Source organism: Chelonia mydas, chromosome 1, assembly GCF_015237465.2.
Source record: "Chelonia mydas isolate rCheMyd1 chromosome 1, rCheMyd1.pri.v2, whole genome shotgun sequence".
Taxonomy (NCBI): Eukaryota; Metazoa; Chordata; order Testudines; family Cheloniidae; genus Chelonia; species Chelonia mydas.
Genome location: NC_057849.1, coordinates 286750550 through 286888157, shown reverse-complemented (window position 1 = coordinate 286888157; position 137608 = coordinate 286750550). Strand labels below are relative to the sequence as shown.

The 137608-nt window shown below is 41.7% G+C and overlaps 3 protein-coding genes and 1 non-coding gene across 8 annotated transcripts; 1 reads left to right on the top strand and 3 right to left on the bottom strand.

Annotated features, from left to right (window-relative positions):
• Positions 1-35404: 35404 nt before the first annotated feature.
• KICS2 (KICSTOR subunit 2) lies at positions 35405-51621 on the bottom strand. Its single transcript, XM_037887428.2, has 3 exons — positions 51099-51621; positions 44475-44763; positions 35405-37162 (listed from the first exon to the last, which is right to left on the bottom strand). The coding sequence occupies exons 1-3, from the start codon at positions 51466-51468 to the stop codon at positions 36346-36348; spliced, it is 1476 nt and encodes a 491-aa protein (XP_037743356.2). The 5' UTR covers positions 51469-51621; the 3' UTR covers positions 35405-36345.
• A 12202-nt stretch (positions 51622-63823) lies between these two features.
• RPL18A (ribosomal protein L18a) lies at positions 63824-69679 on the bottom strand. The gene is made up of 5 exons (XM_007065702.4): positions 69465-69679; positions 68514-68693; positions 67353-67482; positions 64683-64792; positions 63824-63967 (listed from the first exon to the last, which is right to left on the bottom strand). Exons 1-5 carry the CDS (start codon positions 69480-69482, stop codon positions 63875-63877), a joined length of 531 nt encoding a protein of 176 aa, XP_007065764.1. The 5' UTR covers positions 69483-69679; the 3' UTR covers positions 63824-63874.
• LOC114020814 lies at positions 65894-66025 on the bottom strand. Its single transcript, XR_003565565.1, has one exon. It is a non-coding gene; the product is annotated as a small nucleolar RNA SNORA68 (small nucleolar RNA).
• A 5900-nt stretch (positions 69680-75579) lies between the features above and the next one.
• XPOT (exportin for tRNA) lies at positions 75580-137364 on the top strand. Of its 5 annotated transcripts, none has more exons than XM_037887394.2 (27): positions 75612-75857; positions 87419-87608; positions 88960-89093; positions 95985-96067; positions 99049-99105; positions 100214-100283; positions 102054-102272; positions 103010-103194; positions 103623-103791; positions 108748-108984; positions 109311-109349; positions 111141-111203; positions 113271-113395; positions 114378-114522; positions 114684-114803; positions 115010-115104; positions 116381-116450; positions 117673-117911; positions 118520-118805; positions 119270-119281; positions 121522-121711; positions 125454-125570; positions 125671-125786; positions 126137-126184; positions 132073-132144; positions 136092-136148; positions 136732-137364. In XM_037887394.2, the coding sequence occupies exons 3-27, from the start codon at positions 89034-89036 to the stop codon at positions 136756-136758; spliced, it is 2901 nt and encodes a 966-aa protein (XP_037743322.1). In that variant the 5' UTR covers positions 75612-75857; positions 87419-87608; positions 88960-89033; the 3' UTR covers positions 136759-137364. The 5 variants fall into 5 exon arrangements, with proteins under 5 accessions (XP_037743331.1, XP_037743322.1, XP_043404416.1 ...); XM_043548481.1 differs by lacking the exon at positions 87419-87608 and adding an exon at positions 76492-76568; XM_037887384.2 differs by lacking the exon at positions 87419-87608.
• Positions 137365-137608: the final 244 nt, after the last annotated feature.

Below are 137608 nucleotides of genomic sequence, written 5' to 3'. Positions count from 1 at the left end.
CCATCTGGGTTAGCCCCGAGCAAGCGCTGTCAGTTGTGCCAACGGCCATACGTTCATTTTGTAATTTGCTTAAGCAGAAACCGCTGAAATATCTCATCTCTTATTTGGAAGCTGTGGTTACACTCAGATTAGTTTACAAGAAACACAGTCAATGTTTTATCCACAAACCACACACAGTTGACTTTAGATTTTTCTGTCAAAGTATCTCTAAAACTCAGAGGGCCCTGAGGGGTGGCCTATTTTTAATCTGGGAGATGTTACCCTGCCACACACCCAAGCTCTTTCTGACGCCCTTTCTGACCTACTTTATCTTCCTAGCTTTTCCAGGGCTTTGTGGAAGCAAGAACACACATCAGAGAACCCAAACCAAAATCCTTCTTAAAAATAAGTCAGCAGCAGTCAAAAGGTCCAGAATTGTCTTTTCCCTGGCTGTAGCACTCAAGAGCTATAATATGGCAGGGGAGAATCACTTAGCAGGCTACAGCAACAGGTAGCACCTTCAGGAGTGCTCATCCAATGTTCAGAGGATGCCATTCAATAGGAATTAAGCATCTTTGGCTGATGCTTTATGCAGTAGTATGCTCACCCATCAGCCCATGTTGCGAGCCTTTGCATGCCATTGTCCAGTATGTACCTTATGTATTTCTACTCGTCCCTTACTACACAAAAGTAAGGATTCAGCCAGGCAGAGCAAAATGTCATACTTTACTCAAAGCCTGTGTACTCCACAGCGAGCATGATCTAAATTCTGTAGCAAAACCCTACGCTGCAGGGACTGGGGATTGTGCAGCAGTTTGATCAATTTTAAGTTGACATTTTTTATTAAAATAAATAATAACTCATGCAATCACTGTAATGGCCCCATATTATTTAACTTCATAACAAATTCAATGTTGTACCCTGCTTTTTTAATTTTCTATATGCTGCAGAATTTCATACTGAAAATGCTTAACTATTGTAGAAGTTGCCAGGGAGCGAGGAAGGGGAAGGCAGGAGAGTTTGACAGGTGAGTAGGGGCCTATTGGAGCTTCTGGCAGTTGGGAAAGTGAGGGGTGCTGTTTGGTTTGCTGGGGTAGACATGTTAGCAGACCAGTAAAATGCTCTGCCACGAACTAGTTGATGTTGACACTGAAAATTACAGCAGTTCACACCACTGAAAACTAGTGTTTCAAGCTGCCTCCCCATTCAAGTGGCCAGTGCTACCTCATTTTCATTCCATGTTTGAAGTGTGAGATGAGGAGGGGAGAGAAGGAGGGGAGTGTTTGGATCCATAAGCATGAGAAACTTATTTAAGTTAAAAGCCTGGATGCTGGAACACAATTCTGCAGCGAAGAACAGATTGCTGCTGCAGAGGAAACCTAGACTCTATAAGGATCTAATTATAGGGCTAGCTCCTGTATGGCCAACAGGCACGTAGGTCAGTGACTGCTCCACTGTCTGAATGCAAAAAGAGAGAAAGTTTATCATAACACAGCAAGTCTGGAGGGGACAGATGGTGGTTTATATGGTGTGAAAGTCTCAAGAAGGGGATTTAAAATGGATTATCTGATTTAACTACCCTAACACCCATAGGAGGTACTGTACCCATTTTACAGTTAAGAGAGCTGAGGTACAGAGTCAGAATCTTTCCTAACATCTAGCAAATCAAAGGCAGTTGGTAAAGGAAACCAAGACTGCACCCTCACAGTTCTCTGTTCTTGCACTCAGATACCTGCAGTTTCCTTCTATAAAGGTTCACACTAAAGAAGTCTACAGCCTGTCCCAGAGATCAGCCTGTCCAGCAGGATTCAAGACTCATTTTATTAAAGCCAGATGCTTTTCAGCAGACAGCACAGGCTGAAGCTGAGCAGGGAGCCAGCAGCTGGGCCAGGCTGCTGGGCAGTGTGTGTCTCTGGGCAGCTGCTTGTGCAGCCTCAGCCCCACTGGCAGCGGTGCAGGGAAGTGGGGGGAAGCAGCGATGTTGGGGGGGGACATCTCCACCCACCCCTGCAAACAACCTAATGTGTCTCCACTCACCTTGCCCCTCTAGTTGGAGCGATGAGGTGTCATGTGCTCACTCCACAACCCAATCAGAGGGCAGTGCTGTCTGAGCCCTAATTCAAATTCTTCTCTGCTTTCCCGGGAGCCGGTTGGGCCATCGGAGTTGTGACTTGTGGGCCCTGGGCCCTACAAGGAAACCCAGCTGACAAGTACCTGATGGGGTCCCGCAGCATCTGCTTGTGCCAGGGCACTGAGCACAGCATGCCCCTCCCCCCAGATCCTCATGCCCTCCCATCCAAGCAGTCCCCAGAGCCCCCACCCTGGCCTCGTGGCCAATCCCCGGAGCCCTCTCCTGCCCTCCCACCCCATCCAGCCTCTTTCCATCTCCACAGTACCACAGAGTGGCCTAGTTTAAAAAGGCATATACACCAAAAGCCAAACCATTGCTCACCTTACTCATGTGCTTAGTCCCATGTGATTCAATAGGGCTATGTGCAGGAGTAAGGCAAGCAGAATTTGGCTGTGGAACAGGAGCGTGAGCTCAGCCAATACTCTGTGATACCCAGGAGAACACTGGGTCCAATACCATGATATCACTGGAGAGTCGGGTTTTCCTCTCATTGTTTCCAGTACATATGTGTGAGAGAAAATGGTTGGCACAAGACATGCATACCTGAGGTTGAAGTAAAGCTAGTTTGTGGCTAACATACTGCTCAATGACAGTCCATCCTTACTAAAAAATTGACTCAGTAACGTTATCAGTCAATCTCAACTTAGGCTAGTTACAATACACAGCTGAGCGTTGTTTATTTTTTAATTAACACTATTGATTTTTCCAAATATTGTTGTAATGGACTAACAATGAGATGTACAAACTGAATCAGAGTCAATGATAAAATATAAAAAAAAGGAAAATTATGCTGGTCTAAGTCAGTCACATGTTTTCAGGGTTGAAATCAGTACTAGATAGTACAGTGGCATAGATAAAATAAAAACAAAAAACAAACACTGTCCATCCTTATTCCATGGAGCATATTGGGTTTTTTTGTTTAATATCTGCTGTGTACATCTTCAGAACTACGCATTAGAATCTATAAGCATTGACCAAACAGAGAAAGGGGATTTCTCATTTATTTGCATGAATTGCTTTCCAGGAGAGCTGAATCACGGAGACCAACATTCCACTCCATAGTGGAACAGAATGGCCATTTTTTTTTAATAGGGCCTTTTTGATCATTAATGAAGTAGCATTAACATGAAGATTGGTTCTGAGGTAACATCGAGATTAAATTTCAAATAGCCTAACAGTGAAGAGCATCTAGCTGTCTTCATAACTGCTGATAATAAATCATGCTGAACAAGGCAATGACTCCCAGATATATTGGCCAGTGTAATATGTAGTCCAAGGTTTTCAAAGGCACCCATTACCATGGTATCCTGGCATGACTTTATACAACAGTAAAAACAGAATCGGTGAATACAAAGGGTATTCCTAATTTTCTGCCTTCTAAACAGAATTTCACTTTGATAGTGTTCTCAGTTCTTTAGTTGCTTTTCCTAAAAAATTGTTTCAAGCGAAGTTTTGTTCCTACAGACAGAATTCCAGCGCTGTAGTCAAGATTTTCTTTTAATTACAAAATGAAGTTTGTTTTGTGGCTGAACTAAAATTATTCTGGGCAAGCTCAGTTTTTCAAAGGTTAGGTCATCCAATCAGAGAATGGAAACGATACCAATTCAGATTTAGGTGACCCATCACACAATGTGAATACAGAATACGAGTAGCAAACAGTTCAAACTATCACAGGCTGTGAATGTGCACAAAACATTCACTCAATCCAGTAAAAGAGCTAAATTTTCTGAATAAAGTGTTTGCTGCAAATTGTTCATGTGGCTCTGGTTAACATACAGTATTTCCTAAAGCGGGAGAGAATGCTCTTCTTCTCCTGGTGATATCCAATACCACTTCTGAAAACCAGGCTGAGGTGATAACCAGGCAGAGGGCCCAATTACTGGGGAGTACAATACACATAGTAAAGAGCCTGAACAAACAGATATCCAAAAGTGAAGCAAGACTCTGGCTCTGATGAAACTCTGCTGGGAATGAATTCCATAACCAAGACCCTCTATTAAGAGCTCATGACCCAGGGATGGCGAGTTGTATGGCCATGCTCCAGGAATATTCAGAGCACGGGGGCCCAACTACACCAATGTTCGGGGCCTGGTCTCTCCCCCAGCCCCACCTGCCACCCCCAGGCGATCTAAAAGAGCCTGGGGGGCCCCACTGCCATCACTGGCAGCACAGCAGGGCTAAAGCGGCTTCCTGCCTGCCCTCGCTCTGCATGGAGCGCCACTCCCAGAAGCGGCCGGCACGTCCCTGCAGCCCCTGGGGGAGGGGGTGTCTCTGCACGCTGCCCCCCCGAGTGCCGACTCTGCCATTGGAACTGCGGCCAATGGGAGCTGCGGGAGCAGTGCCTGTAGGCAGCAGCGTGCGGAGACCCCTGGCCTCCCCACCTAGGAGCCACTGCCAGAGGGGTGTGTGGATCACTTTTGGGAGCTGCCTGAGGTAAGCGCCACACCCATCACTTCCTCCCACACCCAAACTCCCTCCCAGAGCCCAACCCTCACCCCTCCTGCACTCCCTCCCAGTGCTGAACCCCCTCCTACACCCAAACTCCCTCCCAGAGCCTGCACCCCAACCCCCTGCCCCAACCCAGAGCTGCACCCAAACTCCCTACCAGAGTCTTAGACAGGTGGGGGAGGGGCGGGACTTGGAACCATTCTGGGCACCACCAAAAATTATATAAATCTGCCACCCCTGTCACGACCTTCTACAAGTTCTATCCTGGAGAATGTCACCTCCCTATTAAATGCACACACAAAACTCCAGGAGCTTGCAAGTTATCAAAAAGGTTTCCCAGGATTTGCATTCAGGAGCAGATCTGTTCAGAATAGGCTCTGTTTGCTCAATTTTCCTTCAGCCACCCAGCACCTGATGTCTACACACGGCCAAAGTAGGGTTGCACAAAACCAACCACCCTAGCCCTGCAACTCCCTGAGGCCCTGCCCACCCCTTCCCTGAGGCCCCACCCCCTCTCACTACATTCCACCTCCCTCAGTGGCTCACTCTCCCCCACCCTCACTCACATTCACTGGGCTGAGGCAGGGACTTGGGGTGTGGGAGGGGATGAGGGCTCTGGGGTGGGGCCAGGGATGAGAGGTTTGGGATGCAGGAGGGGGCTCCATGCTGCAGGGTGGGGCCAATGGATTCGGAGTGCGGGAGGGGGCTGCAGGTTGAGGCAGGGAGTTGGTGTGGGAGGGACTACGGGCTCTGGACTGGGGGTGCTGGGGTCAGGGATGAGGGGTTTGGGGTGCAGAGAGGGCTCCAGGTTGGGGCAAGGGTTTACCTTGGGCGGCTCCCGGTCAGCAGCACAGTGGGAGGAGCTAAGGCAGGCTGCCTGCCTGTCCTGACACCGTGTTGCGTGTGTGCCAGAAGCGCCAGCAGGTCCAGTGCTAGCGGGAACCGGCCAATGGGAGTGCAGAGCCAGTGCTTGGGGCAGGGGCAGCACGCAGAGCCCTGTGGCCCCCACACCCGCCTAGGAGCCGAACCTGCTGGCCACTTTATGGAGCGCAGCACGGTGCCCCAGGACAGGTAGAGACTAACCTGCCTTAGCTCCGCAGTACCGCCAACCGGACCTTTAATGATCCAGTCGGTGGTGCTGACGGGAGCCACCAGGGTCCCTTTTCGACCGGGTGTTGCGGTCGAAAACCAGACACCTGGTCACCATAGGCCAAAGTCATATTCGTGTTACTGCAATGAGATTTGGTTTAATGTAATATAAGCCCATATCTTCAGCGCAAGCATCACATTTCTAAAACTCCCGTCACCATGGTACCAAGATGCCATATGTACAATGTATTTCATTTTCAAAACAAATCAAAGAGCACCTATCCAGGGCTCTAGGGACTATTGACAGTCTTTTCTGCTTCCTCCATCATTGCCGTTAATCAAGGTCAGATTTTTTTAAATTAACACTGTACTCTCACAGCACTTGTTACTTACATAAAATTCTTCCCCATCACAAAAAGCCAGGGGAATAAAAGGTGTATGCAGCATGCCCCAAAGTTCAACAGATTTGGGCTATTTGAGACAGGGGCTGAGAAGCAGTGAGGTCCACCACAGATAGAGGCCTTCATGGGGAATGCCCTGTCAGCAGCTGCCACTCTTATACAGAAGAGGCCCCAGCTCAAGCACCTCTGCTGTTTGTGGCAGTAGCTGTATAGCATGGGGAGTGAGATGATCTCTCAGATTCATAGAGCCCGGGCTTTTTAAACGCAAACAACCACGATCCTTTCCTCCGTTGATTTGCTGCTGTTCAGCAGTGCTTCTCGGCTTGCTTGTTTCCTGGGGATGTATAGCCAGCCACTCTGTCATTGCCCTTACTGCAGGAAGGCTGGGGCAAACAAGAGTGTCTTGCATTGTGCCCTAAGAATAGCAAGGCTCAGGCTTATTCTGATTTCCAGTGCTAGGGGGATTCCTTGAACAGAGGCTTGAAACAGAACATCCAGGCCCCACCTCCCCAGAGTTTTGCCACAGGCTTTTACCATTTCAGAAATTTTGCAGTTGCAGCTGCTGAGGATGGTCTTGCACTGAGATAACAAAGTCCCAGTTCACCAAGGGCTTTGAATATTAACACCAGAACCTTGAAATAGGTTCAGTATTGAACAGGGAGGCAGTGTACAGCCCAGAGCAACGGTTCTCTTTTCTTTTTGTACTGCTTAGTAGGCATGTTGAGCTGTTTGGCCACATGTAGTTTCAAAGGGGCCCCCACCTGCATCACCAGGTAAAGCATGTTATAGTAGATCATCCTGAAAGCGACGAATGCAGAAACCACCATTGCTAGGTCCTCATTTAATTGGAGAGGGCTCAAGTCTCCTGGGTAGACAAAGATAGAAGAATATGGTTTGGACTTTTACTGCTCCTTTGGGGTTTAGTAGCTGAGAGGAGCCCAGATGAACCCCTTCACCTTGACCACTGGAAAACAGAGACCTTCAGTGGAAAATGGTCACTGTTCCTAATAACTCCTCATAGAGTTTCCCTTTTGCTATTAGCATCACTTCAGTTCTATCTCTGTTAAGTTTCAGATAGTGTCTGCTAGCATCCAGGGACCTAATGTGCTCAGGTATTTGGATGTCGGAGTAGCAGTAATGTCTACATTCAATAAAAAACAATGTAGAGCTGTGTGTCATTGGGACTGAAACATGTGTCATCTCACAGTGTCCATAATGGTTTAACAGCAATGTAAAAAGGGGGCCAGGCGCGCCCCAGGACTGAGTCTTGTACAAGTCTACAAGCCAGAGTTTTTGAGAGGGAAAAGAGACGCTGCCAGTCACCAGCCTTCAGGATATATCCAATGGGTATGAGCATAGCAAGTTCAATGCAACTCCATATACCCCAGACGGGTCATAGATATGGATCTCATGGTTACATCCTTCAAAGCCTTTTGGCAGAATAAAATCAGCACTGATATTTTTCTTTCACCACTATCAGTAAGACAGCCATTTGGGCTGCCAAATCTGCCTCTCTACCATAACCTAGTCTGAATCCCAATTGGCAGGGCCTTGGATAATGGCAACATTTAAGAGCAGCTTGGCTCAACCCACTAACATGTCCTCAGTAATAACCTTTCTCAGAAGGCAAGACTGAAGACAGCATGGTAATTTGCAGGTGATATGTTTTAAGGAAGCTGGCAGGCCGCCCCTCATGAAGGAATAGTTGACTGTCTTAATTAGTGGTGTCGCCAGGTTTTCTTTGCTTTGTTCATTATATTGAAGACTATTGAAGGGCCTGTATCTGATGTGGTGGCTCAAATTTTACCCAGTACATTTAAGACGTCTGCTTGTTCAAACATACTAGGAATAGCCATACCCAATTGCATAAAGGCAAATTATTCCAGTGCCAGATAAAAACACCAGGCAGAGAACCACATTTGTGCAAGGCACAAAACCTCTTACAATGAGACTGTAATTGTGGGAAAGACTATATATAATACTTTGTCATTACACTTGTGTCTGGGGAAAAAAAATTCTATTTTAGTGCTGCTTACATATTGTATTGAGTACTGATTCCAGGAATAATCTGCTTTGTTCAACCTGGTATCTTGACAGAAGTTATGAAGTGATGCTCTTCTGTCCTAGGTCATTTGTAATTCAATCTTGATTTCTGGGAGACACTACTCTTCATATCTATCAGCTGTGTATCAATGCACTGCAGTGGAAAAAGTGATAGCAGATTCATGCTTCACTTTAATAAGGGGTTAGCATGAGTGTTTAACAAATATAGATGGAAGACAAAGACTAGATGGGAAAGGAACTTGAATGAAGAATGTTCGGGGGACAACTATGAGTAAACTAAAACAATAAGCCTGATTCTCCTCACAGTGGTGAAAAACAGCTGTAAGTCCACTGAGATCTATGATTATGCAGTTGTACAACTGCTGAAAGTGACAATAGAATCCAGCTCAATATAAATTAATATGAGAGAGAACTTTTTCCTTGCAACATTATTAAACAGAATCTACAGCATCTGCACCACAATTAGCAATAAGCATTTATCAAGGCGCCGACTACTGAGGTAGTCAGTCCTTGACAAATGCTTATTGCTAATTGTGATGCAATTCTTTTTAGTAGGTTTGCATCTCACCAGTACAATTGTTACTTTCTCCCTGACAAACATTTCTTAGAGCTGCTGCCTACAGGACTACTTTCTTGGCTACCACATAAGGAAAAAAATATTACAAGAGTCATTACAGGCTTCAACTCACAAATCCTCTAGCTCTTAAAGAAAATCTGACTATCATTTTAAATTTAACTCTATTGTGGGGTTCAAAACCTTAACCACTATTATCTCTGATATGGTTCTTTTTGCTGTTGAAGCAGAAGACTAAAGTCCATTTCTTTACAACTGCTGGTTTATTCCTTGGCACTGAAGTTTAAAGGGAGAGATCTAATCACCAGGTTTCTGTTTCTCCTTGGGTAAATGAAAATAAAAAGGCTTATGGGCAGGGAAAAAGCTCCTCTCTGAAGTGGTTGCCCAAAATAATAACGTTAAAGCCAAAAATTTTATCCTATGCATAATACATGATTGGGGAGAATAGTAAAGCTGCTGCATGGTATTTCTTCTCAAATTGCTGCCATCAACTGGCCTCACATTTCTTCCCTTTGTCTCATTTTTTGCACCCTTCCATGCTTCCTCCCTTGCCCGCTCTCCTTTTCCCTTTCTACCTCTATCACTCAAACCAATTTTGGGATCAAATCATGCCTCTACCCTTCTCCATCCCATCATCAAATACTGGTGCGACGTTACACCCCTTATTCTTTATGGAAATATGCTTATTATATGGATATGGCATAACAGATATATTTTATGCAAGATAAGACTTGTAAGGGATCATTGGAAAGGTTATAATTTACTGAATGTGATTGTCCAATTTGTATGCATGTATCATTTCTGTATCTAAACTTAGGAATATTGACTATGTAACAATTACGACTGTGTGTGTATTCGGGAGACCCCCCACCAGACAACAGGCCATCAGCTTTGATGGGCCATGAGGAAGAAACAATAAGACTTTGAAGATACTAATCTCTCTCCTTCCTGAGAGGCATTCTAGGATGTAGCTGTGACACCTGTCATCTGGTACTAAACACCATCTTGGACTTCTAGTAATTTTCCACTAAGAGGAGTGGGATGTCAAGACTGGAAAACAAAAGACTTCCACCTTATGTAAATCTTTTTTAAGTCCGGGGGGAGTAAGACAAACAGGATTTTTCTCCATTGCCTTCCTGCCCAAGAAGAAAGACTGCTAAAAGTACCTGAAGAGACAAAGGAACTGAGGATGGGAAAGGCAAGGGCTGAGTCCAGACTGAGACAGAAGAGTCTAGTCTGTAAAGATAAATAACTGGAACTCTAAGCTACAGAAACTCTGCATCCTGCCTAAATCAACATTTAGGGTGAGAAATTACATTTTGTAACCAGTTTCTTTAAGATCTTAAGCTTAGTATGTGTGTTTTGTTTTATTTGCTTGGTAATCAGCTTCGTTCCATTCTCTATCCCCTATAATCACTTAAAAATCTGCCTTTTATAGTTAATATATTTATTTTGTTGATTATTAAACCCAGTTTGTGCAATTTTTAACTGGGGGAGGAGGGGGCAAGAAGTTGTGCATATCTTCCTCCACATTGAGGGAGGAGGAGAATTTACAAGTTTATGTTGTACAGATTTCTCTACAGAGCAAGACAATATTATTTTGGGAGTACATCTCAGAATGGGGGTCCAGCCCGTCACAATTGGTATCTCACCAAGTTAAATTCAAGGGTGGGGAGAGGGAAAGACCCATCTGGAAAATAAAATGAAGGACAAAACCCTGGAATTCTACAAAATGCTTCGTTGAACATGGAGCAGCGTGAAACAGGAAATGTTTATCTGAGGAAATGATTATCTCAAGCCCTTGATTCCTATTCACTGCATTTTCCTTTGGCTTTTGATGCCACAAAATCCCTACCAAAAATAGTTTACTGGGTAGAAGTAAATTTTACAATATTACGGTCAAGTCACTTAATATGTGGGTTCAACAAGATTATGCAGACTGCCAGGGAAGCTGAAGGACTATTTTTCATGGAATCAGTCAGATTTTTCAGTGACTATCCAGCCTTTTGTAAAGAACTGGAGAACATTTTTGTTTGTTTACAAAAGGAATAAAATAGGTCTGGATTATTCCCTTGTATCCTGCATGATAGAAAGCCATTTTTTCTCTTCCCCAAGGAAGTTGCAAGGTTTACTGCCTAACAGATGATCCAAGGGGAGTAGTAAAGATTCAACCACTATGGTAGTTACAGTACATTTGCCTCTACAAGCAGTTACTACTACACAATAAAAGAGAAAACAGAAGCTGCACTCAGGGATTGCAGCTGCCAGTCAGCAACAGGAAAGAAATGTCCGGGAGAGCAGAGGCCAAAGAGAACCTTGTGGCAAGGAAACATGTAAAGGGGGAAAGGGGAGGAGAAGGGGAGTGGCAGCAGAGAAGAATCTGCAGGAGAAGCTGGGGAGTCGGGGCAAAAGAATTGATAGGCCGGGGAAGAAAAAATGAAGCATTAGAGCAGACAAAGTGATGAAGTGTGTGGTTCTTTTTGGAAAAAAGTTAATCACATTAAAGAAAGCTAAAAATATACACACTTTCCCTTTTTAACTGCAAGGTAAGCAGTTGCCATAAGTATGTTATGCAATCATAATTGGAAGGGGATGTAGCACACACAACCCTGCATAAGAGGTGGTCTGTGCAATTGCAGATGTGGGCAGGAAGAGGTCCACAAGACACAGTCTATAACTAGTGTGGACTACAGGAGAGATGTTCACAGGCACCAAGAGCAATTAGGCACCAAACACTCCTTCAAAGTCAGGTACTTGTGACTCAGAAAATCTCCCTCTACACCTTAAGAGATTTTAAGAACCCCTGCTCTGTACAATGGCATCAGTAAAAACTACATGGCTTTATAGTGGATATTTTTTTTAAGCTCCCTGGACAATTGATGCTTTCAACCCACAATAGGGACCCAAAATGACTTGAGAACTATATTAGTGGGTGTTAAGACCCTGTCTGGACGCCTTGTGGCAGAAGGTTTTATATATGAGATAGATACTTGGGGAAGTTCTACAAGTTCTACTTATGGGTGTTGCGCTTGCTTTCACTTGTGTTATTTTTTATTATGCAATATCCTTTACTTAAATGCTGCAAATAATTTTTATAAGGAATTCTTACTGGTATGAATATGCAGTTCTTAGTCTCATCCCATTTCAAGAGGTGAACTAAAGGACACAAAAGTATTTAATAGAATATTGCTGATGAGCACACATTAAAGGAAAAAAACAATATACTTCAGTGAAAAGGGAGATGAAAGGGATAAATCTGTCAGTGAGACAATACCACAGTGATAGATGTTAGAGAGCTTATTCCTTCACTCTCCCACTTCCCTCGTCCTTCTCGCATGAACAGAGAGCAACAATACCCGAAGTCCGAAGGTGCAAACAATTCGATGTTTATTGGGGTGAACTTCCAGCAAGCTTAAATACAAGTTCCTTTTTCCTTATTTTCGAATCCCAACTTACTTCCTGTTTGCCCCTAATTTATATAGTAATATTCTTAGCTATACCTTAACCAATCATTCTACTGAAATTTAACTAACCAATCATAACATATTGTAACATGATTAGCTAACCAATTATATCCCACCACCTTAATTAGATTACACCCAGCAAAATTAATTATACAGCAGACAGAAGCAATCACAGAACCAGACAGAGATTATACAGACGAACAATAGCAAAGTGGGAACTATAATGACAAAACAATACAGAAGTGAGGATTTCACATCCCAGCTATTGATAAGTGAGTTCTTGCCGGACAGGATGCTATCAAACTAAATTTCCTTTTACATTTTCTAGGCACTTCCCTTTCTCTGGAGGTGATAGGAATACAATCCTGTCCTGATAGTGCCTGACAGCCCAATAGCACCTTATTTCAATGTGACTAGTTTGGAATGTGAGGATGTGACTGTTCGCTTCCTAGCTTATGGCTGCCTCTGCTGCTTAGCCAAAGGCCTTAGCCTAAGAACAGGGCCTCAGACTGTCACAGTAAGAGAAGGCCCTTACACCAGCAGACAGTGATTTTGATTCTTTCTTTTATACCTCTAACTAGCCAAGTAATAAGAATACCCCTAAATTCTTAAAGTACAGGCCTTTACAGACAGGCCTGAATATCTATATCCTAACAATAGGCAGGATATTAAAAAAATAATTGAGCAATGGGAGATGCAAGCCCTGTTCTCTTTCCATTAAGAAAATTGTGTCATAAATATTAAGTTAAGATAATAAGGCTTTAAGATTTTAACCCTCGACTAGATTCCCCAATCCCAGGTGATTCCACTGGATTATGTAGTGACTGAGGGAATTTACCCTAAAGTACAAGGGAGGGTTTAGGGGCACTTGGAGGATTGGGTGGTTTGTGATTTCAAAATGGAGCACGTCATTATACAAGCTCATATCTCCCTGAGCTGCATTCCCAACATAATGCATGTCTTCTTGCTGCTAGTTCCTGCCTTGAATCTCAAGCTAGGATCAAGCACCTGGTAGGTAGGACACATCATGAAGTTAAGCAGGACTGAAGAGGAACCAATATAGAAGCCAGAGCATTTCTGTGAAGGGAGGTAAAGTCAATGGGTAGTAAGCACAAGGCTGTCAACAGTGGGAAAGGGTCCAATGGAAAGGAAAGGAGGGTCCTATGGAAAAGACCAGGGAGGTTGAAGTGCTCTCGTCCTCTGGGGGAAGAAGTAGTAAGGAGGAGAGAAGCAGGGCTCCTGATGGAGAAAGACAGAAGGAGAGGGACTGAAAATGAATTCTCTCATCCCCAGTGTCCTAAGGGCATGTTATAAATATATTTTCTTGGGTGACTATTTGTAAAGTGACCTAATTTAATCCAAAGTAAATTGTCCTTTGAAAACTTCAGTCCACTTCAGGTAGTTACATATAGTACCTGCAGTATGAATCGTAAAGTAATTTATTTTAAGCTCTAGCCTGCACCCTAGAGCACGAGAAGTATTAAAAATTCATGTCTATTCATAATAGTTGCTCACCATGTACATGAGTTTTCCGTACCCTTTTAAAAGAGTTCTGAATGCATATTTCATTACCAAAGTCCTGGCACTTATTGAATCGCACTCACCTTGAGAATGAGAAGGGAACGCTCTCACACACGTCCAAACAAGCAGCAAGCCAAAAAGGATTTACCTGCTCCAAAGAGCAAGAACAAAGGTCATAGTTATACCTGCTTTGTACTTGGAACTTTCTTCTTAGACATTGTGGGAACATATTTATTTTGTCCCACAACAAAAGCATTAAAAGATTATTTTCAATTAATTTGGGTTACAACTTTTCTAATTATTTCATAAGCGATGCCCTCTAAACTAGAACATCTCTTTTCCAAAATACCAGTCCAACTGGGTTCTATGAACTTGCACATGGAATTACAATTATATCCCTATTACTGTACAATTATTTACTCTGCATAGCATCTTTACCAAAAATGTACAGAGATAAATATACAAGAGAACACAGGGCAACAAATTATGGAAAATGATGCTGTAAAAATATTATATGGCGAATAAATTAAAGCATTTAATCAAAAGGTCAACAGCGAACAGGGAAAGAAACTAAGGTGCGCTCTGTTTTTCTGCTTTAACGGTTGAAGGCATCATTAATACAATACTTAGGACAGAAAGAGAAAAGAGTAGAGGTGTATGGGAACTGGATTTTCTGTTTACAGAAAATTCCACCAGTTTGAAAACAATTCCAAAACAGAACTAAAACAAAGACCCAAAAGAAAAAAATTGTGGGAGAGTCAGATTCTAAAGAAGTTTTGTTTCAAAAAACCAAAAATGTTTCATTCCAATTTTGACATTAAAAAATAAAGATATTTCAAAACAAAAATATGAAATGTTCCATTTTAACATCATCAAAATTCTTCCTGCCTTTTTCCCACCAAAATGAAATTTTATCAAAAGACATATTTCCGCTAATTGTTTTAGTTTCGACAAAACCGCATTTTCCCAAACATAAAAACTCAGAAAAATTTCCTATCAGTTCTAGAAAACAGCCTCACATTATTTAAGGCTGACTGTAGGAAGGGAAACACAGTCTCCTCAGCTGTAAGAAGGGAAACACTGAATTCTGAACCTAGGTCTTCATAGGCAAGCATTATGATTGGAGTAGTGATATTTTATAATTCAGAGACAAAATTAGAAAATAACCACTTTACTGTCATCTTTGTAAAGCACCTTGAGGTCTATGCATGAAAGATGCTATATAAGAGCTAGGTTTTATTTATTAGGAAATGTAATTCAGCTACATAAACAAGTTAACACAGGAATGTTGTGGCTTATTACAGAACTACACCCAACCAATTCCCTCCACAGGATAGTGAGGGACAACCCACGTGACCTGTGACATATATGGCAGAAGCAGTACATCAAGTGTTAAATGCCTTTTTTGGTTCCATTTTCACCAACAAAGTCAGCAGTGATTGGATGACTAACATAGCAAACATCAGGGTATGTATGTAACACAGTGAAAACAATAAGAGAACCTACACACATGCTAATAAGCTTACCGGAGATCACCCAACTCCATCAAGGACTGTGGCAGGTGATCAGTCCTTCAAACCCCACACAGGGATTTTTCTGCAGTTACAAGTTCAAAGAACAAGCCCACCCAGTAATCTGACATTCTTGTCTCTCACACTGTTCAATATAGTCCTTTGATCATCCAAGCCCACAATAATACATAACCTTCACATTTAATACAATGGACTCTAAAGATACGTAAATTTAATACAGTAAGATCTCCCAAAGGTACTGTAGGAAATTGCCATATCTGTCACAGTAGGTACTAGGTAAAAATCCTGCCCTCAGTGTATGTCTGCCACCAGTGTGAGTGTTCTGATGATGATAGAATCACAGAAATGTAGGACAGCAAGGGACCTTTATAAATCCATGATACGCCCACATCTTGAATACTGTGTGCAGGTGTGGTCGCCACATCTCAAAAAGGGTATATTGGACTTGGAAAAGGTTCAGAAAAGGGCAACAGAAATGATTAGGGGTATGGAATGGCTTCCATGTGAGGAGAGATTAAGAAGACTGGGACTTTTCAGCTTGGAAAAGAGATGACTAGGGGGAGATATGATTGAGGTCTATAAAATCATGACTGGTGTGGAGAAAATAAATAAGGAAATGTTATTTACTCCTTCCCATAATACAAGAACTAGGGGCCACCAAATGAAATTAATAGGGAGCAGGTTTAAAACAAACAAAAGGAAGTATTTTTTCACACAACGCACAGTCAGCCTGTGAAACTCCTTCCCAAAGGACGTTGTGACGGCCAAGACCAACACAGGGTTCAAAAAAGACCTAGATAAATTCATGGAGTATCCATCAATGGCTATTAGCCAGCATGAGCAGGGATGGTGTCCCTAGTCTCTGTTTGCCAGAAACTGGGAATGGGCAACAGGGGATGGATCATTTGATGATTATCTGTTCTGTTCGTTCCCTCTGGGGTACCTGGCATTGGCCACTGTCAGAAGACAGGATACTGGGCTAGATGGACCTTTGGTCTGATCCAGTATGGCTGTTCTTGTGTTCTTACCTCAGTAGATCATCTAGTCCTGTCCCCTTCACGGAGGCAGGGATAAGTATTATCTGAACTTTTGAGACAATATACGTGAAGTGGATTTCCTGGGAAATATTTAGGGGCAGGTGAATACAGATTTGGCCCCTTGTCCCTCACCCAGTTATGTAAAAACCTAGCCTTTTGAATCTATGCCCTGATGAGAGGCCAATTGTCTGCTGATTACCTATTGCCAGGGTCCCAAGATCAAAGACCCAGACTGTACAAAGGAGGGACTCACAAATTAATGGGTGGTCTTGTTCTGAGTTAACAGTTGTTAGAAACTTGTAACCACAGAAAAACCTGTGTGGGGTTTGAAGGACCGATCACCTGCCAGAACCTTTGATGGAGTTGGCATGATCTCTGGTAAGCTTATTAGCATATGTGTAGGTTAGTTTATTGTTTTCAATATGTTTTCCCTGTAATGCCTTCATACTTTAATAGTAAATGTGTTTTCTTAGCAGGGCTGTGTAGTAACTTATATCTGTCGGCAATTACATTGTTTGTAGCCTCTGAGGAGAAAGCAAAGCAGACCTGCTTAGGCTATCTGACCTATTGGGGAACTCCCAGTGTGGGCAGGGAACTGTGTAGCCTGGAAATACCCCAGTTAGGGTTGAGAGAGACACAGGTCTCCACCCAAGAAAGTTGACGGCTGAGGAGCCAGGAGCAGGCACGCTTGCTGGACCACAAGGAGGAAAATACAGATGCAGTTACCCTTAACTAGGACACCCACCTAGAGCTGTTGATTAACTGTTTACTGCACTGTATGTGACCCACATGAAACAAGGAATGAAATTATTTTTAACTAGTTTATAGTTTGTAAATCTACCCATTTATTCTGCTACAAATTTTTGATACTTTTTTTTTAAATAAATTCATTAACTTCCAGTGGTGCCACCCAATGGTTAGCTGTTACAGTGCAAATACCTATGTTTTACAATGATCTACTAAGAACCTCTCCTTTTTTCACTTTTGGGCAGGCAAATTCATTAAACTGCAGAAATGTTATAAACTTTGTCTTTTTCTGTTTCTGCTCTGTATTATCATGATTAATTACTTGTGTATCCCGAGAAATGTAAGAACTGATCCTGTTCTCTCTCTGTCAGGTATCCCCTTTGCACCAGTTACAGCAGGAGGGAGAGCCTGGGAACAGACAAAACTCAGTTCTAATCCTGACTTTAACATAGATTCTCTTCACAGTTTTGGAAAAGTTTCTTAGCCTCTCTGCCTCTGTAAAAGGGGGGTAACATTTGTTAGGTGTTTTATGGGTATAAATTAATTCATGTTTGTAAAAGGCTGCTCGGTTGTTATACCACTGAGATCTCTGTTTGAAAGTTCTCCAACACACAGCATGTATTTCCTGGCATTTGCAGTTAATCTGTAGAACAGGTTACTTCCCTTTGAGTATTGATGTCTTATCCCTTCTTGTCTTTCTTTGAACCTTTAGTGATCAGCATTCTTTGGCGAAACAGCCACTTTAGCTAGATCAACAGTAAGGGTCATGATTGCTCCTTTGCTCATAAAAGAGAGAAAAGTCATATTACAGCTCCAATTTAAATAGTTCTGTGACAGGTTCAGTCACAGAGACCCCCTCAGAACTGTCACCTGACTTGCTGAGATTACCACTGAGCCCGTTTTCCCTGCCAACTTGGGACTCCAAAACCCTGTTATCATAAATATAAAGGGAAGGATAAACACCTTTAAAATCCCTCCTGGCCAGAGGAAAAACCCTTTCACCTGTAAAGGGTTAAGAAGCTAGGATAACCTCGCTGGCACCTGACCAAAATGACCAATGAGGAGACAAGATACTTTCAAAGCTGGAGGGGGGAGAAACAAAGGCTCTCTCTGTCTCTGTGATGCTTTTGCCGGGAACAGAAAAGGAATGGAGTCTTAGAAATTAGTAAGTAATCCAGCTAGATATGCATTAGATTCTGTTTTGTTTAAATGACTGAGAAAATAAGCTGTGGTGAATGGAATGTATATTCCTGCTTTTGTGTCTTTTTGTAACTTAAGGTTTTGCCTAGAGGGATTCTCTATGTTTTGAATCTGATTACCCTGTAAGGTATTTACCATCCTGATTTTACAGAGGTGATTCTTTTACTTTTTTTCTTCAATTACAATTCTTCTTTTAAGAACCTGATTGCTTTTTCATTGTTCTTAAGATCCAAGGGTTTGGGTCTGTGTTCACCTATGCAAATTGGTGAGGATTTTTATCAAGCCTTCCCCAGGAAAGGGAGTGTAGGGTTTGGGGAGGATTTGGGGCGGGGGGGGGGGGGGAGACGTTTCAAAGCGGGCTCTTTCCCTGTTATATATTTGTTAGATGCTTGGTGGTGGCAGAAATAAAGTCCCAGGGCAAAAAGTAAAATAGTTTGTACCGTGGGGAAGTTTTAACCTAAGTTGGTAAAAAATAAGCTTAGGGGGTTTTCATGCAGGTCCCCACATCTATACCCTAGAGTTCAGAGTGGGGAAAGAACCTTGTCACCTGTCTTGTCGAACAAGACACACTAGCCTGCTGCAACCCAGACTCAGGGTCTGAACCATGCCCCCAAAGCTGCAGACTTTAACTGAAAACCACTCAGCAGGTTACCTATCTCCAGCACCCAGACACCCAGTTCCTAATGGGACCAAACCCCAAATACATTTTACCCTGTATAAAGCTTATACAGGGTAAACTCATAAATTGTCCGTGCTCTATAACACTGTTAGAGAGAGTTGCACAGCTATTTGCTCCCCCTGGTATTAATCACTTATTCTGGGATTATCAACAAACAAAAGTGATTTTATTAAGTATAAAAAGTAGGATTTAAGTGGTTTCAAGTAATAACAGACAGACTGCTGCGCTGGGCATCGCAACATGGGGAGTAGATGGCCAGCCCTCTGTGGAGAAAGAGGTGGTTAGGGACTATTTAGAAAAGCTGGACATGCACAAGTCCATGGGGCCGGACGAGTTGCATCCGAGAGTGCTAAAGGAATTGGCGGATGTGATTGCAGAGCCATTGGCCATTATCTTTGAAAACTCGTGGCGAACGGGGGAAGTCCCGGATGACTGGAAAAAGGCTAATGTAGTGCCAATCTTTAAAAAAGGGAAGAAGGAGGATCCTGGGAACTACAGGCCAGTCAGACTCACCTCAGTCCCCGGAAAAATCATGGAGCAGGTCCTCAAGGAATCAATCCTGAAGCACTTACACGAGAGGAAAGTGATCAGGAACAGTCAGCATGGATTCACCAAGGGTAGGTCATGCCTGACTAATCTAATAGCCTTCTATGATGAGATTACTGGTTCTGTGGATGAAGGGAAAGCAGTGGATGTATTGTTTCTAGACTTTAGCAAAGCTTTTGACACGGTCTCCCACAGTATTCTTGTCAGCAAGTTAAAGAAGTATGGGCTGGATGAATGCACTATAAGGTGGGTAGAAAGTTGGCTAGATTGTCGGGCTCAACGGATAGTGATCAATGGCTCCATGTCTAGTTGGCAGCCGGTGTCAAGTGGAGTGCCCCAGGGGTCGGTCCTGGGGCCGGTTTTGTTCAATATCTTCATAAATGATCTGGAGGATGGTGTGGATTGCACTCTCAGCAAATTTGCGGATGATACTAAACTGGGAGGAGTGATAGATACGCTGGAGGGCAGGGATAGGATACAGAGGGACCTAGACAAATTGGAGGATTGGGCCAAAAGAAACCTGATGAGGTTCAATAAGGATAAGTGCAGGGTCCTGCACTTAGGACGGAAGAACCCAATGCACAGCTACAGACTAGGGACCGAATGGCTAGGCAGCAGTTCTGCGGAAAAGGACCTAGGGGTTACAGTGGACGAGAAGCTGGACATGAGTCAGCAGTGTGCCCTTGTTGCCAAGAAGGCCAATGGCATTTTGGGATGTATAAGTAGGGGCATAGCGAGCAGATCGAGGGACGTGATCGTTCCCCTCTATTCGACATTGGTGAGGCCTCATCTGGAGTACTGTGTCCAGTTTTGGGCCCCACACTACAAGAAGGATGTGGATAAATTGGAGAGAGTCCAGCGAAGGGCAACAAAAATGATTAGGGGTCTGGAACATGACTTATGAGGAGAGGCTGAGGGAACTGGGATTGTTTAGTCTGCAGAAGAGAAGAATGAGGGGGGATTTGATAGCTGCTTTCAACTACCTGAGAGGTGGTTCCAGAGAGGATGGTTCTAGACTATTCTCAGTGGTAGAAGAGGACAGGACAAGGAGTAATGGTCTCAAGTTGTAGTGGGGGAGGTTTAGGTTGGATATTAGGAAAAACTTTTTCACTAGGAGGGTGGTGAAACACTGGAATGCGTTACCTAGGGAGGTGGTGGAATCTCCTTCCTTAGAAGTTTTTAAGGTCAGGCTTGACAAAGCGCTGGCTGGGATGATTTAACTGGGGATTGGTCCTGCTTTGAGCAGGGGTTTGGACTAGATGACCTCCTGAGGTCCCTTCAAACCCTGATATTCTATGATTCTATGAATGAAGTAAGTTACCAAGCAAAATAAAACAAAACACACAAGTCTAAGCCTAATACATTAAGAAACTGTTTACAGGTAAATCTCACCCTCAGAGATGTTACAATAAGCTTCTTTCACAGACTAGATTCCTTCCTAGTCTGGGCCCAATCCTTTCCCCTGATACAGTCCTTGTTAGTTCCAGCAGGCATCTTAGGAGGAAACTAGAAGTGTTCTCATGACAGGCAGCCTCCTTTGTTCTCTTCCACCCCCTTTTATAGCTTTGGCACAAGGCAGGAATCTTTTGTCTCTCTGGATCCCAAACCCTCCTTCTAAATGGAAAAACACCAGGTTTAAGATGGATTCCACCATTCTTCCTGGGCTGGCATACACGAACACAGAAAGTCTTGCAAGTAAACAGAGCCATTTACAACCAATTGTCCTAGTCAATGGGAGCCATCAAGATTCTAAACTATCATCAATGGTCCACACTTTGCATAATTACAATAGTACCTCTGAGTTATACTTTATATTTCTAGCTTCAGATACAAGAATGATACATAGATACAAATAGCATGAACACACTCAGTAGATTATAAGCTTTGTAATAATACCTTACAAGAGACCTTTTGCATGAAGCATATTCCAGTTACATCATATTTACACTCATAAGCATATTTCCATAAAACATCATGGAGTGCAACATCACAAGTTCTTTGTAGCATATTGCAACATATTATTACACTACCTGCCATGTAAAGGACCAGAAACTTATACATTAATAATTAGGAATTCAGGTGTATTCTTATTGCAAACAAGATAGCATCTATTTGGAACTTTACTTATTTGCAGTATAGGTACCTAAATTCTGCTCCCTGACTGACACGAATAGAGTAAAAAAAAAAAAAAAACTTCTGCCTGAATCAGGCACTCATTCACCAGGACTCATTTACAGCAAAATGAGAAAAATCAACCACTTCCAAACAAATGAACTGTATGAAATATTTTAAATCTTTGGTTGCATTATCCAGATGGGGTGTCTTTGAGCTGTGCAAGCTTAACATGATTGAAAAGCCCTCTTAATACTTGCACAGACACAGGCTAATTCATTGAAAGGTACAGGTGAGAACCCTTGGAACGGCTTAGCAGGGAGGAGCCTGAGCAGTAGGGTGACCAGACAGCAAATGTGAAAAATCGGGACCGGGGTGGGGGGGCGTAATAGGAGCCTATATAAGAAAATGACCCAAAAATCGGGACTGTTCCTATAAAATTGGGACATCTGGTCACCCTACTGAGCAGCAATGCAGCCAGCTGGCATGTCTTCAGTCACATTAGCCTGCACCTTAAATGAACTTTAACAGTGCCTTTCAATAGTTTTGAGCTAACACAATTGAAAACAACACCTCTGTAGCCCATCAAAACACGGCCACAGATTCCAATTTGTTTTGCCTTGTTTTTTGGGAGGGGGAGAGAAGAAACAGAGCTCTTAAACAAAGCCCAGATTCTCCTCTAATATGATGTAGTGTAACTCCATTGATTTCAGAGTTATTCTTGATTTATATCAGTTTAAATGGCTGGAGAAACAAGAGGCAAGAAGAAGATAGAGGCAAGTTCTCGGTTGGCCCTGCTTAAGGTCTCAAGAAGTTGCTTGCTAATATCACACACAACAGTATTTGCAGAGTAAGAAAGCTTCTCTAATGGAGCAAACTCATTAAATTAATAAAGCTTAAGAATATGCTGCACGCCAGGTGGGTAAAAAACTCCTCCCCATATCAGCTCCTTGAGATCATTGCCATTAAGGTGCCACTGAAACCCTGGTGCCACTGTCATTTGACTGCAATGGACTAGATTTTAGACCCAAATACATACCATGGTAACATTCCTGAGAGGAGCTCTTTCATATACGGACTAAAGGAAGTCATTTTTGCTCCTTTGTATCAGAATTCTATATTATATTAACCTGAACAAATATTAATCCAGTAGAACCTCACTAATTCATCTTAAATAATTGTTTTTAGCATGTATATAATGTCTAAAGAACTGGATGGGTACTTTAAAAATGATTGGTCATGACACACTTTTTACATTTTACCTCCTGTTTTTTCCCTTGGTTGGACACTGTCAAGTCAACACATTCTGACTTTAATGCTACTATTGATTTACCTCACAGATGCTATTAAGTGTAATGTAGTCTATTTTGTAAATAAATAAATAATAATAAAAATAAAAATAATGAAGTCTTGGTAATACAAGCCCTTACTACAGCATCTGCTATTAAACCTTTGATAAGAAGTGAAGAGACGCCACCACATTTTTGTGCGGCTTTTTATAAAACTGATGGTTTAGGGAAGCACAGATTAGCAAGGTGTTACTGTATAGCATGTTTCTACAAACCTACAGTAGAAAGTGTTAGGCCAGTGCTATGGGCTAGCATCATTTTGGGGGGCCTTTTTAAAGTCGTTCACAAGGGAGAAATAAGATCACTGCTATTATTTGTAGATATTTATAATGATGCTCCATTAAAGATGGATCTTGGTTCCAGGAAATTGGAAAGTGAACTCCACATGTGTCCATGACCGAGCTCTTACATTAGTCACATACGAAAGTTACATACCAATCAGTGGTTTTTAAAACAAAAGGGACATTTTCTTTTAATGAATTGAGCTTATGTTCTCAAATCCAAAGAAAGTCAGACTCAGGCACAAACCCAAATCCTAACCCATCATTCTGCAGGACCAAATTCTAACAACAAATTTCTGAGCCAATATCACTCCTGTGCTGAGGGGTCATAAAAGCAGCTGCACTGGTAGAGCCAGCGTTTATTTGCTGAAAAGCACAGAGCACAATAAGATGTTGAAAACCTATTGGAAATGTTCAACCTATTAGTATGACTAATTTGCATCTCTCAGTTTCAGAATGTTTTCTGTTCCCAGGTTGTCTAATGTATTCAAATAGGAAATATCTTATGAAACCAACATACACTTCTTGTCTGAAGTAGTGCCAATATTCTTTTCAAACTGCACCGTCTTGAGGTGTATGGTTTAGACTGGGAAACTTAAACTGGGAAACTGTGGGAAAGGCTGAGGGATATTGAAAATAGTCGATTAGCTGAGTGGGTAGTTTAGTTTCTTAAACCAATCATCATACTGAGAAAAGTTGAATACACCTTTTTTTAGCCTTAAAAAACAAAGCCTGTTGAAAATGAACTACACTCCTAACTCTTGCAAAATTCCTTCTTTCTGGCAAAAAGGTTTAGTAATATATATTTTTAATAGTGCATTTAATAGTTCAGTATCTGAACATCAAGAGAATTTCTGGAAAAGCATTATTGCTTCTCTAGGACAGTTATAATATTCTGTGGTTCAGCTTAGACTTATTTCTATCAAATAAGAATGTACATTCTGCAAAATGCCCTTTTTTAATCTGAGAATTCAGTTTCCTATACAGCTGAGAACTGGCAGCTGACACCTATCCTGTTTGTTTCCAAGGGGTTAAAATAAGCAGTGAGAATGAGTTACCTTGGGTCTCCTAAGGAAAGAGATTGTTCAAACCAACACAATTTATGTACAATGTACTTTTCCTGTTGATGACCTACATGCACAAAAAATCCCCAAGGGAAACCAAAGCAATGTCCATGAGACGGGAAAAACAAAATGTGTTGTTTGTAAAATGTGGATAGTACCAGAAAGCAGAGGCAATTCAAATAAAACTGCAACAATAAGAGATCCACTTCCAAGACAAAACATGCAGCACTGTGTATTAAGCAAAGAACATTTAAAGCAAACTTATTTATGCTCATTCACAATCTAATATTTTCTAATTTTTTTTGTTTAATACCCAACATCCTGTTAGCTATACGAGTGTTGTAGGTAGATACAGATAGGAAGAGCACATGCAAGATTAAGAAAAAATCTGAAAATGGCCATACTAGTTGAATTTCTAGTTAACATGCTTCACATAATATGGTAGTCATAGCAGTTTCTGGCTTAGCAGAGATGTTCTTAACTTTATAATTCTGAAATAAAACCTCAGCATCAAGATTCAGAAGATAAGAAAATAACTATGAAGCATATGTATACATTATGTGCAGTGGATTTAGGTTTTTTTAAGAAAATACACTGTAATATGATCAAGTTTAGAGACTAAAATATGCATGCATCACGCTCTTGAAAGAAACTGACAAAAATTCCACTTCATCACCATGACAACTAGTAGTACATCATTGCCATAGTAACCAGCTGAATATCATTAGTTTTTAAAACAAGCACATTGATTGGGTGAGAAACATACTAAAGAGAAGTTGTTGCCGCTGTCATCTGAAAGCGATGATCAGCATTCATAATTTCCGGTTAAAAACCATTTCCCAACTCCAGTGCACAGTGACCTAAAGCAGAATATTTAAACTCTTATACAACAGTTTCAGAAGGTGGCTGTCTTGAATATATCAGTATTGGAGCAGATGCTTCTTGTCTCATAATATCCCAGGAATATGAAGTTGTCATGATAGCCAGCCTAACCCTCTCTCATGACTTGCAGTTTAATTTCATCATCATTCCATGTTATAGCAACACTAACTAAATGTAAGTCAGTCACCAGCAATGTACAATCTTTCATTCTCTATTGGCCTACAGTATAAAAATGTCCTTCACAGTTAGGGCCACTATACAGTACAGTTCACTATTTTTCAAATTAATTATCAGGCTAAGATGAAATGTGACAATAGTATATACCTCCTGATTAATCATTGAAAGACTATTCTATTAAACTCTGATGCATTACTTTGTGCACAATGTGTACACATACACAGAGCCACTGTTCCTGTTCAAAGAAAGTATCTTGCTCACCAAAGAACAGTTATGCTGGCTTGTTAACAGAGTGTATCTACTATCCATTACCAGAACACTTATAATAATTTTTTTAAAGTATTGGTTGGGGCCAGTCTGCTGCCTTTCCGGCAGAGTTCCACACTGCCATGTAGGAATATACTAGTTAGAGATGGAACATACCTAATAATAAATAATAAAATAAAATAATAATAAATTATAATATTTTGCATTTTATGTATTATAACCACAACACTTAGCTCCTGTATAATACTTTCCATCCTTAGGTCACAAAGCACTTTACAAAGAAGGGTAAATATCAGTATCTTTGTTTTACAGATGAGGAAATAAACACAGGGTGGTGACATGACTTACCCAAGGTCACACGTGGAATCTAGTCATGTCAGGAACAGAACCTGGGTTTCGCAGTTTCCTACCCCACATACTAGACCACAGATCAGGTATGCTCTCTTGGAAGAGAAAGTCTGTCCTCCTGCAAGGAAAATATCTCCACATAGGGAGGAACTGTGGTTACAATTCTCATTGCCTCGTTACCTTGAAGGGAACATTTAATTGGGTTAATTTATTTCTCTTTTACGGGACAGGAAGAAAAGAGGAGATCTCCAGTGCAGTCCTGAAAATCCTTGTAGCCACTGGTTTGTCTCCTCTTTCCCCCTTGGGGGCTCCTCCTCACAACAGCATCCTTTGGATTAGCATGGAAACAAACATCACCACCTTTAATTGGCCAGAAGGGTAGTAGTTCAAGTAAACAGGGCATTCTTCTGTGGCACTCTCCAGCCCTATGAACTCTACAGGACAGTGCAGCCCACTAGATAATCAGATTGTCCCCACAAACAGCACTGCACACAAGCCTTAATTCGCTTCAGAAAAGGGCAGTTACATCAGACACCTGAATGCCTGAGTGGTAAAACACACTTGGCCTTAACATTATGCTTCACAATGGACTCACTGTAGATACATCCTGTCCTGTAGTATCGCTTAGAGAATGTTCCACAAATGTTCAGCATAAAAGTGTGGGTTTAGTTAGTTATTGTTTGAACAATACCCACCATGGCAGCTAAGTCCAAGTCATACAGATCATCACAACTCTGAACTAAAACCATAGTAAGTAACTCAGGCTGGCTTTAAAGCTGGATCCTTTTGCTTCCCATTTTTGTTGTAACATTCAAGTTACACTGCCTCCTTATAGGCTGCTATATTTCTTCACAGAATAAAAGAAGTTTAATCAAGTCTATTTTAATCAAGACAAACCAGTGAGGGAGTGCGAACAAGTTGGAAGAAGCCTTTATGGGTCCCAGAATGATGATCAGATGTCTCCACATATTTTAATCCTCCACCCTTCCACCACTAATTTCTACCATTCTAACAGATCATGTTGAAGGGGGGAGAAAAGGAGGGGGGGGAGGCGAGAGGTGAAAGGCTTTGGAAAGCCAGTTTAAAAGGTGTGACCTTTGTTAGATTCTACCCAACTTGATGATGATCTTGAATTTGCACTAGATTTCAACATCCTTTCATGGGGTGGCATGAATATCGGGGTTCCCAGAGGATATCATCATACTTCCCAAAGTAAATTTTGACATTTAAAAAACAAAGTTCTCTGTACACTCTACTACCCTGAGTCATCTGGAAATAATACATTAGGCCTTCTGCTGAGCACAACCATTTTTTCAAAAGAAACATTTTCCTTTCCTTTGGAGAAATTAAAACCAGATCCTTCGGACGGAGTCAAAAGCGAGTATGCACTTTAAAGCAGAAAAAGCTTTAAAGCTTTCTTGATGGACTAATAATTTGTGAATGATTGATTCAAGTGTTTCACTCACAAAAGAGAAAAATGGAATTTCTTTGTGAAAACTCAGATTAAATTGATCAGCTAAATTAGGGTCCTCTATTTTACTACTGAGCTAATACCTGTCATTGTTTACAGCGGACATAGAATTGCATCAAACATTGGATGAAAGACACTAAACTAAGTGTTACTAAGGAACAAAGTATAATTCAACCCTTTTTATAAGCTTTTATGATGTTAACCTGAAAATGTTTTTGTATTAACACCGCCCTCTAGTGGTAGTTCCTGTGCTGCACTTATTTGAAAATTCAGACTTGTTTGCTAAAGTTGATTTTCAGAAGCAGGAAATGGTATAAAAATTTCAAAGAACTAGTAGCCCATCTGAATTGAATTTGCTGATCTCAGTTCAGTTCCCAGTGAAAAATATAGTAACTGCCACACCATTCCAAGCCAGTCATCCATCTAGTCCAGTAGCCTGTCTCTAAAAGTAGCCAGTATTAGAGGCTTCAGATAAAGATGTAGAAAATGCCATAAAGTACAATTATGGAATAACCTGTCTATGAGGAAGTTTATTCTAGATGCTAGTGGTTGGGTTCTGCCCTGAAGCATGAGGAGTCAAAGCTCCAATGTATTGTTTTTATCCTATTGCATATCCACATCACAAAAACCACAATTTCAGTTGACAACCCTGTAGACAGCGACAGCAGGGAAGCCAAAGACTGAGCTACCTCCCCACCCCATAGAATTGGTCTCCATTAGTCAGGGGTGAGGTAGGTCAGCAAGGGAAAGGGCAGAGAACATGAGAGTGGCCATAATGGGTCAGACCAAAGGTCCATCTAGCCCAGTGTCCTGTCTTCTGACAGTGGCCAGTGCTAGGTGCCCCAGAGGGAACGAACAGGACAGGTAATCATCAAGCAATCCATCTCCTGTCGCTCATTCCCAGCTTCTGGCAAACAGAGGCTAGGGACACCATTCCTGCCCATTCTGGCTAATAGCCAGTGATGGAGCTATCCTCCATGAATTTATCTAGTTCTTTTTTTAACTCTGCTATGGTCTTGGCCTTCACAACATCCTCTGGCAAGGAGTTCCACAGGTTGACTGTGCGTGTGTGAAGAAATACTTCCTTTTATTTGTTTTAAACTTGCTGCCTATTAATTTCATTTGGTGACCCCTAGTTCCTTGAGTTATGAAAAGTAGTAAACAACACTTCCCTATCTACTTTCTCTACATCATATCTCTCCTTAGCCATCTCTTTTCCAAGCTGAAAAGTCCCAGTCTTATTAATCTCTCCTCATATGGAAGCCATTCAATACTCCTAATCATTTCTGTTGCCCTTTTCTGAACCTTTTCCAATTCCAATATATCTTTTTTGAGATGGGGTTACCACATCTGCACACAGTATTTAAGATGTGGGCGTACTATGGATTTACATAGAGGCAACATGATATTTTCTGTCCTATTATCTATCCCTTTCTTAATTATTCCCAGCATTCATTTACTTTTTTGACTGCCGCTGCACATGGAGTGGATGTTTTCATGTGCAGAGAAAATCTCAGTACTTTTGTCGCAAATAATCCATACACAGTGCTAAAATTTTGTGCCACTAAATATTTTATCCTATCAGCAGCGAGCTGCAAAAACAGCAGCATATTGCTCTACTTTTCAAACTTTAAATGCTAACTCAGAACAAAATATCCCCCCATTTAAGTAACAGTATGCAGTGATGCTCACCTTAAGCAACCACCCAATACAACATCAGCAAAAAGCAGTTATCTAGCAGAGGTGGTTATTACCTAAGGATTGAACAAAATTGTTCTGGAAACCTTGTGGATATTTCAGAGGGTCACGTATCAGAGGGAGGTGCCTACTGCAGGTAGAGTATAGTGCAGATTTTATAGTATATAAAATATATATGGATTAATGTAAAATTAGGCCAACAGTTCACAAGCTAGAGTGCTGAAGGACCAATGAAAGTTCCACTCTGAAGCTCTGTCTGCATTGCAGTTCTTTTACTTCAGCTATTCTCCCACCCCCCTTCTTTTGTAAAGCTACTATTATCTGCCCCCACCACATCCCCTAGTGACCTGCCTCCTCCTCTGATTCAACTTTGCTATTCTTCTCTCAGCTTTATGAGCCTGGCTACATTCAGATCCCAGCTGTGACCTGGGGATCTTTGTGCCAGTTACTACAGCACCTCCTTTGAAAAACAGCACCTGCAGTGCAAGACCCTGAGATAGGAATGCATCTTTGCTATGTGCCACTGCGATGAAGCTAGCAAAGCTGCCTCCAAGAATGGGCCAGATAACTGCTATGATTTTTATTAAATAAATAAAAATAAGGTGCAAAAGGTGGGGGGAGGGGAGAAAATCAGAAGGGGTTGCTCCTGGAGTCAGAAGAGAGAATAATTAAAAAATACATCTGTGGGACTATTGGTACCCTAGATCCTAAGAGGAAGGATGTATTTGTCTTATCTTTGGGCTCAATCCCCTTTTAAAGTAAGAGGGAAAGCAGGCCTTTTGATTTTGGAACACTGCTGCCCCTTTGATAGCATTTGCAGGACTCTCGGTTCCTTTTCTTATACATAGCTGCTGCACCTATACAACCTTGGTTAGGGGATCACAGCCTCTGCCTGGCCAACAGCAACAGACTGATCTGGAGCAGGAGGTACTGCAGATGTGCACAAAAGGGATCCCTAAATAGCTGATATCAGCTGAGTCTTTGGGACAGCACCTGGGGGAAGTGAGACTGGCTCATGAGCTTAGTGTGTGGTGAGTAACACAGAAGCTTATGCTCAAATAAATTTGTTAGTCTCTAAGGTGCCACAAGTACTCCTTTTCTTTTTGCGAATACAGACTAACACAGCTGCTACTCTGAAACAGAGCAGAGAAAAGAACTTCAGGTGTACCCTTTGGGAGAAAACAATAGGGAACTGGATGGGAGATGGTCATGAAATTATTTACATTTATAATGTGGATCTGTATAAAAATATTAAGTCAGTGAATTAGGTAAACCTTGAGCTTTGGTGCTTTCTGATAGGATATGGGGGTTGTTGGGGTTTTTTTTTGTTAACATTACAGTTTGAATAGCAGGAGTGTTGTGTTCATATTAAAAACTCCCTAGAGCACAACATAAAGCATCTCACTACTTTCAACTCTCAAACTGCTCTGTTTTCATAGCAAGGAGAGGAGTAGGACAGATATTTTATTTAAGGAAAAAAACACTGTACATAAAAACCTTATACAACATAAGTATTAAATATGTAAGAGAACTGAGAATACTTTTTGCAGTCAAATCCACCACCCCAGCCGACTAGTTTTAAATTAACAATTCTACCAAAATCCTTGTTGACTCAAGTAAGTGACTGGGGTATGCTATTTGGAATGTGAAAAGCTTTTAGGTTGCTATTCTAAGTGACTTGAGTGGGTACTGAGTAGATCAATGCCTCGATACCTGTTTTAATCTTTTAAATATGGCCAGAAGTGTTGGTTCTAACTGTTTCCATAAGTACATTTACACTTTCTATGTAATGAAATAGTCTGTACAAGTACATTAGCACTTTAAAAACTTATATACTTAATTTGGGGAGGTCAAGAGGAATGGGTGGCAGATGGGATGTGATGTGATGTGCCCAAAGTCTCCCATTTTCAATATTAAAGTCAACCCTGCACACATTTTGCCAAGTAACCACACCTGTTACTATGTCTCACCCTACCTACTCCGTATTTGGGAGTTTATTTTGATAGTGCAGCTTTTTATTGACAACCCAACAGTACATATCACACAAAGGGGTGATAGAATTTGTATTATATGTCACTTAGCATGTAAGCTCTTCAAAACTGGAACCATGCCTAATTAGTATCTGTATGGGGCCTAGCACATTTTGGGACATTTAATTAATACATTCCCACCCAAAAAATTGTTTTTAGATATAACTTTTCTCCCACAATTCTTTGGTCTATAGATCTGCCCGCTATCAGACACCAGGCAGACTCGGCCCCTGCCTGCCCTGGGGGACATGGCACTGGGTGGCCAGCAGTCTTGCCCCCCTTCCATCTGTCTTGTATGACAGCTCCTGGCCCAGGGCAGATTCCTCCATGGACTCTCCAGTGCCCCCTTGGGTGCTGCCCAGGGGTGACGATGCCCATGGGGGGCGAGCATGTGTGCAATGCTCCCTCCAGGGCCGGGGGCTCCACTGTAATAAATGTTCATTTTTTCTTTTGTAAAAAACAAAAAAACAAAAAACACCAACTCGATCACGTTGCTCTTGTACACCACTGCCTCAATTCCTTGTCTGCAGAAGTCTCCAGTCATCTCCTAACCCTCGGGCCTAAAAAGTCTCTGCTCTCCCCATTCTACTAATTTAAGGCCTTGAACTACAACGACAACCCTACAGGCAGATGCTGGCACTCAAACAGAGCCCCACAAGTGTCTGCCTATACAGTTCTCCTTGCAGAATCCAAACCTAAAGTTTGCATAGCACAGTGAAAAGTTCTCTATGTGCCAACAATTAAGCATTATGTGCCAAATACTGCAAAATTGGAACTCCAAAATTCAGGGCAGTTCAGAGCGAGGGCTCTGGTTTAGCGTATTAAAACAGGGAAGGGTCCAATGCTAAGTTCAGAATTAGACTTCACTAAAGTACTGTAGTGTTGAATTACATTTATGTGCAGGAATTCAGCATTATTTGGAAGAAACTATATCCAACACCATCATTTTAAAAGATTTTCTCCTGTTAGAAGTGGGGGGGAGGGGAGAGAAGGGGTGTTGTCAGTAATCCACAGATATTTGAAATTTTGCTCCAATACTATAGTTTCTATTTTCCTGTCCCCCTGAGCACTGATTACATTTATGAAACCAAACAACTATGCTACACTGATAGGGATATATTTCATCTACAGTATATATTATTTCACTGTGTTTCTATTAAAAATTATTGTTGTTCTGTTTTACTATAACACTGAAGAAATTTAAAACAGAAATCCATCTTCCAGATTTACTTCTCCAGCTTAGCAGCCTGTATGACATGAGTGTCCATGCAATGGAAGTTTGTTTGCACATCCTGCTGTTCATGTGCATCAGCATATTAGACACTGCTCTAGAAAACATGTGTTCATTTACTCGCAGAAGCTAAACAGCTGCTGTGAATGAGTAAGTATGTTGTGTACCAGTTAACATTTTAACACTTAAAACGTACATACTGTTTTTTAGTATATTCATAATTTGTAGCACCACTATAGTCCCAACACCCTGGACAGAAATTCCTTCCCCTAGACAGCAGGAATCCACCCCAAGCCAACCCATCCCTCCCCCAGATATCACCCAGCTTCTAATTTTCTTTGAATCCCTGATACCACAACCATACAATGCTTCTCTCAAAGCTCTACACCAGTGTTTCCCAAACTTGGGACACCGCTTGTTCAGGGAAAGCCCCTGGCGGGCCGGGCTGGTTTGTTTACCTGCCGCGTCCACAAGTTCGGCCGATGGCGGCTCCCACTGGCTGCGGTTCGCTGCTTCAGGCCAATGGGGGCTGCGGGAAGCAGCGACTGGTACGTCCCTTGGCCCATGCCGCTTCTTACAGCCCCCATTGGCCTGAAGCGGCGAACCGTGGCCAGTGGGAGGCATGATCAGCTGAACCTGCGGACGCGGCAGGTAAACAAACCGGCCCGGCCTGCCAGGAGCTTTCCCTGAAGAAGCAGCGTCCCAAGTTTGGGAAACGCTGCTCTACACAATTTCCACTCACAGGCCATATCCAATCCTGCCCCCCCCCTCCAACCCACATATCCAATGTCCCCCCCAACTTGACCTCTCAGGCCACATACAATTCTCCCCCGCTCTCCTCAGCAAGGCCCTACAATTTTACCCCACTCCTCCTCTGGCAAACACCTATGCTCCTCACAGCAGCCAACACACCAGCCCCACTCAACTCCACCCTGCCCCTCTTGCTCCAGCTAAATCTGCAGCAGCTCTTACCTGAAGCCTTCGCTGGGCATCATGCTGCTCCTATAGCTGCTCACCCTCCCAATAAGCCACCATGAATGCAGATGGGAAGCAGCAATGTGACTCTAAGGGACTTTCTACAGCACAGGAAAGCCTCAGAGAGCCTTTAGCTTCCCTCAGAGCCAGCAGAGGGTGAGCTGGTGAATGCAGTAGGTCCCACTACTCCTCCACAGGTGCTGCTGAACAGAGAACCCTGTAGGGAGAAAAGCACAGGTGCACTCGCTAGCCAAGCTCGGCAATTCTGCTGGCAGCTGCTGCTCTGTTCCTGTGAACAGCAGGTCTGTCCCTTGCCATTCTCTCCATGACCTCTGTGCAGGCACAGCTCAGAACGCTGCTCTCTGCCTCCCAAACACCAGCACAGAAGGTATTTACACCCACACCCTCCACCAAAGCCCCAGTTGCTATCAGGGGCAAAAGTGGCAGAAATGGTTTGTGCAACAACTCCTTACACTAATGAAGGATGAGGCCGATACTGATGACTGCACCTCTGCTCATATTCAGGCTAAAGAGACAGGGCTGGAGCATTCATTGATTACAGTTGTTTGTTTTGGGATGGGGGGGGAGGGAGAGGGTGGGGTTGGATGGTTAAAATGGTCCGTCTAAAAGAGGAAAAACACAGACGCCATCTTCACCATGGGGCCCAGATTCTCAAAAGTACTGAGGCACCTAACTCCTATTGGTTTCAATGGAAATTAGGAGCCTAAATACCCTTAAGTTCAAGAGCCTGGGTCCCTGAAGCAAGAGCAAATTCCACCCTGTTAAGAGTGTGAGATCTGGAAACTGTAACATAGCAAAGTTAGGTGCTGCCATGTCCCACCTTGTGTATTTTCACATTCTAGCACTTTCCCGTGGCAAGTCTTTCCAACCATAACCTGTGTTACCATTGCTAATTTAGTACTAGTGTAGATAGAATAAAAACTTTCTCGGCTAGATGGGCAATATGTTGAAGCATTTACAATAGAAGCATGGCATTTGGATATAATTCTAATGAAGTTTGGACGGCTCTATTTAACATTTTATAGGAAAGCAAATCACACTGTATATTTTTTCTTCAATATATGAATTCAACTGCCATGGAAGCTAAGAAAAATTATATATGCATCAAGGGGGAAAGATAAGTGCTCTATCTATCCTTACAAAGAAAAAATGAAAACTTCATCTGCTCTTTAGATTTTTTGTAGTTGCTTTCACTATGCTTGCCATATGAGGTTGGAATTGTGCAAGTCTTAATGGTACAGGACAATCAAAATTTTGGCTTAAATGACCTACTTTACATATAAAGTAAACCTGATGATGTGCTTATTACACCTGCTTACCATCTATGACGTGCATCCATTAAGGTTCAACCTTACTCACCTCACACTTTACTCCATGATTAGTCCCACTTGATTTCCAGTGAAAGTGCTTGTGGAGTAAGGTACTGATCATACAGGAGACAGAATCACCCATTATAAGGCAGCCACAAGTACAGAAATGATTTTTTAAAAATAATAATTGGACAGGAAATAGAGAGCACTCGTCTAGCACAATGACTTTAAAAAGTTGAGAGGGGAACTGTGTTTTTTAAACTTAAAAAAAAGTAAAGTGGGAGGGAGACATTTCAAAACTACGTAACTGCACTGCAAATGTTGCAGAAGGCCTTAGATCCTAGTACTAAAACAAATTTCGCCTTCCTCTGTAGCATGGGGCACAGGTCACTTGCTGGAGGATTCTCTGTTCCTTTAAGTCTTTAAACCACGATTTGACAACTTCAATAGCTCAGACATAGGTGAGAGATTTTTTGCAGGAGTGGGCGGGTGAGATTCTGTGGCCTGCATTGTGCCGGAGGTCGGACTAGATGATCATAATGGTCCCTTCTGACCTTAGTATCTATGAATATGGCTTTTATCTTAACTGGAAAGTTATTCAAAAATGTTAGTAATGATATCTGAACAGAAAGCAAAACTGAAGCTGTACTAAAGAAAAAATAGCTATGAAAACCAATAGTACAGCTTTATTCTAATTGTAAGAGGGTAAATTCATGACTTTTTTAGTTTTTGGTTTGGATTTCACTATTACATTGTCATCAGAAAGGCAAATGGACGAAGCAAATATAAGGGCTTTGTTATTTTTCCACAAGATTATTTCAAACTACCTGCTAGCACAAAGTACCGGCACAAATTGAAGCTGCTATCTTCAATTTCATTCCATAAGCAGAAATTTAAAACACAGCATCCTGTAGTTTTGACATTACCAATGAACTTTATACATTATAATCATGTGGACATTGCACTCTATGCTTGTGCTGCAGCTTTGACTTTTTTGCTTCTATATCGTGTAGAATTATGGATAATCTGCACACTTTATAGTTCACAATATTAGCAATCTCTCCCTACTTTAGTGGGGATTTAAAAGTGAGTGTCAAAGAAACGTCTCATTACTAAGACTTATTTTTCAAGTTTTTGTATAGTGACATACTAGTTACCAAAATAAGAGTACATTTTATGACGTATTAACTTTATTGGAGTTGTTTGCTTGAAGATCTGCAAGTTTCCAATAATTCCCAATGAGTATCATTGTTAAGAAACAAGATTCCATTATAGTTCCTGATGGCTAGTATAACAGCAGTGTGTTCTGAAAAGACAACTTAATCATTCTAACCATGTTTTCAATAAATTCTGCATAAGTTATAGTCAGTGATCAGCATAATATAAAGTGCATACATTCCACTTAGTTAAGGACAAAATGTCATGGACTGAAAAATATTAATTCATACAGCACCATGCAAAAAAGCTACCTTGGCCATTTTGGTGCACCACAGCTAAGTCATCCCCATGTGTACAGCCTAGAAAATTCTTTCTATATTTTTATTCAAATAAAATTTAGCTTTAGTTTTCTTTAGCTAAAAAAGCATTCACAAATATTAAAATAATGGTTCCTTTTTAAACAAACTCTGAGAATTGTGAATGAATGTACTCCTTGAAAGCTTTATTTATTTTTTCCAGTCTAATGTATGGCCTTGCAATCTGTAACTCAGTATTTATTTTATCCTTTGGATCCCGGCTTTAGGCCTGCAAAAGCTTTGGAGTTCTTGAGGGAATGTGAGATTTCATTTAGAAAAGAGATGAAATGTGAGTCCCTCTCTGATTTCTTAGCCTCAAAAATAACTACAATGGTAAAATGAGGTTCAGGTCGTGTCAGAAAGTATGTGCTTTGGACTTTGTCATCATAGAAGTGAACAACCTTGTCCAAACTGTTGAGGTCAGAGGTTCTGTCAGTCATAATCATGATTACATTGGGCCAGTGCATTACAGGCCTATCACTGGGCAGAGAGACCACAGCTGGGTATTGATCCACCCCCTTTGGGGCTTCCCTGTAAGAGTGGGGATGATGGTAGCCATGTCCCTGGAAGCTCTCTGACCCACGGTTGTCAAAGATAAGAGAAACATTAACAGCGTCATATTTCCTGATGAAGCTGGAAATTTTCCCAAAATAATCAGGGTTAGTTTTAGCAGTTAATGTTTTCATTTCGGATGCAGTTGTTTGTCGACTGAGGGCCTCATGAAAGTAAAAGCTAAACTTGGCAAGGAGAATGTTTTTGAGTTTCAGCAACCAGAGGAAAAGGTGTGGTGGTTGTACAGCCTTCTGAGACTGCCCTCCAAACAGATGTTTCTTGGTCTCCCGCTGTTTCTCAAAAATTTGTCCCCATGTCTGCAGCTTTGTGTGAGCGCTGTGCAAGTTCACTAGGGATGGGAGGAACTTCCACTCTGAGATCTGAGCCTGAGCCTTTAAAAGATGTGCAAGCACATCCACTTCCAGCTGGAAGCTGCTTTCAAGAGGACTGAGGATTGGATGGTGAAATCTAGAAAACAAAACATTTTTAAAAGTGTGATGGATGTTGCATATGACAACAAAAGTGCTATATGCACTAGTACACCAACTTGCAGGCAAAGCATCATTGAAAGTCAAACAAAGTGTTGGCAGAAGAATTCTATGTTGGTTAATTTAAAAAGCATTACTTTTAACATTGTTTTTGCATAAATATTTTAAATTAAAAATGTAGCATCTCTTCATACCTGATAAAAGAGAGAATTTGATAAGTTCCAACGTGATAAGTTCCAAAACCAATGCCACCTCCCTTTCCAATCACTAGAATACTGAACTTCTTTAAAAAAAACCCTGCTAGTTATTTTAATATTACATAACTACTGGCAGTAAGACACTTTTTGATGGTTATGGACCAGTTACCAGACATCTTTATCAAAGCAACTAACACACCCAAAATTGAACGATCATTGTCCAACTAGGCTTCCTCATAGTCCCTTGTTTCCTCATAATGAAATGGGAGCAGCAGGGGCTGAATAGGGAGAATTGGTAAATAAAACCGTAATTGACTGTATCTGCTGCCAAACCTGCTCTCAAACTTTAAATCACAACAGCTGAGGGGCAAGATCTGATGGAGGTCTGGCCAACATCACACTGGAGCTGCTATCCTGGCTGAATCCATCAGACACCAGAAAATTGAGGACAAGATCATCCCTTCACTTGTACAACAGAGTTGAAGGTGGGGGGGGGAACCACACAAAAAAACCCAGCTCTTACGTCTGAGTGCCATTATGTGTTTTATGCACAATAGGGATCCTGCCATGTCAGAGCAGGCCTGGGTGAGATGGGACACAGGAAATTAGAGAATTTCTTCATCTCCCTTTTCTTGATTTAACTTGAACTTTTAATATGCCTCTTATTTAGAGGAAGCAGAGCAGCTCCATGCTCTTGCGTGTGTGACACGTACAGAAACTCAGTTTCCAGTCAAGTAACAAACATGTATGTTTGGAACTTACTTTAGCTAGAAGGGGAAACTCATGTATTATAGAATATCCCTTCAAAAACATTATAGCCATATGTGCAAAATCTGTGACTGGTCATACAGGCACTGCAAAAGAATTCCAGTCATCACTGGATTTGCTCCTAAGCAGATATCTCCTCCAAACTGAGCATTTAAATCTTCATTTTGAATAGGTACAATGTTTACAGGCAATTGTCCTATTCAAAAGCAAATCTCAAATTACCACAGGAAGTTTCTCATCAGGAGCCTATCTATCCAAGATGGTATGCATTAGCTGTTCTGATGGAATTTCCCAATCCATCATGACCACTGATGGTGCTGCAAGAGTCCTAAGGCAGCAAAAAGAAAAGGAGTACTTGTGGCACCTTAGAGACTAACCAATTTATTTGAGTATAAGCTTTCGTGAGCTACAGCTCACTTCATCGGATGCATACTGTGAAAAGCCACAGTATGCATCCGATGAAGTGAGCTGTAGCTCACGAAAGCTTATGCTCAAATAAATTGGTTAGTCTCTAAGGTGCCACAAGTACTCCTTTTCTTTTTGCTAAGGCAGCAAGTGATACTAGCAGAGTACACCACTGTATCTTCACTGATACAGTAATGTGATCTTGGTTTTGAATCAAGATGGAAATTGCATATAAGATCTAATATACTGTACCATATCATATAAAATGTGTTGTGCTGTCCCACAGAAACTGTTTTACTGGATCAGACCAGTGGCCTCACTGGTGTGATATTCTCTCTCTGATGGTAGTCAGTACCAGATACTTCAGAGGAAGTTGCAAGAAATCCCTAATTGGAAATTATTGAAAAAAACCACCCACATGGAAAGTTTTTTCCTAACCTCTCAAAATAAGTGGTTAGTTTATATCCTGAAGCATAAGTGTTTATATGCTTTCTAAAATAAAAAATAAATTTAGTTCTATCTAATGAAAGTGAGAGAGAACTCATTTCTCTCTCCCTGTTATAACAACAACAAAGGGGGGACATGGGTGTGTCCCCCTTGTTTGTTTCTTTTTGATACATAAGTCTGTTTGGTTTGGGTTCTTAATTTTTTTCTGACAGGATTAATTCAGAACTTGTCTATCCTGTTTTTCCTGAACAAGGTATAACATGCTGACTCCTTCAAGTAAGGGCTGAGAATGCTCCCAATTAGTTTTTATGGGCCACTAAGCAAAAACAGGACAGACAAGATGTAATATTCCTTATATTTTTAAGGGAAAAGAAATTAAAAGGTAGATTTAAGATGACCAGGCCTCATGTAAGTCATCTTAAAACAGCAAAAAAGCACATTTCCCCCCACCCCATTTTTTTGACAGGTATCTCTAAGGGAAACAGGAACCAGTATAACTCATTTCTCTGGTGCATATGAACACTGACAGTCTGAGACAAAAACCTGAGAACGGAGTCTGACAGATTATAGAACAGTGTTAAAAGTAGCCATCAGCAGTTGGTTGTGCGGCATTAATACATCCTTTCTAGCTTTCTTTCTTTTTTTTTTTTTTTTTTTTGGGGGGGGGGGGGGGAGGGGGGCAGGAAGAGAAGAGTTATTTTGAAAGAAATCTGGCAGATCACATGATGAACATTGCCCCGAAGATAAATCAGACAATTTACCCAACATTAACGCTTTATATTAACACACATTTTGGCTTTCTACTGCAACAAAGATCCAGGGTTTACTGGCTATTTCAGATGGTGGGGAGCCACCGGTCTATTAGAACAGTTCTCTGAGAAAATGAGTGTGCTGATTAATAAGAATATTCTACCACATACAGCATTATGTATTTATTTTCACTGATCTGCTGTCTGTTAGGACAATATTATTTTCGATGCTGTCTATTAAGCGAATTCATTCTTCTGAAACCCTATTTCTTCTAAATAGTCCCAAAATGTGCTATACTTAAACCATCAAGCGTTTGAATACACTTATTATAGCGATACTGACCTATGAAGGGTATTCATCATTAAAAGCAGCTAAAATATTCATGTAAATGCAGTTCTGCCAAGTCTTGTGGATTAACATTATGATGTGCAGCTCCCAACTCCCACTTTGTTTCATGCCTCATAGCGATCTTTTCATGTCTCACTACACAGCAGGATATGTTAAATGGTTTTAAACCAAAAATACACATCAACCTCAACTAAAAGCTTGAAAGTATGCTGACTGCAGAATAAATGAAACAGGTATATACCAAGAACATCTGCTTTAAGTAAGTCTCATAACACAGAAATGTCTTGAGGAAGCATAGCATTGCATAAAATGGACAGGATTTTTACAATATTCTAGTAGAACACTGACACTGTACCTCAAAATACCTTGTACCCACATATTTATCACTGTTATATAGGTTTTACACTAAGTATGGCTTGTGAGGTATCATGAAAAGTCTGTTGAACATTACTATCCTGTTCAATTGTACGTATTACCATTGTATGTGAAGTTAGCTATATGTTAGTTATTGCAGTGTGTGTGTTTGGGAGATGCCCACAAGCTAGCTTTTCTATGGCAACAAAGGAGCAACTAACACCCCCAAAACAGATTTACATCAGTACTAGCCAGCCATGTATTCATGGCCCATTAAGAAGAATCTACTCTCCCAGTGGACCCCTCCCGGAGACTCCTGAGAGAGCACAGACACGATGGGAGCTGTCTAACCCCTGTGACACAGCAATGATCTTTCCAGCACCAAGAAGAGAATACAGTAACTCCTCATTTAAAGTCATCCCGGTTAACATTGTTTTGTTATTAGGTTGCTGATCTATTACAGAACATACTCATTTAAAGTTGCACAATGTTCCGCTATAAGGTTGTTTGGCTTGCCCCATTCCACTCGCCCAGCATTCCATACCGGGAGCAGGCAAGCTCCCGACCCCCGCTCCCCAGCTGGGATGCCAGGCAGGCAGAGAGGGACAAGCCCTTGCGCCCCGACCCCGCTCCATGACAAGAGCACCGGGTGCACAGAGAAGGGCAAGCCCCCGTGCCCTGACCCCGTTACGCCCCTGCCTCAACCAAGCTTCACAATCATTTGTGTGTACAGTATTAAATTGTTTAAAATTATTTAAAACTTATACTGTATATGTATATAATGTCTTTTGTCTGGCAAAAATTCTTTCCCTGGAACCTAACCCCCCCAATTTACATTAATTCTTATAGGAAAATTGGATTCGCTTAACTTTGTTTCACTTAAAGTAGCATTTTTCAGGAACATAACTACAACGTTAAGCAAGGAGTTACTGTTTTAAAATGAGGGGCGATGACATCACCTCTCTCCTCCCGCACCTACTCTGAAGTCAACAAGAATGTTTGGAAGACTGAACTGGGGAGACTGGTCCCAGACTGAGCAGGGAAGTCAGCCTGTGTATTAAGAACCGTGAACTGCTTACAACACCTAGTTGTCACATACAAGGTAATATTTAACTTTTTGCTTTGTAACTGTAAAAAAAATGTATGCTCTGAAACCGTGAACCCAGCCAGGAGGGATCTACTCTTGCCTAGCAAGAAGGCCTATCAAAACTAAATGGGCCATTGAGGGACATCACAATACAAAGATTTTGTTAATTGCCCCCTCGCAGCCACAAAGAGGCTATCCGCAAAAGAGCTCATCCCCTTAGCTTGAATTCTGGAAGAAGAAAATCAAAGCAGCAGCAAAGATTTTTCATCTCTGTTTTGCTGTTTGGACTCTCACAGGGCTGGAGCTAAAAAACAGAAGGAGGAATCCCAAGGGTCAACCTGGCTTAGCTCTAAAAGACATTCAGAGCTGACCGATTACTACAACTCTGTCACCTTTTGGAACCATAGACTAATTCATTTGTGTATATACGCTCGCCCACTTTAACCTTGTAATAACTCCCTTATTTCTTTTCTTAGTTAATAAATCCTTAAACAGTTTATGATAGAATTGGCTTCAAGCATGGTATTTGGAGTGAGACCTAAGGTACAAACTGACCTGGGGTAAGTGACTGGTCTCTTGGGAATGGAAACAATCTGAGTCTTTTCTGATCTTTGGTGTATAGCAACCAACTACCACTAAACCCAGCTTGCCTGGGTAGCAAGAGAGACTGGAATGCCCCAGGGGATTGTCTGAGACTCCATGGTAAGAATGTTATAGTGCTTCAGGAGTTCACACTTGTTACTGGGTTGGCGAAATCTAATTGCAGAACATACAACCAGTTTGGGGTCTTTCCCTACTTCTTGACAGTTTGCCCGGAGGTTGGCACTCATAGTCATGAGCCACTCCAGACAGCATGATACCTTGCTCCATTTTTTATATCTATATACATATTTAAATTTTCCAAGTAAATAAAATGAAGGAAGGAAAGACAGAGAGGTCAGAGGAGATGATCATAGTGGTCCTATCTGGTCTTAAAAATCTACGAATCAAGTTACTAATAATGGCCCAGATTTTGAGATGCAGATGAAGAACATTCACACACTCCCAGGAAGGGGACAAGGAGAAGAGACGGCACAAAGGTGGCTTTATTACACTCCCCCGATTCTGAGGTTTCACATTGCTCTAATAATATGATAGGGACTGATCAGGTGCAAACTGCTCTAGTCTACACTTGCTGGCAGTAGCCTGCAGAGACTGTTCTGGCAACTGAGGAACACCAGAGTTGAAGGAAGCCCTAGCTACACCCCCTTTTGGCATAGAAGTCACTATACTGGCTCAATGTCACTTTCGGATTCATCTGTCATAGAGGCAGCCATCTAATCCAGAGCAGGATCTGAACTATCATCTCTGGCAGCCATCTCAGATCTAAAGAACAGAAAGGATGAAAAAATACATTAAAAAGTTATAAGACTAGTGACAGGGACACGAAATCTATTTTAAAAAGTTTGAAGTTTCCAGGTATTACCCATAATCTCTTTGCCAATTTTGGTCATTTTACATTTCTTAGCATGTTTTGCTCTTCCACTGACTTGTGAAACAGGCTACACAAGTGCTGTCAAGCATACAGCATAAACCAAATGGAAACAGAAAGATCTTTTTCTCCAATCTTAGATAATGCTTTTCGCATTAAGAGGGAAAAGTTTCTGAAACATGCAATTTTTAGTGCATTGTCCCTTTAATGTTCTCAGCTTCTAGCAGTTCCAAAGTGATTCTGCCTATGTTTCTTACACTATGTTATTAGTGTCCTTTTTACCTAACCACTTGCACTGGTAGCCAACAAGAGCTGAGTCTGCAGAAATTACTTTGAAATGGTAAATTATTAAACTGGAGTGCCTAGATTTGGAATGTTTTAAAGCAGCACTGAAAATTATGTTGATTCTTCCTAAAGCATGTGTAGGTTTAAAATCTAGTTTAGCTTCCATACATAGGAACCCCTCAAATGTATTTCTGCTGAGAATGTGATTGTTAACTAAAAGAGAAAGTAAACTGAACTTTTGTTAGCTTTCAAACACTGTCTACAACAGCTGACCATTTTGAAACAATTGTCATTGTTTTATTCTATATATTATATCATCCTCTTTTCAATTTTATCCCACAGTACATTTCAAAATCACTATTAGTGGAAAGGCATCTATATTTTAGATAACTAAGAAACAGCCTCTCTTTGTATGGACCTTTGTGTCAGCTGTGATCAGGTTGGGAGCTCCTGCTATCGTTCATAAATTTGATCATCTACAGTTTGCAACTAGATGGCATAGAAACTCTGGCACTTGCTGTCCTGTTGGTCCAATAAATCTCAAGTTGATTTACTTCAGGGTATGGTGTAAAGTCTTTCCAGAGAGGCAACAATGGTATTCATAAAGAAATATATCCTGGAGTGAGATTTTAATTTACCTGTAGATAAACTACACATTATTTTAATCTCTACATATGCTTCTGGAGACTAGGTGATGGGGACATTATCCAGTGTGAAAACAAAACTGCTCAGATGCAACTATCTGTATTTTATTTCTACACTAATTCCATGTTCATCCTCATACACTTAAGTCCACTTTGAATTTAACATAAATTTTCCACATGAAACCCTGCTGCTGCAAAACTCCCTTCTCTGCCAATAATTAACACAACTCTTCCTATTTGCCGAGTGCGGGAAATGATTGAGAAGACAATTCTGTGACCATGATGAGCTAAACTATCTTAGTATTTTCTTGCAAGAAGGGTCATGTTTTGAGTACTGGAGAAATGCTGTGTTACTCATGTCACATTTGTTTAATGCATGAACTCAGGTGGAGGACTGTGCTGCTTAACAAAAGCATAGGACAGCAAAATTATTATACCTGCTGGAGAGGACTTGCTTAGGCCTCATCCTTATTTACAGTACTGCAGAGAACATCATGACACATCTGAGTATTTAATCCTAACAAACAGGAACTCACCTTGAGCTGTATTTCTTTAGGATGGATTCCAAAATGTTTACCAGTTCCTCAGAGTTAATGAACTTTTGGGTGCTGAGGGTGAACATTTTTTCATAGAAGTCAGCAATTTCCATCCGAGCCTGAACAAAAAAACAGAGCTGTTCAGACAGGTGAGAAAGCAGCTCTTCCAAGTGAGGAGCTGTTCCTCCTAGTGCATTGCGACCTGTCGCCACCACCTTCTTCAGCTCATTGTGCAGAGATGTGTAGATGGTTCGGATGGAGTCCTTTCGGCTGAAGAATGACTGACCACCTGTTCAGATAAATACGAATGTATTACCAAAACCCAGCGATGGCAAAGATAGACAACAATACTGGAAAATGGTGAACATCCATGCTTCCTTTCAGCTAGGTGCTCCTAAATGTCTACATTAAGACACTTCACTGCGGTATTTTTCCACTCACAGAATACCTTTCAGATAAGTACACTGGGAATAAGCATTTGCATAGGCACTACACGTAATTTTGTTCAGTGACTGGCATAATTCATGCTTGCTGAAATTCATTTTTCAACAAGGGACTGGTATAAGACTTCCCTCTCTGCCTGCCTGCCTCCCTCCCACCCATCTCCAATTTTCAGGAAAGTCACAATATAAATACGTTAGGAAGGCTAGGTGAGAATTTATCAGTTGTGACCTGGAAACACTCCTTCCTCCGGAGACTACATGAGTCGTGATGCAATTTTAATAATGTATGATACTATTAATAACACTAGACCTTTCAATGTGACAATGCTCTTTAAAACATGAAACATTTAAAATTTGTAAGACAGAACTTAAATGTGAACCATACAATTATGTGTTTACCAAAGGTTTTTCAACTCCCCAAACAACCCAACTGCAAATCAAAATCCCAGAGGAAAACAATACCCACATACTTCAGAGGACTGCATGGCAGGTTATTCCATAACAAGACAAAACACAAACAAGTACAACGTCTTAAATTATTGAGAACAAGGGGAATGTGGGCTTGTATTTTCTCAACAGCTGCTTGACACCACTTGAGATTTAAAAGAACCAACACAGAAAAAATGTAAAGATACTTCATTAGATGCCAGGAACAGACCGCATGAAGGCACCATTTCACTAGCTGTGATTAATAATCTACACTGAAGGCCACCTGTATTATTAAACATATGCATGGATCTGCTGCAGAGGTGTCATTGCTTCATAACTCCATCCTGCAACAAAGGGCAGCTACCAGCATGAATGGAGCAGAAAGAAAATGTGTTATGTAGGAATGACAGGATGCTAGGGCCCAAGAGATATCTTGGGGTGAAACAGAGCAAAAAGACTGTTGTCCTACTAAGCTGTGTATCAATCACAAGCCTCCCCTGTTGTACTGTTGGATGTCATCATATGCCCACACCAACTACCTTCCCATGATATTTAACCTGTCTCGTGGTAAAATAAAATGTTTTAAAAGGGACCTGCTAAAAGAAAAAATTGCCGTGCCTGTGCTCTTTTTGCTTCTTTATGAGGTAACAAAGGGAGCCTGAAAATTTTGTTAAGCCTTTACTGTTTGATTTTTACATTATAAATTTAGTTCTTATCTATTCTTATCCATTCTATCGTGATTGGACAACTAGTGGAATTAAATGTAGAGTTGAAAGGGGAAGGGATTTTTAGTCCCTTTAGATTCCATGACTTCAGCCAGCCCCCACTGGGAGATGCAGGGTCCCCCACCGCCCCAGGGGGACCCCTGGAGTTCAGCAGAGGGGGACCCTGGAGCTCCCAGCCCACCCGCGGCTGCCCAGGCTCCTCATTTTATCATGGATATTTTTTAGTAAACGTCAGGGACAGGTCACAGGCATTGCCCATGACCTGTTCCTGAGGTTTACGAAAAATATCCGTGACAAAATCTTAGACTTACTAATAATCTGTATTTTGGATGCTAAGCACACTCCATTATAAAAGATTCTTGTGACCCTTTCTGAAAAAAAAACAAAACAAAAAAAAACAAACTTAATTTCATTGTTTGCAGCAGGACTGAAATTTGGCAGGCAGCAAGTCCTGAGGCTAGAGAAGCACCTTTTCATTGTCCCATGAAATTCCATTCAGGGTTAGCAGAGAGAGAAACTTTTTAAAATTGTCATTCCCGTCTGTTGCCAAATTCTTGCTGACAGTTCAAGCAATGTACCACAGCAACAAGGTGAACATGAACATGCTAAATCTGGGCCCAGGTTGCAATCAAGGCAGAAGTAGAGAATAGACAACTGCAGAATAAATCCTGTGAAAAATATAGTATGTGGTTTTGTAATTAAAGCCTGTCAAAGTACAAGGGGGCCAAAATAAGGTTGCATAAGCAACCTAAACTCTCATTTCCGAACTTCAGAGGACTTGATTTTACAATCTAAGAAACATCCTTCCAACATAATAATGTATTACATGCAAAAAACTAAGCAGCAAAAAAAGCGCAGGTTTTTTTAAGAAAACAACAACAACCAAAAACAAAGAAAAAAACCAGCCTTTGCGGGCCGCTTTTAAGATGCTGCATTACGTTATGAGGACAGACTCCACCACAGGTCATGTAACATTATGTACAGTGACACTGCAAACCTCTCTCTCCTCTTTCACAGGCAGGATTCCAACCATAAATCTGTAGAAAACCTTACTCACTGACTATTTGCATTATTTCCACTTACATCTGCAGCTTGCAGTCATGTCAGTTCACTGAACCAGGCAAAAACACCAGAAACTCAGCAGGCTCAACACAGAAGGCAAAAGATTCAACATTCACAGAGCACTTATGCCCCCATGTTGCAGGTGAATCTACTGGGGCTAAAACAATGCCCGGGCAGAACCTCACTGACTTCAATGGAAAAGGAGTACTTGTGGCACCTTAGAGACTAACAAATTTATTTGAGTATAAGCTTTCGTGAGCTACAGCTCACTTCATCTCTATGCAGGGGTCCACTCCTAGGGGATAGATTGGAACAAAGGTGCTGATCCTGCAATCTAATTCATTCTGAGAACAGAAGTCGGGAATTTTAAGTTCATAGTGCGCAAGCCTTAAAATGGAATTCCCTTCATTTTTCAGGCTGAAAGATATGTTAACATGTTAAGGAAAATCCATGTAACACAAATAATATATATTTTAAAAACACTGCTTCAAAGACGAGATTTTATGCTGATATTGAAACAGTTTGACTCAGGACCTCAAGTTTTCAAATACTTTGCAACTGCAAACTTGACAGAGACTTTTTCAAACACCAGAGAAACAAAATGAAAACTCCTGTCTCTGCTGGCCCCCAAAGTCCACAACAAGCCATTTGAACAAATGATACCTGATTATCCAAAGTCAATTTAGCCTGGTGTCTGATGTCAGCAGGTATGACATATTAGCCTGAGTAGTAACAAGTTATCTTGCTTACATTTGGAATTACAAACCTACGTAACCAAGTTGTGGCACAGGATATGACTGATCAGTTTCTGGACGAAAAAGAATTGTTTTTTTAAAATGCCTCTCACGCACCTACAGTGTTAAAGAGAGTGCCCATGTGCACGTTCAGCCACAAAGCCTAGAACTTTAAAATCTGTTTTATTGTAAAGAAGAATATCAGCAAGGCCAATAGAGTTATCATTATCCCGTTCTTTTTTAGAGAAACGGATCAGGCTACTTTGGTGGCTGTTGAAGATGGATATCCATCAACTTGAGTTTAAAATATTTGCAGAGCTGGTGTTATGTTTTTAAACACTCCACATTTTAGTGAAAGACGTGATAGTTGTGTGAAACCCCCAGGACTGAGCTTATGATTTTTGCACTATTTTAGAACAGCATCATACAGCACTTTCCCCTGGATATGGACAGTGGACAGAATCAGATGACTACATACATCACCACCAAACCAGAATTTGCAGCAAGTTGCACAAAGTTGTATATTTACTTCAGAACTGCAGCAGTCCATACCCATGGTTTTCATATTAAAATCTTTAACCCAATCACGTTCGTATTATCTCATCCCCCGTATCTCAAATACAGTATTTTAGGAAAAGAATTCCAAAACCAGATTGTGCCTCAAATTACTTAGGACACTTGTAATTGCAAAAAGTTCTTTTCACATCAAATCCATCTCAGGTGATCAAAAGTTGCAGGAATCCAAGTGAAAAGCCACCACTGACAACAGCACTAATTTGCATTCTTGTCAGCAGTCTCAAGCAGTTAAAATTTCATGCCCATTCAGTTCTCTATCTTCTTAAGCCTAAAAGTGGTTTCCCCATTTCATGGTAGGGGCATAATAATGGCAGAGCATGGAGAAACTTTCACTGTTGTTCATGAAATATTTGTTTGTGAATAAATAAGACTGACAACTCTGGGTCCGTCAATTCTGTACTTTCTACAAGCACTAAATTCACTTTTTAAATAACAGCTTTACAGGAGGATAGAAATTTTTCTTCCTGAAGCTTACATTCCTATTATAAGAGAGAGCGTTTAAAGTCTCTACTTAAATATAAACTGAACTGAAATGTTTCAGGTGCCCTAGAGAGTTCTAGGACAGATCCTTGGCCTTCAATATGCCCTGTGTGCCACTTCCAGATGTAAAAGGGAAATCAGCTGCCTTCAACAGGCCATCTGGAATGCCCCTACATAAGAGGAAATCCCAGCTGGCATAAAATCAGCATAACCAAGCAGAGGTCAGAAGGGGTTACGGCTAGAGCTTCTTATGTTCCTGCCATCCCCATCTGTGTAACAGCTTTTAGGGGGGCTGTTAGCAGCCTGTGTAAATTAAAGAGCAGCCTCGGGGCTGCTAACTTTAGCCTCTTGGGCAGGAGTAATCATTTATTTTTTGTCAAGGTCCAAATTTCTTGGTCAGGGTATAGTCAAGGTCCAGACTCCAGAGGAGGAGAAAAAATAATGATAAGTAAATAAAGATTTTGTGGTCTGTTCAAAAGCATCTGGCGGTCCAGATTTGACCCACAGTCTGCCTATTGACTACCCCTGCACTAGGACCATGAGTGCAAAGATGACATGAACCCTTTGTCCCCCCCTTTTAGGCACTGCACTGAGAAGTTTGGCCAGACCCATGGCCACAGTACCTAACTATGGGGATTCTTACACTTTTTGCCCAGTCTCAAAAGCCACACATTGTTAAGTTGCCAGATAGTATAAGGCACAGCAGTTAATCAACTCACATGTTTTGCATCTACCTTCATACTATCATATACCCAAGGGTGGCCCTACAGGTATAACAGGTACCATCCAGCATTGGTTTTTTTGTTTTGTTTTTAATATATGTATATAAAGCAGGGGGGAGAGGGAAAAGATTAAATCAGGGGTTCTCAAACTTCATTGCACCGCGACCCCCTTCTGACAATAAAAATTACTACACAACCCCAATAGGGAGGACCGAAGCCTAAGCCCACACAAGTCCCACTGACCCAGGCGGGGAGCAAAGCTGAAGCCCAAGGGCTTCAGCCCCAGGTTGGGGGGGCCTGTAACCTGAGTCCCAACATGCAGGGCTGAAACCCTAAGGCTTTGGCCTTGGGTGGTGGGGCACTGGCTCTAGCCCTGGCTCTGTGCCCCAGGAAGTCCAAGCCAGCCTTGGCGACCGCATTAAAATGGGGTCACAACCCACTTTGGATCCTGACCCTGAATTTGAGAACTGCTGGATTAGATAATCAAATATTGTGTGTATGAATATAAATGCTTGTAAACTATAACTCTGGAGGCCAAAATCCTAGTATTTGTATAGAACACACTGAATGTGGTCAGAGGTAGTGCAAACTTTCCCCAGTGCACTGCTAGCATGCTCAACTCAGACATTAAGGGGCAACATCTAGCAGGTTACAGAATTGTTCAGTCTGAACAACCAGTCAATCCTTGGCCTTGCTGCTGAGACTACACAGGAGGATGTAAATCAGGGGTTCTCAAACTGGGGGTCGGGACCCCTCAGGGGGTCATGAGGTTATTACATGCGGGGGTCATGAGCTATCAGCCTCCACCCCAAACCCTGCCTCCAGAATTTGTAATGGTGTTAGATACATAAAGTATTTTTAATTTATCAGAGGCTTGCTATGTGAAAGGGGTCACCAGTACGAAAGTTTGAGACCCACTGATGTAAGGGATGGCTGTAATTAGGACAGTCAGCTAGAAAGCAGCCTGAGACCACCACACTCATTTCACTCAGGCTCCTGAAACGTGGGGTACCTAGATTTGAGCAGTGACATAGCAGGGAAGGCGTTAGCACCCTGCAGGGCTTGATCCCAGCAGCCCCAGGACCGCATTCCGAGGCCAGCCAGGGCGCCGAGCCCCACCTCTCTGCGAGCAGTACACGGCGCCGGGGATGCTGCTGTCAGTGGCCACAAGCGGCAGCAGCGAACCTTTGCCTCCTCGGGCACCAGGTCCGGCGGCCGGACGTTGAACGCCGGCCCCGGCTCCCATTCAGCAGCGGCACCGCCCCTCTGCACTGTCCCCCACCAGTACGGCTGGCCGCCCCTGGGGCCCGGCCCCCTCCCTGGGCAGGCCCCCCCCAAAGCCCGGCCCCCAGGGGCGCTGCCAGGCGGGGCCCCCCCAAGCGGCAGGAGGCGGCCGCCAGAGCAGGGCGCCCGGCGGCCCCCGAGGGCCGCGCGGCCCGAGCCCGGCGGGTACCTAGCTTCTGGCCCAGGAAGGTCATGCTGTGATAGGCCTTCTCGGCGGCGGCCAGGTGCGCCAGCCCGGCCAGCAGGGAGAGCCAGCTGGCTCCCGCGCTCTTGTTGGCCTCCCGCTCCTTCTCCACATTGTCCTTGGCCTTGTCGTACGAGAAGATGCCCAGGTGGGAGAAGAAGGTCTCCAGCACGGCCTGCTCCAGCGGCACCGGGGCGCCCAGCGGGATCGACTCGCCCATGCCGCGCCGCCGGCCGCTTCCAGCTTCCCGCCGGGCACGCGACGAGCCAGGCCACCCCGCACCCGCCCCTTCGCCCGGCACGTGAGCGGGATGGGGCGGGGCGTCGCCGCGCTGACTCCGCCCCTCGTCGGGCATGTGACATGGGGGGGGAGGGGAGGGGAAGTCGTGATTGCCGGGGCGCGTGCTCCAGGAAAAGCCGGGTGACGTCGGCGGGTAGAAAGCACCTGCACTGCGGTGGGGTTTAGGCGCGGTTGTCTCGGGCGCTGAGCGTGGCGAAGGGCGGCTGGCGGGTGCCCCAGAGAGCGGGGCTGAGCTCGCGGCCCCGCGTTCTCACGGCTCCCCTGCGGCAGGGGAGGGCAGCCTGAGCCTGGTCCCTCGGGCTCTGCGGGGATTGCTCAGGCTCTCGCCGCCTCAGGGACCCCGGCCCCTTCCCTGTGTGCTGCCTCAGGGGTGGACAGAGCGTTTCCTCCTGGGGGAATTGTGCGGAAATTAACCACGTGTGCGCAGAATTTCCTTTCCCCTACAGAAATGGGCTGCAGTGATGGTGGCTTCTGCTAGAGGCCGCTGGACCCTGCAGAGCCCAGCTGGCAAATAGAAGGCTGGGGCGGCCCGGAAGCAGGGGAGGGAACTGGAGGGTTCCCAGCAGTTGCATTTCTCAGCACCCCCTGAAGGAAGGAGGGGGTGGCATTCAGGAAACTCCTTAAAAAGAAAAGGAGGACTTGGGGCACCTTAGAGACTAACAAGGTGTCCCAAGTCCTCCTTTTCTTTTTGCGGATACAGACTAACACGGCTGCTACTCTGAAACCTGTCATCATGCAGGAAACTCCTTGCAAGCCCGTGACCCAGCATCAGGCTGTTTCTCCCTCTGGATTCCTGGGCTCTAGGAGGGAGAGGGTGTACGTGACGGAGGTGTGTGTGTGTGTGAGAGAGAGAGAATGTGAATTTCTGGGGTTGGGGTTGGGGTTGGGGTGGGGAGGGGGGCGGGAGGCAGAGAAACAGAAGCTGGGCTGTCATAGGGGTTTCTTTGTCTCTACTCCTGGGGGAAATTTTGTGTGTGTCTGTATTGTTACAAATACCTTTGCTGACAGTATTTTGAAATAAATTACCAAAATAATTGAAACTGGTATGATTATATAGTGTTGTTTTGACAAATAACATTTGCAGAATTTTAAAATATTGGCACATGATTTTTTATTTTTTGGTTTAGAATTCCCCCAGGAGGAAGCATTGCATAGAAAGGGAGCTGAGTTGTACTGGGGTGTAAGGCCAGAAGGGACCATTACATCATCGGCTCTCACTTGCTGTACCCTAGAGAGCCACTCATCCAGTTTTATGCCACACTGTCTTTTTGGCTTGTTTTTCTGGTGGCCCATACTGGGACAAAACCAGCAGGGTTGCCAACTTGCTGCGTGCAGAAAACCAAACACCCCTACCCTGCCCCTTCTCTGAGGCCCTGCCGGCACTTACTCCATCCCCCCTCCCTCCATCACTCGCTCTCACCCACCTTGCTCATTTTCACTGGGCTGGGGAAGAGGGTTGGGGTGTGGCAGCGGGTGAGGACTCCAGCTGGGGGTATGGGCTCTGGGATAGGGCCAGGGATGAGGGTTTGGGGTGCGGGAGGTGTCTCAGGGGTGGGGCAGGGGGATGGGGTATGGGGGGGTGAGGGTTCTGGCTGGGGGTATGGGCTGTGGGGCTGGGATGAGGGATTTGGGGTTCAGGAGGGGGCTCAGCTGGGGGGTGGGGCTGAGGGGTTTGGAGTGCACGAGGGGGCTCTGGGCTGGGGCAAGGGGTTGGGGTACGGAAGTGGGTAAGGGTGATCCCTGGTTCCTGTGTTATGTGAAGGGATAAATAACACTTCCTTATTCATTTTCTCCACACCATTTATGATTTTATAGACCTCTATCATATTTCCCCATTAGTCGTCTCTCACCCAAGCTGAACGGTCCCAGTCTTCTCATATGAAAGCAGTTCCATGTCCCCTAATAATTTTTGTTGCCCTTCTCTACCTTTTCCAATTCTAATATGTGGTTTTTTGAGATGGAGCGACCAGAACTGCATGAAGTATTCAAGGTGTGGCCAAACCAGGGATTTATACAGTGGCATTATGATATTTACTGTCGTCTTATCTATTCCTTTCCTAATGGTTCCTAACATTCTGTTAGCTTTTTTGACTGCAACTGCACATTGAGTGGATGTTTTCAGAGAACTATCCACAGTGACTTCAAGATCTCTTTCTTGAGTGGCAACATCTCACTTATATCCCATCATTTTGTATGTATAGTTGGGATTTTATTTGCCATTATGCATTACTTTGCATTTATCAACATTGAATTTCAGCTGCAATTTTCAGAGTAGCAGCCGTGTTAGTCTGTATCCGCAAAAAGAAAAGGAGTACTTGTGGCACCTTTAGAGACTAACAAATTTATTATTTATTATTTTATTATTTCATGCATAAGCTTTCTTGTTTTGTTGCCCGGTTCTCCAGTTTTGTGAGATCCCATTGTAACTCTGCTTTGCAGTCTGCTTTGGACTTAACTATCTTGAGTAATTTTGTATCATTTGCAAACTTTGCCACCTCACTGTTTACCCATTTTCCCAGATCATTTATGAATATGTTGAACAGCACTGGTCCCAGTACAGATCTCTGGGGGAACCCTGTGTACCTCTCTCCATTCTGAAAACTTACCATTTATTTCTACCTTCTGTTTCCTGTCTTTTAACCAATGATTGATTCATGAGAGGACCTTCCTTCTTATCCCATTACTGCTTAGTTTGCTTAAGAGTCTTTGGTGAGGGACCTTGTCAAAGGCTTTCTGAAAGTCCAAGTACATTATATCCACTGAATCACCCTTGTCCACGTTTGTTGACCTCCTCAAAGAATTCTAAAATATTGGTGATGCATGATTTTCTTTTGCAAAAGCTGTGTTGACTCTTCCCAAACAAATCATGTTCATTTATGTGTCTGATAATTTCTGTTCTTTACTACACTTTAAGCCAGTTTGCCTGGTACTTACTGGCCTGAAATTGCCAGAATTGCCTCTTGAGCCTTTTTAAAACATTGGTGTCACATTAGCTATCTTCAGTCATCTGGTATAGAAGCTGATTTAAATGTTAGGTTACATACCACAGTTAGCAGTTCTTCAATTTCATATCTGAGGTCCTTCAGAACTCTTGGGTGAATACCATCTGGTCCTGGGAATTTATTACTGTTTAATGTATTCATTTGATCAAAACCTCCTCTAGTGACATCTTAATCTGGCAGAGTTCCTCAGATTTGTCACCTAAAAAGAATGGCTCAGGTGTGGGCATCTCCCTCACATCCTCTACAGTGAAGACCAATGCAAAAAATTCATTTAAATTCTCTGCAATGGCCTTGTCTTCCTTGAGTGCTTCTTTAGCACCTCAATCATCCAGTTGCCCACTGACTGTTTGGCAGGCTTCCTGCTTCTGATGTACTTCGTTTTTGAGTCTCTTGCTAGTAGCTCTTCAAATTCTTTTTTGGCCTGCCTAATTATACTTTTACACTTGACTTGCCAGAGTTTATGCTCCTTTTTATTTTCATCACTAGTATTTGACTTCCAATTTTTAAAGAATGCATTTTTGCCTCCAACCATCTCTTTTACTCTGTTTAGCTATGGTGATTTTTTTTTTTTGTTCCTCTATTTTTTTTAATATGGGATATACATTTAATTTGAGTCTCTATTATAGTGTTTTTAAAAAGTTTCCACGCAGGCATTTCACTCAGGGTCACAGGGCTGGTGGTGACACAATCCCTTACTGGTCTGGATTGAACCCCAAAACGTCACAGTGACATACCAGAGATGTTCTTTTCAGGAAGGAGGTAACTGACATATATCTCCCTGTTTGGCCAGTTGTGTATTTTATGACTCACACTGCATGCCTATTTGCATAGTGAGCCAGGTGAAAATTGAGAGATTGTAAAATCTAAAAAGAAGGGAAATCGACTGGAAGAAACAAAAAGCTGGGCTGGTATATCTTTGAGTACAAAGAAACACACTGAATCCTTCACCTTGGAGACAAACTGTCTCCTGAAAGAAGGGTCACAGCAGCTTGATTGTAAAGCGCTGCAAGAATTTTGGGTGAGCAATACTTTACTAGACATGAGAGTTAATCTGGGCTCTAGAATGTGTGTTATAATTTTATTTTATATGTAGCCATTTGTTTCCAACCTTCCTACTTACTACTACTTGAATCTCTTTGCTTTGTTAAACAAATTTATACTTGATTTCCCTATAAACAAATCTAAGTGCTGTGAGTTAAGTGGAGCAGTGATCTGAGATTAAACTGGTAAACCGAGGTGTAGTATTTCTTTGGCAGTAGTGTATCAGTGAATACCGTGAGTGTCCAGTGGAACAGGGGTTGGATGCTCCAGGGCGAGCTTGAGGATTGAAGTGCGCCTATCACTAATCTGAGAGTGACAGCAGGGCCTGTGAGGCCTAGAACAGAGTGCTTGTGTTGCCTGTGGCTGGTGGGGTTAGGGAGCTGACCCCCAGCAGTCACAGACGAGGCTTCTTCATGCTAAGGGCAGGCGATACTGAGGTGCCCCACAACTTTGGTCACCCACTTTACTGTTCCTTTAGTTGACTGTGGTCCCCATGCTGGATATGGGACCTGCAGTTACCTGTTTATGCAAAGGGGAAGGGGACACAGAATACACACTGGAGCCAAGATGATAGATGAGAGAGAGAGTGGGCAGAAGAACCTGGTTACTGACATAAGTAACAAGATTTTTTGTTCTCTCATGGGAGGGAGGGATGGTGGGTAGAGGAACTGCATATGCGGAGTTGTATATTTATTTGCAGTGAGTGGCCCAGCAAATGGGTGGGAGAAGGAGGTAAATGAACTTAGCTTAAAAAGTGAGCCATGGCCCTTTGAACGCCCTCACTCTTTGTATATACCTCAGGTTACTGAGCCAGTCACCCGAAAGACCTTGTCCCATTATGTGTGCATAGTGACTTGGAAGCCTAAATCTTAAGCACTTTTGAAAATTTTACTATGTCATAAGGATGTTCTATCCATTCTGTGTTCCATCCATAGTAGTAGCTTGCGAAAGGTATCAAAAGAATTGCTTATGGTAGAGACAGAAAATGTTTACATTAAGTTGCCTGCCCCTGGGGATGGACTAATGTAAAATTGTTTGCTAAAGTATATTTTCTACTGATGTGCCTAATCCAGTTTTAGCAGTCACTTCAATTAAAAAAATGGAAAACTAAATATACTGTAAATGCCACACAAGGGCGAAGCACAGTTGAAAGTGTGTACAAGAGCAAACCTAGTACAAATAAATTACATTCTGAGACGAGAGAGATGTAGGGAGTTATCATCCAACATCAAAACATAATGCCCAGGCAAGTGGCTGTATACCATGAACAGCACTCTGAAGGCCAAGGCAAATGACTCAGATCCTGTGTATGTGCAAAGGTTAAATAGAAACAATAGAACAATATTTTTTCTCCTTGCGGTAAATCCCATAAACAAAGACTCAGGTTCCTGGGTTGTCAGGCTGAGCCTGGGTGAAGAATAGTGTAGCTCAAAACTGGTAAACAAAAAAGTAAACTATTTTATGGACCCGATCAAGATGATGGAGTATCTGGCATGGGCCTCCTACTGCTTTGTATGGCACATAGTAAGTGTTCCTGCATGGGAAGAATAATTGCAATTTTTAGAATTCTCATTATCAAACAACAACATTATTATTTGTATTACAGTAGCACCTACGGGCCTCAAGCAAGGTTGAATTATGCAAGCCTCTGTAAATACAAATAGTAAGAGACAGTCTCTACCCCCAAACAGTTCACTATCTAAATAGACAAACGGTGGGAGAAAGAATCATCATCTCATTTTACAGTTAGGGAACTGAGGCACAGAGATATTAAGTGATTTACCCAAACCAATACAGGTAATCTGTTAGGGCTGGAAATTGAACCTAGATGTCCTGAGTCATCTTTCTACCCCCTTCAGTTTTATTACAGATGTAACCCTTCTGCCAGTCAGTTGGCAGCAACAAGGGCTGGGTTCAGTATACAACACAAAACCAGCTCGAGACCCCACCCAGTGACCAGGGACAATTACACACCACCCCCTGGGCACCTCTAAGAGGCAACACTTCCCATTTTGAAAGCACAGAGTCTGAGTGTAACAAAGAAACTTTTAATAAAAGGAGGGAAGTTACCCAGCAAAAAACAGACAAAAGGAAGTACTTCTTCACACAAGGCATAGTCAACCTGTGGAACTCATAGCCAGGGGATGTTGTGAAGGCCAAAACCATTACTGGGTTGAGAAAAGAATTAGATAAGTTCATGGAAGATAGACACATCAATTGTTATTAGCCAAGATGGTAAGGGATGCAACACCATTCTCTGGGTGTCCCTAAACCTCTGACTGCCAGAAGCTGGGACTGGATGACAGGGGATGGGTCACTTGATAATTGCCCCATTCTGTTCATTTCCTTTGAAGTACCTGGCATTTGCCACTGTAGGAAGACAGGATATTGTCTCTGCCTGATGACCAGGCTGTTCAGACAAAAAAATACACATTTCATTGTATATGGGGACTGAGGTTATGCACTGCTTGCCAAACATGTTTTAAGAACATAATTTTAGCACATACCCATAACTTTTGGTGTACACACCACATATATACATTATGCAAGAATATTAATGATCAGTGAGTTATTAGTTTTCCAATGATATGATATATGCCATCTTTTGGGTATATATAACATCACAACAGAGTGTAAAGTGTAGTGAGTCTGTCAGTCCTGACAAGAGTTGCTGACACACAGTAATGAACCATCAATGTGCCTCTTTGTTAGTCACCTCCTGGTGACCTGCCTTAACTCCAAAACCTTAAGAGCATAATTTTCCATATAGATCAATAACTTCTTAATTATGATGTGTACATATATTTTGCAGTGATTATGATAATCAGTGGGCTCTTGGCAGAGACCTGACATGCTATGCTTTGCTAAACTATTATGCAGATATCCAACCTAAGGGATACCTGTAAAATTCAATGCACACTCTGTGCCTGCTGCCAGTTTGCACCAAGGGGTAGCTAGGTCACAGTGGGTACCTTTTATTCCTCAAAATTGTACTATGAAGAATAGCACCAACTGGAGCTTCTCTCATCCCAGACCTGGCATGGGACAATGGGTGATTGAAGGAGCATAGATGGGCAATGCAAATAGAATCAACTAATATTTTACCATGTTCTTGACTTCTTGTTGTCTTTTCATCTTGAGGAATAATGGGATGAGATTGCCATAGTATTTATTGTGATACTAGTGTGATTTGACTATAACAATACAGAATCTGTGTAATTTGTGGCACAAATGTCTGCTGGAATTATTACAATGCTTACGGGTAAGCAATAATGCATGACATGAAATAAATGTTTCAGGTATTTAGTTTTGAAATGATCCATCTATTGTTTTGACTATAATTAAACCAGCAGAATTTGAATTCTCACTGGCAACTGCATTTTCCAGTCTCAAGACATTTGTCACAAGTTACTGCATTGTGTAGTGACCCAGACCTACAACATTCTGCCAAATTATGTACAGCAATTATATAACTCTTTCCTAGCTGCTCCTTCTCCTTGATATTCTGATTAAATATGGTTCTTGTAGCTCTTCAGTTCCTTCTTATCACAATGGAATCTTGTAGCCTGTTTCTAGCTGAAAGTCTGCCTTGTGTTTCCGTGTGTTCTAAAGTGGTGATAAAAAAATCAGCTTTTCCCACTTTATCAGAGGAGTATTTTTAACTGATTTTCTTTTTTACTCAAAGGGGAAGTTATTCTGAAACTTTCAAATCAGTAGTTCCATATGGATCATTTTTCTTGAGTAAAATGAAATTGTTGTAGAGAGGGAGTTCAAATAGCCACACTGCAATTTGCTCTCTGAAAAATCATATGTACCTGTGTATGTGAAGTGTGACAGTTTCAGTCTGCTACTTAAATTATCTTGATTTTTGTGTTTAGTTTGTTCCTGTTGCAAAGTATTTAGGCAGCTGGCAGTTCAGATACCACACACTATTATAGATTGCAAGAACCCCAAGAGCAGAACCTCAAGCTCAAGTAACTTATATTACAGAACCTGGTTTTCAGAAGTGCTCGTCACTTGCAGCTCCAGAGCGCTTAGCATCAGTTCTGAAAATCTGATCCTACAAACACAAGTAATTTTACACACGGAAGTAGTCCCAACGAATTGAGACTATTCAGACATGTAACATTACTTATATGCATAACTGTTTAAAGGATTGGGGCTGAAGTGTATAAACTTGATTTTTGTCATTTCCTTGCATCTCATTGTGGTCATAGCTATTACTACACAAATCTCATACTATGGGAAGTAGTGCAGAGAGGCTGCCACTAATGTAGCCTGTTCAGTGAGTTTTTGTATTATGTGAGGAGCTAATTTTTATAAAAAGGCTTAGCTCTACAAGACTCTGCAAAACCAATAATATAGTACTCTAACAATTATGTTTTCAAAGGTGTTGAATTCTACTCAATTACCACAGAAGCCAATATTTATAATAGGCATTCTATTGATTTACAAAGAAATACAATATTCATACTAATAGAGACTTGAGCATCTGAACTAGTAGCAACAGAGGGATATTCATACTAATAGAGACTTGAGGGATATTCATACATCTAATTTACTTGAATCATCAGTGCTATCAGGTAATAGTAGTCTGACTATAAGAACTACTTTAAAATATATTAAAGTTTTAACCCTGTGGCATAAGCAACCTATATTTTCAGAGTATTGCAAAAATGCTTTTAAAGAGCTTGAATGCATAAAGGCTGCATAATACTGTCAATGCAGAGACTTCCACATATGTTTTATTGATGTTAATAAGATGCCAGCCATAAATTCTTACCTATTCTGATGAGAATGTACTAATGAATTAAGAATAGAGTTTGGATACGCAGGAAAGATTTGCAAAGGTACAGATGGGAATTAGGGCCCAGGTCCTCAAAGGTATATTGGCTCCTAACTTCCATTGAAATCAATGGAAGTTAGGATCTTAAATACCTTCAAGATCTGGATCTAGGTGCCCAAATTTCAAAGCGAGTTGTGTGCCTAATTTCCTTAGAAAATCTCCCCCTTATTTTTTTCTCACTATACCAAATAAGAATCTAAAAATATAATCGTGGCTTTCAAAAATCTTGTGGCCTAGCAAAGAAATGTTTCAACAGGACTGTTCTCTGCCAGTGTCTCATTTACTGATGGAAATGTCAGATTACCCATCCGTAAATCTGGTAATCTAATCAAGGCTATCCCAAAAAAACTAGTCAAGCAAATAAAATACACATTTTGTGCTAGTTAGACTAATGCTGCTCAACTCATGGCTCTTGAGCCAGATGCAGCCTTTCATAGCAAAGAAAACAGCTGTAGTCTTGGACCTGAATACAGCATCACACCACAGCCTAGTTCACTATAACAGGAAGTATACTAGAGAAAAACAATCTTAAAATGTACATTACTAGAATAAAATTAAATGTTCTAAGTGCCACCTAATGATTTAAAATGCTGAAGGTGAACACACAAATCTGATAAATACATTTAATGTATCAATCTACAGTTCTCCACTTGAGGTAAAAATCATTTAGTCTTGATGGGTGCTTTCCTGTAACTTGGGTGACAAAAAAGAGGTGTCCTTATTCTTTGCTCTGCTAAAGCAAGCATGATAAACTAAAGTAAATAACTTATATTAAAATTGTATTTGCATTCACTATCACATGAAGTTATTTTAATGGCTCATGTTTCTCAACAGTCAACTTGTACGAAGATCTTGTTATACTCTTGTTAATGTGGACCAGATTCTGATCACCTTGCACACATGGAGTAGCATCTTACTCTACAAGTAGTCCCATTGCACAACTTGTGCAATAATATGCTATCAGAATTTGACCATACATGAATTTAAAAAATCAAGTTACATTAAATTGTCTGACAATCATGAAATAAATGGGACTTGTGTGATAAGCATGTTGAGTCCATTAAAGTACGGTGAAAACATACATCTCATTCCGTTCCTATTTTTGACAAAAATACCCTATCAACAGATCTTTTAAAAATATTCCTCCTCAGTGAAACAGTTTATAGTGTGTTCCTACTAAGAAAACAATTGCATACGCTGCTGCACTTTTCCCTAAAGACTCATTCAGGGATTTGGTCACATAAATTGCAAATAGGGAGGCATTAGGTTCCACTACATCTACAGCAGGTGAATACTTATTACTTACATTTGTTGCCAATGTAATATAACTTGCTGCAGTGTTTGTTGATTTTTAAGACCTATACTAACATAACAGCAAGTCCCCTAGGACTTCATTAAAATTATGATAAAGCAAATTGAGAGTAGGAGATGTCCCAAATTTTTTCAGAGGTGGGACAGTTCAATTCTCTGTATGATTGATCAGCGTGGATCTACAAGAATCATGTTTTAAAAGTTATGCAATGCACAGTCCAGGAACACTGGAAAATATGCCCATCCCTAGAGGAAAGAAAGAGAGGATACGATGGTACTAAGCACTTGTCTACAGTTACAGCATTGCGGCTGCCCCGCTGTAGCACTTCGTGAAGACGCTACCTGTGCCAACAGGAGAACTTCTCCCATTGGCATAGGTACTCCATTTCCTCAGGAGGCAGTAGCTATGTTGATAACAGAAGTCTTCCCGTCAACATAGCACTATCTACACTGGAAGTTAGGTTAGCATAAATGCATTACTCAGGGGTGTAGATTTTCCACATACCATAACAACATAGTTATACTGACATGTTTGTAGTGTCCAGGCCAACGTAGCTTGATTAGGAGCTGTATTCAGGCCTTTCTTATGATATAGTGACTAATTCTAGCTGATGTAGTATAGTTTACTCCTAGTAGCAGGGCAGAATGACATACTGTTATTTTCAGTGAGACAGTTTAATGTAGGATGTATGCAATTTTCAAATTATGATTTTACATAGTTAACATTTCCCCAGTTTGAGCTTCTTAGCGTGAAAGGGGATTTGTGTCATACTTAAAGTACATAATGCAAAGTAGTTACCATGATCCAGGATGCTGCAGTAGCATATCCTATGTTGAGATTGAAGTTTATAAACAACTGTCACCCAATTGTTGATAACTCCAATTGGTCAATTACCAGTTTCCATTTTGTTTCAAAACAAACTTTCTATAAAGATAAATAGTTTTGTATGTTACACTTTAATCCTTAAATATTAGGTCATATGTCCCAGCATAAATGAGATTGAGCATAGGTTTAATCCAGATAAAATCAGGTGTATGACCATGCAGAGAAAGCACCCAGAACAAGTGAGTTGCAGTAAAACAGCATCAGTTGGAAGAAAGGCACTAATTGTAAATCAGACTAGTCACTGAGAATCTTTTGAAAGCCTGAGCTGCAAATAGCAGCTTTTTCCCCCTTTGTGCAGCGTGACCGTTGTCACTTATGCATTAGTTTACTGTGCTCTAGTCCATTCAGGTACTGTAGGCCAGAAATTCAGCACCCTGTAACACCAGTGCTGTCTCAGCTGTCTGATGTTTTCTGGCTGACATTAAAAGTGCAAGCATTTATCTTTAAAGGTCTAAGTAGTTTGGTCAAGGTCATGAGACCATTCCTTTCCTTCTGTACATGGAATCAATACAGACACTAGTGCTTTATCTGTAAAACAGAAAGTTGTAAGGTGTTCTTTGAGGGACTCTCAACTCCTAATTCTTTCTTCCCCACTTAGTCCATATTTGTGGACATTCCAGACATACTGGAAGACTTTTCTCCCCACAAGAGACAGCTGAAGGAAGAGACAGAAGGAATGTATGGGGTGGGAATAACTTTTGATTATATAAGTGGTGAGAAGCAGATGTGGGTGGCCGAGTATGTTTTAAATATTGAAAGTGTAGATATATTTTAGAACAAAAGAAATGGAACATTGGATAGGTTCAATATGCAAGTAAAATCAGTAGGAAAGGCTGTTAACTCCAGGGATGAGGGTCTGTTGAAAAGTATTATAAATTTTTGTAAGTTTTTATTGATGTGCACAATAAATGTTGACACTAAGGGCATATCTTCACTAGGAACGTGGCTGTGTAGTCGTGGCACCAGCAAGGGGCACTCCCAGCACTGGTGCACTTTACAGCACTGAAACTTGCAGCGCTATAAAGTGGCGGTGTAGACAAAGCCTAATAGTCATTAACCAAGTGCACAACAACGCAGGATTAAAATCCCTTAGACTGAAAAGCTCAAAGCAGCTTTAACTATGAACTACACATGCCTCTATATTCATACTTATGCAGTTTTCACATTAAGAAAAATTAAGATGCAAAACTGTTATAGAACTACAGCAACAAGCTTCTCAGTTGGAGTTTAAAACTTCTTCCCTCCCGTGGCTGTCCATGCAGTAGTAAGTGTTCTAAGTAGCATTTCCTCCAAAACTAGGTCTTGCAAATTAGAGTCAAAGAGCTTTCCAATAAGAATTTTATTGTAACACAGAGCAAACAGAATGTTCTTGCACTTAGAAGAATGTATTTGGTCTCTTGGTGGTGAAACGTGGTTTGTGCTGACGACGCAGAACTCTGTGTGGCAGAGGGAACTTGATTTTTGAATCCTGTAAGGGAGAAAGTGTTAGTTTTCATTTATATCGATCTTGCAATTATCTCAGGTCATACACACACTATGAAAAATAAGTCACAATAAGTGAATTAGAAAGTTCAACTTCTAACCTTCATATCTAATCTGTATTAGAGATCGGAGCAACAAGTATTTCCATGGATCAGGGTTACTAGAAGCTAGAAACAACTGAAGGCTCCTGTTTCTAAGCTCTTTGGGGAAGGGACTGTCTTTTTATTCTGTGTTTTTACAGCACCTCACACAATGAGGTCCTGGGTAATACAAATATAAGACATAACTACTAACACCTTTCTATACAGAGCTGACTTTTCCGCAAGTTAAGATAACTATATTGAAATAAGCCTGTTTCAGCGTAGCTGTAAGACTAGATGTACTTTTTGTATTTAAAACAGCTCACTCACAGCACGTGAGTACTGAAAGAAATCAAACTGATTTTGATCAGTAGTTTCACTCAACTAGTTCTAGCACTAAAGGACCCATGATTCCAAGTTACAACAGCATACATGCAAGTTTAACTCAATCCATCTCTGCTATATAAAATAATTGTTGGACTGCAATGCAACACTCTGTATTTTTAATCGGCATAGTACATCCTGTAAATTTAGTGCAAACTTCTAGGTAAGACAGATTTTGTCTCATCTTGTGTGTTACAATGAGCACCACCAACCACTGTTTTACTTTGTTTCACTTACATGGAACTGCTTGACTGCAGGTCTACGGCACTTGCTAGCAGCAATCTCCTCAACCTTCATGATCTGAATAGAGTGAGCACGAGCACGATGGCGGGCACCCATATCACGGTCTGTAACATCAGGGTGATGTTAACATTATCTCATTTACTTTAAACAACACAATTCACAATATATTTTTTTTATTTTTTCATCTCCACTGTGCAGTTTGAAATTGCTTACATGTAGCATGTTTTCTTAAACAGAGGTCCTTACTATGAAATTCATTATTCTTGCATATTATATTTAACAGCTGACTTGCATAGTATAATTGAAACTGCAGCTTGGTAATACATTTTTTCCTATACTTTCCCTACAGTTATTCTAGTCAGGAAGATTATTAACAGAGGAGCAACAGTCTCTACTGAAGCTTTTCATTAGAGGTCAAAGGTGCTGACACCTCCCCCATACACCAGAATTCTTCAAAAAAGGTACAATTCTGCATGTGTAGTCCACATTTTTTGTGCAAGAAGTTAGTGAATCAGGAGCTATACTTAAAATTATGGAATACTGGACAATGTAAGTTGGGTACAATAACTATTTCCATAGTTTCAAATGGCTGAGTTATTCTTTAAGTATAACAACCCCAAGTTTCTAGCTTTTTTAAAAAAGTCACTAACTTTAGCACTGTTCAAAGTCCTCGATTAATACAAGAAATATGCAAGGGATTGATAGACCTGAAGGTTCACGTTTGAAATAGATTCTCAAAGAAATCTGAAGCCATCTTTATACCTCAAAGCAAGGGCTCCAATTTTTGGTGCTCATCATGTATAAACCACATACACAACATTAAGTACAGTTTAACCTTTTTGTTCAGTAATTCTGTGGATACCAGGATCTCAAGTGCTAATTACCAGTTTCAAAAGATATTGCTATCTCACAATATTATTGTGCCTACTACAATGCTCTCAAAGGCAAAACACACATTTCCATATAAATCCTCAGCTTTCACGAGTTTACAACTCAGATGTAAGATGGGCATTCAAGGAATTCTGACCAAGCTCTCAACTTGCTTGAACCAGATTAGATATCTAAAATACTCATAGAATAGTAAACTGCTCTCAACTTGCTTGAACCAGATTAGATATCTAAAATACTCATAGAATAGTGAACTGCTGCGTTTAAAACTTAATTTGATAAAATGAGTTAAATTAACAGAGAATATGCAGAAAGTTTTATGTTGGACCTTCAGTTTCACTTTCAAAAGCACGTCAGCTCTTGAAAGGCGACAAGGTACATATGATATTTGCACACATGACAAGAACACTATTACTAAAAATAATATTCTTTGGGTTTGTGTGTGCAAAGTGTTTTAAACACAAATTAAAATGCACTAGTAATGTTATATTTAGAATGAAAAAAATATCACCCACTATAGTAACTGCACATGGAATCTGAGGTAGCCCCAGATATCTCAACACAACAGATCATTAGTCTATCAGATTTAATAATTTTATTAAGATGATGTTGAAGTAAAAAGAAAACGGTACAGAGTTTAAGCATAGAAGTTTCTGGATATCAGGGAATAAGGTACAGATTATCAAGGGGTGCGAAATTTGGTTTAGGAACGGGTGGCGTAAGGAATACATAATATGCAGTCTCCGACTGGGGGTAAAAGTTTAACGGGTCAAAAAAAGTACAGACATTGAGATATGGGGGTATGTTGTTCATATAATGGCTACGTTCATGTGTGGAGTATAATGAGTGGATACGATGATGAGGATGGATTTACCCTCATTTGGTGGGATTTAAATGTTAAATTGAGTTTATGGTTCCAGTTCATATGGTCCAATGGAAAAAGTCTCTCAGTCCTTTTCCCACAGTTGATGCACGATGTCGTACCGGCTCACACTTAAGGTCTACTTGTGACCCTTTGTAAACCGAGGCTATGAGGTCTTTTTGGCCAACACACCAATTATCTTCTATACAAAAGATTTCAGGCAATTCAGTTCCCGCAAAAATTCACTCGGTTACAAAACACAAAGGTATTTTCCACATGGCATGGATGATAAAGTCTTAATATGCTCCATATGGCCAAATGAAATATATCTGAATTTCCTCACTTTGGTGCTTGTAAGATTTCAACAAGAACATTAAAAAGTAATCAAGTCCAAAATACTATTAAGTGTTGTGCAAAAAAGAAGGGTGAGCCTTAGTGATTCTTCCAAAAGTATTTTACGAGGAACCAATAATTTTTATTTTTAACAATTTTTGAGCACTCAAGTATGATGCAAGAAATAACCTGAACTGGAAGAGCATCAAACTAGAACTTTACACAACTGTATAACCAAAACAGCTTCTTTAATTTTACTAAAAATTAAAAAAAAATTTTTTTTTTGCAGAAGCTAAGCATAAACCGTTTCAGAAGGGTATGTTCAAAAGAGGTTTAAGAGAATAAGAAATACTGATTGGGGGAAAGTCTCCAGCAATCACTACTAGTCAGGTGTTCAAATAGTTCCAACCATTTTAATTTGCTTTTCAAAGAATCTAGTTGTACTGTTATTTGAATGCAGTCACCACCTTCACCAAGGTTTTCCTATATATCTTTCTATTTCAATTTCTCAAATGCTGCATGAGATCTTACACATACCACTGTTAAAAGATTATTCTTTGTTCCAACAAATATTTACTTACAGCACTGTGTAACAGCACCAGCAGTTGTCAGGTCCCTGTATTCCCTGTACATGTTGTGGGTTCCACTACGAGAATCATAGCGTAGCCAGATACCAAAGTTTTTCACCCGCAAAGGGGACTTTTCAAATACCTGAGGTTATAAAAGTGAAGAAAGAACCAGAGATAAAAACATTACCTCACTGATGCACTGTGTATTGAATAATAAAACAGCAGCTTGGGAGAACGCCACATTAAACTTCTAGTTGAAGCATATTGCAGAATTCTATCATCTTGGGAGTTTTTTGTTTTTACACACAATCTTTTTTTTTTTTTGGTCATCGATCATGGTAAAGGGTAGTTGAGTAGATTTTTCTACCCAGGTAAGTAAGCAGCTTTCCAAAGGGAGGAGGACAGATTTTTCAGAAACTCAGAGTGATTTAGGAGTACAAGTCCGTGTTACTTTCAGCATGACTAGTGCTCCCTGGTCACTTTTGAAAACTATGCTTCAATTATCAGGTTAGCCCCAAAACTTAGATTTTATTTTAAAAAAAAAAATCAGATTAAATCTAATTGTTTCAGTTACTTTTTAAAATTCCAATTGAGGGAAGAGGAGTAAGAGTGAGTGTGCCAATGATGAAAATATGTTTTACAAAAAAAAATTTCATTTTAATATCATGGACTTTGCAACAGGGATGGTATAGAATTACAAAACAGATTAGAATTAGAAGGTTTAGACGAATCTCAAGTGACATATACCAAAGTAAACTAGGGAACGGTTTTACAATTATGATGTTGACCACTTAAAAATTAAACCTATCTTGAAAACAGACCTTAGAGCAAGTATTTTCTAAGCAGGAAATAAAATATTAGTTCTCTATTACTGTATTTTTTGGAGGTGGGGTAGGGACCAGCAGTAGCGTAGATTATGTCTAAGGATTATCTGTCATGATTTTGCAAGGCTGATCTAATGCATTTAGTTTTAAAATATTCATGGTTCCTAATTATTGTGGAAAGTAGAAGTTTGATTTTCAGGTACACAAAATGTGACAGGTGAAAAGTTTAATTTCACTGTCAGTGACATGATGAGCTCTTTTATAAATAATTCCATTCCAATATATAAAAACATCTAAAATCCCAGAAATTTCCAAGACTACTATTTTTTTTTTCTTTTTAAGACCATACCTGTCCACAGTACACAATTTCTCCAGAAGACTTTTTCATCTTCTTCAGCTGAGACACAAAGTACCAGAAACGGGACTTGGCAACAACATGATTAGGAGCAAAGATACGCATCCGATAGAGGGGTGGTGTCGGACATTTAGGAGTAGGAAGGCATCGCCCAACAACTTTGTACTCCCTCAGCTACAAACGAGAGAGAGAGAATGAAAAAACCCTCCAATGTTCAGAAGCAAAAGCAAGACAGTTTTAGCCCTACAGCGAGGCGCGAGATCACATAAGCAGTGATGTAGGAAGCCCACAGCTACTGCAGACAGCAATGCTGAGGGAAGCAGCTTACAACTGAGAGTCCCACGGACAATAAACACTATGGCCGAGTCCAGCTCTCCTACAGGTTCTCGCCAGGCCCTTCGCGTCCACGAGCGCTTCGGCTCCTCTTATTCCCCGCGGAGAGCATCACTCAGAAAGAGCAACGGCCTTCGGGCTTTGCGCGCTGTACAATGGGGTCAGAGCCTCTTGCGGCACTTGCTCTAACCAGAAAGCCGCGATTATGGGGCCTCGAGACCCGGCTGCCTAGGTCCTGGCCCGGCCAGGCCGTGCGCTCCCGCCAGGCCTCAGAGCATGGCCGCGGTCTGCGGGACCTGAAGGCGAGCGTCTGGGGCACACGCGGCCTGAGCAGAGACGAACCCAGGCCCGCCTCTCGTAACCCGGGGCCTGAGGCCGGCCCCAACGAAGGGGGCGCCTGCTGGCTGCGGCGCCGCTCTGCGCGGCCTCCCCAGCCTCACGTTCTTGGCGGCCGCCATGTTGGCCGCTCGCTCCCTGAGGAAAAGATGCGGCGAACCGGACGGGCAGGACCCGCCAGAACGGCCCGAGTACCAGTGACGAGCCTTCCCCACCCCCAAAGCCGGGCCGAGGCCGCCCAGCCGCAACCCGCTAGGCCCAGCGCGCCACGCTTACGGTGCCCGACGCCTTCATAGTGCTGCCTCGCTCGCTGCCACCCAGAAAAGGAAGGGACGCCTGCGCTCCAGCCTCACGTCACCCCCTCCGCAGGAAGGGACGCTCGCTTAATCATGCTAAACGCCTATTGGTTGCACGAAAGACTCCTACTGGACGTAGCATCAGTCAATCAAAGCTCAGACAAGCTTCTATTGGCCTCTTTGGCCTTCTGTTGGCCTCCCTGGGCTTCCCTGCTGGTGGCTGGAGCAATCCCTCCCTTGAGCTGCTGCAGGGGGCATGGCCAGCCTACCCTGGGCCTCCATAGGGAGAAGCAAGTACACCACCACCTATGGGTCCCTGCTACCAGGCTGGCTGACTGCTGCTGGCAGCTGCTGCTGTTGCTGCGTGGGAGCCTTTAGCTAACTGTTGTAAAGCGCTTTGGATAAGAGCCCTTGATTTTAAAAAAATGTAAAAAAACATTGGGGTGCAAGTTCTGGCCAGGAGCTAGGGTGAGGGAGGGGGCTCAGGGTTGAGGCAGGAGGTTGGGATGTGAAGCTCTTACCTGGGGCAGTTCCTGTTTGGTGTGAGGGGTGCAGGAGGGAATGGCGGGGGGGGGGGGGTACAGGAGCTCCCGCTTGGTGCTCAGGGTGGAGATGTGTGTGTGGGGGGGTTTGCAGGAGTCAGGGAATGGGGGGGCTGGGTAGGTGTGGGGGTGCAGGAGTCAGGGCTGGGGGTATGTGGTGGGGTGCAGGAGTCAGGGTGGGCAGAGGCCTGGGGGTGTGGGCTGGGGTCACAGAGGCAGTGGTGAGCTGGAGCTGGTTCGCACCGGTTTGCTGGAACCAGTTGTTAAATTTAGAAATGCGGGACAATAGGTTCTAAAAGGGCTAATAAATTTAACAACCTGCCAAAAGTGGCACCTTAGGCGCCGACTCCGTGGGTGCTCCAGGGCTGGAGCACCCATGGGGAAAATTTGGTGGGTGCAGAGCACCCACCAGCAGCTCCCCGCCCGGCTCCAGCTCACCTCTGCTCCACCTCGGTCTCCTCGCCTGAGTGTGCCACCCCGCTCTGCTTCTCTCCCCCACCCCCCGATTTCCTGCGAATCAGCTGTTCGCGCGGGAAGCCTGGGAGGGCTGAGAAGCAAGGGGTGGTTTCGGGCTCAGGCCCACGGAGGCGGAGCGGAGGTGAGTTGGGGCGGGGGGGCACGAGGAGGGCTGCCCATGATGCAGCAGGTAACCCGGGGGGTGCGCAGGGGAACTGCTCCCTGCCCCAGCTCGCCTCCACCTCCCAGGGCCTGAGCATTGGTTGTTAAGATTTTGGCAGCTCATCAGTGCATGGAGGTGCTCACGGCAGGGACTGGAGGGAGTATGCCCCGATTCCAGCCCCTTCCCCAAGGCCCTGCCCCCACCTCTTCTCCTCCTCCTTCCCAGAGCAGGGAGTGTTCAGCTCTGCTCTTCTTCCTCCCTCCTGTTGGCAAACAGCTGATCGGGGGCAGGGAGGGGAAGGGAGGGAAGGTAGCACCCTCCAGGGAAGAGGCGGTGGAGGAGCTTGGCTGCCGGCAAAGCCTGTCCTGCTGCAGCAGGAGCCGGCAGCATCAAGCTTCTGCCCCCACGGGGGGTGAGCAGAGAAGAGCAGGCCGGGCTGGGGCCCCTTTGGACCGTGGGCCCAGTGCCATGGTAAATCCGGTACTGGCGGGGAGGAACGGTTACTTCTTCCCTTTCCCCCAGTCCCTCCTGTAGTCCCCCACCCATTGGTACCCTCCTTCCCTGAACACAGCCTAGCAGGGAGGAGTGGTTAGCCCCATCCCTCTCCCCCACCACCCTGCCCCTCCCGCTGGACCTTCCTCCCCTGCGTGCCCTCCAGCAGGGAGGAGCGGTTGCTTTCCCCCTACCCTGTCCCCCTCAATCCCCGGGGGCGCCTTCCACTCCTCCCTGTTAAGCTGTAGGCAGGGAAGGTTAGCCCCTGCCCCCACATTCCCCATGTGTATCTCAGTCCAGAGAGGCCGGGGCCAGCCTATTGGCATCTTAATAACAGCTTGCTGGAGGATGTGGGCTTCGTGGCGTCCTTCCGGGAGTTTTGGCCTGCCTGGCGGGGGCAGCGGCGTGCCTTTCCCTCGGCAAGGTGGTGGTGGGATGTGGGGAAGGTGCAGGCACGGCTCTTCTGCTGCGACTACACCCAGGGCGCCACCCGGCGGAGGGATGCGGTGATAGGGCAGTTGGAGCGGGAGGTCTTAGAGCTAGAGAGGTGTCTGAGTGAGGGAAGATATCAGCGTCTTAAGGGCCTAACTGGCTCCTATACTTCAGTTGACTTCCTGTTCGCCTCAAGTGCGTTCAGGGAAGCAGCAGGAAACAGGAAGCTCCCTGAGAAGCTGGTGTTAATCAGTCCAGGCTCCTGGGGGTGCTAGAGAGGTACATAAGAGGCTACTCCTCCTCTCTCTCCCTGCAGCTTCTGCTGCTTTCTGTTATTCCCTCTCACCTTTTCTCCTGCCAGGCTGTTATGTCTCTTTTGCCCTCCTTCCTCCAGCACAGCACTCCACCATCTCTGTGCATCTAGAGCAGAGAGAATACATATGCACCTGCAGCAGACACAATTTTCTACACTCTGGGTCCTAGTGGCGTCCCCCCACAGTCTAACACCTGAAGTGGCTGCCTCAGTTCGCCTTGTGGTAAGGCCAGCCCTGGCTGCGGCCCGGGGGTCGTGGCAGGGGGGGGATTTTTCCAGGGGCTCCAAATCCACCACTGCCCCTCCTCCCTGGTGGCACAAGGTTTGGGGAGGCTTAGCCTCCATTAGGTACCGCCTATCTACATATGCAAAGCTTGCCGATGTTAACCTGAACATGCTTCACCACCTCTCAAGCTGAACCTACCCAGAAACAGTAACTGATAGAAGTTTCCACCATTTTGCTTGTGCACTTGTATAAAAAGTAATTTTATTAACAGCTATTGTATTTATGCATTCTTTGTTGATTTAACTATGAGTTAGTAAATCAGTGTGTTTGACTGGCATCCTAGAGACTGCTCTACTGACAGTTTCTATAAAGATTGTTTAACATATAACTAAGCTTGGCAGAAATCATTTTTTATAATTTTGACAGATAACACTGATGTTTATTTTAAAGCATTTTTTCAATTTGTATTGATTTAAATTTTCATAGTTGTAGGAAATTATGCAGGGGAATCATACAATGGGAAGAGGACAGACTAATTTTTTTAATGACAGTAGACATGGAACTTCAAAAAGGTAAAGCTTTATAATCATTAAAACACAAATTGTCAGCATCACATGTCAAAATACACAAAGCAAGTATTCTTAAATCAACCTCTAATAAGTTCCCAAGACTACATCTAAGCAGGAGAGGTGGCTCTGTGTATTTACCCATTCCACTTGCCAGGCCAAGTTTCTGTGCAGAACCTCCCTTCTCCCATTCAGCTCACCTCATCAGCAATTACAATGAAGGCCTTCAAGTATCGGGGGGAACTGTGTTAGTCTGTATCCACAAAAACAACAAGGAATCCGGTGGCACCTTAAAGAATAACAGATTTATTTGGGCATAAGCTTTCGTGGGTAAAAAACCTCACTTCTTCAGATGCATAGAGTGAAAATTACAGATGCAGGCATTATATAATGACACATGAAGAGAAGGGAGTACCTCACAAGTGGAGAACGAGTGTCGACAGCGCCAATTCAATTAGGGTGGATGTAGGCCACTCCCAATAATAGATGAGGAGGTGTTGATTCCAGGAGAGGCAAAGCTGCTTTTGTAATGAGCCAGCCACTCCCAGTCCCTATTCAAGTCCAAATTAATGGTGTTAAATTTGCAAATGAATTTTAGTTCTGCTGTTTCTCTTTGAAGTCTGTTTCTGAAGTTTTTTTGTTCAAGAATGGTTACTTTTAAATCTGTCATAGAATGTCCAGGGAGGTTGAAGTGTTCACCTACTGGCTTTTGTATGTTACCATTTCTGTTGTCTGATTTGTGTCCATTTATTCTTTTAGGTAGGCACTGTCCAGTTTGGCCAATGTACATGGCATAGGGGCATTGCTGGCACATGATGGCATATATAACATTAGTAGATGTGCAGGTGAATGAGCCCTTGATGGTATGGCTGATGTGGTTGGGTCCTCTGATGGTGTCGCTAGAGTAGATATGGGGACAGAGTAGGCAACGAGGTTTGCTACAGGGATTGGTTCCTGGGTTGGTGTTTCTGTGGTGTGGTGTGTAGTTGCTGGTAAGTATTTGCTTCAGGTTGGGGGGTTGTCTGTAAGCGAGGACTGGCCTGCCTCCCAAGGTCTGTGAGAGTGAGGGATCATTTTCCAGGATAGGTTGTAGATCGTTGATAATGCACTGGAGAGGTTTTAGCTGGGGTCTGTACGTGATGGCCAGTGGTTTTCTGTTATTTTCCTTGTTGGGCCTGTCCTGTAGTAGGTGATTCCTCGGTACCTGTCTCGCTCTGTTTCCTCACTTCCCCCAGTGGGTATTGTAATTTTAAGAATGCTTGATAAAGATCTTGTAGGTGTTTGTCTCTGTCTGAGGGATTGGAGCAAATTCGGTTGTATCTTAGGGCTTGGCTGCAGACAATGGATCGTGTGATGTGTCCTGGATAGAAGCTGGAGGCATGTAGGTAAGTATAGCAGTCAGTAGGTTTCCGGTATAGGGTGGTGTTTATGTGACCATCACTTATTTGCACTGTAGTGTTCAGGAAGTGGGTCTCTTGTGTGGACTGGTCCAGGCTGAGGTTGATGGTGGGGTGAAAATTGTTGAAATCCAGGTGGAATTCTTCAAGGGCCTCCTTTCCGTGGGTCTATATGATGAAGATGTCATCAATGTAGCACAAGTAGAAGAGGGGCGCTAGGGGACGAGAGCTGAGGAAGCCTTGTTCTAGGTCAGCCATAAAAATGCTGGCATACTGTGGGGCGATGTGGGTACCCTAGCAGTGCCAGGGACTTGAAGGTATAAATTGTCCCCAAATCTGAAATAGTTGTGGGTGAGGACAAAGTCACAAAGCTCAGCCACCAGGCATGCTGTGGCCTCATCAGGGATACTGTTCCTGACAGTTTGTAGTCCATCCTCATGTGGAATATAGGTGTAAAGCGCTTCTACATCCATGAGGGCCAGGATGGTGTTTTCAGGAAGATCACCAATGCATTGTAGTTTCCTCAGGAGGTCAGTGGTGTCTCGAAGATAGCTGGGAGTGCTGGTAGCATAGGGTCTGAGGAAAGAGTTCAAATAGGCAGGTAATCCTGCTATAAGAGTGCCAGTGCCTGAGATGATGGGTTTCAGAGTAGCAGCCATGTTAGCCTGCATTCGCAAAAAGAAAAGGAGGACTTGTGGCACCTCAGAGACTAACCAATTTATTGGAGCATAAGCTTTCGTGAGCTACAGCTCACTTCATCGGATCGATGAAGCGAGCTGTAGCTCATGAAAGCTTATGCTCCAATAAATTTGTTAGTCTCTAAGGTGCCACAAGTACTCCTTTTCTTTTTGTGAATGCAGACTAACACGGCTGCTACTTTGAAATTAATTTGAGCATCCGATTAAGTGAGTTGTTTGTTAATCTCTAAGGTGCCACAAGTACTCCTATTCTTTTTGAGATGATGGGGTGTCCAGGGTTTCCAGGTTTATGGGTCTTGGGTAGCAGATAGACTACCCCTGGTCAGGGCTCTGGGGGTGTGTGTCCATGTAGATTTGTTCCGGTGCTGAAGCAGGGAGTTTCGTAAGCAGATGGTGTCGTTTCTTTTGGTACTCCTCAGAGGGATCAGAGGATAGTGGTCTGTATAATGTGGTGTTGGAGAGTTGCTTGGCAGCCTCCTGTTCATAAACCTACCTGTTCATTATGACTACAGCACCTCTGACATCTTGTCAGCTCTCAGAGGCAAAGGAAGCCAAAGGGCAGCCTGCAGCGGGTTAATAACACTCAGATTTATACAATGTGCCACGCAACAGCTGCATTTTTGAGGCCTGTGGAGACTACATATCCCAACATGCCATGCATCCTGTGGAGACTCTATACCACCGCATGCAAGGCAGCGCTCTGATCTATTGGAGGAGAAAGGTGAGTGTCAGGAAAGGGAAATTCCGCTCGCTCTCTGTGAGGGACGCCTTGGCGCCTCCGCGAGGGGGAGCCGCAGAGCATGCTGGGAACTATAGTCCCTTGCTGTGGCTGAGGGGGCGGGGACGCGTCTCCTTCCCTGGTTAGAGGCGCGACACCACACGGTTACGCGCGCCTGGGACACGCAGCCAGAGTCACCCGCGCGGCTGCCCCGCGCGCTCCAGGGGCGGCAGCGGCGTCCCCTCTCCCTGCCGCCGACGGAGGCGGCGCGCGGGCGCGGCGAGGCCCGGCTCGCTCTGTATGGTTGGGGCGGTCTCTGAGCTGTGGGAAGCGGAGCCGGCGGCGCTGCCGGGATGGAGTGACCGGGAAGGTACTAGGGGAGCGGGAGCGGGGGCGGGCGGGGGACTCACGCGGCTCAGACTCAGCCCAGCCCGCGGCTCCTGTGGGAGAGGGGCGCTGCCCGCGGCTGGGGTGGCCGGACGGCGGCGTGGGCCACCGCGTGTTCGGGGGTGGGTAGGGGCGCGTGTCCCCCGCTGCGGGCCGCGGGGCTCCCTGCCGGGCGGGGATCCCTCGCCGCGTACTTGGCTGGCTCTGGACCGGGCTTTTCTGATGCCGGTGCCTGCCCGGCCTTCTCTCGGCAGCTTTGAAATGGGGCAGGGCGCTAGAGGGCTCAGCGCCTTTGCTGCGGCAGGGTGGCTCCTCCGCCCGTGCGGCATCGCTGGGGGCGTTGTAATGGGGCTGCTCGTCCGCCTGGGAGCGTCTGACTCGGAGCGCTCCTCGACTCCCCCCTGGCCTTCAAAGGCTCTGGGAAATGGGAGTGGGTTTTCTTTAAACTTGAAAAATAACCTGCTGTGCGTGTGTTGTTAACACCTGTCGTCTCCAACAACATCCATTTCTGTAGAGTTTCTGCTTTAATTTGAAATAAATCTCTAGCGGTTATGGTTGCAAAGATCACCTTCAACATATGAACCAATGAAGTCTCCTTTTCTCACATCTGTATACAGAGTGAAATTAATCATTCTTCAGAATCCAGCATGCAGTAAGGGAACTGACTAATCATTTCAATGTCCCATGCTCCTTGGTAGGCACTAGGGTTATTCCTTCTGTCTTAAAACAAGCACAATATGTACTGCTAGATGGGTGATCAGAATTTGCCTTAATCCTTTGCCAAATGCTGCAGAGGCTTCATGCTGTAGGACAGGGATGGGCAAACTATGGCCCCGGGGCTGTGTCCGGCCCTCCAGATGTTTTAATCTGGCCCTTGAGGTCCCGCTGGGGAGCGGGGTTTGGGGCTTGTCCTGCTCCGCACATCTCCCAGAAGCAGTGGCATGTCCCTCCTCCCCCTCATACATGTAGGGGCAGCCAAGAGGCTCCACAAACTACCCCCGCCCCAAGTGCCGCCCCCGCAGCTCCCATTGGCCAGGAACCACAGTCAATGGGAGCTGCAGGGGCGGCGTCTGCAGACAGGAAAGTCTGCCTGTCTGCGCTTCTGCATAGGAGCTGGGGAGAGGGACATGCTGCTGCTTCTGGGAGCTGCTTGAGGTAAGCGCCACTTGGAGCCTGCACCCCTGACCCAGCCCTGATCCCCCTTCTGCCCTCGTTCCCAGCCCGGAGCACCCTCCTGCCCCCCAACCCCTCATCCCCAGCCCCCCCCCCAGAGCCCACACCCCCAGCTGGAGCCATCACACACACACACCCTGAACCTCTGCCCCAGCCCGGAGCCCCCTCCCACACCCTGAACTCCTCATTTCTGGCCCCATCCCAGAGCCTGCACCCCAGGCTGGATCCCTCCCCCCCCCACCCCATCCCCCAATTTCGTGAGCATTCGTGGCTTGCCATACAATTTCCATACCCAGATGTGGCCCTCGTGCCAAAAAGTTTGCCCACCCCTGCTGTAGGAAGAGAGTGCTGTCACTCCTTATTGATGTGCCAGTAACAGATAGGACAGTAACTGAATTACTTCTGTTTCCCATCCTGAGATGAGATAATGGGGTGGAAATACCTCGCTTCTTTCACTGGCAGTCGTTTGAGTTACTAAATAATGGTGGTGTTGGGGTCTTTGAGAGGAAGCAATGTTAGTACAGCCATTGAGGAGGTAGAGAACCCTATTTCACCATAAGAAGTTAATCACTTCAGACTTATTCTGTTAATTTTCTTTCATTCCAATGTAATTTCCTGTTAAGGTGGCTGATTCTGGTTTGGGAGCCCTTATGATGAGCTCCAGTAAGGTTTTGTGCATTCTTCATTGAAATGTAATAACTTCTAATTAATAGTACATGCTGTACTAAGAATACTACCCTAGAGCTTCAAAATGTTGTCTTACATGAGAACTTTATATTATACTGGGGCTTGCTAGCAGGAGCACCAGGCAGAGGTACAACTCTTACATTAAGTGCGGTGTCATTGAAGAATTATTACACGTGGGATATTACATCAAATTTGTATTACACAATGTATATGAATAGTTAAAGCAAGTTGTTATTCTAAGGAAATAACTGACCTGTCCAAAATTGCAACATAAGTACATTGAGAAAGTGTTACTCCTACAGAATGGTCTGCTGGTTCAGCGTTTCTCAAATGCCGCCACCATGGCCACATGTGGCCACCAGTGGAATTTTGCTGCCACGACAGCCTCCTGGGAGGGGAGGAGGCAAAGCAGTGGCCCCTCCCTGCAGCACCGAGCTGTTGCTCCTGGATGAGCCACCTTAGTGTTTGCTGGCACTAGCAGCAGGGATCGGTATCCTGCACTGCACAGCCTCCTAGGGAGCTCCGGGTAGTGCCTCTGGAGACACATGGGTTGGTGTGTGTGGCACCAGAGGAACCTGGGACTCAGAAGGTGGCCGTGGAGTTCCTGACCCACTTTCCCAGGGATGGAGGGGCTCGGGCTTCAGCCCCAGGGCAGCCACCAGCAAGAGTTGGTGCCTGCACTGAGGCCAACAAAAAATGTGTTGTGAGAACCCCAGTCTATGCAAGTCTATTTCTAAGACTGAGGGAACTCTCACTTTGTAGTGGCAGCCAGGATGCTCTCAGGAGAGAGTCATTGTTTGTAGAATTAACTATCACTGAAGATCAGACTGAGAGCAGGTCTACACTTGAAATGCTGTATCAGCTTAGCTGAGCTGCTGTATCGCTCTAATGAAGATGCTCTATGCTGACAGGAGAGAGCTGTCCTGTTGGCATAGTTAATTCACCTCTGCAAGGAGTGGTAGTTATATCGGGGGGAGAAATTTAGCTGTTTACACCGGCATTTAGGTTAGTATAACTGTCGCTCAGGAGTGTGGATTATTCACACCCCGAGTGATGTAGTTATATTGAAGTAATTCTGTAGTGTGGACCTGCCTTGTCTGCATTAGGAGTATGTCCTCACTAGAAATGCTGAAGCTGCACCACTGTAGCACTTCAGTGTAGAGACTACAGTGGTGGAGGGGGCTGTAGTTAATACACCTCCCCGAGAGGCCATACAAGGTCAGTGGAAGAGTTCTTTCATCAGCTGAGCTCTGTCTGCCTTGGGGGTTAGGTCAGCTTAACTGTGTCACTGAGGGGTGTGGATTTTTCACATCCCTGAGCGATGTAGCTAGGTCAACCTAACATTTTAGTGTAGGCCTGGCCTAGAAAGGTTTTGCCAGCATAGTTATACTGGTGAACACCCCTAGTGTAGATTCATAGATATTAAGGTCAGAAGGGACCATTCGGATCATCTAGTCTGACCTTCTGCACAATGCAGGCCACAGAATCTCACCCACCCACTCTTGTGATAAACCTCTCACCTATGTCTGAGCTATTGAAGTCCTCAAATCATGGTTTAAAGACTTCAAGGAGCAGAGAATCCTCCAGCAAGTGACCCATGTCCCATGCTACAGAGGAAGGCGAAAAACCTCCAGGAACTCTTCCAATCTGCTCTGGAGGAAAATTCCTTCCCAACCCCAAATATGGCGATCAGCTGAACCCTGAGCTTATGGGCAAGATTCACCAGCCAGATACCCAGGAAAGAATTTTCTGTAGTAACTCAGATCCCACACCATCTAACATCCCATCACAGGCCACTGGGCCTATTTACCATAAATATTTAAAGATCAATTAATTGCCAAAATCATGTTATCCCATCATATCATCTCTTCCATAAACTTATCGAGTTTAATCTTAAAGCCAGATAAGTCTTTTGCCCCCACTACTTCCTTTGGAAGGCTATTCCAAAACTTCACTCCTCTGATGGTTAGAAACCTTTGTGTAATTTCAAGTCTAAACTTTCTGATGACCAGTTTATATCCATTTGTTCTTGTGTCCACATTGGTACTGAGCTTAAATAATTCCTCTCCCTCTCCGGTATTTATCCCTCTGATATATTTGTAGAGAGCAATCGTATCTCCCCTCAACCTTCTTTTGGTTAGGCTAAACAAGCCAAGCTCCTTGAGTCTCCTTTCATAAGACAGGTTTTCCATTCCTCAGATCATCCTAGTAGCCCTTCTCTGTACCAGTTCCAGTTTGAATTCATCCTTCTTAAACATGGGAGACCAGAACTGCACACAGTATTCCAGGTGAGGTCTCCCCAGTGCCTTGTATAACGGTACTAAAACCTCCTTATCTCTACTGGAAACACCTTGCCTGATGCATCCCAAGACCGCATTAGCTTTTTTCACAGCCATATCACATTGGCGGCTCATAGTCATCCTGTGATCAATCAGTACTCCAAGGTCCTTCTCCTCCTCCGTTACTTCTAATTGATGCGTCCCTAGCTTATAACTAAAATTCTTGTTGTTAATCCCTAAATGCATGACAATACACTTCTCACTATTAAATTTCATCGTATTACTGTTACTCTCAGTTTATGAGGTTATCCAGATCTTCCTGTATGATATCCCGGTCTCTCTCTAAATTGGCAGTATCTCCCAGCTTTGTATCATTCGCACACTTTGTTAGCGCACGCCCACTTTTTGTGTCGAGGTCAGTAATAAGATTGGTCCCAAAACCGATCCCTGAGGAACTCCACTGGTAACCTCCCTCCAGCCTGACAGTTCACCTTTCAGTAGGACCCGCTGTAGTCTCCCTGTTAACCAATTCCTTATCCACCTTTCAATGTTCATATTGATCCCCATCTTTTCCAATTTAACTAAACTCACCATGTGGCACGGTATCAAACCCCTTACTGAAATCTAGGTAAATTAGATCCACTGCGTTTCCTTTGTCTAAAAAATCTGTTACTTTCTCAAAGAAGATCAGGTTGGTTTGACACGATCTACCTTTTGTAAAACCATGTTGTATTTTTTCCCCATTTACCATTGACCTCAGTGTCCTTACCTACTTTCTCCTTCAGAATTTTTTTCCAAGACCTTGCATACTACAGATGTTAAACTAACAGGCCTGTAGTTACTCAGATCACTTTTTTTTTCCTTTCTTAAAAATAGGAACTGTGTTAGCAATTCTCCAATCATACGGTACAACCCCTGAGTTTACAGATTCATTAAACGTTCTTGCTAATGGGCTTGCAATTTCATGTGCCAATTCCTTTAATATTCTTGGATAAAGATTATCTGGGCCCCCCGATTTAGTCCCATTAAGCTGTTCGAGTTTCGCTTCTACCTCAGATATGGTAATATCTATCTCCATATCCTCATTCCCATTTGTCGTGCTACCATTATCCCTAAGATCCTCATTAGCCTTATTAAAGACTGAGGCAAAGTATTTGTTCAGATATTGGGCCATGCCTAGAGTATCCTTGACCTCCACTCCATCCTCAATGTTTAGCGGTCCCGCTTCTTCTTATTTATATGTCTGTAGAACCTTTTACTATTGGTTTTAATTCCCTTTGCAAGGTCCAACTCTACTTGACTTTTAGCCTGTCTCGCTTTATCCCTACGTGTTCTGACCTCAATAAGGTAGCTTTCCTTGCTGATCCCTCCCATCTTCCGCTCCCTGTATGCTTTCTGCTTTTTCTTAATCACCTCTCTGAGATGCTTGCTCATCCAGCTTGGTCTACAACTCCTGCCTATGAATTTTTCCCCTTTCTTGGGATGCAGGCTTGTGATAGCTTCTGCAGCTTTGACATAAAGTCATCCCAGGCCTCCTGTGCCTTTAGATCCATAAGTTCTTCAGTCCAATCCACTTCCCTAACTAATTCCTTAATTTTTGAAAGTCAGCCCTTTTGAAATAAAAAACCCTAGTCACAGATTTATTTTTGTTTATCCTTCTGTTCAGTATAACTGTGCTGGCCTAGAAAGGTTTTGCCAGCATAGTTATACTGGTGAACACCCCTAGTGTAGACACAGTTTATACCTGCAAAAGAACTGTACCACTTCCCTGATTGAACTAAGGTATATCAATGAAAGGACTTTTTTGCTAGAGTAACTGCATCTACTCCAGGACTTTTGCCAGCTAGCCCTATGTATTAGGGATGTACGTTTCCCCCGTTCCCTCCCAATTCCTAACTGTCATAGCTGTGCCCGCAAAACTTTTAAGTGTATATTAGGCCTGAAACTGAGCCTAAGTAGGCCACTTCCAGAGTTTGTTGCAAGACTGATTAGTTCATGCAAGCCTTCATGGAAGTGGAATAGCTCTGGATGAGTCCTTTAGGAAATATACCCACCTAGATTTTATTCCTTCTAAGGCTTGGCCTACACGTAAGATTAATGTCAGCATAGCTGTGTTGGTCAGGGGTATGAAAATAAACCTTACCCCTGACTGGCATAACAATGCTGACAAAACACCCAGTATAGTTGCAGCTATGTCAATGGAACAGGGCTGCTGATGACATGGCTAACATCATTTGAGGTGGTAGGAGTTTTTCTGTCAGTGTAGGAACCCTACTACTCCTGCATCTACTTTAATGGGGTATGTGACACAGCTATGCTGGCCTAGGCTCTATCATGTAAACATACCCTGAGTAGAGCTGTCCAGTGATTAAAAAAAATTAATATTTTTAAACAATAACAATACCTTTTATTTAAATATTTTAGGATGTTTTCCACTTTTTCAAATATATTGATTTCAGTTACAACACAGAATACAAAATGTACAGTGCTCACTTTATATTTATTTTTAATTATAAATATGTGCACTATAAAAAAACAAACAGTATTTTTCAACTAATACAAGTACGGTAGTGCAACCTCTTTATCATGAAAGATGAACTTACAAATATAGAATTATGTACAAAAAAAAGCTGCATTCAAAAATAAAACAATGTAAAACTTTAGACCCTACAAGTCCACTCAGTACTACTTCTTGTTCAGCCAGTTGCTCAGACAAACAAGTTTGTTTACATTTACAGGAGATAATGCTGCTTGCTTCTTGTTCACAATGTCACCTGAAAGCGAGAACAGGTGTTCGCATGGCACTGTTGTAGCCGGTGTTGCAAGATATTTACATGCCAGATGTGCTAAAGATTCATATGTCCCTTCATGCTTCAACCACCATTTCAGAGTACATGCGTCCATGCTGATGATGGGTTTTGATTGATAACAATCCAAAGCAGTATGGACCGACGCATGTTCATTTTCATCGTCGGAGGCAAATGCCACCAGCAGAAGGTTGATTTTCCTATTTGTTGGTTTGGGTTCTGTAGTTTCTGTATCAGTGTGTTGCTCTTTTAAGACTTCTGAAAGCATGGTCCATACCTTGTCCCTCTCAGATTTTGGAAAGCATTTCAGATTCTTAAACCTTGAGTCGAGTGCTGTAGCTATCTGTAGAAATCTCACATTGGTACTTTCTTTGTGTTTTGTCAAATCTGCAATGAAAGTGTTCTTAAAATGAACAACGTGCTGAGTCATCATCCAAAACTACTATAGCATGAAATATATGGCAGAATGCAGGTAAAATAAAACAGGAGACATACCATTCTCCCCCAAGGAGTTCATTCACATGTTTAATTAATGCATTATTTTTTTAACTAGTGTCATCAGCATGGACGCATGTCCTCTAGAATGGTGGCCGAAGCATGAAGGGGCATATGAATGTTTAGCATATCTGGCACGTGGATACCTTGCAATGCCAGCTACAAAAGTCTTATGCGAATGCCTGTTCTCACTTTCTGGTGACATTTTAAATAAGAAGTGGGCAGCATTATCTGCCATAAATACAAACAAACTTGTTTGTCTTAACGATTGGCCGAATGAGAAGTAAGACTGAGTGGACTTATAGGCTCTAAAGTTTTTTTGCATTGTTTTGTTTTTGAGTGCAGTTATGTAAGAAAAAAATCTACATTTACAACTTTCATGACAAAGATTGCACTACAGTACTTGTGTGAGGTGAATTGAAAAATACTTTTTAATCATTTTTACAGTGCAAATATTAGTAATCAAAAATAATATAAAGTGAGCAGTGTACAGTTTGTATTCTGTTATAATTGAAATCAATATATTTGAAAATGTAGAAAAACATCCAAAAATATTTAATAAATTTCAATTGGTATTCTATTGTTTAACAGTGCGATTAAAACCAATTAATTGCAATTAATTTTTTTGAGTTAATAGCATGAGTTAACTAATTAATCAACAGCCCTAAACCCGAGTAAAGGTCTTAAATCTGTTGCTACAGGAAATGAGGTTTCACAATTTTGTTCCTTTATTGTCAGGGGATTATTGCTGTTTCTAGACGGTGTGTAAATGGTGGTGAGATGCTGATATGGTGAGCTCCTTAGAAAGATACAATTCTGCCTACAAAACTGGAGTATCTAAGTGTCTGGATTGAAGAAGCCAGCAGGGGAAAGAAACGTGGACTGGAATTAATGTAGACTAATTCTGTGCTTGCTGGAATTGAATCTCTTTTGAGAGTTCTTTTCTTCTAGGTTCTTTCAGACTATTTGTTAATTATTCTAACCTCAAATATACTGTGACTAGTTTGAAACTTGTCTAAAAGTTTCTCTTGTGAATCAAATTGAGTTTAATAAGCTTGTATTTGTTTACAATGGCTTATTTTCAATGGGTAGATTGGATGATAGAGTAACTCTTCACTGAACGTCCTCCCGCTTAACGTTGTTTCAAAGTTACGTCGCTGCTCCATTAGGGAACATGCTCTTTTAAAGTTGTGCAATGCTCCCTTATAATGTTGTTTTGGCTGCCTGCTCTGTTCACTGCTTGTAGGATTCTGTGGAAGAGCAGCAACTTTACAAGGGAGCATTGCACAAGTTCCTCTTCTCCTCCTCCTCCCCCTCCCTCCTAGTGCTTCCCCCACCGCCAAACAGCTGTTTGGCGATGCTTAGGACTTTCTGAGAGGAAAGGGAAGGAGCGGGGAAGTGCCGTGTCTCCGCTCCTCCCCCTCCCTCCCGGAAAGTCCTAAGCGTGCTCTGTGGAGGAGGTGGAGTGGGGGTTGGAAGAGGCAAGCCTGGAGTGGAGTGGGGATGGGAAGAGGCAGGCCTGGAGCATCTCCCGGCAAAGTCAGCTCCTGTTCTTCTAGAGGGAAGCTGCCGCTGCTGCTGTGCAAGGTGCTTCCTAGCGTCCTTGCCTGTATCATCGTCTGCAGCGGGCTGTGCCTGTGTGGGGTAAGCCAGGGGCACCTCCCAACCACAGTACAGTACTGTACAGTATATAATGTCTTTTGTCTGCCCCAAAAAATTTCCTTGGAACCTAACCCCCAGCATTTACATTAAATCTTATGGGAAGATTGGATTTGTTTAACATTGGTTCACTTAAAGTTGCATTTTTCAGGAACATAACTACAGCATTAAGAGAGGAATTACTGTACTTAAACATGTCTATTGTGGAAGCACTTTCTAGTTAGGCCAGTTTAAAGTTCTAAGAACAATCCTAGACTGTAGGATGTTGATTTTAATTTTTTTTTTTTTTTTTTTGATCCAATGTGGGTATAAACTCCTAAAGCTCTGAGGTAGCAAGTGGCTCCACATCCTGTGTTTGCTGCGAAGCTTGTACCGTGTCAAAGATTTGACAAGAATGCTAGAGAGACATCCCTTTTAGTATAATTGAAGGGAGATGAACTAGAAGTTCTACAACCATTGACTAATGGAAAAAAAACTTAAGGGGATTAGGTGAGCATACCACTGGTCCTCCTTGTCACCATTCCTGTTAATCAAACACTAACCTACATGCACAGAATAGGTGCTCTGAGTAGTGTATTCTCTCATCACTAATTATTCTAGTCTGTTTTTCTAATCATTAAACCTCTATAGTCAAGGGTCTGTAAGCATTTGTATTGTTAGAGCTTGCCTACTCACAAGTTTTACTGATCTAGTTGAAGTGGTAGACTCCCTGCCACCAAGCCCTGTAACTGTTTTTTCTTAAAGCATTCCATAAGTGCTTGCTAAAAGACTATTCAGCTCTGCTGATTTAAAGAAAAATGTCATTTATTTTTGATTAAAATGGATTACTGCACAAGAAACTATCTGCTTAAATAAAATCTTGTAGTCCCAGGAGTTACTTTTCATGTTATGGTGCTTGCATTGGCCCAATAGATTGTAACTATTTGAGTTAACTACACAAACTAAAATTTTTAGTAAAGAGTTTCAGGGTGGATTTGATTTAAATCAAATTGATTTAAATCACTGGTCAGGAAGACGCAGTTTAATCCTGGATTTCTACATGAAAGTGCATTCTTGTTGGTTGTTATAACCTTAATACATTTTCTTCACAAATCAGATTGATGTAGGTTTCATTTTTAGGAGGTACACACTATACCTTTATTTTGAAAACTGTTCAGATTAGTTTTACAGCTATATCAGAAAATGAATGATTGTTTGGTTATTTCATTTACCAAAGGTAATTGAAGCAGATATTTATGAAGTCATTGGGAGGTTAACTTATTGAACTGGAGATAGTTCATCATGAATATTTGGAGGACTTTCTTGCCATGCTGTATTAGGAGGAGAACATCACCAGGCAGACGTTTAAATTGTTACTACGCATCCGATGAAGTGGGTATTCACCCACAAAAGCTCATGCTCCAATATGTCCGTTAGTCTATAATGTGCCACAGGACTCTTAGACGCTATTGCATGGTTAGTGCAATTGCTCTAAAACAAGGCTGAAAAATCTGTAATTGAGAAAGCTACAAACCCTTAAACAGTTCTGAAAAGTCTTAGAGTAGACAGATTAGAGGTTTGCTAATAAGAAATGAAACATCTCATGTCTATTGTTCATTAAAGGGAGATTGCTTGAAATCTTGTCTCTTTCCAAAAATGAGTTGAAGTAGTCTTGGGTCCTAAACTTGCCTCTGAGTCTCCTTGCCATGTTTGTAGTCTTACGATCATATTTTAAAATATGTTCCCTGTTAATATGCAAGATAATTACAGAAGGAGGAGAAACTGGCAAGATGGGGAAACAAACTGACTGCGCAAAATGCTGTCTAATGGACTAAATAAAAATTGGGAAAAAAAAGAAATGATCTGTAATCTTCCTTTTGTTTTGGGAGCTATTTCTAACAAAAAAGTTTTTTAAAAAATTAGCCCATGTAACTTTTTAAATCCATGAAGATCGTCTCTCCAACACAGGATAAAGGCATAATGTGGGGCAATGTGGGAAACTTGTGTTGTCCTATACACCATTCCTGTTTTGAGGATTTTTGCTTCCATTTCTGTCAGAACCTTTAAGGACTAAATTCACTTCATAAGAAAAGTTGTGCCTGTTACATGTAGGTAGCTCATCATTACAAAGCTTTATACATGCATTCAGTTCTATCTATTAAAAACCATCCAGCTGCCCTCCATAACACCATTTTTATAACACTATATAAAGGGCTGAGTAGAAATGTATTTTTGTCTTAATTTCAAGTACAGGGCTTCCCTCTCCCTGGGTCCTGCCTTTTAGCATTATGGCTTACCCCTGACAATGGAGCCCCAGCAGGAAAATGTATGTAACACATAAATACCAAGAAGTGGGAGACTTTACCAATAAGGTTTCAAGCATTTTTTTAACTATGGTTTCCTCTAACTTAATCTCTTCTTCCTGTTGTCTTCCTTCCTTTCCCTAACCTCCCACAAACTGTCAGGCCTACAGTAGATTATATCACACAAATGAAGAGAACAGACTTAGGGGCAGGTCTACGCTACAGCCGGGATCGATGCTCTGAGATTGATCCACCAGCAGCTGATTTAGCGGGTCTAGTAAAGACCCGCCAAGTCGACTGCAGATCGCTCTCCAGTTGACCCCTGTCCTCTATCCCTGACGAGAAGGGTAAGGTAAGCCAACGGGAGATTTTCTCCTGTCGACCTCCCGTGGTGTAGGACCTATTCACGTACCTGGAGCTATTCACATAGCTGGAGTTGTGTAGCTTAGGTCAACTTACAGCGGTAGTATAGACATAACCTGAGAACATCCTTTGGGACATAACTTTTATAATCTACCCTGCTGCTTTAATGGCATCTGGATATTTTGAGCAAGTGTTTTGGTTTGTCCACTATATTTGGTAGGGTTTCAAGCGAAATCTGAGCTTTGCAGAATGGCCTGTATATTCATTCTGCATTTGTTCTGAGAATAATCTTGTTGTTTTTTTAACACAATTTCTACAGCTCGTTTGCAGGGTTCGTAGTTTATTCAATCTGAAAATTCTTTTTTATTCAGAACTCCAGAAAACAGCATTTCAAGTAAATTGGCATCACTCTAAGAAAGTGGTTTTCAAACTTTTTAGGCTGCATACCTCTTTCCAAATATTGTAGTTTACCACATACCCACATCTGACATAAGGTCATAATATACCTATGATTAGATTGTCAAGTCTTACTAAATAAAATGTATTGTCCGCCATTACCGGATTTTTCTCGTCTACCTCCTGATGAGAGCTCTTGTACCCATAGAGGTATACGTACCCCAGTTTGAAAACCACTGCCTAAGAATAAGTGGACTCTTTCTGAATAAAATGTATTTTGTAGCTAATTTATCACCTTGTTCAGGAAAAGGTAGGATGTGTTATGTGCAGTTTTAGGGAACAAATCCTCTCAATATCTTGACTACTATGGAGAGTAGGTTTTTATCAACACATCCATAAAGTATTAGTAGAAATAGTAATTGAAGTTGCTGATTACTACAGCCATAAGGTTAGAAATACTAGAAAATCGTATTTTTTTAAAAAAGTAATAGCTTAATACTGCACTTGAATCAAATGTGGGTAACCAAAAAAAAAAAAAAAAGCAAAACTCAGCATTCTCTATGCATTGTAAATTTGAATCTGAGTATTTGAATTAAATACAGATTTTCTGATATGGAGCTTCTCTGTAAAATTGACAGGAAATTCTTTTGTGGTTTTTATTACAAGATGAAAGTTCAAATGTATGAAAAACTTAAATTTGTTCATAGTATAAAAGGAAAGCTGGAATATTTTCTGCGCCATAAGTGGTGTCAGTGAAGGACATGAAGTCCTAATGTCTACAGTAGACCATATGTATTAGTGTGTGGCTCATGTGCATTTTAAAGGCTTACATGCATGCTGGCAATGGTGATACTTCTGCTGTGATTATGCTGAGATAGTTTGCTGACGTATTTAGCGAATATTGTTTCTTCCAACTTTGCTTTTTTTTTTTTTCCTGTTTGCAGATGTTTGTAGTTTCTACTGTAGGAGAAGGGGGCAAACCAGTTAAAAATAGGAAACAAAAAGTATAGCAACGAAGATGGATGAACAAGCCCTTCTAGGGCTAAACCCAAATGCAGATGCAGACTTCAGGCAAAGGGTAAGTTTGTTTTCCTCCATATTAGAGATGGCAGCCAGTTACTATGCAACTGTCCAATATCCTGTTGATTTGTCTGATTATTTAGATAACTGAAGTAAAGAGAACGTAATGGGAATGTTTAATTGTATTGTCATTATGTATGCATGCTAGATGCAGTCCTTCATTTTACATACATACTATTTTACCATTTACTATATAAATACTGCCATGCTAAGCATGGCTTTACTCACTGTAGTTCATCCTTGTTTTTCATTCAGTAGATTACATTTAAAACTCATTGTTTCTGTTGAACACTTATGAGGTAGACTGTGGCTTATGTACTATTAGTGTGTAGTTTAAACTAGTTACATAACAGCACTCTTCAAGAATATGGTTCAATATTAATCAGAATTTAAATATAAACTCCATTTCTCAGACTCCTTTTTCAGCTTTTAATTGTTGTACACGTTATCTTAAGTTATATTGTTTAAAGTTTAGTACATTTTTAAATACAGCTATGTGTGGCTCTCAACACAAACTTAAAACCTTCTTTTACAGCACTTTTAACCTAAAATCAACAAATGCTGGGTCACATAAAATTTTCATTAAGCTGCAGCTCATTTCTCCCTGACCACTATAAGATGTACAGTAACTCCTCACTTAATGTCCTCCTGTTTAACGTTGTTTCAAAGTTACGTCGATAGTCAATTAGGGAACATGCTTGTTTAAAGTTGTGCATGCTCCCTTATAGCGTTGTTTGGCTGCCTGCTCTGTCTACTGCTTGTAAGATTCTGTGGAAGAGCAGCAACTTTACAAGGGAGCATTGCACAAGTTCCTCTTTTCCACCTCCTCTCCCTCCCTCCCAGCACTTCACTGCCGCCAAACAGCTGTTTGGCGGCGCTTAGGACTTTCTAGGAGGGAGGGGGGAGGAGCAGGGATGGAGAAGGGAAAGTCCTCCCAGAAAGTCCTAAGTGCTGTCAAACAGCTGTTTGGTAGCATTTGACTTTCTGGCAGGGGGAAGGAGTGGGGATGCGGCGTGCTCTGGAGAGGAGGTGGCTTGGGGGTGGGAAGAGGTGGGCCTTGGAGTGGAGCGGGGATGGGAAGGAGGCGGGCCTGGAGCATCCCCCGGCAAAGTTGGTGCCTGTTCTTCTCCGGGGAAGCTGCTGCTGCTGCGAAGGTGCTTCCTAGCATCCTTGCCTGCAGCGGGCTGTGCCTGTGTGAGGTAAGCCAGGGGCACTTCCCAACTACAGTACAGTACTGTACTGTATAGTATATGCCCCAGAAAATTTCCTTGGAACCTAACCCCCTGCATTTACATTAAATCTTATGGGAAAATTGGATTAGTTTAACATCGTTTCACTTAAAGTTGCATTTTTCAGGAACATAACTACAACGTTAAGTGAGGAGTTACTGTATTGCTTTGGTGCTCCTAGCTGGTAGGAAAAGCCATTGCAGCATGACAAGTTTCAAAGCCTACGAGACAACTCAAGAGATGTTATCCGAAGTGTGTGCATGGCTGTGATTGTGCAGCTTCCCAGATCATAGGAGTATGATGTAGTAAAATCTCATTTTGTGGTCAAATTAGTGATAGAAAGGTAAGGGAGGTGTCAGTTGATTCGTAAACATCTATGGAATAATAACTTCAGTGGTGCCGTCGTCTGTGATGTGGCAGGGGGCATTCACTCCTCCCCTCTCACCAAAGGCTCCCCGCTTCAGGCCCTCTGGTGGAAATTTTGATAAGTGTTGTCAGAAGCGGATCAAGTTGAGTGTCATTTGAAAGCCCTTTCTCCCGCAAACACATTACCAAACATGACAAACCTAGAACAATTTAGCTATGTATTTGAGAACATGTTTAAAAATAATTGTTTTTGTAATTATACTTTAATACAGGGATGAATTGCTTGCATAAGAAAATACACTGATCTTTGGTAATACTAGAGAAGTTAGACTTGACATGTAGTACTGAAAACATTTATTCATCTAAGTCCCCATCAGTGTCCACTCCATTTAGGGCTCCACCGCTAGACGTGTTGTCATGCTGATTCTTGTCCATGCTGCTCTTGCCTGTCTCTGTACAAGGCAGGCTGCTGGCCAAACATCTGCAAGGTAGTGAGCATGGGCTTTGCACATGAGCATTTGATTAGCTGAAGTATTGATTCAAGAGTGCATTGTGTTTCACATATAACTGGTGTGATCAGTCCATCCTCCAAGACCCATCCATGCCTGAAAAGGAGGGTGGTTTTGGACGTGGTCAGTCATCCTGGAGCCATTCCATTGCTTGATAATTTGTCGTCTTGATAGCATATATAAATGTTCCCCTCGTTGGTGTCAATTTTCTCAGTTTGTGAGCTTCTTTGAAAACATCATATTGTTGGTCATCATATTGTTGGTCTTCAAAATAGTAAACTTGGCATGTGAATGCCTCCAGTGCACCTAAAAGATCATCAGTGACTGTTTCAGCTGTTCTGAGCACCTTCAGAGCAAGGAGAGAGTCTTCAGAGGCTGAATCCAGTGCTTTCCAGTAAGATAATCTGGTCTTTCCAGCCAACCTTCTGGTAGTGTCACATCCTGAAAGTGTGTGGAAACCTGGCAGTGCAGTGTCTTTTAATGGTCTGAGTGATAGGAACACATCTGTGAGGGATATACGGTGATTCTGTTCCCTGACAGTAGGCACAGAAACAATCTTGCGGAAATCTTGGGTAGTGTCTTTCAGAGAACACTGGGACATCAGTGTCTTGTGCAAAAATTTGGAGTTTAGTAGCACCTCTTTGTTGCATTGATGGCATGCAAAATAAATATAGTGTCAGTCTTCTTTCGGGAACTATGAAGAAACTCCACTGAATGGTGTGAGGCAGCAGCTTCATTACGCTATGCCACAGTGAAATTCTTTGAGCAATTGTTCACATGCTATAGTTTTTTCCTGCAAGGTATGCAGTTAACTTCCCCTTTGTGTGAGTACAAGACAAGAGTTTCTTCATTGTGACATAGGAGATGTTCATGGAGTCAATTATTTTTTATTGGACAGGTACAATACCATGGAGTTTCTCCTTTCTGATAAATTTTAAATGGCCTTCTGCATGTGTGTCAAATGCAAGGTAGATATCATCATAGGTCTAGTATTTTCTCAGCAGTCTCATAATGCAGTGTTTGGACAAATCTCGGCAGGTGTTAAGTTTCTGGTTTGTCAAGAGCCTGTACCTCAGCCATAGCATTTATCATTGCTATGCTGAAAAGTCATTGAGAGCATACATGGAACGCGTGGAACTGATCTTGCAAGTCCTGTGCCCTTTGGGAAGTGACTTCACACATCAGTATGCTTTTCAGAGAAGACACGTAGGCAGCATTTTTGAAGGGCATCGAGTGTTCAGGTGTATGCTTCTATAGCAGTTGCAGCTTTCTCCCTACTAGAATTTGGTTCACAGTATTGTTGCTGTACAAAATCTCCCAGATCTCAAGGATACTAGTGCCATCAATGAAAGAGCCAGTTGCACATATCTCTGCAAAGAATGTGTACAGTTTGCTAGGACATAGAATCCACATAGAATTGAACAGGCCTGTAAAGGCTCATGTCTAGTGTCTCAACACATTTTGATTCAGTTTTGCAGATGTATTTGTTCATGTGTTCAAGGTGTGTAAGGAATGTTAACTGAATTGAGGGATCAGTGGGGCTAGCAAGTATGATTGACAGGAGGAGCATACATGGGTTGTGCACTCTGACATCCTGTGTAGTGGCAAGTTAAAGGGTGGCTGTCTTGGAATGTACCTTTCTCCTGAAATGGTTTTCTGTCCTGGGTGTTGGGATCATTTGAGGGTATGTCTTCCATCTCTTCAGCTAAAGCTATACTCTGATTTTTCACCTCAGTAGTGCATCCCACTTTTGCACAATAACCAAGTGAGGTCAAGGTACTTCATTGAAAACTGGACTTCTTGGCTTCAGAATTTTTGGACCTTGATAAGAGAGTGAGTCATGAGGTCAGGAACCTCCTTAAAGGAACAGTTCTTTTGCTGGTCCTGACAATGCTTAAGGGGGACTAGTCCCCACTAATATGCTCCTGATAGCAGACCATAACAGTAACATGAAAGGTACCTTTGCTATTTGCTGGATCTTCAAGGAAGTCTAAGTTATTGGCAGCACAAAATATAAACCTACCTTTTGACAAGATCTGGCAGAATGTACAATCCTTCATTCCGTTACATGTGTCCAAGAGCCTCATTTGCAATTGCAGTCTCCCGGTGGAGTACTTTGTCGTCAGTGGAGGAGCCAATGCTGCGCAGAAGCTGCACAATTTTTTACTGGTTTTGGAATGAATTGTTAAATCAACAGCCAATTGTAGTGGTGGATTACACACATGCTGCACAGTTGTTGTGTATGTGTTGGAAACCTGCCTTTCACTCAAGCACTTGTACATGAGGCATTGCGATAAAATGGCAGCCTTCTGCTGTACCTGCTCACTGTCACACTTGGTGCAGTCACTATAACCACCAATGAACCACTTAAGAAATTGTACAGGTCACACAGTATTATTTTTTCAGGTTCGACGTCAGCCATGAATCCTTGAAACTCCCACATACTACAGGACAAAATTCTTTTTAGTAAAAATTTAGCAGCCACAGACAGTTTTCATGTTACCTTTGACAGCTCTTTCTTCCGCTCTTGATAGCACTATGGCTTTTGCTGCTTTTAAAGATATTCACTGTGATTCATTTCCACAGATAAGATTGCTAAAAACTGGTCCATATCCCAGAGTGATCTTCAATAAGTGCTTTAAGAGCCTTTCTGCTAAGCATTTGTTCCCCTTTTAATCCTGTTCAGAGCGCATATTTCTGTGTACTAAGCCTCTGCATTGGCCATCACCACCACCTTCCCACCCATGAGAGCAGGGGCGGGCAAACTTTTTGGTTTGAGGGCCACATTGGGTTTCCAGAATTGTATGGAGGGCCTGCCCCCTATCTGCCTCCTCCAGCTTCTCTCCCTGCCCCATTCAACTCCCCCATCCCCTAACTGTCCCCGGCCACCCCATTGAACCCCCCTCTCCTTCCTGACTGCCCCCCCTGGAACCCCTGCCCCCATTCAACCCTCCTGTTTCCCACCGTCTGACCGCCCTGCCCCCTATCCACACCCCTGCCCCCGACCACCACCCTGAACTCCCGTGCCCTCTATCCAACCCCCTCTGCTCCCTGCCCCCTTACTGCGCTGCCGGGAGCACCGGTGGCTGGCGGCGCTGCAGCCGTGCCGCCTGACTGGAGCCAGCCAGACCACTGCGCAGCACAGAGCACTGGGTCAGGCCGTGGCTCTGCAGCTGCGCTGCCTGGCTGCCCAGAGCATTGCACCAGTAGCTCAGTGAGCTGAGGCTGCACGGGAGGGGGAACAGTAGTGGAGGGCCTGGGGGCTAGCCTCCTGAGCCAGGAGCTCAGGTGCCGGGCCGGAGGGACCCGCGGGCCATAGTTTGCCCACCTCTGCATTAGAGCCTCTGTGAGGCAATTTATGAACTCCAGATGAGTTGCATAGTTTGCAGTAGTAAAATCAGTATTTGTTTCTGTTATTTTTACCTTTCGATGCAACATTTTACATATGTTCTCAGTGTATCACTGGATGTGATATAGTGTCGTGTGAGGGCATCTTTTGAGTCAGTGTTCCCCTTTACTTTCCATGCAACATTCTTGCTAAGAGATAACTGCTTCCTACAGGTTTCAGAGTGGTAGCCGTGTTAGTCTGTATCAGCAAAAAGAACAAGGAGTACTTGTGGCACCTTAGAGACTAACAAATTTATTTAAGTATAAGCTTTTGTGAGCTAAACCCCACTTCATCGGAGGCATGTTAGTCTCTAAGGTGCCACAAGTACTCCTCTTTCTTTCTGCTTCATACAGTTTTTCACCTGTCTCATGTATTCAAACTGTGTTTCATGGATGCTTTTGGCTTACTGCAGAAGTAGGTGTTCTTCTCGAAATGCATGCATTGGGACCTAGAATAAGGCAAATCTTGGTCACAGCTGGCACTTGTCCTGGCATCTTGATCTTTTCCTGATGCCCAAAATACTTCCTCTCCAACCTTGCCAAATTCAGGTTATGGGTGCATTTCTTATAGCATATAAGGTGCCACAGAGTGTTGTGTTTAAGTCCTCTGCAGTGGCATTCTCCAAAGATTCAGCTACTAGTATTACTAGTCTCCCATTGATGCCTAAAAATGGTCAAAACCAAAGTAAAAACAAGGAGCTTTAATAAAATACTTTGGGATTATAATTATATTATGTAAATAAGTGCGTACCATTTGCAGATGGATTCCCGTAATTTCTGGCTGGATGCTGGCATCTTAACCAGCCTTGTTACAACTTTTTGGGGCATAATAAAGCTGATGATCAGTACCAGTAAACAGTTTTTTTTGCTGATGTCAGATCATCTTGAAGCATTCCTTCCATTTATAATCATCTATAACAATAAAACAATCAGTTATGTTCTGAACATTAACTGATAAGAGTCAATTGAGGGCCACAGTTTAATTTTGCGAGGGCTGCATGTTTGATGTGACACTGTTAAACTACAAATAAAAATGTAAAATAGTAATGTTGATTTTTTTAAAAACATTTTCTTGATTATATATCTACATAGTTGTTCTGTGTTTGTACATGTTTGTGTTTATGGGAGAAGGGGCTTTCAAATGATACTCAACTTCAGCCATTTCTGATGACACAGTATTATCAAAATTTCCATCAAGCAGAGAACTTGGAGCTGGGGCCGTGGGCAGCAAGTCCCCCTGCCCAACACTACAGGGTGACACCAGGGAATTTATAATTCTGGAGCTTTTATGAATCAAATGACACCTCCCTTACCTTTTGATCATGAACTTGCTTGGAATTACACATGCTTTACCTGGTCCTTGGCAATTCTAAATAAAATGTTTTGGGATGATTGCAGGCATTGGCCTATTTTGAACAGCTGAAGATCTCCCAAGATTCTTGGCAGGTCTGTGCAGAAGCATTAGCCCAAAGGATATACAGGTAATAAACTATTTTTATGGATTTATAGTTATTCTCAAAAGTATTCTGAACGCTGTGCTTCTTTATGGCTTTTTTTTGTTGCTAATCAGATTGTATAAATGGGTTTGATTTATAATAAATCTGTTTTAATGTGTGCACATAACTACTTTTTTAGTGTTTTTGTAACTGACCCTTTCTGTCATCGATTTATAACTCTCCTATAACTGGCTCCATGCTGAAGCTACACATAGTGTAAGATTTCCACTTAGAAGCAGACTTGTTATTAAAGTTGGTCCAAATTATTTGGCAGTTTGACATAGCTGTTTTAAAAACACACAAAAAATGAGTAGTCTCAGTGCTCTTCTATAATCAGGGCTGCATTTTTTTTTTTTTTTTTAATGGGGAAAATGCCATTTTATATATCAAAATGGCAATTTTCATAGGGAAATTAAATCTTCATACACACATTTTTACCAAATTCAGCCAAACAATGCTTTGAAGCATTAGCAATGTTTCATTATGTACTTGGAGAAACAAAATTTCCACTCCTTAGGTTGTTGGAGTTTTACTTGAAAAATTCCAAGGCTTACTGAAGGCTACAGCAAGCCAGTGGTGAGTGGGCGCCAACAACACCTTATTTTAAACCCACTTGTGTGCTGAGAATAGGCCACACTGTTTCTCATGAAATTATTACTGCACCCTTAGTATGCAGCAGCAGATATGTATATATATTTTAACTAAACACCTCTGTTTTAGATTTTAAATTAATGAATTAATGTATCCGCAGAACTGAGGTTAGGGGTTAATAAATGTCTCGTTACGATGAAATAGCTTATGGTGGCTTATTACTTCTGTATGCCACTTCTAGTAACGTCCAGTGATCTGAGGCTTAGAAGAGCATGCAATGGTTGTTAAAAACAAACTCTGAAAAATTGGCATTTTGAGACTAAATTTGCCAAATATAGACTGACATTTTTCAGCAACAGATGGCCAAACAAGATCCTTCAGAGGGTACCTGTAAAGATAAATATGGTCAGAACACTTAATTATATACCACAATTAACCAGGTTGAGGGACATTTAACATGTTAATTTAAAACATTAAATTGGGTGTTTTTTGTTTGATGTCTAGACACAAACTGACTGCCAGATCTTGCTCAGTGGGATTACTGAACATGCTTTGTGCAGTTGACTTTCTTATACCACTGAACTCTGCTAGACTGAGGGCAAGATGCAGCAAATCCTGTGGTATATGTTACGCTCCTAAAAATCCTTTGTGAATGACAACTTTGTGGGATAGATAAGGTAACTTTGAAAAGCTGCATTAAATGGCATTTAACTTGTCACTCTAGGCTGGTTACTGTCAGGTTCTGTGGCTGAAGTATCATTAGCTTGCTAGGCATTTCATCAGAATTTGGATGTTGAAACTAGAAAAGAAAAAATTGTTTTAAGTTGTATTAAATGTCCTTGGATTGGCTATTTTGGATATTAATCACATCTTTAAATTTGCTTGCTTTTTGTAATTGCCAGTTCTTCTTCAACTTCAAAATGCTCTACAAAAAATTAATTCATTTAGAACCCTAACATTACTTTAAAGTATGATTTTGCGATTAATTTGTTTCTAAAAGTAACTTTTATCCTACTGCATACAATGTTGAAGAGTTAACGTCCGCAATTATAAGGGGCAAAACACTTTAGGAATATTAATTTTTTTTTGGTATTCTGCTTCTGCAGCACTCCCATTCCTCACCTCCTCGAGTGAAAAAACATGTTTGGAAATAGACCTGTTGATGACCTGGCTTGTTTGAGTTCTAATCTATCAGTTTTTAATTTCTTGTATGTACACAAGTTTTGAACTTTTAATGTCATGCTAAAATCTTTCTCCTGGTATTTGCCATTTTGGAGAATATTTGTTACACTGTAAATTACGTGAAATTCAGTAACTCAAGAATAAACCATGAGAGGGAATGGAGTGTTTGCTCTGCCTCTAGTACATAGTGTATCATGAGAGGAGTAGAGCCTTTTATTGCCCAAGATGGAACAGCTTCGTACTATACCCTGAAATGCCTTACTGGGATTAAAAATGTGATTTTTATTTAAAAAAAAAAGTTAAAACTAAACTATGTGCTGTTGGTGTCTTTAATTTTTTTCTCAAGAAAAATAGGTTATATTGGCATGAGATAAATATATCGTCCCACGTTCAGTGATGATTTTTAGCTTCAAATTATTTCTGTTACTGTGGAACATACTGAAGTCTTCAGACTGTCATAATTTGTTTTAAAGTTGTCTTGACTGTCATTACAACCCCTCTCCAGTTTTAACGGCCAGCTACAGCTTTCCTTTAATGGTTCACTTACAGTGATGGTACTCCAAACTTTTCAGAACTTGTTTATAAAAATAGTTGAGTTGGTTTCCACCTCTCAATCACTTTGTAATAAGTGAAATTAAGCAGTAAGTGAAGTACAATTGAAAGCTGAAGCCAGGCTAGTGGTTGCTATTTGTAAACCATCCCGACCATTACGTTCAGTAGTGACTCAGTTGAAGACTCAAGTGGATGTCATCATGATGGGTTTAAAATTTTTTTGCTGCAAGGAGCTGGAATTAGACTCTTACCTTTTGCAGCATAATATAAAACAAAAAAGCTTTTAACTCTGCATGAAATTCTGTAAGTAAAGCACCCCTTGACTGTGTGCTATAGTTAAAATATAACAATTGAATAAACGAGGCAATATAACAAATGAGTTGTTAAAAAGGAAAAAAAAAATCAAAACTGGTTGTATGTTTGATAATGTGTATTTGTAATGACTGTGCTCATTTTCATGACTGGTTAAGTACTCTGAAATTTTTGCAGCAGATAGAACTGATTTTTTTCTCTATAGTAGAGCAGTTCTTCATCACAAGAATTGATAACTGATTGCACAGTTCCAGGAGCGTATTCTTCCTGGAGAAGTGGGCTGCAATATTTCCATTGTGTTGATTGTGCATTTTCTCTTCTAATTCCAGTGATGATCACATCAAGTTCTTCTGCTTTCAAGTTATAGAACATCAAATTAAATTCAAGTGAGAAACCCTTTTCTTCTTATAGTAATAGTGTATAGAACAATTGTTTTCCCACTCAATCTGTGGAAAGAAATTAAAAGCTTTATCAGTAATATTCAAAATATTTTTACTTAAAAAAAGTAGCCAGTGGAAACTTGGTTATTCAAACTTTTAGCCATTTTTCAGTTAGTTATTTTGGCTTTTTACGACAATGTATATTAATTGCGTTGAGAAGTCTGCACTTGGCCATATAAATTCTACTTTTCCCATTAAACTTACTTAAATTAACTTCTTCTATACCTGTATGTGTTGTATTTACTACTGTTTTTTGGTCTTTGAAGTGATAGTTTTTGTTGGAGATACTGTAGGTTTGGCTTATGTTGTTACTTTTTTAAATGTAAAATTATTCTTAAATAGTGGGGAAATACATTTATTTATGAAGGTGTTTTGCTTCAAATTATGATACTTTTATTTGTGTGTTTTATTTTTATATATCTTTAATTCCGTATTTTACGGTAAGTTAATCAGGACAAAACTGAATTTAGCAACAGAAAGCAATGATAGGGGTAGTTGAAACTACCCTTCAGTCCTTCAGTATTAATGTCAAATAACTAATGGCTTTGATGTAAATACAATATTGTAATAACTGCTCACAGTTAAGGAATAACCACAATTAAGACAATGAATTAATTTTTAATGTCTAATGCAATTTAATTGTCATTTGAATTTTAATTAAAAATAGTAATCCCAGTCAGCATAGACAAATTCTCTTTTTTTCTTATACGTCTTAAAGGTGATATTAGAAGACTGGGAGGAAGTATAATTGTGTAGTAGAAAAGCTATGGCAATCTGACACACACAAGTAAAATTATTCCCATATGGTGCAGAATGGCTTTCATTAAATAGGTTACTAGAAAGTATTTTAAACTTTGATTTAGAACTCTAATATGCAAACAGTTAAGAGAATTCCTTCTGTGGTAAGATTTTATGTAGATTGCACAGAACAGTCTGCGTATGAAGGCAATACAGATGTCTAAGTAATTTAGCTTTTGCCTTTTTAATCTTTGGAACCAGAAGTAAGCAAACTAACAAGATATAGGATCATTTTGATCAGAATGATTTGTTTCAGATATTCTGAACTTACTGAAGTCCAACAGCAGCTAATCAGGGAAACACTTGTAACATGGCTACAAGCTCAGGTAAATGTTTTTTCTTTTACAACAATTAATAATGTTCAGCAGGCTTATTCAGGGTTACTAACTGGTACCAGATTAAAGGTTTGAAACTAGGTGTAAAGCTTGCTTCCTATGTACCCCATAAAAAGATAAGCTACCTGATAGAAAAATGTATTCAGACATATGATTGACATTATAATTCTTCAGGTTTTATATTTTTTTAAAACTCTTGTGTTGAAAACAAGTTTGTAATTAAATGTGCTTAAAATAATGTTTAAATTCTTATCTCTGCTTTTATTCCTATCCTACACCTCAGTTAAGAAACCAGTTATGCCAATTCTTTTGGAGCATTACAGATTTCTTTTTTAGGGATATAACTCAACTTCCACTCTTCTCTCATTGCCTAAAGTTGGGAGCATCCTTCTTCCTCTTTTGGAGACTCCTGTCCATCAGCCCTAATTTCTGGCTACTGGGAGGGTGGGAAAAAGTCATATAGAGACAAAAAAGATTACTTAGTCCATCTGTTTGACAATGCACAATATGTCTCTGGTATATTGAGTAGTAGTTTGTCCAGTGTAGCTTTAAATGTCAAGCAATACAATTTCCAGAATTTTCCTACGGATACTCTGCCATGATCAAATAGATCATTGCGAAGAAGACTTTTTGAATATTCCCTTAACTGCACTCCCAATTATCTCCCTTTGTTTCTGCACTAAATTATTTCTCTCCCTTCTTGATACACGTAACCTTTTGTAAACTGTTATCCAATACCACAGTGATAGGCATGATATAAATGCCTACATAGAACCCATCTTAGTCAACACTCAGCCAAACTCTAAATATTTTAACTCTTAATTAAATCTCTCCACTTTTGCTGCTCTTCACTAAACTTCTGAAAGAAGGTGCAGTTGTTTCATGGTGTATTAGAGTCTTATTATTTTATTAGAGATTGAAGTTAGTCTTGTGGGGTAAATGGCAGGATCACTTGTCTTCCCTCTTTTGAAAAGATATTCTACCTTTCTGATTTCACCTTCTCCATTGTAGACCAGGCACAGGGGCATACTTTCACCTTATAGCAGTTGATACACATTTATTAGTTAGTGTTCATTTCGCTCACCTCTTGCGCTCTCTAAAATTAGTTATAGCAAGTGGCATCCAGTAGCATGCTAGTAGCTTGCTTGAAGTCTGCTAATATGGGTCAGTGTACCTAGTTAGTTTCCCTTTGCAGAAGGCTGCTACATGCTAAGGAGCTTGTGAAGGGAGATGAGGAGAAAAATGTATAGTAACAGAAGAATGGTGGAATTTGGTACCTGCCCAGTTCGTTCTCTGAATAAAGGAGAATTGGGAACAGCTTCTCATCACCTGCAAAAACAGCAGCCAATTGGGGTAACAAAGCACAAGTTGAGAACCAAGTGGTTTTTGTATTTGTAAAGCTCTTTTTTTCCAAACCATCAAGATAGCCAAGATAGTATTTGCTGTCAAATTACATGATTTCCTTTTTTCAACTGCACAGAGCACCTTTATCCATAGCATATAGGAAGAATATTGTCACCTAAATGGTCTTTAAACTGAATCTTTTTCAAAAGCATTAATAATGTTTAAAATATAAGATTATTGGGGGGGAAAGGTGTTTGTTTGTTTTTTTGCACACTTGTTGTATTTCACATAATCTGCATGACTGTGAAATGGGAGATGGTGTTTGCGTTGATTAAGTACAGGGGGACAACCAAATCAGTCAGTTATTCTCTTCTAATGTGTAAAAGAAATATAAAGAAAATATTCTATTTCTCCCAGATGCTGAATCCCCAACCAGAGAAGACTTTTATTCGCAACAAAGCAGCACAAGTCTTTGCATTGCTGTTTGTCACTGAATATCTCACAAAATGGCCCAAGTTTTTTTTTGATATTCTGTCAGTAGTAGACCTTAACCCTCAAGGAGTAGATCTGTACCTCAGAATCCTTATGGCTGTTGATGCTGAGCTGGTAGACCGGGATGTAGTTCATACATCAGAGGCAAGTTATGTCATGTTTTTTATGTTGCATCATATTAATATTGTTTGGGGCTTAAGGACTGTTCATCTTATTTGCAACAAAAGGGATTCTGTTCTTCACCAGGAGGATTCTGCCTTAAAAGAATTACAGGGTAGTTTACATTCAACAGCTGTGTGTATAAAACTTTATAAAAACCTTTTTTCATGAGTTCTTAAATTTCAATCAAAACAATTAGTGTTTGAATTGAACAAACTCTGTAATGTTTGTGACCCCGTAACAGCAGCATTTTGTTTGTGCATGAGAAGTAGTGTGGGAAGTCTAATGGACTATTGTCCACTTGATGTTTTTAAAATTGATTAATTTTTAAAATGTTCCAGTTTCTGATGAGGCATCACTTATAATTCTTCATATGTTTTTTTAAAAATAGGGCTTGGAAGTCTTTCTGCTTCCCTTTTTGGCATTTATAAGTGTCTTTTCAGAAAAGGAAATTGCTGACTGGAAATTGTTTTGAATTACTGTATGTATTGGTTTTGTCAGCAGACGGGAAAAGTAGGTGCAGTTTTGGGGCTACCAACTTTTGAGTAAGCTTTTAAAGTTAATAAGCAGTAGGAAACAAAATAAGGAAAACATAAATGTGGATCATGAATATTTGCATCTTTCAAGCACATGAACTGTTCCAAGTGTTTACATTTGATAGTGAATGTGCAAAAGCGACTAATCTATAAAAAGATGAACATGTGCTCTTGCTGTATTTATAGGAGGCTCGTAGAAATACTTTATTAAAAGACACCATGAGAGAACAGTGCATTCCAAGCCTGGTGGAGTCGTGGTACCAAATCTTACAAAATTATCAATATACTAATGCAGAGTTGACATGCCAGTGCCTTGAAGTAGTTGGAGCTTATGTCTCCTGGATAGATTTGAGTCTGATAGCCAATGAAAGGTAAGGATTCTTTTTCATTAGAAATCTTTGTCTTTCTGATAGTATTTTTGTATGCAATCCTGTCAGCGGCATGGTAATATGATTCTTACAACAACCTATGTCAAAAATCTGTTCTAGAAATACAAAAAAAAAATTGTGCCACCCAAACTTCCTGTTCTAAGTAACTTTTTAATACTTGCTGATTTCTTGGCAGTGGAGAGAGATTTCACAAAGCAATGTAAGCCATAGTGTTAGATGGGTCTGACTACTATGTTTATAAATGACACATGTTATTGTCTAGATCTACAAACCACATGCACTATATAGGCTTTTAAATTAATTTAAAGTGAAACCACATTGTAAGTAGGAAAACATACAAATTATATGACTTCGCTTACGCATGTGATGATGTAGTGTGTCTATATATTAACTTGTTTTCTCCTTTCTAGGTTTATAAATATGCTGCTAGGTCACATGTCTGTAGAAGTTCTTCGGGAGGAAGCATGTGACTGTTTGTTTGAAATTGTAAATAAGGGAATGGACCCAATTGATAAAACAAAACTGGTAGAATCTTTGTGTCAAGTGTTACAGTCTGCTGGTCTCTTCAGTATTGATCAGGTTAGTAAATTGGTATTTTGGAGATAAGTCACACAGCTACATAAATAAGATTTGATGATCAGGGAAATAGAGGGCCTATCTTCCGAGGGGACTCTAGAAAAGCTTGGCTTCTTTAGTCTAACAAAAAGAAGGCTGAGAGGGATATGGCTGATTGCTCTAAATGCATTAGGGGGTAAGTACAAAGGAGGGTGAAGAGCTATTTAAGGTAAGGACAAAAACAAATTAATATCAACTGGCCATAAACAAATTCAGGCTGGAAATTAGAAGGCTTCTAACCATCAGAGGGGGTGAGGTTCTGGATCAGCTTCCCAATAGGAGTTGTGGGGGCAAACAATTTTTAGGAGATCTGGACAAATTTGAGTATAGTTTTATGTTGGGGTTGTTTGTGATGGTAAGGGACAGGGCTCAACAGCCCTGGGGCTCACTTCTGGTTTGTCTTATGTTCCTAAAGCTCATGCCTTGGGGTTTCAGCCGGCCACTGGCAGGGGTCCAGAAGGGATATTTTTGCCTCAGTGTATTCCAGGAGGGTTTTTTACCATCTTCCTCTGAAGCATCAAGTATGGCCATGGTTAGAGATGGGAGATTGTGGGGTGTAAGCCAGTGCTCTGAGGTGGGAGAGCCAGATGCCCCCTGGTAGGCGGAACCAGGAAGATCTCGGCCACTATGCTGGAACCGGAAGGGTGGTACAGGAACAGGAAGCGCAAAAGGCAGGCCCTGCAGCTCAGATAAGCGGTATACCCTAGGGAGATGGAGGACGACCTGGGCTTCAGATACACCCTGATGGGAGGAAGTGACCCAGGGGCAGCCGTCTATGTGGCTAGGCTGCTGGCTGACTCTAGGTCAGCCTGTTGCGGGCGGATCCCCTCTGACCCAGTGGCAGACCACTGTTAAGGCCCTGGGATGGGATGTGGCAGAGTCGGGTGGGCCCGTGTCCCCCTACCCTCTGCCACCCCATCTTTGGGCTAGCAGCTTCCCCATCTCAAGCCAAGAGGCCTGGCCTAGTTTACGTCCGACAAGCTAGGACCGTAGACTATTTGCTGGCGCTCAACCCCTGCCGGCACCTTAGGCTCTTTGTTTGGTGCCCCACCCTGCCTGAGGGCCTAGGCCTCTGAACTATTTGTGGCTCTACCTTGCCTAAGGGTTGGAGCTAGAGATGGATGACTTCTCCCCTTTACTTAGATTGTTGTTTCAGGAGCATGTCAGCAAAGGGGCGTGGCCTCCCTCAGAGACTGACAGTGAGGGAGACCCATACCTGCCGACATGCTTACAGGCACCAAGCATTCTCTCAGGTGCTTGGCTGGCTGGTTCTTGCTCACATGCTCAGGGTCTTAACTGATCATGTGGGGATTAGGAATTGACTACAGGGGGTGTTTGCCTTTTTCTGCAGCATGTGGGTATAGGTCACTTGCTGGAATTATGTGAGTATACCTCAATCACTTCCCTGCCATTGCAGGGGCCTCGAGCACTGGTGCACCTTGATTCCTCCTGTTCTCTACCTGTGGCACATAAGTCTAGTCTCTTGTGGGCTGTAATACTTTAGTCTCATTTCAGTTGCAGGGTTTAATGTGTGGGTGCATGGTGGTGTTGCTGTCCTGTTATGTACAGCGAAGTCAGACTGGATGATACAGTGATCCCTTCTAGCTCTGAGCTCTGACTCTAACATTGTTCACCCTGCCTCGCCTTATTTATTTTTTTCTCCTCCTCCTCACCCCCCCCACCCCAATTCTGTACTCTTCTAATTTATTGTGTCAGGTGTGCCTATTTCCTCTCACGTAGGGTTTGAAAATGTTACCAGACACTTAATAGTCAGAGAAATAAACTTACTAGCAAAAGATGGGCTCCCTTTCGTCAGAGCAATGCTTAGATGAGAACCCAACCTCCCTCACCCAGCTATAGAGAAAGGAGAAGATGCTGCAATTCCTGCTCAGGTTGCTGTCATTGAGTCTCCAGTTTGTAAGTGTCTGATAAACTGGAAGCCTCTCCACTATTCCTCCCTGGCTGCTTGAAGGCAGAAGGAGCATTCCTGCTTTCTGTTCCTCATATGCTAGACTCTAGAACAGGGGTTCTCAAACTTTTTATCTCCATAACCCCATTTTGAGACTTACTGTTTTCTGTGACCCCCAGACAGCAACCTAGTGACCAAGGAATCCAGGTAATTTGGATGTAGGCTGTTCTTCCATCTGATGAGATGCTCAGCTCAACCATCACCAGTGTGGGAGGCTGAATAATTTTGTTGTCAGCCAAGAACTTGCAAAGCTGTGGAAAGGATTCATCGTTTGCCTTCAAAAGATTATTCTTCCGAAAAACAATTGTTTTCATGAATCCTTTTCTTTGATCGCTAAGGTAAAGGATGTGAGCTTTCCTTGCAGACCTGTATTCAATTCGTTCAGTTTCTCAAATGTTTCTGTGAAATAGAAAAGAAGACACATCTTGCTTTGGTCACATAGAAAATTCAGTGAATTCATTCTTTGTTGTCCATTGCATAGGTATGCAGCTTGTCTCAGTTGAAAAAATCGTCTCAGTACTTTTCCTCTCGAGAGCCAGTGAGCTTCAGTGTGGAACATCACATCATGATCAGACCCCATGTCTTCACATAGTTTTCCAAAAAGGCATGTGTGAAGAGGCAAACACTTGATGTAGTTTACAATAGATGAGACCTGCTGCAAAACTTCACTTAGCTCTGGACTCAAAGGTTTAGATGCCTTTTGTTCTCTGTGAATCATGCAGTGAGTCCACACAGTAGACAGAGCAACTTTCTTTACCTGTGCACTCAGACCTGCTTTGTGGCCTGCCATAGATGGAGCTCCGTCTGTGCAAAAGCCCATCATGCAATCACATGGGATATTTTTGTCTTGCATGTAACACATCAAGCATTCAGTGCACCATCTCGAGTCTGGGAAGATGGAGGCCCAGAACAGAATGTCTTCGAGAGTTGCATCCTCTCATGTGCATTTCAGAAAAGCCAAGAAATGTGCATCATGACCCTCTGTGCTCACATCAACGGGAAGAGTAAAAACTTTTTTCAGATGTTTTCCCTGATCTGCTGCTTTCATCTCAATCCTTTGCTTCATTGAGCTGTTGGAGAGTGATCTGGCTTTGCTTGTTTGCCTCACTTTCTCCACACATTTTCACCATATCGATTGCAGCTGTCAAATCCAAGTCTCTCCTATTGTGTGAAGCTTCTTGGCCTATGCAATGTGGTAACTAACCTCAAATTATGCCTTTTTGAACATGGCCAGAGACTAACATGGCTTTCTTGAATGGTACTTGTTGATGCAAAAGTTCTTCTTTTCAGCGCTGGAAAATGACTTTGATTTTCCTGTGTGTTCCTTGTGAAGGATTTCCAAGTGTCTTTTAAGTTAGTTAGGCTTCTTGCTTTCAGTAGTTAACACTGTGTGACATAACAGCCATTTTGGCCTTTCTTCATTCTTGACAAACACTGGTGAAGCCATACTCAAAGAAAGCCTTGTCATATTTGCAAGCATGTGTCTTGCACTCTTGGGTTTTTTGATCGTAACTGCATCACTAGACTTACTGCTGGAGGTTGAAGCAGATACTCTGTGTAAAAATGGGTCCATTGTACCTCTTATCACAAATCAGAGGAATTCACTGTTAAGCAAACGAGACCAGGATTTAGGAAGGTCCTGTGTGGTGACAGTAGGGCAGCACAGTAACCAGTGACTTACAATGATTCTTTATTAAGTACCAGCAGGATACTCAAAGTGGCATAAAAGAAGATATGGGCCCTGCATTAAGGAGTTTGCAAGCCGCTGCAGATTCCCATCTCAGAAAAGGCTAGCACAGATACCTACCAACTCAAGCACAGAGGATACTCTGTTAATAAGGCTGCTGTCCACAGATAAGGATCTTCTGGATTAAAGTCTTTCAGCTGGATGCTTGCACAGCCAGCTGGTGCAAATGGCAAAATAGTATCCGCAAATCCAGCGTGTCCAGACCTATTCCACAAACGCTGTGTCAGGAGGCTGTGATTTTACAAACTGGTGGCCTCTGCACAGCATGGCCTTACATGCACTGTATGTGCGAGGTCACTCTGTGCAGAGGCTGCCATTTTGTAGACCAAATGGCAGCCTTCTGGTATAGTGTTCATGGAGTGCGTCTGGACATATTTGGGGGAAGATGGCATATTGCCGGCTGATTCTAGCTCGTTGGACCTGCGACCCCATTTGGGGTCACAATCCACAGTTTGGGAACTGCTGCAAGAGCCTCCAGGCTGCTGCAAGGATGATTGGGGAGATTCCAATATGCAAACCTTCCCTCAGTTGCTCTAAAGAGGATCTCTACTACTTTACCCTGATCCAGTGTGTAATTTATAATGTGCTTTAGAATGAATGGCTTTATACATATGTAAAACACTTCATATCTGTAATGAAGAGTGACAATAAACACATTTCCTTTCTGAGAGATCTTCTAGCACTTTTACTTGAAGTGGGTTGATTCTGCAAATACAGAAACATGTCTGCTTTGTTTATCTTCAGAAGAGAAGAGTTCATCACAGTGTGTTTTTAAAAATGTCTGCCAGCTATTTATTACTTTTGGGTATGAACTTTTCCCATAGAAATCACTTGGGCTTGTGTACTTAAAATTATACAGATTTCAGGGGAGTGAATGTATAAGTAAGATCACTTTTCATTTTGAGGTAGAAGGAACAGGGAGACTAACCCGGGAGAGGGAATTAGTTATAATAATGTGATGCTCAGTTGTTGTGAATATATTTTTTTGCATTGCTTTAATCTTTGTCTCCCCATTCCATCACGGAAAGAACAAACCAGGCAACCACTGTGCCAATTTAGGATACACATATGCTACTTCCTTACGTGGCACTATGTACCTATAGGAGACAATGCATAGCACTGCCCATGAATCTATACTGCTTTGGGGAGTTGGAGCTTTGAGTCTTTGCTACTATTTCTAATCAGATCCCTATTCTTCCTACAGGAAGATGATGTGGATTTTCTAGCCAGATTTTCTAAGCTGGTCAATGGAATGGGGCAAGCATTGATAACTAGCTGGACTAAACTGGTAAAGAGTGGAGATATGAAAAGTGCTCAAGACACCCTGCAAGCTATTGAAGCGAAAGTGGCCCTAATGTTGCAGCTGCTAATTCATGAAGATGATGATATCTCATCTAATATTATTGGGTTTTGTTATGATTACCTTCACATCTTGAAACAGGTAATTTAAAAAAATATATATGGCAACTTATTTTCTCCCTAACTTAAGAACATTTACTTTGCAGGAGTTTACTTGTTATAAAAATACTTTGTAGCTTGGTGTTTAACACATAGTAGCTCTGGTTTATTGGTTTCTGAACATACTGCTTATGTACAGTTGTTTGTAGAGTTTTGGAGAAATGAGATTGGATGAAGTTTTGTGTTCTCCTAAAAATATGCTTGCAAGCAGTAGCAGTGTTGTAAAGAAACACATAGTTATTCTTTTAACTATTAGAAAGTGCAAAATCACTTTTGATGAGAGATAACATTTGAAATGTCTCATTACAGCTCTCTGTGCTTTCGGAGCAGCAAAAAGCTAATGTAGAGGTAAGACTAGTTGAAGTTCCTTCTTAGCAGAGCTCTAATTTGATAAGTATCATTATTTTTGGCAAATGTGATCCCTAAAACTCTTCAGAAATACAAACGTTTCCCTTTTTATTAAGACTACCTATTTTATACGTTAGTCTCAAAACATGCATCAGTAAAGTTGTCGTGACTTATCATTAGGGGCAGTATGAGTTTCCCTCATTTAACCAAACATATTAAAAATCAAAAATTGTTAAATTTACCATCTATTTTGAATTGTTCATATAAAGATGGACATTGTTTTAGCCCAGATTTTCCAACTTTCTTCCTCCCAATCAGCTCTAGTAACTTGAATCCATTTTTTCATAATTCTGGGAATTTTTGTATCCAAATTGTGTGCTCTATAACAGTGGGTCTCAAATTTTTTTACTGGGAACCCCTTTCAAGCCTCTGAGTGTGACCCCCCCCCCCTAATAAATTAAACACACTTTTTAGTTTATTTAACACCATTATAGATACTGGAGGCAAGCGGGATTTGGGGTGGATGTTGACAGCTTGCGACCCCCCTCCCCCCCCGTAATAACCTCGCAACCCCCTGGGGGGTCCTGACCCCCAGTTTGAGAACCCCTGCTCTATAATATAGTGATATCATTTTGTATCTATAGGCAAGTTGAGAAGTTTTCCAAACTGAATTTTAGATTATTCTCTTTACATTGTTTTAATTATCCCAACTCAGAGAAAAGTGGGGGTGGGGAGGTTTGGAATTAAGAGTTTGGAAGGAGGGGCTTATGAAATAAAACACAACACATAGTATATTCACTTTAGAAATATATTCCTGAAGTGTTAGCTTTTCACTTTGGACACTGTGTGCTAACAGGCCTATCAGTTTTGTCCTTGTGTAGTTCCAGTTCTGTTTCATTAGATCAAGGCAGGTTACTGCTGAAACTAACAGAAAAACAAGATAAGCTAGTCCGCTTCATGTAAAACCATATAATCAGATTCCCTATCTGACTGTAGAAGCCGCTTAATTCTATCAAATCCACTCCTCTTTCTCACAAAATAATGCACAACTTCACCCTTCCCCTCTTGGATTTCCAGTGATAGTTTATTTTACCCATTTCCCCTATAGGCTTCTGGGCGGTTTTGATTGTTCTCTAATAGGCATAACAAGAACCTTGATGTTCATGTCATTTCCCTTGTAATTTTTTAGAATAGCTTTTCATTCACAGAAAGAAATTAGAGCCCAGTACTTCCAATACGTTTTAAAAAAAAACTTTGAATACCTCAGAATAACAAGTTCTAAAAATGGAAATGAAAAACAAAACAAAACAAAAAACATTAAACCCTGAAAAACTTAGGGGAGGTTCTTGTTTAAAAATACTCTTCTCTCCCCACCCTCTACCCCACAACATTTATATGTAAGATATGATGGAGCTATATGTGGTGGGAATTTAAATTTTGGGGTTGAACCATATCGGTTATATGTGGGAACTAGTGAGTTGGATAATACTGCTAGAAACTGAGCACTGTCAATTATACTAAATCAGGCTTTTAAAATCTGAATTATAGCTGAAGATTTGGTCACTTATCTGATTCACAAAAACCCTGTGGAACATCACTTCCATTAAGTCTCTTTGAACATTCTACCTCAAGGGTGGATTAATTTTTAATTATATAAACTTCAGCTACTACATTTTAAAATATTTCCCAGATTGCTTTACTGCAAAGTATAGTGCTAGGATTTATGTAGTTATCAATTGCTTTGTTGGAGTACTGGAGTACACTAATTTTATCAACTTTTCTTCACTATAGGCAATTATGTTGGCTGTTATGAAGAAGTTGACCTATGATGAAGAATATAATTTTGAACATGAGGTAAGATGTCATATTTAGGTAAACTTGATTTTTGTAAATATAAAATCTCAATTTTAAATTACAGGCTGTTTGGCTTAAGTGAGGAATCCTAAGATTCATGTAGATAACTTTGTTTAAAATTTGTGAATATCAATCAGTGTATTTATCTTAAATTTAAAAAACTAAGATTTGAAACCTATTATCTCAATGCAAGCGTATCTTCTGTTAACATCCATCAGAGCAGTATATGTATCAAAAGGGGGGAATACTCTTAAAAATTGGTGTTTGGGTGACAACGACTTACAGGAATTTTTGGAATAATCTGTCTGAACTGAAGTATGAGTTTAAATTAGTGCATTGAACTGAGCTCATAAACTGACATTCTCATGCATACTGTTCCTTGTGACACCATACATTAGATGACTGGGGTATCCGTATCAGTGGTTCAAATTAACACAGAATTTCCAAGTGCAGAACAAAGAAAACAAAGTGTCTAATTTTTAGACAGGCATACTGGTTTGGTACAGGTCAAAGATCTCTCAAATTGTTTGGTATTAACTTGAATAACTTTAAGTGAACTGCATTTGGGTCAGACTCAGACTTTTAGCAAGAAACCAAATGATAGTGTAACAGGATCTCAAACCCACAGAAGGATTTTTTTTCAGATATTTAAATACCTGCTAACTAGCAGCTGCTCTTTCAATGCATCTCATTACGTTACTAGTTTCTTGACCAACTAGCTAATTTGCAGAATTAGACAATAAATTTAATCCAGTGGTTCTCAAACTTTTGTAGTGGTGCCCCCTTTCACATAGCAAGCCTCTGAGTGCGATCCCACCGTAGAAATTAGAAACACTTTTTTAATATATTGTGACAAAGCTTCCTCTCCGCCTCGGTTCCGTTTAGTGGCAGGCTAGGGTATTCCTCTTTTCCCTCAGAATTTTCCCCACACCCCTGGGTTTACTGTCCACATCCTGTCAGAGCAGGGTCCCTCCCAACCTCCCTGACCAGGGAGGGGGGAAGGGAGCCTCTCAGTCTCTGGTAGCCTCTGCGGGAGTAGTGGCAACAGACCAGACACCCGGTTCAGTCTCTCCCCTCTGGCAGGGTCTCATCCCTCAGACCTTCGGGGTCTGGAAGGGCTGTCCGCCCTGTTGGGCAGGGATTCTCCTGTCTTTCGCCTCTGTACCTGCGTGGCTTCTCTCCTAATGCTTGTCAGCGTCTGCACTGCTCAGCTCTCCAGTAGCTGGCCTTTCTCCCTCAGCTCCTATCTCCTGCCTGGCTCTTGATTGGCCCCAGGTGTCCTAATTAACCTAAAGTAACCCCTGGTCAGCTACCAAGGGAAAAGGGATCTGCTTATCCTGGGGCTAATATATCTGCCTTCCGTGCATTAATTGGGTTTAACCATAGCCCTGGCTCCACCCTTGTTAAGCCTAGGGTGTTGTACACAAATGCAGACTTGTACCTCTAAGATAAGGCAGCAATTTAAAAAAGCATTCTCCTGAGTTAATTAGTTGCTTTCCATCCCCCCTCCTTTCCACACCTTTTTGTTTTCTGAAGTTTTTATGGAAGGTACTTTGGATACTCATGTGAATAGTGAATACTTTGGATACTCAGTGGTGCCCTGTTCTTAGTTAGGGCCTCTAGATGTCACTGTAATACGGAAAATAAGAAAGGGCATGACATTAAGACACAAGCAAATAAGATGACTGGTACGTATCTACCCAATTAACTTTTCATAATCTATTTTGTATCATGACTAATCACAACTTAGTTTTCTAAAGATGTAATCTTCAGATGTCTTAAATATAAAAAGAAAAGGAGTACTTGTGGCACCTTAGAGACTAACAAATTTATTTGAGCATAAGCTTTCATGAGCTACAGCTCACTTCATCGGATGCATGCAGTGGTGAATGCATCCAAAGAAGTGAGCTGTAGCTCACGAAAGCTTATGCTCAAATAAATTTGTTAGTCTCTAAGGTGCCACAAGTACTCCTTTTCTTTTTGCGGATACAGACTAACACGGCTGCTACTCTGAAACCTGTCTTAGATTCTTCATGTAATCCACATTTACATATTTATTTGTTGCAGGGTGAAGATGAAGCAATGTTCGTGGAATACAGGAAACAGCTGAAACTATTGTTGGACAGATTAGCTCAGGTGTCACCAGAGTTACTATTGGCTTCAGTCCGCAGAGTTTTTAACACTACACTGCAGTAAGTTATATTTCTTCTAGTTGGCTTTAAGAAAGATTGCACTTTCAGGAAAGATTGTTTGATGCAATAACGGATGACAAACTTCTCATGCAGGCCTTGTCAAAACTCTCAGGTAAACCATTCTTTACATTTAATTTAGTGGTCAGTATCATTTTGCTGTGTCTTCAGCAGTAAAATAATCTTGATTATTCTTTTAGGCTCAGATTTCTAGAAAACCTCTTGATCTGTTTGTAATATTAAATGAGGGCTTAGACTCTAAAATAGGTGTCTTCTCTCTCTAACTTTAAGGTTATCACCATCCTCTCACTTTAGGGACCACCATTATCTAGCAACTGCATAGTTTCTCCTTAGCTTTTCATCGTGTGGATCTTCTTCTTCTTATATATTTTTAAAGCTAATAGTGATAAATACCAAAATATTTGAGGGATTGAGAAGCTGTGATAGACTGGTGCCAGTGGAAAGGGGAGTTGCATCAAATATTGCTACTATCAAGGCCCAGTGTGAATAGATAACGTTGGGGAAAAACAAAATCAAGTGTTCCTTTAAAACTTAGAACACTCAAACCATACCAAATTTGTCTTCCTCCTCAATCCTAAATAGCAGCTATGAGAAACCTACAGTATTTTTGTTGAATGCTCCTCTACTATTTCTACGATACTGCTATAATGGTGAAAAGAAACGCTGCATGTCTGTTGTATGTAAAAAATAATGCTCTCCAATGGCCAATATTTCAGGATGCCAGTGTTCTTATAGTCTTTATTTGCCTAGTTGTACTTTAACTGATCGTTGGCTCCTATGTTTAATGAAAACTGCACTGATGATGATGAAATCTGTAGTCTCTCCATGCCATGCAGTTCAAGGCACTTCACAGGAAAATACTGGGAAATATATTTGGCAATAAAATTGGTAGCTTAAGTGTTTCATGAAGCTCTGTTGGCTAATGTGACCTTTGTTGAAGCATAATCTCGTGTCCATTTTATAGGAATTGGCAGGCTACACGGTTTATGGAAATAGAGGTAGCAATAAGGCTCCTGTATATGTTGGCTGAGGCTCTCCCTGTTTCTCATGGTGCTCACTTCTCTGGTGATATTTCAAAAGCAAGCGCTTTGCAGGATATGATGCGAACTGTAAGTATTTCAGCAGTAAGAGTTACTTAAATGTTTCACTCTTTACTAGCAGTTTTTTCTTTTAATAGGAAAGGCTCATCATGATTATCAGTACCTCACTAAACTGTAGTTATGCACTATAAATGATTAATTCTAATTCCTTAATGCATTTTTCCCTACAGCTGGTGACATCTGGTGTTAGTGCCTATCAACATACATCAGTGACATTGGAATTCTTTGAAACGGTGGTTAGATATGAAAAATTTTTCGCTGTTGAACCTCAGCACATTCCAAATGTTTTAGTAAGTTTGATCATTCATACAAAACTTCTTACTTTATTTTCTCCAACTAGATAAAGTAAATATTAGGAAGGTTTTTTTGTGTTTGGAAAACTTGTCTGTTGTTCCTTTTCTATTTTCTGAAAAAGATAGATGGAAATTTTGTTGGTTTGTTAAATTTTCTGCTTATGTACAATGAATACAAACTGAAATTTTTATTTTAATTGCAGATGGCATTCTTAGATCACAGAGGTCTTCGCCATACTAGTCCAAAAGTACGAAGCAGAACAGCTTACCTCTTTTCCAGATTTGTCAAATCTCTTAAGTAAGTGAAAGTTGTTTCAAATGGTGTATCCAGTTTTTACAAAAGAATTTCAGGTGATGAGAGAGCAGTGACCTGTTTCTTTTATTCAAAATTCAACATGTTGAAATGAGCTGGAATTAAGTGGTACACCATAAAAGTACTTTTCTGGAAGACCCATTAGGTTTTGTAAAATTCAGCCAGTACTGCAGAGAATCTTAAAATGTGGACTGAAGCAGAGTTGTCTGAATTTGTAGAAAGAGGAAAAACAGATGTGAACTCTCCCAATTCACCTCAGTTTGATATTAACGCTGAAGTCTAATGATGGTGATATACCGGTCAATAGCAACTTTCGCTGCTCGTCATCTTAGTGGAACCAGCCAGCAATTGTGGGCAGATCATGAGTGGAGTTCCAGTATTAGTATCATTCCTCAGTGTGACAACCTGAAAACAACTTACACAAGAGTTAACCAAATTTTGAATATATATTTGTTCTCTTTAACCTAGTAGGCAAAACTTGTTTTATATGGAGGTTATTTAATAATACAGTTAAAACTCTTCAATCTGTGGTATGATTAGTAGCAGGAAATCATATTGGTCCTACTTCTCACGCACAAATATTGCACCTAAATGCAGGAAAAACTCTGTAACAATACATCAGACATAGAAACCTGACCCTTTTTCAACTGTTAATGAAAACATGTAACTTAACTCCGGTCTACGCTACATGCTTATATTGGTATAATGGCGTCGCTCAGGCGTGTGGAAAATCCACATCTCTGAGTAATGCAGTTATATCAAACTTACCCTTGGTGTAGATAGTTCTATGTCAATAGGAGGGCTTCTCTTGTCAACATTGCTATCTCCTCTTGGTGAGATGGAATACCTATGCCAACGGGAGAAGCTCTTCTGTCTGCATAGATAGCGTCTTCAGTAAGTGCTACAGCAGCGCAGATGCTGTAGCCTGTAAGTGTAGACAAGCTCTGAAATGAACAGGGCCATTCCCACTTGTCAGCTATTTTTCCAGGCTCTCTGCAGACTCATGCAGACATCTCTGCATTCATTACATTCACGTTTTTGAGGTTTTCCTCACAATCCTAAAACCAGAGACTTCTTTAAAATGAAAACTGTTGTTCTGGAGGACCACACAGGAACCTGAGAGGTGGCAGTTCACCATACTGGTCCAACCCAAACCCTAGTCTCTCCAAGTTAGAGTAGGATTCTCTCTTGCAGTAGGGCTAAGATTTTGTAAGTGGTGGTTTCTAGAAATATGTAATACTACTTAAATGTTTTACTTCAGTAAACAGATGAACCCCTTTATTGAAGATGTTCTGAACAGAATACAAGATCTGCTAGAACTTTCTCCACCTGTAAGTACTTCTTATTTTCTCTAACATCTCATAGATGAAGTGTGTGAATTTATATTCATCTGGGTGCCTAAGGTACTAAGGCTCTAATCAGTAAGTACTTGTGTAGAAATTTAGAAATGTACTTATGAGTAGTCCCATTGAATTCCTGGGACTTCAGTGAGACTATTCATCTCATTAAAGTTAGGCACATGCTTAAGTATCTTGTTGAATAGGGTCCTAGGAAGCATGGGCTTTAGAAATACCTGTGTAAATGAGATTTCTACCTGTTGATGATCCTTTGAAAATCTTTGAAACTGGCACGAGGTCCGCAAACAATTGCAGCTCCTATTGATACTTCTGTTAAAGTGCACTGATCTGTCAAAAGCACTGGAGAGGAAGATTGTAGTGGCCCTGAGTAGCTGAGGCCTGCACTGACATGAGAAATTAACACATAAAGAGAGGCCTCATTTCTTGGAGGATGGATTTAAGGAGGTAAACAGATTATTAGGCTGAAAACGGAATGTTTATGCTAAATAAAATAAGTAAATAGGTCAGTAGGCTAAAAGGGCAGAATGCCTGAGCAAGCTAAGATAAGAGGGACAACACCAAGGAAATCCTTTACTACCAATGGACAAGGTAAGTTAAGAATGTAGAGATGAAGATACAAGTAGGTCGAGCATGGACAAAGCTTGCTGCATAGGGATTGTTTCCTGCAAAATAACCAAGCCAGTCCAGAAATGTGATGTAATATATAGTAGATATGTATATGAAGGAAGAGGTTTTCTTTGTAACTTTTGGATGTGTGGTATGTCCTATACCGACCCCCTACACTTGAGTCAGATCAACTCAACATAGCTTTGCTGTATGCCAAATAAAGGAACCTGAGTGACACAATCTGGGGTCCAGCTGAGTGTTTTTGGATCCCAGAGATCGGGATGAAGTGTTCTCCCAGCACTGGATGTGGTGTTCTGGATACATCAAGTGGAAGAGGTCTCGGAGGGAATCCCAACAGCCTGTATTTCAGACACTTCTGTACTTTTTTCTAAGTTATACTTAAATTTGTAACTAAAACTATTATATCTTAACTTTCCATTTTTGTGAAACAATGAACTTTTTCTGTAGAGATTTCTCTTTACTCCTTGTCCTTCAATTATTCTCTTTGGAATTTTATAAAGATTTAGTAGAATAAAATTTCAATAATTGGTGATTTATATATATATTGTCTATCTTTCTTTGGCTCTAGGAAAATGGTTACCAGGCTTTATTAAGCAGTGATGATCAATTATTCATTTATGAGACAGCTGGAGTGCTGATAGTTAATAGTGAATACTCTGCAGAAAGGAAACAGGTTCTAATGAGGAATCTGTTAACTCCACTAATGGAGAAGTTTAAAGTGCTGCTAGAAAAACTGATGATGGCACAAGATGAGGACAGACAGATGGCACTGGCTGACTGCCTCAATCATGCTGTTGGCTTTGCTAGGTGGGTACAGTAAAATTTACTCGACGGGTATACATTGTTTGTTTTTGTTTTTTAAGAGAAAAGTGTTTGGAATCAGGCTTGTCATTGCTTTGGTTGAATTTCTCTGCAAGCATTTATTGCCCCAAAATCTGTTTTTGGTTGGCACTCTCTCCAAACAGCCCAGAAAATCAGGGAAGGTACCTTTTAGGAAAGAGTGTCAATAGAGGATCTAAGGTCTTCAAAATCCTTGAGTTTCACTGAATTTCTAATAAACCAAACCACTACCATTAAATGACTCTTGAAACATCTTATGAAGAACTTCAGTTAAAATAAAGAGAATATTCTAGTGTTGTCCATTTTGGCACCATTTGTGAATGGTCAATTCACTCAAACTTAAATCTCAATATGCTGTGCTTTTTAGTGTGAAGTAAATTATATTTGGTAAGTGATCAAAAAATGTGATGTCCTAAGTGTTTGGCTCCCCATTTTAGGAAATTTTAATGTTTGAACAGTACATTTGAGTTCTTAAGTATCTATAGTAAGTCCTGTTCTAGATCTGCATTGTTGCTTTTTATTTCTATTGAAGTGTGAGTTAATAGAGAACTTTGTGTGTTCATTTGCTTGCACAGCCGAACCAGCAAAGCTTTCAGCAACAAGCAGACAGTAAAGCAATGTGGCTGCTCTGAAGTATACCTGGACTGCTTACAGACATTTTTGCCAGCACTCAGCTGTCCATTACAAAAGGAAGTCATCAGAAGTGGTGTCCGCACGTTCCTTCACCGCATGATTATTTGCCTAGAGGAAGAAGTTCTTCCATTTATCCCTTCTGCCTCAGAACACATGCTCAAAGATTGCGAAGCAAAAGACCTTCAAGAATTCATTCCTCTCATAAATCAAATTACAGCTAAGTTCAAGGTCTGAGTCTGTTAGTTTATGGGGTAGGAGGCTTCTAAACTCCTGCTTTCTGGCCTCAGAAAAAGGGTCATTGTATGTGGAGGAACCTGAACTTCATAGAATTGTACTTCAAGCTTTATTTTATAGCTGTAAATGCTTTTTATTAGTAAATACCTGCTTGAGAAGGAGGTAAAGAACATATCTTTTGGTAAATTCCCAAGAACTAAAGGGGTATTCCTTCTTTAACTGTAATTAAACATCAGAAATAACTAAAAAAAAAAAAAAATACAGCTTTTGGATTTGCTATTTCACTGCTTAAACACACACTTTTTATATTAACAAGAAACATGATACTTGTTTTCCGTGATGAAGTTAGTATTGAATAGGCAAAATGCCATGGTGCTAAATTTAATTTGAAAAAATGCTAATCACTCAACAGTGATTAAACCTGAAATGAACTTTCTCTTCCTTTTTCTTTTTTGTAGCAAGATTTACAGGTATGTACATAGATATAGACATGTAAAAAATGCAGGTAAGTATGCAAGTTTTAGACACGGTGTGTGGATATTTAGTGGAGAATGCTGGTGTACAGGAACTTGGTGCATAATTGTTATACAAAAATATACACTGGTACTTAATGCACTACTATACAAGATAGGTCCACAAATAGTGTAGAGTTCTTAAACATAGGTAGGAACGTGGGTTTTTGGAGCAGAACTAGTATCCAGGAATGTGTGCAGATGTGTTTGGTATGTAAATGAGATTGACAGAAACTTTCACTATTGATTGGAGAGCTTCTCAAACTGTGGTTGGTCACATTGTGCTGGCTCCTCATTTCAAATTGCTAAGTTGTATTGAGTGGGACAACTAAAATATGTTAAATTACTGGGCTAGTATTACTTTTCAGTGTCATCAATTGTAGTTGCTGCAAGAATGTTGTTCATTCATGAATCGGACGGGAGATTGTCTCATGGATCATCTGTATACCAAATTTGGCCCCAGTGTGGAAAAGCTTTAGAAGCCCTGGTGTATAGAATCTTTTAAACCTATCTTTCAGATGAAGGTTTCTTGTTAAATATACTAAAAGGCAGAGTTTGGTGTGAAAATGAAAATACTATGGAGAAAAAATGTTAATGAGCTATCATGGTGGTATGGCAGAAATGTATACTATAGCATGTATATATATAGCAGGCTCTGGAGCACTGTTGGGAATTTCACACTCTGAGCTCTATGGAGCGATGGTGATGGGATGTAAAGATTATGGCAAGTTTTAGGAGGTTAGGGAAAGAGAAAGTGTTTCCACGTTGGCATTGTATCCTGTTAGTTTTTCAGATGGCACTGATGGCAGTTCAAGATGGAGTAAGGAATTAAGTAACCATATGGGTGGGATAGATGATGACCCCAGTAAAGGCCTATGATGGATTGAGGAAAAGAAGAATGAAATGTTGGGGTCACGCATAATGGGGAAGCACATAGCCATGAAAAGAAGTAAACTAGGCAATTCTTAGTATAACTTTAGAGTTGATGATAATCCTAATTACATGCAGCTTTTTTTCATCTTGAATTGCTTTTTTTATTTTCTTTCATCTTTCTCAGTAACTGACTTAAATCTTCCTAAACAGCTGGTATCTGTAAATGCATAAAAACTGTGCCTAATTTTTTAAAAAAACATAGCGCTAAGTAGGAAAATGACTCAAGGTTGAATGGACAAGAAAGACAGTATTTCACCTCCCTACCCTTTTGATGGTGTGCATATTTACTGAGTAGTGTAGTAAGTATATATTATAGGCATGAGGTTTGAATGGATGCATTACTTAGTAGTGTCAAAGCCTTAAGTCTTCAGTAGAGTTCAACATTTGAGTGCTCTCTTGAGCTACAATCAGTTGTTATGGACTGCTGACTGCAGGAAAAACAAATTTGACACTCATGTCACCAAAAGGTCCTCCATCTAACAATTTTTGAAAATTCTATTCTTCCAGCAGTCATGTGAACCCTCAAATTGGAGGAAATTAAGGTAACCTGATGACCTCTTACCTATTTTCAGGCTTTAACCAAGAAAACTGTTGAAGTTAAGGGTGTCACAGATGATGACAGCAGTCCATCCACTCTTTGTTCTTGTGTCAACTTCTACGTTTTGAAATCTCTTTAGAAATAACCTAAAATAAATTTTCTGTAATTTAAATGCCATGATTTTGCAATCCAGCATCTTGAGGCTTTCCAGGATTTTGAAGCAAGTGCTGTTTGTATCATTGGAAGAATTGAAAATCTCCCTTTTCCAGAAGGATAAAGTTCCCACTTAACAATCTGCAGGGCTAAGAATGGATAAGTCTGTTGGTGCAGGACTAAATATTTCTCCTCTTGAACCTCAGTATAATTCTGGTGGAGGAAGGATAGGAGAATCTCACATGAGGGGTGGGGGAAATAGCCATTTCTCAGAAAAGCCTTTTTTTAATAAAGGTAAGCTGTCTGAAATAGCTCAGATTTGAAATATTAGACTAGTTCTTGAGGTGGATTGATTAGTGGTCAGCGCTGCATGGCTACCACTTCTGCCTATGTGTTTATATCTACACTTGGCTGGTGCCTGACTGTTTTTAACTTCGTTATGATTAAAATATTGGAAGTGACAACAAAAGCTAATTAAAATGAATCTCTTTTCTGTGCTAGATTTTAATTTCTAGGCATCAGTCTCTGTAATGAGCTGTCAGCTGACACTGTGTTTCCCCCACAACCTCTACAGACCCAGGTTTCCCCATTTCTGCAACAGATGTTTATGCCGCTACTTCATGCTATTTTTGAAGTGTTGCTCCGTCCAGCAGAAGAAAATGACCAATCTGCTGCTTTAGAAAAGCAAATGTTACGGAGAAGTTATTTTGCGTTCCTGCAGACGGTCACTGGCAGTGGAATGAGTGAAGTCATAGCTAATCAGGGTGAGCAGTCACTTATGGGAACACACCATGAATCATTTTTACCCAATACAACAAGCAGTTTTGTTTGCCAAAATCATTAGCAGTATTCCTGCTAAATGCTATTTAAATATTTAAGGTAGAATCAACTGCCTAAATGGATTATACTTAATTGTGGCTATCTAAACAAGAATTCTAGTTTGTAACACTTAGAAATACAATATGAGTAAACTATTTATAGTGATCCTTTTGGTGATGTTTTGTGACTTAATATTTGTTTGAGTGGTGGAGTGAGATTTCAGATAAGTAATACAAGCACATCAAATGTTCTTCTATGGAATTACACTTTGCCAGCTATATTAAATGTATCACTTATGACCAACTGTTATATGCAATACATAATTATAACAGTGAGTAACCTTGCCCCAGTACCTTTTATGGTCTTACAGCTCACTCTATGCCAGCACAGCCCCTATGGCACATCAGTGGGCAGAAACTAGAGCTCCTCCTTCCTCTATCTTGGTTACCTGCTAGTAGCATCTGGATTTGCTTCTGCCCCAATGTCTGAGGTTCATTTTGACTCACCGGGTGTCTAGTCCACACCTGTTTCCCATCATTAACAGACAAATAAAATTTGGGGTCACTTGCCACTAAAAGCAGTTTCATGTGTTCTGTTGACTTAACTGGTGCAGAATCTGTTCAAACATTATTTTGTTAAATGGAGCTTTAGCAGGTTGAGAGAAGAAATGCATGAAAACATGAAAAGCTTTAGATTTTCATCTAGGCAAGACTGCAAAAAAGAAAAACTAATGTGGGTTAAGGAAACCAGTACATTTATTTGAGGAAGAGGAATAAATAGTGAGGTGGGAAAACATGCAGGTGACATTTACTTAGACTGAGGAACTTCAAAGGATCTTAATAAAGCTAAGTATATAGGGGCAACCCAATGGGAGAAATTTATTTTTGACACGAGTATCACCATACATGTTGGAAAGAACTCGAATATTGCTGAGTTTAAACTAGCTGTACCAACTGGGGAGGAGAGGTAGAAATAAGGGATGGGCAGGGCTGTGCCAGTTGTGAACAGCTCAACGAAAACCTCTGCTCAATGTGCATCAGAGGTCAAAAGAGAAAACAAAACATTAGAATGTGTAAAGAATAAGATAGCAAATACTGAAAATATTTTAAAATGCCATTGTCAATCACCTGGATTACTATGTTCAGCTCTTGTTACTTTCTCAAAAAGAAAAACAAATGAAAGAGATCCAGAAATAGGTGACAAAAATGAGGCTCAGAAAGACTTCCATACAAAGAGACTGAAAACACTAGACGTCTTCAATTGATACAAAATAACAAATGGAACGGAGAATGTAAATCGTTCTCTTGGCTTTACCTTTCTCATAATACAAGAACAGGGAAACATATATAACAGTGAAAGGCAATAAACCAAAACCCAATGACAGGAAGTACTACTTATACAGTGCATGATTAACCTGAGGAATATATAGCTACCAGATTTATTGAGGCCAAGAGTTGCGTAAAAGAAGTATAAGACCCTTACTAATGAGAATATCTGCAATTGTTAGATGATCAAACCCTTGTACATCAGAGCGTAAGCCAGCAACATGCTGGTGTTTAGGAAGAAACTTCTGTGAATAGGCTATTCCGTAATTGTCACTATGGGGCTCCACGTTCCTCTGAACACATGGTACTGACCACTATCCGAGACCGGATACTGGACTAGGTAGACCACTGGCCAGATCCAGCATGGCAATTTTTGTGTTAAGCGTAAATGTAAGATTGGTAGCTATAAATGTATAGCAATTTTATAGCAAACGCTGTCAAAAGACCTTTACTTCAGACCACATGCTGGTGAATTTCCCCAGTGTCAGCTTTCATAACTTGTGTTTCTGTCCTCTTTCCCCACTCCCCATGTTCGGTGTCTTGACTTCAGACAGAAAGGGCTTATTAGGCAGGTGTCATTTTTCATAAATATTGTGAGACATGACATCACCTTGGGTACATGTCACTTTTACCATTATAATTTTTCAATTTCCTTCTTATTAGAAGTGAAATTGGCTCACTTTATAATGGCCCATTTCACATAGCTACTTTTGAACTGGTGAACTTTTTGAGCTGATAGTTTTAATGCTTTCAGAAGAAATCCATCTCCCTATTGGTGTCTAGTTAAACTTTGCTTCTTTGGGAAGGATCTTTTTTCAGTTGTTATCTTAGCATCTTCCTCCATGGGAACTGTCAACATTTCCACTCCAAGGGTTCTTGCAGGTTCAGGGATTTCTAGAGAGTTCTGTTAAAAATGTACACTTCAGCAGTGATGTGTTTTTTGTAAAAAATACATAAAATATCTTATTATATGGGTCTGGCAGTCACACAACCATAGAACTTGTTACAACAGTACTTTTATTAAGACCAAACAAAGTTCTTATTTTGTATATTAGTTTGCCAGTTTATTAGCTTTTTCAAAAGCCAAGAGGAATTTATTCTATGACTATCTCAGCAGTTTATAATCTTATTTCTAAAAATCATAAACATTTATTACTGATAAAAACATGATGAACCAAGATGTTGCTAGAGAATATATTTTATAGCTATCTTATAAATTATTCCATAGTAACCTCAAAAACAATGAGGAGTCCTTGTGGCACCTTAGAGACTAACAAATTTATTTGGGCATAAGCTTTCGTGGGCTAAAACCCCCTTCATCAGATGCATAGAGTGGAACATACAGTAGGCAGGTATATATACACAGCATATGAAAAGATGGGAGTTGCCTTACCAAGTTGTGGGGGGGTCAGTGCTAATGAGCCAATTCAATTAAGGTGGAAGTGGGCTATTTTTAACAGTTGACAAGAAGGGGTGGAAATCACTTTTGTAGTGCTAATGAGGCCAATGTAAACAAGGTGGCCCATTTCAAACAGTAGACAAGAAGGTATGAGTATCACCCGGGGAAATTAGTTTTTGTAGCGACCTATCCACTCCCAGTCTTTATTCAGGCCTAATTTGATGGTGTTCAGTTTGCAAATTAATTCCAGTTCTGCAGTTTCTCGTTGGAGTCTGTTTTTGAAGTTTTTTTGTTGAAGTGCCACTTTTAAGTCTGCTATTGAGTGTCCAGGGAGACTGAAATGTTCTCCTACTGTTTTTTGAATGTTGTTATTCCTCATGTCAGATTTGTGTCCATTTATTCTTTTGCGTAGAGACTGTCCGGTTTGGCCAGTGTACATGGCAGAGGGGCATTGCTGGCACATGATGGCATATATCACATTGGTAGATGTGCAGGTGAATGAGCCCCTGATGGTGTGGCTGATGTGATTAGGTCCTATGATGGTGTCCCTTGAATAGAGATCTATCTATCTATTCAAGGGACACGAAAGCTTATGCCCACAAAAGCTTATCCCCAAATAAATTTGTTGGTCTCTAAGGTGCCACAAGGACTCCTCGTTGTTTTTGCTGATACAGACTAACATGGCTACCACTCTAAAACCTGTCTCCATGGAAACCTGTTTGTCATTTAAGTTTGCAGAATATTTCTAAGTTGTCTGTATGCTGTTATAACATTTTGTAAATTGAAAATCACTTTTGAAATCTTTTCTTCTTTAAATAAGAATTTCATAACAAACTGTTTTGCCGTTTGTGTGATGCATAGTCTCAAAGGCTTAAAAAATTAGGTTTTCTCTGTTCATGCTGGAGAACTCAAGTTAGTTTGATCTTTACAGTAAATTAGATTTTTTGTATTAATCTATTGTAGATGCAGAGAATGTGGAACGTGTGTTGTTCACTATCATCCAAGGAGCAGTGGACTATCCAGATCCTATTGCACAGAAAACATGCTTTATTATTCTTTCTAAGCTCGTGGAACTTTGGGGTAAGTTCGCATTTATATTCTGACCACTTTATGATCAGTAATTGTTAGAAGGATAAAATCTGAACACTACTGCTTTTTTTCCCCGCTCTCCTCCCCACAGGGGGCAAAGATGGACCAGTAGGTTTTGCAGACTTTGTCTACAAGCACATTGTCCCTGCATGTTTCTTAGCGCCTTTAAAACAAACTTTTGACTTGGCAGATGCACAGACAGTATTGGTACGTATTATGAAATATTTATTTTAACATACACATGAAAACTTTTTTAGAAGTTGAAATATATATACAAGAAAGAATTGATTTGACTGATAACACAAAAGCTCTTTCACTATGTAAAACAATTAGGTTGGTCATTCTTTCGAGGGTGTCTAATTCTGCAGGTCCTCCTACACTTTCATTCAAATCAACTTGAGTTCTAAGATCTGCATGTAAATGACTGCAGGACTGAGTCCCTAACATAATTTTTGTTAATACCATACATTTAACATTCAATACTAGATACTGACAAGAGTGTGTTTGGGTTGAAATCTTAGGGTTTGTTTGTTTTTTCTCTCCCCCCCTCCTCACAGGCTTTATCAGAATGTGCAGTGACGTTAAAAACAATTCATCTCAAAAGGGTAAGGCTTGTAAAACTTTTTGTAAAACTAAATGTTTTTCTTAAAGGACAGACTTAAATTAATCTGCAGAAACTACTAAACGTCTTTATGTGGAGAGAAGAATAAGATTAACTCCAGGGGAGTTAACAGAAATCACTGACTGGAATGGATGTTGTGTTTTATTCCTCTGTGGTGGTGGTGTAAAACCTTTAAAGTTGTCACAAAATAGCTGAATTTATATGTTCAAAAATTATTTAAATCAATTTTAATCCAGTGGTGGTTAATTACTCTGTTACTCAGTACAAAATTACACCAAGTGCAAGGGATCCGTGGTTTTGAAAGAGTTATATTCTTTGGCAGATATCTTCACTTAAAGTAGCTTCATGCTGTAAAGTCACTAAAAATGGCATGTTCTTTCAGTGTTTGCTCATGTCCATTCCATGTTAGTTGTGCATGCGTCGCCTACGTCATCGCCAGAGATTTTTCCCTCAGTGGTATCTGTCAGGCCAATTCTAGTGCCCTCTGGTGCTGCGTGCTTATGCACCGGTATAAGGGGCACTGCTGGCCCTGCACCCTCTGTTCCTTCCTACCGCCTGTGACAGTTGATGGAACAGTTCCTCTTGCTTCGGCAAGGCGTTACTCAGTGGTTTTCTTTTCAGCTTAGTTTTTTTAGTCTGTTTAGTAGTAGCATAAATAGAGTAAATAGTATTAGTGCAGATATGCAGTCCCCTCTCTTAGCATAGAGGGGGCTCTCTTCACCCCTGGGGCTGGGCATGCCCCAGTCCCTGGGCTTCAAACCATGTGCCTTCTGTGGCAAGCCTATGCTGGTGAGTGACCCGCACTCCCATTGTCTGAAGTGTCTGCGAGGGGCTCACATATGAGAGTGCTGTGAAATCTGTCAGGACTTCACACCTTGTACAAAGGCTAGACTGAGAGCTAGTCTTCCGAACACCTCCGCTTTGGCGCAAAGCGCCCCTCCGGCACTGCATATTTCTCGGCACCATTCTCCATCTCCAATGCCGAGGAAGAAGAATAAGAAACAGCAATCCAAGAGAGGATGCCTCACCAGTGCTGAGCAAGGACAAACTGGGATGGCAGTGGAGTGTGACATGCGTCAGGCCACTCCTCTGTCCCCGGCCCCTAGTGGCACTGTCAACTCCACGCCACTCGCAGGGGTCCAGTGTGGGACCTCCTGCTGACACCAAGAAGTCATCACAGCGCCTTCCACCTGGAGGCCTTTGCAGTGGCCAGTGACTTACTATCACTCCCAGTACCCCGACCCCAGTGGGACAACTACCAGCTCTGATGAGCATGACTAGCAGAAGGGAGCATGGGGCTCTGAGCATGTACCTGGCACTGGGGCCCTCTATCATCTATGAGGTCTTCCACAATCTGGCACTGGTCCCTGGACACTCGGCATCGATTGGCGGAAGGGAGGGGTACCACTCCCCCTTGGTCACCTCGGGGGATGCTTCTTCGGAGTTGGAGGTGAAGCCCTACACCCAGCCTAAGAGCTGCCATCGCTACCCATCCTACATTCCCCCCAGGCGGACCCCCCCATTGGTACCTGGCCTGAAGGACAGTGGCCAGTGCAGGTCCAGTGGCCGTTGTGAAATCTGTGGGGATTTCTCCTGTACTGGGACTGCCATCCCACTGGTCCTACTCAGTTGCATCCGAGAGGAAGGCCCATGCCCTGCTTCGCTCAGCACCTGACCCCGACTACAATACTGACACAGAAGATGTGGGCCCAGGGGATGTAATCAGGGCAGAAGAAGAGGAGGAAACTCCTCCTCTAGCTCAGACCTATTCCTTCTTCCCAGATGAGGGAGGGGCTGAGCAGCTCATTACTGCAAGATGACTTTAGAGCCCATCAGGAGCTTCTAAAGAGGATAGCTACTAACTTAGGGCTAGAGGTCAAGGTACTCAAGGAGTCTTCACATAGCCTCATTAGATGGGGCTGCTGCAGCCAAAATGTCAAAGTGGCCCTACGTATTAATGAGGCTGCTATGGGTCCAGTCAGAGCCCTATGGCAGACCCCATTTTCTCTCCCTCCCACCTCCAAACAGTAGAGAAGAAATATATGTACTTATATTCTCACCCCTCTCCCAGGTCCTAGTGGTCTCAGAGGCCAATGAGAGGGACAGACAAGACCAGACAAGCGCTACCTCCAAGCAGAAGGACTTAAAAAAGCTAGACCTGTTGAATAAATTTTTCTGACAAATGGGCGGGTTACAGCTTAGTATTTCTAACCAACAAGCCCTGCTTGGGAGGTACGATTACAATATGTAGGACTTTAAACTTCGCCATATAGACTTGCTGCCTCAGGACTCCAGGCAAGAGTTTTCCACCCTCTTAGAGGAGGGAAAGAACATAGCCAGAGCCTCACTCCAGGTGGGCCTGGATGCAGCCGATGGGGCAACCAGAAGGATGGCTTCTGCAGTGGTCATGGGGTAGTACTCATGGCTTCAATTCTCAGGGCTCCTACTGGCGATTCAACAGCTGATCCAAAACCTCCCATTCGAGGATACCTCTCTTCTCTCAAAGCAAACGGACACAAAGCTCCATGGTCTGAAGGACTCCAGGGCTACCCTCAAATCCCTGTTCAGAGCAAATCCACCAGGTCTTGCTAGGTAGTAGAGAGCCATCTACTAGAGCTACTTACCTGGCCAAGTGGAAACATTTCTCGGTATGGTCTTCCCAGTGAGGTCTTTCTCGAACTCGGTCTTCCCATCAGTCTGTACTGGAATACCTGCTCTATCTGAAACAACAAGGTCTGGCCCTCGCATGTATCCAGGTCCACCTAGCAGCGATCTGAGCCTTCCACCCTTTGGTGAGCTGCAGGTCAGTCTTATCACATGAGATGTCCATTCGCTTTCTTAAAGACTTATAAAGGCTTTACCCTCAAATTTGCGAGCCAGTTCCACTGTGGGATTTAAACCTGGTACTTGCAAGACTCTCAGGCCCTCCCTTTGAGCTGACTTTGTGCCCTCAGCCATGGGCGGTGGGTGGAGACCCACTTTGGGGAGGCTAGCCCCGGCTCTGCCCCTTTCTTCCCCTCCCCTCCCCTCGGCTGGAGGAGCCCCGAGCCGGCCAGAGCCCTGAGACACTCCCTCACCCTTCCACCCGGAGGAGCCCCAAGACACCCCCCACAGCTGGAGGAGCCCCAAGACACACACACCCCCACCCCCCTCAGCTGGAGGAGCCTCGAGCCGGCTGAGGCCCTGAGGGCACCCCCCGCACCTGCCCAAAGGAGCCCTCAGCTGGCCAAAGCCCTGAGCTCCCATACCCAGAGTCCCGGGCCAGCTGCAGCTGCACCATGCCTCACCTCCCCAGACCCCAAGCTGCCTGGAGAAAAGCGTGCGTCTCTCTTCTCTGGAAGACGCTTTTGCTATGCCCCATGCAGGTTCTGGGGCGGCTGAGGAGGCAGTAGCACATACTGCCTCCTCAGCCACCCGGAACCTGCATGGGGCATAATAAATCAAAAACTTACCCCCAAAACCCCACAACCGGGGGTCCGGCGGCTGCAGCTCAGCCTCTCCCTGTCTATTATACCCGCCGCCCATGCCCTCTGCTGTTTCCCTCCTGGAAGGTCGCCTTCCTGGTAGTGATTATCTCAGCCAGAAAGGTCTTGGAAATCAGGGCCCTTACATCAGAACCACCATACAGTGTTCTTTAAGACAAGACTCAACTGCGCCCCAACCTGGCCTTCCTTCCAAAGGTGGTTCCATAGTAACCAGGCCATTTTCCTGCCAGTTTTCTTCCCAAAACTGCACAAGAATTCAGAAGAGCAGCAGCTTTACTCGTTGGACATTAGACATGCTGTAGCCTTCTATATTGAGAGGATCAAGCCGTTCCGTAGATCTGCACAACTCTTCGTGCCAATAGCAGAAAGGATGAAATGCCTACCGGTCTCAGCCCAGAGAATCTCATCCTGGATAATCTCCTGTATTTGCGCGTGCTACAAGCAGGCACCTTCTGCTATCTTGACAACTCATTCAGCGAGAGCTCAGGCCTCATCAGTGGCATTTCTGACCCAGGTCCTGATCCAAGACATCTGCAGGGCTGCATACCTTCTCCGTTTACTACACCATCACCCAGCAGGCTCGAGATGATGCCAGGTTTGGGAGAGCAGTATTGCAATCCGCATGTCCATGAATTCTGAGTCCATCTCCTTGGTACTGCTGATGAGTCAACTAACGTGGAATGGATATGAGCAAGCACTCGAAGAAATAATGGTTACTACCCTTTCCGTAAGTGGTGTTCTTCGAGATATAGTGTTTGTGTCCATTCCATGGCCCACCCTCCTACCCTTTTGTTGGAGTTAGCCAGCAAGAAGGAACTGAAAAGGTGTGGGGCCAGCAGTGCCCCTTATACTGACGCATAAGCACGCGGCACCAGAGGGTGCTAGAGCCGGCCCAACAGATACTGAGTGAAAAATGTCTGGCAACAGTGCATGCAGCACGTGCACAGCTAACGTGGAATGGACATGAGCAACACATCTCTATGAGCAACAGTTATGGAAAGGTTAGTAACTTTTTTTTTTCTTAACAGATCTGTGTATTCGGTGTCGGAAACGCAGGTTTTAGTGACTAAAATAAGCATTTGCTATTTGTTACTCTTGTTCACAATGCTGCAGAGCCAACATAGATATGTGAGAATTATCTGGATTCTATTTCTTATACGTCACAAACAAACAAAATTGTGTACTAAGTTCCAACTACAGGGCTAAAAACTGGTGCTTGTACAAACCCATTTGATTCTTTTTGCCTCTTCTAGATGGCAGATTGAATCTTGTTCTTGAACATAGGGAGGTACATGGTAAACACTGAAAAAATACTCTAGTGAATTGGAGACACCTTTTTTGGTAAATGGCCATGAAATCCCTGGTAACATTACATTTATATGCCATTTGCCCTAACAAAACAGCATAAATTTAGAAAATCATTACAGAGATGACTACTAGCCATCAGCCTCTGGAAGTACATCTGGGGTGCTGAATTTCTCAATCATTCTGAAACCAATGAGTTTTGTCATTAGTAGGAGCAGTAACCTAAAGTGGAGCTATAGTGTGGTAAATGTGCTGGCATATATTTCCTCTAAATGCTGCACGTTTCTGAGTTGTGAAGTATGACAAAATGGAGGCCCTAAGGTCCATTTAGTTAAATTGGCTATAATAACATTTGACTTTCATTACTCTTGCAGTTTTAATTCAGCCAGGTTTCTTTTTAAAAGCATGTGTTTTATTCTATGCAACAAGTAAAACTAAAATATAATAGGGTTCTTAACTTTATAACTAATGCTGAAACTTGGAGAAATCTTTTACTTTACAACAACTTATAATTAAGGTTAAGATTTTGTCATTGTTATTTTTAGTAAAAGCAATGGAAAGGTCGCAGGCAATAAACAAAAATTCATGCGAGCTGTGACCTGTCCTGACTTTTATTAAAAATAACAGGGGAAGAGTGGGCTGGGGGAAGGAATGACAGCAGAAGCCCTGTGGGGGGACTGACAGCCCCATCCCCACCACTGTGGGTCAGGGGAGCACAGCCCCAGCTCCGGCACTGGCAAAAGGAGCGGGGGGAACGTGTGGCCCTGGCCGCAGCTGCGAGGGAGAGGGTGGGCCCTGGTTTTGGTCCTGCCACTTACAGCTGAAGTCAAGGAGGTCTGGTAAAGTCCCCGAATCTGGGTCCTCCGTGACTAAACAGTATCCTTACTTATAGTACATAAAACACTTGCTACTTGGAGTCCTACAGTTGCTACTGATACCTTCTACATGAAGGGCCAAAACTAACTCACTCTTCTTAAAACTACTTATGTACCCTAAAACATATATATCCCTAATGGCTTTTATTGTTAATTTATAAGGCTACATTTGTCCAAGCAAAATTGTGGTTTGATATCTTTTCCAGGGCCCTGAATGCATCCACTATCTTCAGCAAGAATATCTGCCTTCATTGCAGGTAGCTCCTGAAATAATCCAGGTAGGAACATTTTCTAGTTGGTATTTCAAATATTTAAAAGTGAAAACTGAAGACAATATCAAAAGTCGTGTTGGTAAGCTTAATTTCTCCTGTTACATTTCAGTAAAACACACAATTGCTATGTAATACTAAAAACAACATGACAAAAACAATATTATTATTAAAATTAGGGATGTAAATATTGGTTTAAAAAGTTAACCAGTTAAACGATTAAAATTATATCGTTTAACTGGTTAACCGTTAACCGAGAGCGTTCCATGGGGTCTGGGACAGCATGGCTGGGGTTAATGGTTAAGTCTTGTTAACCAGTAAGCCTGATGCTTACCGTTTAACCTTTTACATCCCTAATTAAAATATAGCATACAGGAAAACCATCCACAAGTTGGCAGTACAAGTACCAACTCAGTGCCGTTAAACTCAGTGATTTAAAGCCTTACCTCAGAAAACGTCCGTCATTAGATCCTCAGTCCAGTGTAAAAGATTAATTATAGTCATGCAGCCAGCTTTCCAAAATAATCTGAGTGGAAACTTATTTAGATGGAGGACTGAAGCAGGAGATATGTCTGAAACAATAATCAAGTATTTTGATACCCACAAAGTGTTAACATTTGTTTTTGTGAAGATATTTGCCCAGAAATCAGCAGCTGAAAAAATATTTTAGCCCCTTTAGAGTTGCACAGGTGTCATCTTAGTATGCTTTGTCTAGTTCTGCCCTCAGAGATACTGATGTATACTTACGGAGCACAAGTACTTCTAAATATTATTTTTTTTGAGTATCTGTGAAATGTTTCCACAGTCCAAATCTCTGGAGTAAAAACTATATAGCTATAGATCTTATTACAAGTGTTAGTCTAGTTTAAGTGACTACCATATTGGTAGTAAAAATAAACATTTCATAGCAGTCATTTCTTTTTAATAAGACTTAAATCTGAGAAATTAAAGTACAAGAAATTTTGATTTTATAAAAATGGGTATAGAAATATTTTTTATATTAAAGATCACATTAGCTTAATGTATCAATTTTCTATAGTGTTTTTGGTCTTACTATCATAGAATCATAGAATATCAGGGTTGAAAGGGACCTCAGGAGGTCATCTAGTCCAACCCTCTGCTCAAAGCAGGACCAATCCCCAATCAAATCATCCCAGCCAAGGCTTTGTCAAGCCTGACCTTAAAAACTTCCAAGGAAGGAGATTCTACCACCTCCCTAGGTAATGCATTCCAGTGTTTCACCACCCTCTTAGTGAAAAAGTTTTTCCTAATATCCAACCTAAACCTCCCCCACTGCAACTTGAGACCATTACTCCTTGTCCTGTCCTCTTCTACCACTGAGAATAGTCTAGAACCATCCTCTCTGGAACCACCTCTCAGGTAGTTGAAAGCAGCTATCAAATCCCCCCTCATTCTTCTCTTCTGCAGACTAAACAATCCCAGTTCCCTCAGCCTCTCCTCATAAGTCATGTGTTCCAGACCCCTAATCATTTTTGTTGCCCTTCGCTGGACTTTCTCCAATTTATCCACATCCTTCTTGTAGTGTGGGGCCCAAAACTGGACACAGTACTCCAGATGAGGCCTCACCAATGTCGAATAGAGGGGAACGATCACGTCCCTCGATCTGCTCGCTATGCCCCTACTTATACATCCCAAAATGCCATTGGCCTTCTTGGCAACAAGGGCACACTGCTGACTCATATCCAGCTTCTCGTCCACTGTAACCCCTAGGTCCTTTTCCGCAGAACTGCTGCCTAGCCATTCGGTCCCTAGTCTGTAGCTGTGCATTGGGTTCTTCCGTCCTAAGTGCAGGACCCTGCACTTATCCTTATTGAACCTCGTCAGGTTTCTTTTGGCCCAATCCTCCAATTTGTCTAGGTCCCTCTGTATCCTATCCCTGCCCTCCAGCGTATCTACCACTCCTCCCAGTTTAGTATCATCTGCAAATTTGCTGAGAGTGCAATCCACACCATCCTCCAGATCATTTATGAAGATATTAAACAAAACCGGCCCCAGGACCGACCCCTGGGGCACTCCACTTTACACCGGCTGCCAACTAGACATGGAGCCATTGATCACTACCCGTTGAGCCCGACAATCTAGCCAACTTTCTACCCACCTTATAGTGCATTCATCCAGCCCATACTTCTTTAACTTGCTGACAAGAATACTGTGGGAGACCGTGTCAAAAGCTTTGCTAAAGTCAAGAAACAATACATCCACTGCTTTCCCTTCATCCACAGAATCAGTAATCTCATCATAGAAGGCGATTAGATTAGTCAGGCATGACCTACCCTTGGTGAATCCATGCTGACTGTTCCTGATCACTTTCCTCTCGTGTAAGTGCTTCAGGATTGATTCCTTGAGGACCTTCTCCATGATTTTTCCAGGGACTGAGGTGAGTCTGACTGGCCTGTAGTTCCCAGGATCCTCCTTCTTCCCTTTTTTAAAGATTGGCACTACATTAGCCTTTTTCCAGTCATCTGGGACTTCCCCCGTTCGCCACGAGTTTTCAAAGATAATGGCCAATGGCTCTGCAATCACATCCGCCAATTCCTTTAGCACTCTCGGATGCAACTCGTCCGGCCCCATAGACTTGTGCACGTCCAGCTTTTCTAAATAGTCCCTAACCACCTCTTTCTCCACAGAGGGCTGGCCATCTACTCCCCATGTTGTGATGCCCAGCGCAGCAGTCTGGGAGCTGTCCTTGTTAGTGAAGACAGAGGCAAAAAAAGCATTGAGCACATTAGCTTTTTCCACATCCTCTGTCACTAGGTTGCCTCCCTCATTCAGTAAGGGGCCCACACTTTCCTTGGCTTTCTTCTTGTTGCCAACATACCTGAAGAAACCCTTCTTGTTACTCTTGACATCTCTTGCTAGCTGCAGCTCCAGGTGCGATTTGGCCCTCCTGATTTCATTCCTACATGCCCGAGCAATATTTTTATACTCTTCCCTGATCATATGTCCAACCTTCCACTTCTTGTAAGCTTCTTTTTTACGTTTAAGATCCGCTAGGTTCTTGTACATTACAATAATTCTTGCACTTAAATAGACAAGAGATACAGAAGTGTTTTCAGCAATTTAAAGTATTTTTTCAAGTTTGATTATTTCAACAGTTAATGTGATTAGGGCATTTTAAAAGGTACACTAAATGTTATCTGGGTGAACTAGTTTGATTAGATGTTGAGTGCCAAGAAGAAATAGAGGATCTCATTTCTGATCTGTGAGTTCTTTGGAGGTGGAAGCGGTCAGACCTGCTTCTTTGGGAGATAGTATTTACCATCGTAGTGTGACTTAAATTGTGAAACCAGTTGATTTAACAGCATAAATAATACTTGTGCGATAATTTATACTTAAGATAAAGGAAGGCTTCTTACATATCCATACACTACCCTTTGATCCAAGGTTGTAACTGCTTTGTCAGGAATTGTGCCACAGAGTGAGGGCAGAATGACTCTTTATCTTGAAATACTCGTATTAACAATACTTAACACATGTAGTGCTTTACATGGTCAAAGTACTGTACAAAATTAGGGAGGTAGGTGTTATCCTGATTTAACTTTAAGGAGAAACAGAGGAAATAACACTACTGCAGTGCCACAAGTCATGCAAAGGCAAATTTAGAGCCATGGACCTCCTGACTTCAGTCCTCCAATCTATGCTTCTCTGTTATCATTCAAAATAAATATAAAATGGGTTGCTAAAAATTGTAAATATATGTTCTCCTCTGAAGCATACCTGAGGGGAGCCAAAACCTATGATTCATCCTTACTGGCCAGTGAAATGCATAGTTTACCTCCTTTAAAGAAAAGAAAAAAGCACAGTGGGGAAAATATGAACTTCAATTTTGTGGCTGAAATATAAACTTCTGTTATTCATTACCTCTCAAGCACTTGTTTTGTTTATCCATCTAGCTACAGTGTATTTCAGTATTAATTCTCATTGCTCATTTACAGGAGTTTTGTCAAGCACTTCAGCAGCCTGATGCTAAAGTTTTTAAAAATTACTTAAAGGTAAGTTTAAATACAGTGTGTTTCCTTATTACAGTGTATATATTTCACTGAGTTATGGTAGCGATTTGAAGGCAAGTGAGAACATATCTCTGGTGCTCTAACTTAACAAAATGATTTTACGGATGTTTTGTGTCCTGTAAACCTGCGAGTAACCAGCAAAGTTAAAAATGATCCCCCCCCGCTCCCTCCTTCCAAACAACTTAAACACTATTAAATTGTCATTTGATTTCTTTGGTCATATATCCAATGAGATGGTATCCATTTGGCCTGTATAATCAAATAGATAACTTGAACAGAAAGGGCATAACTGGCATGGTTCTAAAATATGCATGATAACACTTCCCTTCATCATAGCTGTTCTATACTGCAAAAGAGTTTGAGTACCACCATCAATAGATTTTTAGATGGAACCACTTCTCTGTTGAGCTTCAGGGAAAATCAGTCCCCTCAAATTAATGTGCACATATTAGTGTAAAGACATTAACCCTAACCATACTATGAATATGTATAATCTGTATTTCCTCAAGCTTTAGCAAGGCTGGTATAAAAAATACTATTTTGTTTTTTCTTTTTTTAAAAACAGGTATTCTTTCAAAGAGCAAAGCCCTAAGGAAAATACTGGAATCCTCTGTACCTGCTTCCATAATCAGGAACTCCAGTTATTTATACAAATGCTAACCTTTTGTGCCATTTGAACTGGTTTTGTTTTTAAAGATGTTGCTTTCTGCTTACATCAGTAAATATTTTAGTCTTTGGAAAAATGCAAATGAATATGCACCCCTTCTGTGTCTCATAAGATACATGTAAGGTATGTGACAACATGAGAAGTTGCCTGCATGCCTATTCCAACCCTTTTACTTTGTGTAGGATGGTCTAAGTTTATGCTGTAACAAATACAGCAGTAAAATACCTGACTTATTTTTGAAATAAAAAAAATATGAAAATCTAAGACCATAGCAGTGGTGATTAAGCTGTGTACATTTTTAAAGATACTGGGTAAAAAATGTTTTCATGAGACATGAATTTCATTTGTTCATGTATAGTGACATGAAAAATAAAACAATCAAACTCATTTTTGTAGATAGTCATTTCATTGAAATTGTCTTAATGCTGAAGTGTATATTCTACAAAACACAGATTGGTTTAATAAATTATGATTAAAAATAGGAACTGGCTCTACTTTTTTATAAAAAATAAATTTTATGTAGTGAAAAAGTACAGGTCTCTGACTCATTGTGTTGCATCTTTAGGTGTTACAATCAGTAAGCTGCAGAACACTGTATTAGTTTTGAGCAAGAAATAGCAATTCTATTGGCACTTTGATACAGTGTTATGGTCAATTAGGATGTTTACTGTCATGTGTGTAGATGAACCAAGCAAAAAATTGCATTTATCACAATATATTTCGCTTGTGTCTCTGTGGTTCCCCACCTGATGTTGTAGTATGCAGGCTATTATCA

What these genes read in the sequence shown, in the direction of transcription:
- RPL18A (XM_007065702.4), bottom strand. An exon ending in AAATTGTGTACTGTGGACAG is followed by an intron (nt 67,483 to 68,513) that starts GTATGGTCTTAA and finishes TTATAACCTCAG; the next exon opens with GTATTTGAAAAGTCCCCTTT. An exon ending in CTGCAGTCAAGCAGTTCCAT is followed by an intron (nt 63,968 to 64,682) that starts GTAAGTGAAACA and finishes TCTCCCTTACAG; the next exon opens with GATTCAAAAATCAAGTTCCC.
- KICS2 (XM_037887428.2), bottom strand. Translation starts at nt 51,468, where the DNA reads ATGCCCGACGAGGGGCGGAGTCAGCGCGGCGACGCCCCGCCCCATCCC. An exon ending in CTTCCTGGGCCAGAAGCTAG is followed by an intron (nt 44,764 to 51,098) that starts GTACCCGCCGGG and finishes TTATCTGAACAG; the next exon opens with GTGGTCAGTCATTCTTCAGC. An exon ending in CTAAAGAAATACAGCTCAAG is followed by an intron (nt 37,163 to 44,474) that starts GTGAGTTCCTGT and finishes TTTGTTTTCTAG; the next exon opens with ATTTCACCATCCAATCCTCA.
- XPOT (XM_037887384.2), top strand. Translation starts at nt 89,034, where the DNA reads ATGGATGAACAAGCCCTTCTAGGGCTAAACCCAAATGCAGATGCAGAC. An exon ending in TTAGCCCAAAGGATATACAG is followed by an intron (nt 96,068 to 99,048) that starts GTAATAAACTAT and finishes TTCTAATTCCAG; the next exon opens with TGATGATCACATCAAGTTCT. An exon ending in TTTTTAAAAATTACTTAAAG is followed by an intron (nt 136,149 to 136,731) that starts GTAAGTTTAAAT and finishes TTTTAAAAACAG; the next exon opens with GTATTCTTTCAAAGAGCAAA.